This window comes from Mixophyes fleayi, chromosome 9 (genome assembly GCF_038048845.1).
Source record: "Mixophyes fleayi isolate aMixFle1 chromosome 9, aMixFle1.hap1, whole genome shotgun sequence".
In the NCBI taxonomy this organism is placed as follows: domain Eukaryota; kingdom Metazoa; phylum Chordata; class Amphibia; order Anura; family Limnodynastidae; genus Mixophyes; species Mixophyes fleayi.
In genome coordinates this window covers 17507245-17651423 of record NC_134410.1, presented here as the reverse complement: position 1 = coordinate 17651423, position 144179 = coordinate 17507245, and the positions used below count along the sequence as shown (strand labels likewise).

The 144179-nt window shown below is 38.3% G+C and overlaps 2 protein-coding genes and 2 long non-coding RNA genes across 20 annotated transcripts in view; 1 reads left to right on the top strand and 3 right to left on the bottom strand.

Annotated features, from left to right (window-relative positions):
* Positions 1-10052, bottom strand: part of LOC142102102 (uncharacterized) — a 12512-nt gene extending 2460 nt beyond the window's left edge. The window contains exons 1-8 of one of the 17 annotated variants that reach the window (XM_075186671.1): positions 9927-10052; positions 5080-5827; positions 4954-5037; positions 4600-4893; positions 4381-4506; positions 4297-4338; positions 4115-4212; positions 1213-1304 (exon numbers count right to left, since the gene is read on the bottom strand). In XM_075186671.1, the coding sequence (XP_075042772.1) occupies positions 1213-1304; positions 4115-4212; positions 4297-4338; positions 4381-4506; positions 4600-4893; positions 4954-5037; positions 5080-5827; positions 9927-9993 (1551 nt within the window). In that variant the 5' untranslated portion in view covers positions 9994-10052. Of the gene's footprint in view, positions 1-1212; positions 1305-4114; positions 4507-4599; positions 4894-4953; positions 5038-5079; positions 5828-9926 lie in introns of all 17 variants that reach the window. The other 16 variants (XM_075186669.1, XM_075186666.1, XM_075186661.1 and 13 more) reach the window with 16 other exon arrangements.
* A 21105-nt stretch (positions 10053-31157) lies between these two features.
* On the bottom strand, positions 31158-95317 carry LOC142101400 (uncharacterized). Its single transcript, XM_075185863.1, has 12 exons — positions 95260-95317; positions 90743-94138; positions 89836-89912; positions 88120-88334; positions 75358-75377; positions 70778-70789; positions 65363-66297; positions 62847-64567; positions 33883-38492; positions 33187-33249; positions 32904-32980; positions 31158-31331 (listed from the first exon to the last, which is right to left on the bottom strand). The coding sequence occupies exons 1-12, from the start codon at positions 95315-95317 to the stop codon at positions 31158-31160; spliced, it is 11358 nt and encodes a 3785-aa protein (XP_075041964.1).
* Positions 59360-61959, bottom strand: LOC142102101 (uncharacterized). The gene is made up of 2 exons (XR_012679203.1): positions 61883-61959; positions 59360-60105 (listed from the first exon to the last, which is right to left on the bottom strand). It is a non-coding gene; the product is annotated as an uncharacterized LOC142102101 (long non-coding RNA).
* On the top strand, positions 73094-83273 carry LOC142102100 (uncharacterized). Its single transcript, XR_012679202.1, has 3 exons — positions 73094-73186; positions 74989-75122; positions 81351-83273. It is a non-coding gene; the product is annotated as an uncharacterized LOC142102100 (long non-coding RNA).
* Positions 95318-144179: the final 48862 nt, after the last annotated feature.

The following is a 144179-nucleotide window of genomic DNA, read 5'->3' as shown; positions in this document are numbered from 1 at the left end:
AAAGCAAAGCCCATTTCCAGGCAGTCAGTGTACAATACAGTCGATTGGCTGGTGGCCAGTGTGTTATGTAGCGCAATCCCTGAGGACAGAAGGGTTGAAGAAGCCATTTGGTTGCCTACAACATTTAACTGAAATGTTACCCTTCTCATCCTTTATATAAACTACTAAAATGCAACTATTGCCATTCTCTAGCATTAATATATCTATGAAAAAGAAAAATACTGCTAACATTTTTGTTTTACAGTAATCCATTAATTTTTATTCCCCACAAATTTGCTGCTAGAAACAGCTGCTTGGCTGTCAAGTTGCTTTGTTAAAGGCATTCACCTAATGGCCAGCGTACGATACAAAGCCCAGGTTGGTGGTCAGTGTACAATATATTTTTCATTTCCTGTTGGGCAATAGGCCACTGTACAATATAGAGAACATTCCCTGATGGCTAATAAAATTTACTTTCATCAGTACAATCATGGGGTCTGTTATATTCCAGACAATAGCTAGTGTTTAGCACACCTTCACTGACAATGATCTGCAATGAGTAGTAAACAAATAATCTTGAATGCGGTCATTGCAAAACAATCTTAAATATATTAGTAGAAAAAGTAAAGTAGAACTTTATTTAAAGATTGGGTGCATTCAAGAAAAGAAAAACTACTTTTGCCCATTAGATACATAAAAATATAGATCAATGCTCTCTTTGGCTGAAATGTTTGCAAGAGAAATGATCATGGTAAAAAGTTGTTGTTGTTGCATTTATTTGTAAACGCAGTAAATAATTACAGTAATCTTAACTTGGGTTCAAAACAGCAATACACAGAGCTGTTCATAAACAGTATTTTAATCACTGGAGTATGTGAAGGGTGAGCCTAAAGGCATTTGTCTTGGGCGGCATCATTTGGAGCAACAATTTGGAGCAATTGTAGTGCATGTGTGTGCATGTATTATGCTATATATATATGTCGATGTAGAGATAGAGATTTTTCCTCATGGCATTTCATGTGTGTGCTAATAAAGGGACAGATTCACCAAGTTTATAAAAGTAATGCAAAAAATATGGGAGGAGGGGGGATGGACGGTCCTTTCTATTGTTCACATATAGACATCAACTATACAAAACCATTATGGAATATTACACAATATTGTTAGATACACTTTTAAAAAAAATACAAAGTCACTATTTTATAATAAACAACTCACTACTGTTCTACTTACCTTAAAACAAAAAAACACAGATAAGACAAAGGCTGCAATTACACCAAGACTTATAAGTATGACAATCCAGAATGCCATGCCTCCTGTTGTATCTGAAGGTAGAAAAGGATAATGATGATAACAATAATAATAATAATAATAATAATAATAATAATAATAACAATTAGTCTGCATTTAGATCCGCTGTGATTATTTATTACATCATTCTAAGTATTGGTTCTTTGCAGAGTGAAAACATTTTGCAAAAAGTTGAATTAATGTATATAAATTTATAAGCTAAAATTTTATATTATAAATGCTTGCAGATGGAAGTATGATATCGCAATCTTCTCACATCATTTTGGAGCTTACATTAGTATAATAGTACTTTGTGCTGTTTGGGGACCCTGTTACTTTCACTATTTAACTATCTGTCTTTGGCTTTCTGCAGCTTGTCTCCTTTTCCCTCTTCACATCTTCTAATGTAATCGCATGAGACGCACTCATCTCCACAAATGCTTTGTGTAGCCATAGTCATTCTGGTGATCTTATTTATTAAAGTTTCATCTATCCCATGGTAAATGAATATAATATTGGTTCTGATCCTAGACAAATGCACCAAATAATACTTTTAAAAAAAGTATCATCCGGTAAAATGTGATGCCAACATTTTCAAAATTTGAAATGGGTTACAATGAAAAGTATAACAGTTAGGTGAGGGGGTAGGGGTTCCATTAGCAAAAATGTATGTAAATTAAGTTTAGGGTTAAGTCATAAGCCTTTAAAACACATACACATAAAAAAATAATCAGCTGTTTTCTCAGTAATATAAAGCTGCAGCGTATATTATGTATGCAAATGCTTGGAGTGGATGGGATATGTAAATGTACACTTATGCATAATTTGCAACTCAATTTATATGTAGAGAATGATAACATATGTTTTGGGTGGTTTTATCTTTTTTTTTTTAGATTGTTTTTAGATCAGACATTATGCAGGTGAAAGGCGTTGCTCCAGAATAATGTCTATACTGGGTGTAACTGTGTAGTACGTGTTCCTTGCATGATCTTCTTGTAATTAACTATCTTTGCCTCTGCTTCCAGCTATGTAACTTAAAATTACGCTTAGTCATGCAACACAGTTGGACACACTGTACTATCCATAGCGAAATAAGGCGATATGCTATCATTTGATTTATTTTTTTCCCCCATATAGTGATAAACAGGTTTTGCTAGACCTTTCTTCTTCTGTGGCAAAACACATATCTAAAAAGTGCAGCTTGAAGATTATAACGTCAAAACTTTACACCTCCGTGAAACGGGACTGTTCTGCCGTGAAATTATATATGCCATGACATTGTACTGCAATTTTGTTCATCTCTACCTGTTATAGTGTTTTTAATGCTAAATCAGTAAAACATTTTAAATTATTTATATATCTAGTGGAAAAGGAAATGTGATTTATGTATGCATCTAAAGATACATAATTAGTAGGGTTTAAAAAAGACACAGGTCCGCAAATTCAACCTTACATAGAACTTAGATTAGATATTGAGGGCCTGAGTCATTAAGGAGAGCAAAGCATAACAGTGGAGTAACTTTGCATCTGGGCAAAGCCATGTTGCATTTGAGGGGAAGGTAAATTTAAAATGTGGGTACAGATTTATAGTTCAGATAGGGCATGTCCTAGATCAACTTAAAATTTCAGTGTAAAAATAAAGCTATCAAGTGTTTGTGTGCTAGAGGAAAAAACAGCCAGTATTTAACTTATGAGCAAAATGATAAACCAATTCCCCCCCCCCCCCCATGCATTGTAACATGGTTTGTCCTGGAGAACATTTACTCCTTATTTTGCCTTAGTTACCTTAATGACTCAGGCCCTAAATAGTTTGCTTCATGTCCAAAGCATAAGTTAAACTAATTATCTGAGTTACTACTTAAAGGATAATTTAAATTTAATAACAAAACCACACACATTTCTTTTAACTAACATCCTCCCCCAACAAGCAGAACTATAGAGATCCTGATACAGGTACTCTGCACTTTGAGAAAACCACCCTCGCCAGCTCTGTTACCAGTATTGGCATTGTAACCACTGGTTTTGTCCATAACGCACAACCTGACTGTAGAATGCACGGGGGCTGGCTGGGCAGGGGGGCACCTGGCCCCTCTCTCTCACCCCCCTCTCCCCAGGCCAGTGCCATGGTGGGCTACTATAGAATGGGTCACTAGACTACTTGCATTATTTTTCATAAAAATGTTCCTAATAGGCTACTGAGCCGAGTCTCAACGCCCCAGGCAAAAAATTTGCCAGCCCTCCCCTGACAGTGCAGCTGCTCTGTGTTAGCAAGTTGCACAGTTTTGTTTGGATTAGTCAACACCTGTAGATGCAGTGTCGAAGACCGAGCAGGAGTTAGTTCGCTTTTTCTGAACTATGGGGGATTCTGACAATGTATATTTGAAGTTAGTTGACGGAGTAAAATGAAAGTTAAAAATAATTTTGAGGTTTAGAAATGTATCAACTTCTTTAGCATCAGTTATTCATTTAAGTCCGGGAAAAATAATTGTGAAAAAGCAAAATATGATCCAATAGTTGTAATTAAGTCGTGCAAAAAGTGTTACACTGTATAGCTGCAAAGTGCACTTGTACAGTGTGCAATGGCAGCATCCACTTGGCAGGGAATAGGGGACTGTAAACTGAAAATATTTTTTTTAATAAACAGATCAATTTTGACCAAAGGAAGTATAGTCCATACATTCTAGCTTCATACTGCATGTCATAATATTATTATTATCTAATTTCACTTTTGCCAACCATTTTGCTTTAGTTTGTGAATTATGACTGTCATTATTCTATCACTGCTTCTAATAAAATAAACTGACCACTATTTATATTAAAATATAAATAATATATTATTACATACCAGCTAAGGCTATGCCGCTTTGATTGTTTGCAGAGGTAGTTTTGGTGTTTGTAGAGGTACTTCCAGTGTTGGCACTTGTGCTTCCAGTGTTTACAGAGGTGCTAGCAGTGTTGGCACTTGTGCTTCCAGTGTTTGCAGAGGTGCTACCAGTGTTGGCACTTGTGCTTCCAGTGTTTAAAGAGGTGCTACCAGTGTTTGCACTTGTGCTTCCAGTGTTTACAGAGGTGCTAGCAGTGTTGGCACTTGTGCTTCCAGTGTTTGCAGAGGTGCTACCAGTGTTGGCACTTGTGCTTCCAGTGTTTAAAGAGGTGCTACCAGTGTTGACACTTGTGCTTCCAGTGTTTACAGAGGTGCTACCAGTGTTTGCACTTGTGCTTCCAGTGTTTACAGAGGTGCTACCAGTGTTGGCACTTGTGCTTTCAGTGTTTAAAGAGGTGCTACCAGTGTTGGCACTTGTGCTTCCAGTGCTTCCAGTGCTTACAGAGGTGCTACCAGTGTTGGCACTTGTGCTTCCAGTGTTTGCAGAGGTGCTACCAGTGTTGGCACTTGTGCTTCCAGTGTTTAAAGAGGTGCTACCAGTGTTTGCACTTGTGCTTCCAGTGTTTACAGAGGTGCTAGCAGTGTTGGCACTTGTGCTTCCAGTGTTTAAAGAGGTGCTACCAGTGTTGACACTTGTGCTTCCAGTGTTTACAGAGGTGCTACCAGTGTTTGCACTTGTGCTTCCAGTGTTTACAGAGGTGCTACCAGTGTTGGCACTTGTGCTTCCAGTGTTTAAAGAGGTGCTACCAGTGTTTGCACTTGTGCTTCCAGTGCTTCCAGTGCTTCCAGTGCTTACAGAGGTGCTACCAGTGTTTGCACTTGTGCTTCCAGTGTTAACAGAGGTGCTACCAGTGTTGGCACTTGTGCTTCCAGTGTTTAAAGAGGTGCTACCAGTGTTGGCACTTGTGCTTCCAGTGTTTCCAGAGGTGCTAGCAGTGTTGGCACTTGTGCTTCCAGTGCTTACAGAGGTGCTACCAGTGTTGGCACTTGTGCTTTCAGTGTTTACAGAGGTGCTAGCAGTGTTGGCACTTGTGCTTCCAGTGCTTACAGAGGTGCTACCAGTGTTGGCACTTGTGCTTTCAGTGTTTACAGAGGTGCTTCCAGTGTTGGCAGTTGTGCTTTCAGTGTTTACAGAGGTACTTCCAGTGTTGACACTTGTGCTTTCAGTGCTTGCAGAGGTACTTACAATGTTGGCACTTGTGCTTCCAGTGTTTGCACTTGTGCTTCCGGTGCTTGCAAATGTACTTACAGTGTTGACACTTGTGCTCACAGTGCTTGCTGGGGTAGTTACAATGTTGGTACTTGTGCTTCCAGTGCTTGCTGGGGTACTTACAATGTTAACACTTGTGCTTTCAGTGCTTGCTGGGGTACTTAAAATGTTGGCACTTGTGCTTCCAGTACTTACTGGGGTAGTTACAATGTTGGCACTTGTGCTTCCAGTACTTGCTGGGGTAGTTACAATGTTGGCACTTGTGCTTCCAGTACTTGCTGGGGTAGTTACAATGTTGGCACTTGTGCTTCCAGTACTTGCTGGGGTAGTTACAATGTTGGCACTTGTGCTTCCAGTACTTGCTGGGGTAGTTACAATGTTGGCACTTGTGCTTCCAGTACTTGCTGGGGTGGTTACAATGTTGGCACTTGTGCTTCCCGTGCTTGGAATTGTCGATTGTGCATCTGTGTATGAAAAGAGAATTATATGTATATAAATATGCAGATACCCTATGAAACATTTGGTGAACTTTGCAACATTCATATTTGTCATGCCATTCCCATACTAAAACATAATGGAAACTTGTAACTGGGCCAAAACATTTTAAAAGCATACACCAAATATTCAAAATATAGTTCCCAAACACAAAAAGCAGGTGCAATAATTTATACAAACATTTTCACAGTTTTTTGTCTTGCTTTTTCTTTGAAAGTTCTTTAAAGCTTTGTGATGTCTAAGTTTTGAGTTATGGGTCTAAAGTTATATCTAATGTCAGGCCAAGATTTAAACTTTCTCATGCATACTTCAAGTGAGCTGATTAGCCGGATCCTAGTGAAATCTAACAAAAGAATTGGTTGCATAATTAAATAAAGATTTTTATTAACAATATTTTGTCACTTTCCTTATTTTTTGATCAACGATTGAAAATTAGGTGTTACAGCTCCATGTGTTAAAGCAGATTAATCTAAATCTAACTGTACACATTCAAAAGGGAGTCTCTTTTCTTCCTGGAGGCCTAAAATGCAATGGTACAGACTATTTTAGAGTCTCCACCATGTGTGATGAAGACAAGTGGGAAGTCACAGACTGTGAGTTAGATAAGGGAATGAGAAGGTTCTCAAACAGCTCAGAATAGGGGCGCGTGTGTCTTCTTTCAAACTGGTGCACCTCTATATTAAATGAAATCCATCATTTTAACTTGTTTCATATTCCCATCATAACCTATAAACAATGGGTTATCTATTGCTATAATAATAAAAAAAAGTACAAACATGCCATTGAAAGAACCAGCAAATATTGAACAATTTTCTTATTTAAGAAACACAATAAATTCTGCAGAGTATTTATACATTTGGGTGTGACGACCAGAGAAAAATCTTTTAATACTTTTTATGTAATTATAGTGGATGAGTCAGTTCTATATAATTAAATGTACCTTCTGATCTTAGCCATGAAACTAGCAAATATTCTACAGTGAATATTACCCAGAGAAGCCGTTTACTCCTGAAAGTCGTAGAAAGGTTTAAAATATTTTACAATGGTTTTTTTTCTTACAATTTTTTTAGAATATTTTTTAAAGTTTATTTTTATTTCACAGCTCTTCTGTGAAATTGCAACATTTAAAGGCCAGCCCGTCTGAATGTTGAGTTTTTCTTTACAGTTTGTGTCTAGTAGGAATTTGCCTGAATCCATCAACAGATACACAGTGTTTCTTGATAGTCTCTACAGCGGATGTAAGTCTTTACAAAGGACGCTGGTCGTAAGTCAATTGATCCTTATGACTTAATTTAAAGAAAAGACGTCTTGCAGTCTGTTATTTTATCCTCTCTTTCCTGTCATATCATAAAGTTACCTACTTTCATAAATATTTTTTATCTTGAATTTATTCTGGGATCACAATTTAATCATTTGCAAAGCGCTAGATTGGAACTACTGGCTTCAGTTTTAAAATCTACTTACAGGACAAGGTCATCTAAAAGTAAGTTGATCAGAATTAAAAAAAAATTAAGAAATTGAAGTTTTATAGACATAGTTAACATTTTGTAATTACTTATTATATATCCTTATTTATTGCATTAGTCATTATTTTTTTACATTCAAATAAATGTGTATGCAATCTGTCTATATTGGTAATTACAAACAATTATTTTCTGTTATTGCTCGATTAAAGTTGGCTACACACGGGCTGATCCCGCTGCATAGCGAGACAAACCAGCGACAGGACCGATGTAGGATATTGACGATACACCGTCATTCATTCCCAAAAGCTAAATTACATAGATGCACAAAGAAGCCACGTACTATTAGTCACATACCAAACAAATTAATGTATATATATAGGGTCTACAAAAAAAATATTTCTGATAATATACTAGATGTTGTAGCCAGCTATGTTGATTTCTATTGTATGTCTTTACTGTATAATATTTATGATCAACTTATTTTATAAACATATGTATAAAGAGGTATTATTGTAAGACTTTTCGTTTTAGACCATTAACTATTATTACAGTTTTAACTTTGCTAATTGAATGATGGCGATTGATTTTTAACCCAGGTTTGCGTAACAAAATGTCATAACAGTAGATTTTTTTGGTGTGAACAATGTTAGTACTCCCAGTTAGGTGTACGTTTCTGTGTGGATCTCTGATATCTTTAATGGACATTTAAAACATAGGAACAGGCGCTACAGATTAGGCATAAGTCTCTTAGGGATGTTCAATAAATCTGTTGTATATTGTTATAAACTTATAATCACATTGTCTGTCTTGTTCTTTAGCAATGAACTTACAATTACACAAAAGAATCAAATTCCATTTGATTGACATTGCATATTTCTATTCTCTACATAAACATATATAATGACTGTGGATATTACAGCTTTATAAGATTAAATTGTCAAGATCATTTACTCGACTTGTTATGACAATTATTATTTTATTGTTACATTTAAATCCTGTAGAATATCACAGTTAGGCGCACCCAGTAAAATTGAATAGACCTAGAGGAACCTTGGACAAGTGAGGTATATTAAATCTGATATCACTTCAGAGAGTTAAATATCAACTGTTTTCAGGTTTTCTTATAATCATGTTCGATTTATGTTCTGTTTTATAAAAATATCCAAGATATTCATTCTATAGTGTAGCGTTTTAAACAATCGGTATATTATAGGAGATTGTTAATAATATGTATTCACTAACCTTCTACAGTTGTACTAATGCTTGTCTCTCAACTACAATCAGCATTATATGTATTTATCAGTCTACATTCAATAGGTTGTGTTCTAATTTAAGAGTAGTCAACACAATACATTAGAAACATGATTGAATAAAAATAATATTTTGCATGCAAACTATTTTACACTGTTACATATTACTTAATCTACTGTTTGTATTACTTAAAAATCAAAATAATAATTTCTATTTCATTACACACACACACACACACACACACACACACACATACACACATATATCACCACAATAACTCTATACGCCCAAACATGCAAAAATTGTATTCATTTTAAATTAAACATCTTGCGCAAAAAATGATATTGCCTAATTCTAAAAGTTTAATGTGCCACCAGAGTACGATGGTTTTCAAGTACTGGGTGATCAAAATAATCAATGTCATGAGTCAGAGTGGACAAGTTAACATAGATGTCACAAAGTAATTTATGTTCAACTTAACATAAGCCCCATTATGAGCTTGGTACAAGCGCGCTGATGGTCCTACCATAACACTTCAAATTGTAAGTCTACTTTTAAATGCTTCCGCAAACCAGTTGTAAACATAAGTTTGAGGAGGTGTAAATATCTCAAGAGGCAAAACTGTTAACATCAGCTGGCTGGTATACGTTGATATGCCATCCCACCATTTCTCCTACTGACTTAATTGTAAAATTTTCAAATTCAATTCACTTACAGTCTCCATACCGCCACTTCTAAATTTCCACTTACATCATATCAAAGTCAAGCTCCTACTGCATTTGAACCACCCAATTTTATTTTCTAAAGTACCTCTCAGTTTAACATAATTTATTTATTAAACTAATCACGAGAGTTAAGAGATATCAGGACTGTCTCTATTACATGTGGCACATTTGTGTGCTTTCATCTCATTTTAATAATCTTGCTCCGCAAAATTGAATTTTGGGGCACCAGACTTAGCCACTTCTGGTAAATTTGCCAATGTATGGTAATATTATTTTGCGTAAAAAAAATCTTTGCAAGAAGAGTTTTTCAATATTGTGAACTGCTAGTAGTTTTTAACTATAACACTTTAACACAACAGTCAAATGGATATCGCTGATTTTTTATTTTATATTTCTACCAATTGTGCATGCCCTTGATAGTGTATAGTTATATTTATTTTATATTTCCATGGCACATTCGCAGTTTTTGTTAAAAAGGTTTCAATTACGTTTTGCAGCTTATACCTATTTTAAATTTCACAATCTATCCAGTCATTTAGCAATTGAATATATTCCGAAAATTTCTAATTCTGAAATGAAACACTCTAACACATATTTCCTGATTAGTACATAAACACCATACTCACTTGTTTCGATCATTAGGAGAATGAGGAGAAAAAGTCCTTTTATCATTGGCATATTTGTATGTTCCATAGTATTCCTTGGGTTATTCTGTCCAAAACACTCTGGCCAACACTCTTGCTAACCAAAAATGTTGTCTGTAGAAATTCTGGTTCTTATATACGCTTTAATGAGCATCTATATGCATAATTTACTTATGATTTATCATTTGTTAAAAATAGCTGCTTAAGTTTGATCAACCCTTAACATGTCATTCTTAGTAAATTGGTTTTCAGGTAATGTAATGCAACAGATATGTTAATTATTCCATCACGTAATGGTCCATAGATGTTCTCCTGGGTGCCCAAAAGGTGTGACTCACACCTGAGGAAATGTATGGGAACAGCCTATTTAAGTTTCAACTAGGACAAACTAGAGAATAATTGGATTTATTTACAAAATGATGACACATTGAAAAGGTATGTCAAATTTCTATTAAAACTTATCATATAATGAGAGATAAACTCATGAAAGCAGGATGATTCGGTTTGATCGATTCTGAAATTTGGAGAAAAATCTGTGAATTGTAAATTGATAATCAATTCATGAATCAGTCCAGAATTGCCCAAAATTTTCAGAATATTTTACACAACCTGGATAATCAAGCCAATTATAGTGCATTGAGTATAAAGTATGTAATCAACAGGGATTCAAAAAAGTAAATGTCTGTAGCCACACTACAGCCCCTCTGGTGCTCACAGAGAAATATTAATGGAGAAACAAAGACATTGCTTAATGAGCCACCAAACCACAGTGTATCATCAAAACGAATATGTGTGTAATTAAATAATTATATTATACTTTCGTCAAGTCTTAAAAAAAATGGCAGAATCTTATAAAAGAAAACAACGAGAAGGTAGTCTACAAAATATTTTTTTTATCTCATCTGAAACACATGGATCAAAATAAAAGAAGTAGCAAATAAAATGATGCGATACAATCTTACATAAAATTCTTATTTTTCTGTCAATATTTTGGGGAGGCTCAAGAGTCCCATTAAACTTTAGGATGTATCATACACCAGAAATACTGGAACCACTTGACTTCATGTGAAAGAAAGTTTGTTAGGAATTATTTCAGTCCCAAATTGATTGTAATAACCTTGTGTATAAACCAAATAGTAACCCTGTTATCATAAAGAATACTGAAGGAACAACAGTCTTCTTGAATCCAACAGAAGTTTCATAGAAGATAAAGTCTCCAATAAGCAAACAAGTGCATAATCTTGTGGTATAATCCTTCAAATCCATATTCTATACTTTCGTCCAGTGTAATGTTATGGTTTAAAAATAATGCAAAACTCAACCTGTCTATGCCACTCATTAACTTCATCTTACCAATTATGCCACTACTGAGGTTTCTTGTGAGATGGTGACACTTTTACTCAGGAGTCCTTCAGGTCTTCATTAAAAGATAAAACTAATCTATCACCATTTGATTTCCTCAGAGTTATCATAAACTAAAATGATATCCCCTGTTTCAACTATGTAGCATTTTTAAAACCAAGCAGTCTGGCATGTGAATTCATAAGAACACAGAGACCTGTACTTATTAAGTGTACTTTAATATGGAAAATAAATCCACAATTATTAAAATAAAAACAATTTACAAATTACATACAAAGATATAATGCAATGGTTTCTTGTAAAATGAAAGTTAAAACACAGAAATTATAAACTTATGAATGATCAAGTTTCCATTTACTGGGAGAAGAAGAATAAAGGGATACTCCTTGTCACGAATGCCCAGCCTGTCTCAGTTACAGCAATCTGAAACAGCTGGCTGTGACTGAAGTTACCTTGTCACTTGCCAATGAATACACCTTTTCTGTCACCACAAAGGAGTTACTATGGAGTTCTTACGTTCACCAAAACCACTTATTAATAGTATACACTTAAATCACATACACCTGTAGCATGAGCCTCACTTGACTTCGTAAATTCACAAAAAATCACAGAGAATATGCTAAATTAAATGTATCTAATTAAAAAATATGTTTCCAAGGCTTAATTACAACATACAAAATAAGTTGCACAAATAAGTTTCAGAAATAAAATGGGAAATAAAACCAGAATCACTAATTTACTAGTGTAAGACTTGGCACGGGAGGAGTACACTTTGCGAAGGATGGCACTCTTCTGACCTAGGCTCATGTCTCCCCTTATAAAATGCACAATTTTACTAGGTAAGGCAACTGACTTAACTTCTCACACTGCTCTCACCCCCACCCTTGGAACTTAGTCTAATCTGTCAATGTCAGGGCAAGTTGATTCCCAGAATGGCACAGGGCTTTCGAAGTGAGCTATCTATCCCTGAAACATATATGGGCAGTATGGTGGCTTAGTGGCTAGCACTTCTGCCTCACAGCACTGGGGTCATGAGTTTGATTCCCAATCATGGCCTTATCTGTGTAGAGTTTGTATGTTATCCCCGTGTTTGCATGGGCGTCCTCCGAGTGCTCTGGTTTCCTTCCACATTCCAAAATACATACTAGTAGGTTAATTGGCTGCTCTCAAAAATTGACCCTAGTCTCTCTCTCTTTCTCTGTATGTCTGTGTGTGCATGTTAGGGAATTTAGACTGCCATAAATTGATAGAGGACACTCATCTGTAACCATGTGTCTGAGTTATCTTATCTACAAACACCTCAGGGGGAGAACATAGGAGTTAAACACAATCAAAGGAATGCATTAATTTAGATTTCGTTTTCAGGTTTTAACCCCTGGATGTACACAGGGCTCCTCTGAGCCATTTCAAGCTATTACTATAAATTAATTCATAAATACATATTTGCTGTTTTAAATGACTAGTAATTAGCTTGCATATGATGTCTCCCTGTTCTACAGGGTGGCATGGAAATTATTACCTACATGACGATTCCCTGCTCACGTGGCACAATGCTGCACAGAACAGTTATATGACTGGGGGGGTCGGACTCCAGCTGGGTAATTTTATTTTCCTGTGGTCTGCGGGCCATGTACACTGTTCACCACACCCACAGTGCTGTACTCTATTGAGAGTCCCTGTAGGAACAAATTATATACTTCTATGCCAAGCACAACACCCACTTGCCTTGTAAGGAGTGAACTCTTATATTACACCTCTCAGGGCCTTAGAAAAGAAACGGTCCACTGTGCAGTCTGCACTAGAGAACCTCTCACCTTGGGTCCAATGTCTGGGGAAAATGGTCTGAGTTTGGGGTCTGTCTGTTCAGGGGGTGAATCGGAGTATGGTTCCTAGCTGGCCCTCTATCTGTAGGCCCCTCCATTTCTCCAACACCCTATACTCCCACCTGAAAGCTCCCTGTGGCCACACTGTTATCCAGCACTGCAGCAATGGTCTCTGAAAATTCAGAGACAACTCACTCTATACCCTCTCCTTGTTCTGCCTTCCAATTCATCTGATTCTTGTCCCTGTGGGTTATGCCTGGAAGTAATGCCCTGCAATAAACTTGTCTTTATCCCTAACTTGGTCTCCTCTTGGGGGCTAAGTGAGAAAGTACCTTCCTTTCCCCTAGACTCAGTTATTGCGAACCCACCAATTCTGGTACAGAGAGGCACACACTAACCCGTAGTACTACATCCCCGTTAAGCTATTTCTCTGCATTCTGCCACATTACTCCTTCTCCACATGGCTTACTATACACAGGTTTAAGGTGGGGCCCATTTTCCTGTGCTCCCCTCACATCTGTCTTTACTAGAGCCTCTAGAGAACTAGCTGAGCTAACCACATTTTCCCTCTTAAGCTCAGGTAAGTAGGACCCCACATTGACCACTACAGTTTTGGGTCTCCTTGGTTCTGGCTTCCTTCCCAGTCACATTTGACCTGACTTCAGTACATGCTGCTGGTGGATATACCCTGTTAATTCTGAACACATCAGGCTTAATAACTGCCTCAGCTGGCACAGATTGAACACGCATTTTACCCAAACCAGTATCATGTACAACATTGGTTGAAATATTGCCCACTGCCCTTACCTCACGACAAAGAGTCTGTAAAAGGAAAGGGTTATATTGCAAACCCCACAATTAACCACATTGTCATCAGACACATCTATCATGGCAGGAGCTGGAGGAAGGGGGGATAGTTAGAGAAAACAATTCAAGGTCAGAGTTACCTTTTGGCAGCTCTCTTCCCTCCCCCTCAGGGAATGACGTTTGCTGACATGTGAATACTGACACAGTTTACACATTTCAGGTACAGCTGAACTTACATTTTCCCTGTCACATCCTGGTACCTGGGAACAAACATGGTTAACCGCAACAGAGTCAACAAAATCTTTATTAGATACATATTTATAGAGCATCCTGCCTAAATCAGTCCCCAGTAACACATTTGCAGGAATATTGTCTGATACTCTTAATTCCCCCAGACCTCTTCCAGTACCCCAATTAAGATAATCCTTGGCCATAAGCATGGCAAGGTGAATTCCACCCTACCTTTTACGATGAAATACATTTTCCTGGAATGATGTCTTCTAACCCCACCAGCTCTGAATGCACCAGCGTAACATTGGCACCCACGTCTCTCAACCCCATAGTTACCTTGTCACCAGCATTCACTGTTTGCAGGTTGTCCTTCCTGCTCCCTTGGGTCCAGCAACACACAGAACAGATGGAAAAGAATGCAGAGAAGGTATCCCCCCAGAAGAATGTGTAGGGTTTGTCTTTTCTGGACAGGTGGTACTGATGTCTCCCACCTGGTTGTATAGAAAACACTGGCAAGTGTTTCACAGAGCAGGCTTTGCCCACAACCTCCCAAAAGTTGAAGACAAAACAGCAAGTGAAGGTTCTGAGGGGGACACTGTAACTCCTACTGACTGCCTCCCTTTCCCGGCAGGCTGCCCAGACAAAATGGATCCTCTTTTGGCTGCAGGTGCAGATTGACGGTATTCTAGTCAGGCTGCTTCCACAGATGATGCAGATTCATGATCCACTACCCATTCTTTCACACTAACTGGTCACAAACTGAGAAACATCTCCTGGATCATTAAATCTTCCAGAGCATCAAAGCTAGTGATCTTTAAGCCCCCCGATCCACTGTTGGAAAGAAGCAGACAGTTGGGCCAAAAGTCCTGAATAAGCATCAGAGCCAAAGCACGTTAACTCTCTGAACTTCTGTCTTTAAGACCCAGGGGTAATCTAAAAACCATGCAGCAGGGCACTTTTGATAATCTCATAATCTCCATCCATCTCAGGCTTTACCTCTCTGACCAGTGGTTAAGTTCTGTGCCCACTGATATTTGGGCAGTCCTTACTACCAGCAGATCTTTACAAATCCTTGCAGAAAAGTGTCCAAATCCCCATTTTTCACCAGAACAGGGAAATTCTCTAGTCGGGGTCTACTGATACCAATCTCTCTGCTTTCTGGTGTTCTGCAGCCTGCATGGCAGCTTGTCTCTCTGCAGCTTTTCTCTCTTGAAACTGTTGCATAAGCTGCATATTGGTTGGAGTGTCCGCTGGCCCCAAATATTTAGTTTGTAAATAAACGTCTATAGCAGTATCCACAATTTAACTATTAGAATCATCAGAAAACAACAGTCCAGTATTTGGTGCAATATCTGCAGAATTAGTGGCGCTATATAAATAAATGATGATGATGATGATGATGATATTCAAAATCAGGTCATTTTCTGAAACCTGGTTGGGCCCTCCATGGGACAAATTGCCACTTTGTTTCTGATCACTCTGCAAGAGGGCTTTGATCAATTGCTCCTTAATTTTGCTAATGTTGGGAATTCATTTTTCCTCACATTCTCCAATCAGTGCATCCTTTGCCATGTGCTTATATGTTGTAGCCATCTCACGCATCATAATGCCCCACTAAAAAAATAATAAAATCAGGTGTCTTACAATGTTTTAAGCATGGAGTTCAGTCTCTGGTGAATTAATCTGTACTTCCTCTCTCAGCAATTACACAATCCTAATTCACTTAAACTCTTAAAAAGAAAAATATATTCCACAAGCTTGCCACCAATTTGCCACAATCCAGCACTCACCTGAACCTTTGTTGACCCCCAGAGCCACAGTAAAACCCATTTCAATGCGGGACAAGTACAGGGGGGCCAAGGATGACAGAACACAAATATATCTACACTAGTAATTTGGTCCCAGGTCTCCCTGACTTTGTCCTACTTCTTAAGGACAGTGGGTCTGAGTTATTAAGGAGAGCAAAACATTAAAAAAGGAGTAACATTTGCACCTGGGCAAAACCATGTTGCATTGGAGGGGGAGGTAAATTTAAAATGTGGGGACAGATTTATAGTTGGGGCAGGACATGTCCTAGATCAACTTTAAATTTCAGTGTAATAATAAAGATATCAAGTATTTGTGTGCTAGATGAAAACACAGCCAGTATTTAACTTATGTGCAAAATAGTAAAAGAGATCCAGGATCAGAAATTTTTAGTTTAAATTCATACTTGGGGCTAGATTCTTGTTGTTTTAAAAATGTACATCATCTTGTTCTTATGAACCACCAACAGCTGTTGTTTTCTGTATTTTTCCAAATGTCCTATAATAAGCAGACTAGTACACTAGACCTATACTTCACAGTGGACCAGCTGCATTCTTTTGCAGAACCACAATACATACGATACCATGACACAACACTCTCATTTAACTGTGTATTAACCTCCAGCTGGCATACTTAGGCTCAGAGTGCTATAAATACCAACTCCCGGCTCAATTACTTCAGAGTCAGGCCAATAAACTCATGTTATTAAATGCAATTATATTGGCGATGACAGTCATATGTATTTATGTTATGGTTTTATACTATTACTAGGCCATGTTTAGTTTTATATTAACTTTGAATGTGCAATGACTTGCACAATTAAAGGATTGCAATACAAAGATACAGCAGTGTACATATGACAACAGTGTTAGGTAAATATTGCAGAAGAATAGGAGTCAAATTATATAAAGAGAAAATATTCAATATTTAATTATTTGAAACAGGGGTGTAACTACTCCCGGGGCAACTAGTGCAGAAAATTAGGCCCTTAACTAGTCAGGTGACCACCTACCAACATTATTTTTTATTCTTTTTGTGCCGCATACCACATTTGCCCTCGGGCTCCAGTCTACCTGGGGTGCCGTATGGCATCCTGGAAAGTTGGCTACTTGATTATGGCCCAGATTGTGTTGGTTGCACCACCAGTCAGATGACTCAATCATACATGATATTCAACTGATGACCCGTTAGCACTGGCTCAGGCACTAGGTAGTGCAGACGACAGTGTCACTGTTTACCTTGAGACAAGCTCCACAATAAAGGGCCCAGCCAATCACAGCAGACTTGTGACTTGTGACACTGCCCACTGACAGTGCCCGAGCTGGTGCCTCGTGGTAGGCTGGTGATTTCTGGAAGTTTAAAGAACAAAAAGCAGAGAAAGGATAATAAGCTGCACTAATGCTCTCATAGAAAACCTATAGAGAAAAGTATGGAACCAAAATAAAATTTAACTTTTATTAGTAAATTAAAACCAGTGAGATATACTGCAGTTCTGGAAGTTGCCTGGTAGAACAGAATAAAAAGGTCAAAGTACTATTATATTTTTGTTAATATATTTTTGGGAATTGAGACGGGATGAAGAGAGGAGGCCCACAATATAGCCTGGAACAACTGCAGTTATAACATCTAGGGCTAGATTTACTAAGCTGCGGGTTTGAAAAAGTGGGGATGTTGCCTATAGCAACCAATCAGATTTTAGCTGTCATTTTGTAGAAGGTACTAAATAAATGACAGCTAGAATCTGATTGGTTGCTATAGGCAACATCCCCACTTTTTCAAACCCGCAGCTTAGTAAATCTAGCCCCTAGTCTAGAAATGTGCAAAATGCATGTTTCTCCAACAGAATTTGGCCTTAAGTTTTTCCAGTCCTACCCCATAAACCACCACACAGCAGAATGAACTGATCAATATCATTTTAGCTCTATTAATGTTATATACAGTGCGGAAGGGGATTCCGTGACATGGTGAAGCAAATTGGAACTCAAAAGTTGTATCACTGGAACTTTGCACTTCTGTGATATGGCCTGGTCTGCCACAAAACTGTCGTCATCAATAATATCCAAATTTCTTTAATTTTTTTTCAGTTGAAAACTACATTTGTGCTAAAAGAGTGATAAAGAACACAAGATAGAGAAAAGGCGATGTATAAAGTGATAGGTGCTAGTAGGAAATAACCAAAGAAAAATAGAAAGTGCAAAGCAAAGAAATTAGTAAGTGAGAAAACTCAGTAAACAGTTTTAGTAAACATTTAAAACGTTGATCACATGTTAAGAAGCACTATTTCTAATCATCACAATAGTAACTAAAGGGTGACACCCAGAAGAAAAACAATGAATCATTTAGATTAGAACGATACATTATAATTACATTAACTTGTCCCAGCACTGTTATGCAATGTTGTAATTGTTAAAGTTTACTGAGCTTAACTGAGCTTAACAGCTGAAGTTCAGCCATGACATGACTCCCCTAATCTATAACTAATACCGTATCATTAAATAAAGGAAACAGACACCAGAATTTCTCAAAATTAGAGATCAAGTTTATTTACATGAGAAAGAATATGGTGGAGGGAAAAACATTAGCAACTCAGATAGAACCAAATCCCATTATCATAATGAGGGTCACTTACCCACTCAATATAAATCAACAGGGGACATTTTCCCCCCAAGGGCGCACCCTTACAACAAATACATATCCATAAATCCAAGTCTTAGAGGACCCGCGTCCCTTCTGGGCTGACAAAACGTAACCAAGAAACCTGCCCCCGAGGGCAGAGCTGTTACCAAAACCAAAGTCTGACACTTCGAAGGGAAGCAGACTATTCAGGCAAATAACATAGCTACCGTGTGCCCTTCAGATAACGGCCCTGGCTGCTAATACTTTATGATCACACCAGGGCTACCACCATACTGACCTAACAAAACCCCTTAAAATTCTCATAAATGCAACAAGAAGTGCACAACATTGGACCTGTATAGATGTGGAAAGCAAAACTTAATCTGAGATTGCTCAATCTGTATATAACTGATGTACCACACAAACAAGGAAACAACTGAATTGACCTTTCTCTGCATTTTTTCCATGACTCAACTGCCAGAAAAATTCCTCCAAACCCCCCGAGGAATAATATCAGACCAGCATATAATAAGATGAGGCCACCTGGAAACCATAGCGTTCAGATCAGCTTTTATTATCAAAATTAGACCTATTGAAGTGCCATGGCCAAAATAATTCACTCCCATTGAATGATAACACACTGAGAGACACCTCTTTTAGCCACTTTGTTATGAAAGAAAGGCCAAAAAACAGACCAATGCAGATCCCTGTGCCTGAACCACACAACAACCACTGGCCCAGGAAAGGAATAAGTGTGCTCCGTCAACCGGTGAAGAGCAGCCCAATGCACTAAAGAATGGCCAATCACCCAGATTTCCAGTGGCTTCCGTAATGCAGTAGAAAGAGCCCAAAAGTCATAACCTAATAATTACAGCAGATGGCAAAGTCAACAGCACAAAGGGGCATGTAACAACAAACGAGAACAATCTACGGAGGCCCCACAGGCCCATGAGGGCCACCAGAGCAGGAGACAGCTGGCACCAGGGCAAAATAGGGTGAACCACCAGCCCCAAATCCTACCCCCCTCCATGCCACTTGGCAGCAGGGGAGGGGGTGGGAGCTTAGTGGAGACAGCAGCCAAGCCAGGCAACACAGAGCCATAGGACAAAGGAAGCCCTGCTGTTAGTGATAAAATGGCTGGGGAAGCAGAGGCAGGGATACCCAGACCACTACCCCCAGCAGACACATCAACAACGGCAGGGATGGGGCAAGGAGGGAGGGCAGCCAGTGTCACACCATGAGAGTAACCTGGGAAGCCTGCCATGCCCCTCTAACCCCATCAGGGATAGGAGCCTTTTCTGGGTAGAGCACCAACCTTAGCCTTTTTATTTACTTCAGACTGATGACCATCCCCCAGTTGTAATTGTTTGTAGCCACGAGTTGTATACATAGTTTATTCTATACCTTGAGCATAATTATTATTCTAAAAATGCTACCACATTGTTACATTTCTATCAAAACAAAAGCAAACAATAAAATGTGTATGATGCAAGAACCCCTAATGATTTACACAGTCAGAAAATCACATGACAAAGGATGTTGCTGATGTTACTGATGACATTTGAATCTAAAATATTTGAATTTGCTGACAGCACTTCTGACATCAAATGTGTCACCCTTATGAAACAACAGGATATTATACTATGCTCAGAATAGCACAGTATATCAAGAGGTACAATTAATGTAAGCTGTATTGTTATCATATAGTCCTTCCAGTACATCCAGTGCTTCTTTTTCACCTAGAGAAAAGACCTCTTGATCCAATGTCTGTGAGATGGGGAAAAAATTACAAAATCTGTAATCAATGGTGGAAAAGGATGTTCTATAGTTTAACTTCATGGATTGTCTTTATCATTACATCTCTAATCATTATAGAATTTTGTCAATAATAATTTTCTTTTCTCAAACAAACCTGAAGGTTTCTCCCATTTGAATCTGTTGACATGAGGAGTGGAGGGGGGGGTCCTCTTCTAAGTAAATTGATGAGCTGATCATTACATTATCTGTCTGAGAGATTGGTTGGTAACACGCATTTTTGATTCTCATCTCATTGTCAAGCGCGTCGGATCACAAGAGGTTATGCCATGTGACGGCATGTTTCCCTAATGGACATATGGGTTCCAGCATCAGACTGTAGCATGCATGGATACACGAGTGCACAGCATTCATAAGTTAAGTCTGTGTTGAACAAACTTGCAGTGACAATAATACCAGATGTTGATTATACAGTAGAACTGGTGCCTTAGTGCATAAAAAATTAAACTAGTTATAATAGCTTATTGGATTACCAAAGACTACCTTGTGGACAGTGGGCAAAAACACAGCAACTTTTGCATTGAGATATTGAGTGCACATGTGTGACTTGCAATACACAATTTAATTATACTGAATACTGATTTGAAAATATCACCACAATATCAAAAGGTGATTTTATATACAACTCATATACTCCAGTGGTAGTCAGCATATTGATGCTGACTACACCGACATCACTTACCACGACGTGTGTAGTCCGGCTGCTTAAAGTACATTGTACATAGCCCCATACTTCTGTCACCCCCTTAAGACCAGCGGTAACAGCATCGGCGAGGTCAGTCACGTCATCCAGTGCAGCCGGCGTCTTCTGTGTTCGGGATTGCTTGAATTCGTGAAGTGCAGCAGTCGTGATGGATCCTTGTCATGGAACCAGGCAGCTGGACTACACCCGTCGTGGTAAGGGGTGTCGGTGGACTCACCAACAATCTTTCGCACCCCACCCATATACTCATATACAGCTTGAGCCTGATAAGGACACTAAATACAAAAATATATGACCTATAAGACATATGAACTTGTGAAGATTCACTGTGGATGGGAAAACCCAATATACATGTGGTGTTAGTAGTATATAATATTCTGAATTCAGCAAAGGAAATTGAAATTTATGCTCCAGCTGATATACATGTGATGCTAGAATTATGTATGTCTGAGAATCATTATAACCTCAACAAGGAGACAGTGAGACTCTGGGCCTGATATGTAAGGAACGTAAATGCCAATTACATGTTGTATTTTGCGTAAATTTGCACTACGCCTGCCCAGAAACGAACAATACCCCAGTGAACGCAAATACATACAATTCACCTTCTAAAGCAAAGGACACTTCCAAGAGCCTCCGATTTCATGTTCGGAATGGGGAAGGACGGGGTGTGTGCACGCAAAGTACGGTATGGGGAAGGACGGGGTGTGTGCACGCAAAGTACGGTAAGGGCATGTCAAGGTGGAGCCCACGCAGCAGCGTCCGATTCTGGGCATCTCTAAAGGGCAGGTGTAAGTGCCGAATGATAGTGATAATGGTCACATATGTATGCAACAGTAAACATACATTTTATGTACAACATCCTGATAAATGTATTTCATGGGGGAAAAATGAATTATAAAAACCTGTTTTGTATTCTATGATGTTTCATTAATGACTGCATAATAATTAACAAGTGACAATAACTGAATACTTTTTATGTGTGCTCTTTTGGGACTTTATATGGCACATATTAGAGGTGAAACTAGCGAGTTGTGGGCCCAGGTGCAAAAATTTGGTTCGACCCCCCCCCTCCCACCCTACACACACACACACACACACACACACATGCGCGTGCGCAAAGGCTAAAAACGTATAGTATCTTTTTGTGTTGTTTACATCAAGTTTCAAGTATAAGAACTATAAATATATAATATGCGCCCCTTCTGTATCACACCGTGACCCTTCTATATCACACAGTGCCCATGGCTCTTTCTGTATCACACTGTGCCTCTGGCCCCCTTTCTGTATTACACTGTGCCCCTGGCCCCTTCTGTATTACCCTGTGCCCCTCAAACCTTCTGTATTACACTGTGCCTCTGGTCTCCTTCTGTATCACATTGTGCCCCTGGCCCCTCTTCGCCATCACATCGTGCCCTGGTTTCACACTGTGTGCTCCCTCAGTTTCCCTTTTATCACACTGTGCCCACTGTTACTTTACTTACCTTTTACTTGGCCTTCTTTCTTCTCTTTCTCTTCTGTCTTCTTTCTTCTTTCTTCATGCTCGTGGCTCCTCTCTGTGCCGCTGGTCTCCTCACTGACACTGTCGGGATGCGATGATGTCATGCCCGACATGCAGTGAGAGGGGAACAGGGAGGTAGATGCCGGGCCCCGGGCACCACCGGATTGTTAAATATATATTTTGTTTTATCGACGCCAGTGGCGACAGTGGATCCCATTATCGTCATAGGCCCCTGGTGCAGCACACTGCCCGCACCGCAAGTTGTTCCGCCACTGGCACATATGTATTGTTCGTATCATGCAGTGTGTCTGTCTCAATACGACAAGTGCCGTATATGCAGAGCATACTTGCACCCCTATTCAACAAGAGATGTTTCTACAGGTCCGCTCGTACTTCAATATGGACGTGCGTATGTCCGAATTACATGCATTTTTTTAAAAAAAACGCACAATATGTTTGTTTTGCACACCTTAATATAGCAGGCTCTGTATGTATATTGAGGACGAAATAAGTGAATACACACGTAACATGTAATGTATCTAAAATAGACCTCTCCATTGGTGCATATACGCAATTAGGATTTCATATTGATCTTGTTGATTAAAAAAAATAAATTAAGCAGAAATTAAACAATATATTGATTAATGAATAATAAAAGAAGAGACCCATAGTTCAATATTTTTTATCTTTATCTCTTCTCACATGCATAATCACGAATATTTCTTTTGTTTTTAAAATTTCGCCTTATATACAAAAAGGATGGCTTGATTTTAATGCCTATCAATAAAATTTAAGTTTTAGTAGTTCTAGCCCCTGAGTGTCTGCTATTGGAACACCTTTTTTTCTTCTGTTGGCTTCATAAAAGTGTAGCTTGCAAAAGATCATATGTGACTTGCACAGGATAAAATGTCAAGATCATTTTCTATTGGTTAAGTCTTGAGTCCCTTCAAAATCTATCTCTGGGCTAATTTAGTGTTATGACATTTTTGGGTATTATTGTAGATTCCAATAAAATGGAATGTGAGTTGATGGAGGAAAAAATTAATTACATTAAATTTTACATTTACATTACAAAAGTGTTATCTGTTCCTAAGTTAAAATGAGAAGAGATCCAATCCCTAGTAGCATTTGCGGTAAGGGTACTGTCAATGGATTGGGTTTTCTTTCGATCCTTCAATGTGTTAATAAGGTATTAAGAATCCTGCTTGGTATATTCGCTGTATATTCTTTCAAACTTTCATGGGAAGATTTTTTGTCAAAATGAGTTTGTTGCTATTGTGCAATTAGGGTTTCACATTGTTGCCTCAGGCTCTATAGATTATGGTGCTTATGTTCAAGGCAGCTGGTCTCTGGGTAATTGGCCTCTTGCATGGGATTACAAAAAACATTACTGCATAGGGATTATTCCCATGGTGATTTGACATAAATTTTGCAAGAAGAGATTTCAATTACATTGCGCCAACCTAGGTGTGGTAATTGCTATTAATAATCTAACTGCTTCATCACCAGTAGTTTTAACAATATTGTGCAATCTGTACTGATTATGCAGATTCTTTCTCTCATTCACAAACACAGTGAAAAATCAATTATATCCTCATGTAAAGGAGACACTATATGCCCATTTCCCCTGTTTGATCTAGGAATAGTCCCTTTAATAGCTAATGCTTTAGCCTTACAACATGTGCCTCTACTGTTTCTGCTTTGGATGGTTGGATTATGTTTTGAAGGTGAATTGGAGTGGATCCAATTTCAGTATCATACTGATAATGTTACAGTATTTTCATCTTAATTTGTTAAATTACCAGCCTGCTGTGTATTTTTTAAAAAATATAGCGTGATTTCATCATCATCAACATTTATATAGCGCCACTAATTCCACAGCGCTGTACAGAGAACTCACTCACATCTGTCCCTGCCCCACTGGAGCTTACAGTCTAAATTCCCTAACATACACACACCCACACAGACTAGGGTAAATTTAATAGCAGCCAATTAACCTACTAGTATGTTTTTGGATTGTGGTAGGAAACAAGAGCACCCAGAGGAAACCCACGCAAACACGGGAAGAACATGCAAACTCCACACAGGAGGCCATTTTGGAAATCAAACTCATGACCCCTGTGCTGTGAGGCAGATGTGCTAACCACTAAGCCACCGTGCTGCCCTATGTTAAATCAAAATTCAGGCAGATTTGAATTCAATTTGCGATCACATGGTGAAAAAGCTGCCTCATTTGTCCTCTCTGACTACATGATGAAATGGTTATCCGATTTGGCCTTTGCTTTGGAGTTTCATGCCCTACTTCACATCATCCGACGCGTTTCAACTTGGTATGCGGTCTTTGTCAGGATGGATCTACTTTGATAAAAGACCACTCACGAGGTTGAAATGTGTCGGGTGATGTGAATTAAGCCACACTAACAAATTATCCTACTGTGCTGTGCCATCTGGATAGGGTTCGATTATCAGTTTCTCCAATCTTCCCAGGAATATTAACATCAATTTGAAACACTGCGATTGTTATCCAGATATTCTGATGTTTCTCTTCTTCATTTAATCCCCACAATATGATGTAATTAAAAATTCAAAAGAAAAAGAAAAGAACTTGTGGAGGAGACATTTCTTATAAGGCTTACTGAAGGAGTAACCTCTGGTAGGATTCCCACCACTAGGGGGTGTCATCATTAACGTTTTCTACAAGTGTTACATCAAGGAGAAGTGTAAAGACTCTCTGTTCTTCAATATATTCATCACAGATTCACCTGGATTAATAATATGGTGATTGGTTGAGAGATTTTTGATATATTAGATTTTGCAAAATTACACTATTATATTATTTTTGCCTTTTATAAATCTGGATATTACGCTGGGAAGATCAAAGGAAGATTTCACCCAGATCGTATCATATTCAATATAAGTACCGTATTTCCCCATGTATAGGACGCTCCACTGTATAAAACGCACCTATATAAATCATGTGAAAAAATTGAGGATAAACATTATCCTCAATTTTTTCACAGGTATCTGTGCAGCTTATACAGAGGAGAGACAACGCTATAGTGAATTCTGACTTACCCTGTCAGATGATTCCTCTGTCTGGTAAAGTCTTCTGTCTTCTCTCTGTCTGATCCTGATGCTGGAAACCCGATTAAGGTCCTCTCTGCGATGTCCGGATGTCCTTTCAGGACCTTGACAATCCTGAAAGGACATCCGGACATCGCAGAGAGGACCTTAATCGGTGTTCCAGCAACAGGATCAGACAGAGAGAAGACTTTACCAGACAGAGGAGTCATCTGACAGGGTAAGTGCTACTACCCCTGTATAAGACGCACCCAGTTATTAGACCCAAAATTTTGGGGGAAAAGGTGCGTCTTATACATGGGGAAATACGGTATATTATTATTATTATTATTATTATTATTATTCTTGATCTGTTACCACTGTCTATTATTTGTTTTAGACTGTAGAACTTTATTCTAGTATATATATATGAAAGATCCCTTCAGCGCTTAAATATTTATTTTATTCTTTAAGTTATGTTTAGAGTTGAAGAGGTTCATTTATATGATGTAGGTCTAGATTTATAAAGGGCTTTATGTTTGAAGGAATGGGTGTCTTCCTATTGATGGATTAATAGTTTCCAGCACTGGGAAAGTGAAATGTATTATTATATAATGTCATATTTTAAGAAGTCTTAATGGACAGCTTATGTTGTTAAGGCTCAGCTGTGGTTTTACTGTAAATAAGATTATTAATCATAAGTTATGTTGTCATACTTTTAACTTGAACTAATAAAAAAGAGCTGTGCCTCTTTCTCACCTATACCTGAGACAGTTTAATTGATTATCAGTTATAGAGGCATATTCAGTTAGGTCCCGGGATTGCAATAACGTCGCGGAGCGATGCGCAATGTAATCCGCGGCATCGCAATAAGGCTGATTTTCCTTTGCACCCCATTGGCTCCGCCTTATTGCGGTACTGTATTACCTTTGGTAATGTGCACCCTGAGCGTTACTGCGATCCGGCACCTACTTGAATATGCCCCATAGTTTTTTTTAAGGTTGTAAGCTAAGTCATTCTCCTTCCTTGAGCCCACGCCTTCCCCCAGGCTGAGTTTCTTGACAAGGTTTTCATAGGAGCTCAGTAATTCATCGCCACCTGGCTCTACTGGTTAAAAAATACAGCATCAGGTAGTTATAAAAGACAATTTGAGACCATAACAAGCTTCCTTTGAATAGTATGTTACTACTCCAGTTGCTACACCAAAACCTGAAATTATTGGCGTGATCTGAACACAAAGTAGTCCTGGGGGTCCTCACTCTTTCCTCCTTTAAAATACTTCCCCAGGTAAATATCTCCTGTCCTTTTTTGCGTATGTGTACACAAAAAAGGACACAATAAAGGATTTTTTTGTGTTTGTGTACGTGCAGCCCCCCTTCTCTGGAACGACCTCCCTCGTTCCATCCATCTCTCTCATACTCTGTGCTCCTTCAAACGTGCACTCAAAACTCACCTCTTCCTCAAAGTCTACCAACCATCTACTTAACCCCCATCTCCTCCCTTTGCTCGTCCTCCCTTCTCTCCTCTTGCCTCAACTGGCTCCTCTTGTGCCTGGTCTGTTTACCCTCCCTTAGGATGTAAGCTTGTATGAGCAGGGCCCCCTCCCCACCTGTCTCCATACCTGTTCTTCCGCTCCGTCTTTACTGCATATGACTAGCCGGTGTTTCTTAAGTATTGGTACTTTTTGTTCATTGTTCTGTATGGTTTCACCCTGTATAGTCTACTGTTAGTACTGTGTGCGGCGCTGCGGATACCTTGTGGCACCTAACAAATAAATGATAATAATAATAATAATAATAATAATAATAATAATAATATGTGTTGATATATAAATATATATATATATATATATATATATATATATATATATATATATATATATATATATTTAAGAAGATAGATATAGATAGATATCGATATATATATATATATATATATATATATATATATATATATATATATATATATGTAAATACATGTATACATATAGATATATAAAATAGTGAAAAAGACAACGGCGCTCAGTGTGAATTAAAACACGTGAACAAACGTGCTCATAAATACATAAAATCACATACAGTAGGCTGCTTCACGTTTGTACATCAGATTGCAGATGTAAACCTATAGAAAAAAACAGAAAAAGGAAGCGCCAAACATAGTGTATTATCACCAATTGGTTAAATGTGGAAGTAATTATTCCAAATTAGCCCCGTACCAGATAGCAGATGATAGATTGCACATCTCTGTGATATTCCACTGGGATTCAAAGCTGACCTTCAAGTTTGATTCACATACTAGGGCTCAAAAGGAAATAGCAACACAATAGTGTAGTATATTCATGACAAGTGCATAATTTCATAAAAGATAATAAAATTTAATAAACATGGCACATTCCAAAAAGACAAATATATTGCCCGTACATTGGATAAAATATAAGCAGGCTTATCTGTGTTATATAGTTCCGAATAGAACCAAGCATGGACCGGGAACTCCTTCTCCTGCTGTCAGCTGGAACACACAGAAAAAGACACTGCCTCCTTGACGCGTTTCGTCCACAATAGACTTTATCAAAAGGGTTGATATTGTTTGGGACACGGTTCCCCGTCTTATATAGTCCCCGTTTTCAATCAGTGACTTCTGGAGTGTTTTATTTCTCCCACGGAGCTCAATGGATCTCCCTTGGCTTCCGTTAACATCCAATACATACATCACTTCCGCCCATTTGCGACATGTCACTTCCGGTTTGATAATATTACGGAATATAAAGTGTTGCTATATAACGCTATTTAAATCATAAGTATGCCCATATTAGTTATATATGACAGAAAGGATATATATCGATAGAGTACAATTCTATAAGGGATACTATACACAATGAGCTAGCTGTATATATATATGAAACATTACATATCATATAAGGTAGGTGGTACATTATATCGTTTATTAAAAACTAGACAAGATAAGCTGACCTGACTAATCAAAGTATAAAAATCTATACATCAAAATAACTGACTGAGCAAAACATGCAATTATAATCCTCCAGGATAATATTTTCCTGTTTGATATAGAGGAATACGCAAAGGCTAAAAAAATGAATGAAACAGAGAGAGAACAAATTAGTATAACAGACATTGAGGATAAATCTATACATCAAATAAAAGGAGCTATTTCAAAGGCTTCATTTAAGCCCATAGGAACAAGAGTATTTAGTTGGAAAATCCAATACATTTCCCTGCAAGATAGTCTATTAGCAAGGTCTCCCCCCCTTGGACCTAGTGTAACAAGCTCTAAGGCTTTAAATCTTAGTGAACTAGGATCTCCATCATGAAAAAGTTTGAAGTGTCTGGAAACTGCATGGGTGTCAAGTTTGTTTTTTATTGCTCGCACGTGTTCCTGTATACGTATCTTAAGCATTCTTTTAGTTTTCCCCACATATTTAAGATGACACGGACATTCTAAGATATATATAACTGAGGAACTTTGACAGGTAGTGGCTCCTATATAGATATATATACACATAATCACATATATGTATGTATGTATATATAACATATATATATATATATATATATATATATATATATATATATATATATAAAATGTGTGTGTATATATATATATATATATATATATATATATATATATATACATATATAATTATATATATATATATATATATATATATATATATATATATATATATATATTATATATACATACATACATACATATATATGATTATGTGTATATATACATATATGTATTATTTGAACAAGACGTGTAGCGGATTTCATTGGATGTAACTATTTTATACCCTGTCTATGTTTGGGGGATAAAAAAATCGTTTATTTTAACTAAACAGAGATGCATTAAATCACTAATGGTTTCTTCCTAGATGTCGAATTGCATGTGGCAGTCCTGCAGAGTGGTTTCTAAGCCAGGGGAACTGGCAGTTTTTTCCATGCCGATAGATTTACCTACTTAATTTCCAATATTATTTATAAAATAAAAATCAAGAAATATTTAAATAAAATGCTGCATGAGGAACGTTAGATAGAATCTGAACATACTTTAGGCTTGTGGAGACCTTTCCCGAGAGCTTAAATGGGAACCTTGAGGAGTGCTCGTTGGACCATCTAGATCAGTGTTTACCAAACCCAGTTCTCAGGGTCCCCTAACAGTGCAGGTTTTCCATATCTCCTTGCTGGAGCACAGGTGTATTCATTACTGACTGACACATTGTAGCAGATACACAGGTGGTATAATTATTTCACTTGTAACCTGGAAAATCTGCACTGTCAGGACTCCCTGATGACTGGGATTGAGAAATATTAATCTAGAAGCACTAGTGCAAAACCAAGACATTTTAAGAGGTGCATTTGCTTTGCTTGATCCGATGAAGGCCTCTTGCACGCAAGAATTTAATAAAGTGTGAAAGTTTTTGTTGTTTTTGTTGTATTTTCAAATTGTGCTTTCTTCAGAATACAACTGTATTTTTTATATTTTTTTTAATTAAGATGTTTTATTATATGTCAGAAGAGTTTTTAAATCATTTATTTTAATTATGTATTCTTTAAATGGAAAAAATAAATAAATAAAATAAAAGGTGTGCCAATTACGTTAATGATTTCATTAATTGTGATGGGCTACTAATTGTTTGCACCGTATTACTCTGTCTCTCTTCTTCAGACGTCATTTTATTTACATGTAGAACGAAGCTCATTCATAATAATACACCAACACAATAATAAGGCTAGCTTTATATGCGTTCAAAATATACTTTAATAAATATAGGTTCATAAATATAAACATTGGATACATACACGTTAATAAATATAAACATATATACAAATGTACAACTACTGGAGAATCTGTTATAGATCTAAACATATTATACATCATATTTCTAAAATAATAATTTTAAGGTGTAAAACAATACTGCAATAACACTGGTTATTAAAGTTATGCCTCTAAAGCAATGGAAGTTACAGGGTAATGTAACATTTGTGTATACATAGGGTATGGCTTATGTACAGCGCAAGAATGCTTACTAAAAGAAACGGTAGCTTTCATGCGCAGAACAAATTAGTATGCTAACATTTATTTGCCTTACACTTAGAGAGACAAGTGTCGGACAAGTAGAGTAAGTCTATGTAATTGCAAGATAATCTCTTGCAGGAGCTTGACACCATTACAAAGATCTGTGCAGATGACGATGATTAGCACAGGCATTTGCACTGTTCAAAAGAAGAATTAAATAAATAAATGCAATTGAAAACCATTTCCATTTCCTTAAGAAAATACTATTGTTAGCATCTATGGCCTTGATTTTTTTTATCTGTTGTATTATATGAATTTTGGATTCAAGAATACAAGCTAGATGACCGACGTTTGGTTACGTTTGCCATGACAATATAACAAACACATTTAGGATATTAGTGTGAATTTAGAATTTTCACCAGTAACATTTATTTGTGATGCTGCACAGTCTAGGAAGGTCTTTGATGGTGATCTGATGGCCTCCTATCATGTTCTTTTAGCTCCATTCCTTTTTCGGGGTCTGTCAATAAGGATGGTCTTGGAGAATTTAACCAACCATAATGAGTGAAATAGCTGGGATAACTTGTAACGGCATATGTGGCTGAACGGCAGCAGGCAAATATCTGTGAGATAAGGAAGTTGGGAAATCACATTTATTACACTGTAGAAAGCAATCAATGTTTAAATAATAATCAAATATATAAATGGAAATTTAGGTCTATAAGTTTAATAAATATTAACCCTATTGAAATATCCTGCTCTATAGTTTCAATCAGTGGTCAGAATGGAAAGTTAGAAGTTGCGCTATGGTAAATTAGAAGTGGCGGTATGCAAAATCCAATGGGAATGTAAATGAATGGAACTTGATAGTGTTACAATGACGGCAGTAGGAGAAGTGACGGTATGGCATACCACCGGATGCACCCCCGCTTCTACCACTGGTTGTAATAAAGTATACAACTTAATTCGCAGAACCTCAGCCCACTATGTGTACCCTTCCACTTTGATAGCGCAAGCGCTGGGTGTAAAAGAGGTGTAAATTGAGCGGTGAGTGGGGTGGTGGGGTGGACGATGCTGAAGTAAGGACCCTGAAAACGGGTTCAGTATTCTTTAGATACACCCCTGACTGTGTATATGAATATTCATAAAACAACCAGCGGTCATGCCATGAAAATCATCAGCATATTAACAGTTAGAAACACTCATTTTGCTCTGAGATCCTCAAAATCTAAGAGTAAAATAAGACAGACAACAATGCTTCAGTTATCTAGCTTAGATAGACACTACACTATCTGAGATACCTGAAGCAAATAAAAAAAATAAATATATAAGAATCCATAAAAATCTTAAATGATACAAGACGTGCATTTGGGGTTGTGGTCTATAAAGAGATATGTTTTACTGGCTAATAAAAAATATTTAACATTTTATTTGTCATGTCTAGATCCTGAGGAGTCACATTTGACTCTATCTTTCTATGCTATATCCAAAGTCTCTTTTGTGACTATTTAAGGCAGGCCTGTCCAACCTGCGGCCCCCCAGATGTTGTGAAACTACAAGTCCCAGCATGCCCTTCCAGCTATTAACTGGTTGTCTACTGGCAAAGCAGGCTGGGGCTTGTAGTTTCACAACATCTGAGGGGCCGCAGGTTGGACAGGCCTGATTTAAGGGATTGAAGGTCTTTGATTGTGTGTTGGAGATATTTGGCCTGAGTCATTAAGGAGAACAGGGCAAAAAAAGGAGTAAAATTGATCCAGGACAAACCATGTTACAATGGATGGGGTGCCAATTAGCTTATTATTTTGTCCATAAGGAAAATATTGGCTGTTTTTTTCATGTAACACACAAATACTTGTTAGCTTAATTTTTACACAGAAATTTAAAGTTAATCAAGGACATGCCCTAACCCAACTATAAATCTGTCCCCTCATTCTAAATATACCTCCCCCTCCAATGCAACATGGTTTTGCCCAGGTGCAAAGTTACTCCTTTTTTTTATTGCTTTGCTCTCCTTAAAGACCTATGCCCATTGATCTTAAGGGACACTTTTAACTTGGGTGACCCACTATTATCATGTGACACACCTCTTTGTACCCCATTACATTATGTTGGGATTTATACATAAAGTTAAAAACAATGACAAACATTTAGTTTTCAATATAGACTATTAAAATATGCATATCCTATGTACTTACCCCACACAATATACCAATGAGTAGGGCAACTCCCAGGATGGAAACCAGTCCTAGAAGAATAATTCCCCAGTATGGAACTGCAAGGAAACAGAATTGAAATTAAATTAATTAGTAAAAATACCTTTAAATAACATACTGCATTCCTGAGTTTATTCTATTGATTTATTACATTACATATTATCATATTTATGTACATTGCCATGGTATACATTATTTTGCTGTTTTCATGCATAAGTTTCAAACAATGGTGATATAATCAGGTAAAAAAAAAGTTCTAAATTACCTGCAGATTGATCTGAGGTTGTTTGGGTGAAGACTGTAGCACTTTGGGTGACTCCATTGAGAGCTGTAGATAAAATATATGCAGTATGTTTTAGAATACAGTACACAACATATTGTTCCTATAAGTCACATATTACCATTTATACATTTTATATTAATCCCTCTAGTAAGAGATGACTAAAATTTCACTAAGTGTTCAGTAAATATTGCAATTTTATACTCCTGTAACAGCCTCTATCACTGTTAATGACACTCAAGGGTTCTATTAATGAGATCGGTAACTATTTGGTTGAGTTCCATACTGCCCAATCACTGCAAATTGTGTTTAAAAAAAAGCTTGACCAATCTTGCCCGGCATGCCTATGCACATATTTAAGTACACATGTGCAAATCACGGCATACAGTGGCACTGTGCAATGGGCATTTTATGTATTGTTAATGACCTTCACTATAGAAAACATGAACCAAACCAATTCACAACACAACTGCCACAAATCATTCAGAAGTATGTAAGAGCAATTTCACAGAGCAGACATAAATACATAATTGCTAATAAAATAGTAGTTACTGGTAAAGTATGTTTACATATTTTACCAGTGACTGTTGAGAGGTTATATTCTCTCAGGGATATTTTGTCAATAAAAGGGTTCTTCAACATGCCCATATGTACATACATAGAAAATAATTTGTTACTTACTAGTGACTGTTGTAGAAGAACTTGCACTTGTCACTATAGATGGGATAATGTTGGATCCAGAATTAGAAGTTGCAGAAACATATTCTGTTGTGCCAGTAACAGTGGAACTTGTGGCATTAGAATTAGTGCTTCCAGTAGCTGTGGATTCTGTGGCACCAGTGCTATTAGTGATAGTCCCAGCAGCAATGGTTCCAGATATAGGGGTCATACTTGTTGTGGTCCCAGTAGCAGTAGATTCTGTTGTAATAGTGGAATTAGTAATAGGTCCTGATATGGTAGTAGCACTGGTAGTTGTCCCAGTGACAATGGATTCTGTAGTGGATATGGTATTATTAGTGATATTACCAGTAGTTGCAGCAGTGGACCCTGTTGTGGAAGTAATAATTGTGGTGCCAGTAACAGTGGAACTTGTGGCATTAGAATTAGTGCTTCCAGTAGCTGTGGATTCTGTGGCACCAGTGCTATTAGTGATAGTCCCAGCAGCAATGGTTCCAGATATAGGGGTCATACTTGTTGTGGTCCCAGTAGCAGTAGCTTCTGTTGTAATAGTGGAATTAGTAATAGGTCCTGATATGGTAGTAGCACTGGTAGTTGTCCCAGTGACAATGGATTCTGTAGTGGATATGGTATTATTAGTGATATTACCAGTAGTTGCAGTAGTGGACCCTGTTGTGGAAGTAATAATTGTGGTGCCAGTAACAGTGGAACTTGTGGCATTAGAATTAGTGCTTCCAATAGCTGTGGATTCTGTGGCACCAGTGCTATTAGTGATAGTCCCAGCAGCAATGGTTCCAGATATGGGGGTAATACTTACTGTGGTCCATGTAGCAGTAGATTCTGTTGTAATAGTGGAATTAGTAATAGGTCCTGATATGGTAGTAGCACTGGTAGTTGTCCCAGTGACAGTGGATTCCATAGTAGATATGGTATTGTTGGTGATATCACCAGTAGTTGCAGTAGCGGACCCTGTTGTGGAAGTAATAATTGTATTGCTAGTAGCAGTGGAACTTGTGGAATTAGAATTAGTGCTTGTAGTAGCTGTGGATTCTGTGGCACCAGTGCTATTAGTGATAGTCCCAGCAGCAATGGTTCCAGATAGAGTGGTAATATTAATTGTGGTCCCAGTAGCAGTAGATTCTGTTGCACTTGGTCTTGATATGGTAGCAGCACTGATTGTAGTCCCAGTGACAGTGGATTCTGTAGTAGAGATGCTATTATTGGTGACTTCACTTGTAATTGCAAGAGTAGATCCTGTTGTAGTAGAAATAGTTGTGGGGCCAGTAACAGTGGAACTTGTGGTATTCAAACTGGTGTTTCCAGTAGCTGTGGATTCTGTAGCAACAGTACTTTTAGTGCCAGCAGCAATGGGTTCAGGTATAGTAGTAGCACTTATTGAGGTCCCAGTAGCAGTAGATATGGTTATAGTGGTGATATTAGTGGTGATCCCACTTGCTGTTGATCCAGTATTGTCAGATGTAACAATAGCTACTGTTTTAGGAGTACTACTGATTGTGTTTGTAGCAATTGTTGATCCAGTAGTACCTGTAGCTTCTGTGGTTTTCTCAGTAGCTGTGTTTTCTGTAGACATAGTAAAAAGCATGAGTCCAGATGTTGTAGCAGTACTGGTTGTGGTCCCAGTAGCTATTGACCCAGTAGTCACAATAGAAGCAGTGTCAGTACTAGAAATAGCATTAGTAGTGGATTCAGAACTACTGGGTATTAATGTATTAGCTTGGGATGTAGACTCACTAGTTGTGGATGCTGAAGTACTGGACATTGGTAAAGTAGTGGAACTAGTACTAAGAGGTGTTGAAATAGTTGCTGATCCAATTGATGATGATGTTGCTGTTGTAGCAGTGCTGGACATTGGTAAAGTAGTGGAGTTTGTACTGGATGGTGATGTACTTGTTGGTGATCCAGTTGAGGAGGTTGCTGGTGTTGCAGTGGTTGCTTGACTATTTGTAGATGCACTAGTAATAGAGTCAGTAGTAGTGGATGTTACTGAAGATGTAGATTCCATAGCAGTGTGTGTTGTTGAACCAGTTTGGGATGTAGACTCACTAGTTATGGCTCCTGAAGTGCTGGACATTGGTAAAGGAGTGGTACTAGTAATAAGAGGTGTTGAACTAGTTGTTGAACCGGTTGAGGATGCTGCTGTTGTAGCATTACTGGACATTGGTAAAGTAGTGAAGCTTGTACTAGATGGTGATGTACTAGTTGGTGATCCGGTTGAGGAGGTTGCTGGTGTTGCAGTGGTTGCTTGACTATTTGTAGATGCACTAGTAATAGAGTCAGTAGTAGTGGATGTTACTGAAGATGTAGATTCCATAGCAGTGTGTGTTGTTGAACCAGTTTGGGATGTAGACTCACTAGTTATGGCTCCTGAAGTGCTGGACATTGGTAAAGTAGCGGAGCTTGTAGTAGATGGTGATGTACTAGTTGTTGATCCGGTTGAGGAGGTTGCTGTTGTTGCAGTGGTTGCTTGACTATTTGTAGATGCACTAGTAATAGAGTCAGCAGTAGTGGATGTTACTGAAGATGTAGATTCCATAGCAGTGTGTGTTGTTGAACCAGTTTGGGATGTAGACTCACTAGTTATGGCTCCTGAAGTGCTGGACATTGGTAAAGTAGCGGAGCTTGTAGTAGATGGTGATGTACTAGTTGATGATCCGGTTGAGGAGGTTGCTGGTGTTGCAGTGGTTGCTTGACTATTTGTAGATGCACTAGTAATAGAGTCAGCAGTAGTGGATGTTACTGAAGATGTAGATTCCATAGCAGTGTGTGTTGTTGAACCAGTTTGGGATGTAGACTCACTAGTTATGGCTCCTGAAGTGCTGGACATTGGTACAGTAGCGGAGCTTGTAGTAGATGGTGATGTACTAGTTGGTGATCCGGTTGAGGAGGTTGCTGTTGTTGCAGTGGTTGCTTGACTATTTGTAGATGCACTAGTAATAGAGTCAGCAGTAGTGGATGTTACTGAAGATGTAGATTCCATAGCAGTGTGTGTTGTTGAACCAGTTTGGGATGTAGACTCACTAGTTATGGCTCCTGAAGTGCTGGACATTGGTAAAGTAGCGGAACTTGCACTAGATGGTGATGTACTAGTTGGTGGTCCGGTTGAGGAGGTTGCTGGTGTTGCAGTGGTTGCTTGACTATTTGTAGATGCACTAGTAATAGAGTCAGCAGTAGTGGATGTTACTGAAGATGTAGATTCCATAGCAGTGTGTGTTGTTGAACCAGTTTGGGATGTAGACTCACTAGTTATGGCTCCTGAAGTGCTGGACATTGGTACAGTAGCGGAGCTTGTAGTAGATGGTGATGTACTAGTTGGTGATCCGGTTGAGGAGGTTGCTGTTGTTGCAGTGGTTGCTTGACTATTTGTAGATGCACTAGTAATAGAGTCAGCAGTAGTGGATGTTACTGAAGATGTAGATTCCATAGCAGTGTGTGTTGTTGAACCAGTTTGGGATGTAGACTCACTAGTTATGGCTCCTGAAGTGCTGGACATTGGTAAAGTAGCGGAACTTGCACTAGATGGTGATGTACTAGTTGGTGGTCCGGTTGAGGAGGTTGCTGTTGTTGCAGTGGTTGCTTGACTATTTGTAGATGCACTAGTAATAGAGTCAGCAGTAGTGGATGTTACTGAAGATGTAGATTCCATAGCAGTGTGTGTTGTTGAACCAGTTTGGGATGTAGACTCACTAGTTATGGCTCCTGAAGTGCTGGACATTGGTACAGTAGCGGAGCTTGTAGTAGATGGTGATGTACTAGTTGGTGATCCGGTTGAGGAGGTTGCTGTTGTTGCAGTGGTTGCTTGACTATTTGTAGATGCACTAGTAATAGTGTCAGCAGTAGTGGATGTTACTGAAGATGTAGATTCCATAGCAGTGTGTGTTGTTGAACCAGTTTGGGATGTAGACTCACTAGTTAGGGCTCCTGAAGTGCTGGACATTGGTAAAGTAGCGGAACTTGCACTAGATGGTGATGTACTAGTTGGTGGTCCGGTTGAGGAGGTTGCTGTTGCTGCAGTGGTTGCTTGACTATTTGTAGATGCACTAGTAATAGAGTCAGCAGTAGTGGATGTTACTGAAGATGTAGATTCCATAGCAGTGTGTGTTGTTGAACCAGTTTGGGATGTAGACTCACTAGTTATGGCTCCTGAAGTGCTGGACATTGGTACAGTAGCGGAGCTTGTAGTAGATGGTGATGTACTAGTTGGTGATCCGGTTGAGGAGGTTGCTGGTGTTGCAGTGGTTGCTTGACTATTTGTAGATGCACTAGTAATAGAGTCAGCAGTAGTGGATGTTACTGAAGATGTAGATTCCATAGCAGTGTGTGTTGTTGAACCAGTTTGGGATGTAGACTCACTAGTTATGGCTCCTGAAGTGCTGGACATTGGTACAGTAGCGGAGCTTGTAGTAGATGGTGATGTACTAGTTGGTGATCCGGTTGAGGAGGTTGCTGGTGTTGCAGTGGTTGCTTGACTATTTGTAGATGCACTAGTAATAGAGTCAGCAGTAGTGGATGTTACTGAAGATGTAGATTCCATAGCAGTGTGTGTTGTTGAACCAGTTTGGGATGTAGACTCACTAGTTATGACTCCTGAAGTGCTGGACATTGGTACAGTAGCGGAGCTTGTAGTAGATGGTGATGTACTAGTTGGTGGTCCGGTTGAGGAGGTTGCTGTTGTTGCAGTGGTTGCTTGACTATTTGTAGATGCACTAGTAATAGAGTCAGTAGTAGTGGATGTTACTGAAGATGTAGATTCTATAGCAGTGTGTGTTGTTGAACCAGTTTGGGATGTAGACTCACTAGTTATGGCTCCTGAAGTGCTGGACATTGGTAAAGTAGCGGAACTTGTACTAGATGGTGATGTACTAGTTGGTGGTCCGGTTGAGGAGGTTGCTGTTGTTGCAGTGGTTGCTTGACTATTTGTAGATGCACTAGTAATAGAGGCAGTAGTAGTGGATATTGCAGGTAGATTTGTTGTTTCAGTACTAGTGAAGAATGTTGTACTACGTGAGGATGCAGATGAGGTGTCTTTTGCTGTCGAGTTGGGTATTGTACTTGCTGTGGGAATATCTGTTGTAGTAGAAGTCACTAAAGGAAAAAATACATTATTATAGTAATACATTTATTATGTTCCACGCTGTTAAACTGATAATACATATCTGTTCAACGTATTACGATAGTAAATTATTTTGTATCTTAATGTTCTTTTCTATTACAAAGAGATCAGATGAAGTCATCTGTTAAGGGAGGTGTTTATGTAAGATATTTTGGACACAAGTTGATTAAATTATTTTAGGAGTTTTATGGTAAGATTATATGAAGTGGTTGTGCAACAGTTCCTATTATTTGAGGTATAATATTTGTTATATTTTGTACATCACAGCGGATAGTCCAAATGGGGTGCATTATTCTGTATAAAACAATAGTTTTCCAAAACCATGCTGAATTCATGGGGATGACTTTATCAAGCTGCAAAGTTTGCAAAGTGGAGATGTTGCTTATAGCAACCAATCAGATTCTAGCTATCATTTTGTAGACTGTACAAAATAAATGGTAGCAAGAATCCCATTGGTTGCTATAGGCAACATGTCCACTTTCAAACCCTCAGTAAACTCTCAGCTTGATAAATTTACCCCACGGTATCAGAACTCAGTGATTATACATATCATTTTTTGCAGGAGTTTATGCATATATTATATTTTGATACTATTTTTATAATATACTTGTGATGTTTAATATGTATAAATCCTGTAAATTATTGTAAACAGTGAGTCTGATGTAATCACTTAGAATTTGTGACTTCAGTGTTTTATTAGGAAACCTTGTGTAAATTATCTGCTCGTTTTACCAAGCCAAAAACATTGTTAAGTAGATGCATATTTAACTCTTTAAAATTGGCAGTTGTTGCATAAGCAGAAAGTGCTACTTACATCATTATGTACTATGTATAGTACATAGAACTCTAGTGACAGTAAATATTAAATTGAGTAAACAGTGTGTGAAGATTTTTTTTGGAGCAAGAATTACACTATATTCCCTAAAATTGGATTATTTTGTTTAAGGTAGTTTCTTTTTTTAATTATTAGGTCAAATCTATGTAATGGACTGTACAGTCTATAAAACTAATGTTAAAATAGCTCACATACAAAAAATTTGCAGTCATTTCCAAAAGTGTTAAGTATCTTTGAAATTAAATGTTTTAAATTGTTGTTATAGAATAACAACCCATTGTGTTCAGAATTACTCCAATACCCTTTAGAATGCAGGCTTAGCCGTGCTTGTGTAATAGTGATTGCTCAAACAGGAGCTGTTGGTGAGATTGACATTACTGACTACAAGAAGTGGACAAGTGGTTGTAACTTCTATCCAAAAGTCAAGTGTGGATTTGTTGTGCTGTACAAATAAGACAAGTACGACAGGTGTGGAAACAAGAGCGTGCCAGACATTAAGATTCAGAAGTAAGAATCAGTCAGATATTAAAATCCATCTACGGGAGAGCAATGTCACACAATCACCGCAAATCTGCCGTTCAGTAATGGTACTTTATTGCTACAAAATATGACAGATTTTTTTTTGAGTAAGAATTATACCACATTCTATAAAAATGTTTTTGTTTATGAGATGTTATTAGATTGTTGTAAAAAGAACCTGAAGGTGTGGCTATAAATTCTGTCAAAAAGCCTAGAGCAGATTAGTGTTAAGTAACTTTAATATTAAATACAAATCGTTAATTTACTACAAATAGTATTTATATAATACACATTGTTTTTTAAATTATTCTATTATCAAAAAAAAATGTTAATACCATACATTTATTATTATTATTATTATTTATTATTATTATTTTTAGTAGTAGTAGTAGTATTTTATTAGTATTATTATATATGTATATATATATAAATATATGTATATATATATATATATATATATATAAATATACATATATGTATACATACGTGTGTGTGTATATATATATATATATATATATATATATATAGATAGATATATATATATATATATATATATATATATATATATATATATATATATATATAGATATATTTTTTCTACTACTACTACTTAAAAACATTTTAGGTGTAATTTTTTTCATTTAACTATATGCCAGTATCATAACAAGGGCTTGGCAATTTTATAGTTTAGGATCATTAATTTTTTAAACATGATAAACAGTGTGTATACCGAGGGTGATATAAAGCAGTGATCTGCGCTGTCCGTATTGTCGGTGTCATTCATGACGTTAAAGTACATTATTCACAAAGAATTTGGAATTATTCTAGACCAAGGTCTCTGTGTCTAATTTACATAAATGTTAACTAACGTGACTTTACAAGTGTGTATATTTTTATAGTATATATCTTAGAGCTGAAGTAATTACTAAAATTACTTTTAATCCATGTTTGGTTTGAGCTGTTTTTATAAACTAAGGTCCATTGTGTTCATTAGTATTCCTATGTATTGTAGAGTAGAGGTAACATGGCGATCACGGAATAGTTATTGATGAAACAAGAGCGGTTGGTGAGATTGAGATAAATTTAGAGTCGGACGCATCCAACAAAAAAACACTATCACTTATGAGCAGAAAGCACCATATCCGCCTGCATCTTGGACGCAATTAACACTTGCGACAGCTTGCCGCTCACTATGAGAGAATGGGCAGAACGCGGAATCGTGAAGGAGTGACAATGTAAATAAATCCTAGTCGCAGTGAGGCGCAGACGCAACACACGCCAGAAAAGGGCTAAAGCTGTGCGGCAGGAATTAGGTGGCGCAAGCGGTTAGCAAGCTGCAGGAACTGTTCGCAGCTCTGTAGGGCATTACGAGTGGGACGCAAGTGGGGTTGCTTGCCACTCGTAATACCCTACCAACCTGCGACACACTCCCACTTCTACACTTCTGGAATGGACTCTAAATGAGGTCCAAAATAAGTAAAAGAACAGAAGATATGGCTGTTACATTCTTACATAACTCTGTCCAAAAGTCAATATTTTTATCTCAAGGATTTGTTGTGCTGTACGAATAAGAAATGATTGTCAGGTGTGGCAGCCAGACATCCACACAATAAGATTTAGATACAAACGTAAGGAAGAAGTGTGTGCCTACGTCAAGAAATAAAGTGGATAGAAATTACGAGAGAGCAATGTGAAACCATCACCACAATTCTGCCTACCATAAACAGTGCTATTATAATGGTGGTATAGGAAATAACATTACTGTTAATTACTCTTGTGACTTAACTCAGCACAAGGTAGAAAAAAGTAAATAAGGAATTTGGGGTATTTATGTAGTTTATAATATAATATATACAATATCTGATGCATTACTTGTTTGTGCACCTAGAATACAGAAGGCAGCACTTTAATTATAACAGAATTATGTCATCTACAATGCTCTATTTAATGCAGAATTAAATCAAAAGAGTAAAAACAAAAAAGCTTAAATACCACAATTGCAAATATAATTACAATTGAATTTGAAGTTTAGATTAAGTTTCTAACTGGCATTTGGTATCATAAAGGCTAAAACTACATTTTACTTTATTGATCAATCATTTTAAAAGACACTAGAGGGTATATTTACTAAACTGTGGGTTTGAAAAAGTGGAGATGTTACCTATGGCAACCAATCAGATTCTAGCTGTCATTTTGTAGAATGCACTAAATAAATTATATCTAGAATCTGATTGGTTGCTATAGGCAACATCTCCACTTTTTCAAACCCGCAGTTTAGTAAATATACCTCAATGGCTCATTTATTAACATAGCATTTAGGTACAACAGTTGTGCAACTGAACCACAGCAAGCGGTCAAGAGTTATAGCAGGTTTTATCTGTTTAGTACAAGAAGGACAATGAAGACAAGTGTCTGCTTGTTTTACGTTTTCCTTAAGGTCAACTTTCCCCAGTTTGACATATGGATATTTTATAATTATACATAAATATAAGAGGATAGTAATATGTTCACAGGGTGAGAGTTTGGTATATGGCACATTCAGGGTGATAAAGTCTGAGGTAGACTGCACTCTGTCATGTGCACTCTGTCATGTGCACTCTGTCATGGGCACTCTGTCATGTGCACTCTGTCATGTGCACTCTGTCATGTGCACTCTGTCATGTGCACTCTGTCATGTGCTGACATAGATAATGGGAGCTGCCTATGCAGAGACAAAGCTCTGCCCAACAAGACGTCTATTTTATAATCACTTAGCAATACTTAAAATCTATTTAACAGTTACTTATTTTTGAATAAGAACTCTGGCTACAACATGTTCTAATAAATACCCTCTATGAGCATAAATTTGGGGTTCCCATGTCTGGGAACCCCAAAGTTCTCTCTCTGCTCACCCCGGCTTTTGCATGCAAGCTAAATCCTCCATGACTCAACAACATCAACAACAATAAATAATATTTTATTTTAAAAAAAAATCAATAAATGTTCTTATTAGGAGAAAAAAAAGTTACTCTCATATTGCTGTTTATATAAGAAGAGCTCATCATGTATCTGTCACTGGAGGAAACTGCTCTTATAACATGTATACCAATCAAATTAATTGTCCAATAAAATGACAATGTTTAGAAAACTTCATAAACCAGAACTTGCTCTAAGCGCAATGATTTATGTGGGGATAGTCACACTATATCATTGTAAGTGTATTATTACTAGTAATGCATTCATGTCAGCCTTCCTCGCTTTTCATGTAAAATAAACTTTTAATGGTATTTTTCTAAAATACTAATTATTAATGACATAAATGCAAACTGAATATTGCAGACACGTTTCCCTTCTCCTGTTAATACAGCATTCAACTGAACCATTAATGCAGTAAGCGAGCTCTCTTCACTATTCAAGTATAACTTGAGTTGAATTTTTTTACATAGTAAATATGAATAACGTACTGACAAACTTGACTACTGTCTAAACATGTTCTCCTGCTGAGGAATTAGACCGCAAGCCTTTCTGTGGTATTTATGTATTGTCTCAGTTAATCCGTTTTAAGGCTAATTTGATGTTTTTTCTATTCAGTGATTTACATGTTATTTTAAAACACAATTTTGACAGATAATTTGTCTTTAATTAGATCTCCATGGCTTACCTGTGTTGACCAAGAACAAAGCTATGAGCAGCCCCAATCTGACCAAAAGATTTGATGTCCCCATGGTGTCTTCTGTTAATGTCTTTCAATATTAGTTGTTAAATATCCCAAAAGCAGTAATCACGAATCAGGTGTAAAGATCTAATGAACATTCTCTACAGGGGTTTTTATATTGAGAGGTGTAGGAAAGGTGACAACAGAGGTGACAACAGAAGTATGTCATTTCTCAGAGGTACACCCTAAGATACTTTTGTTCTTTACAATAAATATTTATACACTTAGTTCAAGTGTTTAACAGATTCACTTTGCTAGGACCTGTGACACATGATAAAAATATGCAATTTTGCATTATTGTGCCAATAGAACAGACATTTGACGTGTAGCTCCCCTGTCTAAGGTGTGTCAAGAGTACAGAGAAGATAGGGGTGTGTAGTCTCTCACTAATGTGAACAAATGGAGATTTCAATGCATCATGCATGACGTTTAGGAAGAATAGCAATGAATGAATTGGCAGAAGAACATGTATCCTTTCTATCATTTAGATAAGGCAACATTTCTTAGCTTGTTGATAAATATGTAAAACAAAGGTGGGTTGCATGGTATTTTGAGTGGACTATTATATATCTCTTTGAGGGCTCATACAACTAGGCATTAATTTTACACATTTAGGGTCGAGTTTAAGTTATAATGTCAGTTTTACACTTATGTTTTAAATGCTTTATTTTGCATTGCCCATATCTTCAATCCATTATTATTTTTTTTACTATTATTAACATTTATTTAAATACATTCCAAAAAGTAGGTGCAGCCACTTTAAATCTATTATTATTATTTTTTTATTATTATTATTACTATTATTATTAACATTTGTTTAAATAATTTCCAAAAAGTGGGTGCAGCCCGAAAAAAGTCCTATTATCGGGAATGGGAGCAGGTGATGAGTGTGGATGAGAGACACATGTGTCTAGTTAGTAGTTAGTTTGAAACAAGTGAAGAAATGTATTTAGGTGCAGTTATGTTGATAGCCAAATATGTTAGTAGAAGTATTTTGTATTGGATTCAGTAAAAAAACAGGCAACCTACGTAGAGGCTGACAAAGCGCAGCAGTAGTGGAAGAACAATTTGCAGGGAAAATCAATCTAGCCACGGCATGCAAAATAGATTGTAGGGGTGAGAGTCTGGTTCGAGGAAGACCATTAAGGATATTAGTCACACTAATGCACCCTCAGAACTGTCCAAATCTCCACTTTGAGCCACAATTGATCCTTCTTTCAGCTGTGCCCTCTTCCATTTAGAAGTAAGCTCTCTAATGAGCAGGGTCCTCTATACCCTTTGTTTTGTTTACATGTTTGCATTTATTTTGTCTACATTTTATGTTTGTCCTCTTTTCTCTACTGTACAGCGCTGCGGAGCACTGTGGTGCCTTACAAATCTACAAAAACAATAATAAGGACGGTATTGCCACAGTCAATACGGGAGATATTGAGAGCATGAATTAAAGTTTTTGCAGCGTCTTGTGTGAGATGTGTGTGCATTCTGGAAATGTTTCTTATTAGTTTTGCAGGATAAATATTATAAATAGAGAAGAACAGAGGACAAAGGAGGCGGAGAGGAGGTGGATCCAGAGAATATAACACTAAAAGAGCGATTAGATAAGTAGGATGAGAACCAGGATAGGACAGTGTATTGAAAACCTAGGGATTGTAGCATTTGAATGAGAAGAGAGTGGTCAATGGTGTCAAATTCAGCAGAGAGATCCAGGAGAATTAGAAAAATGAACAAAGGCTTTTAGAGTTAGCAGTGATACATTTATTGACAACCTGTGGAGTGTTGGGAATGAAAGCCTGACAGAAGATGGTCTAATAGGTTGTATGAAGAAATAAAGAATGTGAAGTGAATCTAAATCTAGGGCATAGTTATATCCGGGGCAAAAATACGGTCGTCATCATCAAACTTCCAACAGGGTTATTTGATGCGCAAAGATATGCCTCCTAAAAGGTGTAACTTAAAGATATGTGTAAGCCAAAATCAGTAGCATTTTTAAGGGGCATGATTGTTTTGCCTCTCCATGCGCCAACTGAATACACACATGAACTCTCACAATCCACCTCTTCAAGTGTATAAGGATGCAAGTCTAAGATGTGCTGAGCTCAAAATACTGCTGCGCATGAGCAATGGGACAAATTTAATGCAAGTTGAGTTTTTTGGTGCCATTAGTGGACTGAGGTGCAGCTCTAAACCAGGGCTTTAATGCTTTGCAATAGGCTTTAAGCCTATTAAATGTGCTTTAAAGCTGATAGTCCAAAAATAATGTAAGGGAAAGGATCAGCGCACTCTACGCATCCGTTTTGCTGTTGCCTGGATCATATAGAAGCATTTACGCTTGATAAAAATAAATTTGAGAGGAAACTCATTAAGGACATAGTACACTACTGTATGTGGCAGGAAACTTTCTAACTCTGTTAAAAGCAAGGAAAAAGTAGAGACTTATAACTACATTGCTTGTACAATGACCATATGTACAAGCCCCAAATGGGGTTTCCACCATCAAATGTCTTGTATATTTATAGGGTTGTATGCACCCTCATGTAATCCTTACTAAATCCATAATTGTTGTTTTTTTTAGCCATGTATTAATATCATTGGGCAAAATTGTCTAATTTGATTTTCCTTGGATACGACACAGGTCTGCTCATGCTAAATATACTAATATCCAGAGAACAGCTTTGTGGCATATCCCAGAACAAGGGAAATAAGCAGTTCTACCAAATGAGATGAATACATGGTTGAAAAGCACAGGAAACTACTAAGAAAAAAAATCAATGAATTAAATATGTTTTAGGAAGGTATGTACTAATATGCCCTTTAATAAAATATAATGTCCTAGTTTGTGTTCTGTTCTGGGAATATAGTAATACTGAGCTTTTTTGTTAACCTAACATCTTAGGGCTCAGAAAAACACCTAATTGTAGTCAAATTCCCCATAGTGACATTGTACATAAAACAGTTATGAAAGACAACCAGATACATATATTATATGATTAAACAGACAGGTAAACAAAAAGTATACTTGGTGGGGCATCACATTTTAAATAAAACATTTTAATTTATTTGTTTTTGTAAAACTAAATAAAAACAAATTGACTATTTATCTTAACGAATGGTGAGGTATAATCAACAGTATCAAAAAAAACAATTTATAGAATCAATAATATCTATTATACTTAAAGCTGTCATTGTCCACTCATGTGTATTCTATAATAAGTTGGCTGGCAAATTTTATCCTGGTGGGCAACACTGGGCTCAGAATTTCAATTATTATTAAACTATAATAAAATATACAATGGATTTGTTCTAAAATTGCTGGCAATTAACCAATAATTAATTGATGGTGTACATAAATAAAACGCTATTAATATAAATAGATCAGCTCTGAAATCCACCTATTTATGTGTTATATTGAGCTATATTATTAAATGTACAGAAATTGCTTTATATGCTTCGTTAGTTTATCCAGGGACACAGCTATATATGTTTCGAATCTCTTTAATGGAACTACTGCTATTATGTCAGCCCTTTCATTAATAATTGTTTATATCAAATAGATAACCATTTACTTAACTTGTTACTATATTTTTAACCCGGATAACTAATATGTCAATTGATTGATTAGATTAGCAAATGCATGTTAGTATAACGTATGTCAGGTTTTTTTTGTGTTTTCTTTGTTTTGTTGTTGTTGTTTTTTTCTATCATTCTCATACAAAGTATAGAAAGCAAAGAACACATAATATATAAAAGGTAAGTGCCATTTATCTATAATAAACAAGTTGTTATTTGTAACAATGAAATGTATTGGTAACAGACTAAAACTTGAACCAGTTAGGGCTCAGAGTTGAGTCACTACTCTACAAAGTTCCATATCAAATAATTTAATTACAATGCAGACAGTTCAAACAGAGAAAGGTTTCAACATTGCTTGCCCTGGGGAAGGGTTATGTGAGTTGAATTTTAAGCCCCATATTTGCTCTTACTATATATATATATATATATATATATATATATATATATATATATATATATATATATATATATATATTTATTAATTTTTTTCCCAGTGTTGAAAGGAATAATAAAACTTTTAAAAAAACTACTGCAACAGGACATTTTTAAGAAAAAACATAAACAATGTTTTCAAATTACGTTGAAAATTCTTAGAGGTGGTGTGTTCTTATACATGAGATAAAGCCTTGCTAGTAAAGCGTCTTCAAGGAGTGTTTTATAATCCACACATTATATCAACATAACTCACTAGGCTGTGGGATATTTATTTTACTGTGCTGCCTCACACAAGAAATAGGGGATGGCTTTTTTCATTATTAAGATAAGGAGAGGGGGCAGGTCCTAGTGCCCTTACATAAGGTAATGAAACTTACCAACAAAAATTTTAGATTCTGGGATGTCCTTATGGAAAGCCACTTTGTCACTATTTGGTAAGAGGACACCCCAGAGACTTGTTAACATGACTAGGGGACGATGTCATGTTGTTTGTTTCTCTCATACGCATATCATTCAGCCTACAATGGCTGAAGTTGAAACTGATATTATAATGAGCCTTGCACACTGTGTGTGTGACTTTATTTCTTAATCAAAACATATAATGCACCTATTATGGAACCAGTGCTGATGTACATATGTGGCTCACGGTTGCACGCCAGGAAACTAATTTTACTTGATTTAAATATTTCTCTAATCTCTCCTGCTCCATTTATGGTAGCATGATGTAACCTCTCATAAAGTTCCGTTACAATCATCACCTAAGAGATGGTGGCATTTCACCGTGATGTGTCAACAATGTATCAGAGATGTACATCGCTGGTTGTCACAGCTTAGTAACAGTAACAGAGAGAATTAAATGAAAGCTATTGCACTCTATAGTGCAAAGCTGGGTACAAACTAAAGGTTTTAGTTTATTTTTATCCAATTATCGTGCCAATAACACGATAAACGACCGTTCGGCCCGATATCCCATTGGTGTGTCCAACGAGGAGCTATTATCGTTCCAAAGCGCATCGTATCTTTTGATTTGGTTTTTTAACTGGACTAAAAATCTCGTTAAACGATGGAACAATGTCGTTTCAATTCTGCAGTGTGTAAGCACTCAGGACCAAGCAATAAAACTGTAATTTTTCAAATGTTTTATAAGTTCAGACAATGAACTCCATTTTTAAAGATCCTTTATGTTTTATGCTTGGTGATGAGATATGTATCTATGCCAACACTCATTTTAAAATTACTTTTACAACAGTTGTATTGTTGTATTGTTAAGGTGCTTCCAAACTCATTGTATTCTGACCCATGGAAATCTGATTCCTAATTTTCCTGGATACCATAATTTTAAGGAACAACTTCTATTTAACACTTGGCAACTAAAAAAGAAGAAATATGTGGTATGTGTAGACTGTGAATAATTAAGTTATTGAAGATATGGAAAGCTTTCGTTCTAAGCTAAAAGAAAAACACAAATGTTTGAAACAAGATGCACAATGCTGTATATTTGAAATTCTTCTCCTTATACATAAAAATAACATTGACAAGCCTGCTTTTAGACAGTTGCCAATCATGGACATACCATTAACGTCAGAGAATGTACTCGGGTTAACTTGTCGCCGGGATACAAATGAGTGTTTACTTTGTAAACAGAATGGAACAAGTAGGCTTCACAACTTATAATAACGTGTTTTTTTAAATATGATATAAAAGCAGAGCTAGTGGTTCTGGTCTTTTCACGTGTGTGTACATTGTAATGATATTAAACATATACAGTATATTAAATATATTTTAAATACAATGGGTTAAAAATTATGACAATATCAACAGGGTGTAACTGATCTTGATGTAAACAAATTTGCTCCCATTCATATGGAAAATCTCTCCAAAAAAAAAAGCGAAATAGAAAAAGTAGACCAAAAAGTGATTATTTCAGTATGGGTAATAAATCTACTAATAGTTTTAATCCCTATGTATGGTCATAAGTTCACGTACTTAAAAAAAAAAAGGAAAAAGCAGAAAACATTGATCACGATTTGGTGGGTGAGAAGAATATATTGAATGGGGTTTTTGATGTTTGGGACAACCCTGAAAGAGCAACAAATGTGTGTACTAACCCATTATGATGGCTTAGACATATCATAGAGAAGGCATAGTGATGTGGCCTGACAATGTTAGACTAATTTAATCTCTATGGGCTAGATTTACTAAGCTGCGGGTTTGAAAAAGTGGGGATGTTGCCTATAGCAACCAATCAGATTCTAGCTTTCATTTATTTAGTGCTTTCTACAAAATGACAGCTAGAATCTGATTGGTTGCTATAGGCAACATCCCCACTTTTTCAAACCCGCAGCTTAGTAAATCTAGCCCTATGTGTGTGAGAAAAAAAACAATTAACAATAAGAGATGTGATAACAAATATGCACTAGTACATCTTGCCTCCAAGTGAGACGTATAAACGCAATATCAGTGACCACAAGGGAATGGTTGTCAAAACAGCTCAACCAATAGGAACAGCTATTTTTGAAAGCAAAAACAGCTGGAGATTTCAAACACCCTAACTTCCATAAAACTTTAGATAAAGTGCTTATCAATAAGAAAAAGGCTAACTTTATAAAAGTGGATGAACATTGAGGGTCTGATTCATCAATGCAACGTGAACCCAATTAGCCTTTAAAAAAAGAACGTACCTAACTTGGACGCACGTCCACCCGTATTCTAGTGCAAGCGGATCTCAAGAAACGTTTCCATTTCAATATGGATCCCATTGGTAAAGGTCTGGCAGCAGTGAACACTCTAGAGCAGCAGCCTTGTTTATGCAGCCATACCCGGATTGGAATACTTTTTTTCGGGTGGACATTCATACATGCTGTTACACATGGACTTCTGGACATTTATGAGAGATCTTTACCAATGGAATCCATTAGAGAGGGACATCTAAAGAAGCTTTGAGAAGGCGTGTGACCTTGCAAGCATTTGTAAGCATATATCCTGAGGGGGCTCAGTGGATACAACAATCACAGGGTGTTTTCCTCTAAATTATTTCAACACGGGAACAAGAACACATTATCTGTCAAGTGGTGGTGGACTACATATTTTATATGACAAATTGTGCTATGTTGTATTCTGTTTTTGTGTCTCATTACATGTGAGTTTTGGGAAGGATATCATTATTCATCAAAATTACTACTTACTGTTGTCTATTTTCTTCATTGCAAAAGAAACTGTAGTTACAGTTAAGATTTTATTAGGGTAGTTAGGCATTTAACCCCATGTTTTAGACAAAGAGATCATAATATTTTAAAACACAATCATTCTGATGTCATAGAGCACGGCACAAAGACAATTCGATGCTTATTAAGGGCAATTAGAACTGTCATTCTACCCTCTTACAGAATGAAAGATTTATATAAAAGTGGAGGTATTGCCCATAGTAACCAATCAGATTCTAGCTATCATATATCTAATAAATTATAAAAATGATAGCTAGAATCTTATTGGTTTGGCAATACCTCCTCTTTTGGTATTTAGAAGCTTGATAAATCTACCCTCTAGGGTTGTATTGTGCCTACAAACTTTCAACATACAGACTTGGGATAATACTGTGAACTGTACCCCAAATTCAGCAAATGTGTAATGATTGCATAACTTTGTATTTACAATCAATTAACTTTCGACAAGTGTGTCCCACACATACATGTAAAACTCTGAAATGTACTTGATTTCTAAATTAGCCGAAAGAAAGCTGCCCATGTTTATTCCTTTAGACATTTACAGTCTGCCCATAGTGACGCATGCTGCTGAAATATGTGTATTCATAGTAGTAATAGTAATTTTAGTGCTATTATTATGATTATCATTGTAAATAATATTTATATATAGCATAGTGGCCTAGTGGTTAGCATTTCTGTCTCACAGCACTGGGGTCATGAGTTTGATTCCTGACCATGTCCTTATCTGTGTGGAGTTTGTATGCTCTCCCCGTGTTTGCGTGGGTTTCCTCCGGGTGCTCCGGTTTCCTCCCACACTCCAAAAACATACTAGTAGGTTAATTGGCTGCTATCAAATTAGTTTCTCTCTGTCTGTCTGTGTGTTAGGAAATTTAGACTGTAAGCTCCAATGGGGCAGGGACTGATGTGAGTGAGTTCTCTGTACAGCGCTGCGGAATTAGTGGCGCTATATAAATAGCTGATGATGATGATGATATATGTCATTATATTCCGAAGCTCTATGTAATGAGGGAGATAAAGGTGAAAACAATACCACCTCCTGCACCATGAAATGGATATTACGTTCAAACATATTTATGCACAACTATTCTGTATCTGTCTATTGCTTCTAAGCTCTGTCACTGCTAGCCTAAGGGGGAAAGGGAGTGGTAGTTATACAATACCTCCACACCCATCCAAAAAGCCTCGTACAAAGTTACTAGATGCACCCATATGTTCACTTGTCTGAATTCATTTATAGTGTCTGTTTTGCTGTAGCTGTTGCATGGTAGGTATCGAAAATGCGTTCTCAAACACCTACATTTTACTGGAAATAAACAGACTAGGCCTAGTATTCTTTGTTAATAACAATAAGACATTTTCTTACTAACACAAAAAACACTCAAATTTCAGGTATTTCTACTTTTATTTATTGAACTATTCGGCTGTGTAGTTGATTCCTTTTCCTCTGTTTATTCTATTATCTTATTGCAGGTTTGTGCTGTGGATTGTATTTCAGCCACACCTTACTTATGGCTATTAGGTTTAATAGTATCATTGTGAAAAATAGCAAGAACAATAGATCTATATTTTATTTCATATTTATTTATTATACAGCCAATAAAATATATTCTGAAAAAATTATTCTTCTACTATATAAAATTGAACTACTACTATATATTGTGTAATAAACAGCAATATACAAATGGAACACTGATTTGATGCCCTAGCTCATTGCAAGTGAAGAGCAATAAACGTTTATATATGATCTCCTACTAGTGTATGTAGCTTTCATTTAATAAATAACATCATCCTGTCAGCTGTGATCTGGGCAGCCATACAGGTAGCACACTGAAGAGGCTTTACATTGAATCATTTAAAAAATTGAAAAACACATGTTTATCTCTACAAGTAATCTCTTACTGAGTCTTTCCAATATATGGTTAATGTTCTGTAAAGGCCACTAGTGTCATTTCAGAATTTAAACTGTCCTAAGAAACATATCTCCTGATTTTCCCATTTAAAAAAAATCAAGATGGCCACATCAAGACAAAACTAGCCACATCCCCAATCCACCAATACCACACCCTGATGTACCCAATCTACCAATAACACACTTGATGTACCCAATCCACCAATACCACACCCTGATCTTCCCAATCCACCAATACACACCCTGATATACCCAATTCACCAATAACACACTTGATGTACCCAATCAAAGAATATTACAACCTGATCTACCCAATTCACCAATACCACACCCTGATCTACCCAATCCACCAATACCACAGCTTGATCTATCTGGCCACATCCCTGATCCATCCAATGGAGTACCTAAATGTTTTATTTTTCTGCACTTATATAGATATTCCTTTGGTTATTTTTTCCTTCTAGAACATATCAAATGCATTAATCAATTATACCATAATAAAATGGTCTTTCAGTAAAGTGTGAGGGAACAGAAGGGGGGTATTTTACTATAATATATGAGGGAAGGAAGGGGGATCTTAATATAATGTGTGAAGGAAGGGAGGGGATTATGTTAATATAATTTGTGAGGGAAAGGAGGGGGTCTTAATATATTATGTGAGGGAAGCAAGGGGGTATTTTAATTTAATGTGTGAGGGAAAGGAGGGGGGTCTCTACTGTAATTTGGGTGGGATGTAGATTATTAAATTAATGATCAACTGTCGGTCACAGCTCATTATGTAATGGTGGGTGCTATTCATTTATTTGTGAGGTGATGGAGGGGCTATTTAGTTTAATAATGGGGCCTATTGATTTAAGGTGAGGTGACGGGACCTTTAATTTAATGCTGGTGTAGTTTGGGGACATTAATGGAATGTGGGGCTGAGTTTGGAGAGGAGGGCTATTGATTAAATGTAAATATGAATTATTTAATGCCAGGGGTGATTTATTAAACGTGAATGTTATTAATATATTGCTGGGGCTATTTGGAGGGAGGGGAATAGGTTTGTTTATTAAATTGGAATACTATTATTTTAATGTCAGTGCTGGTTGGAGGAAAATTGATCTATTTATCAAATGTGAATACTATTATTTTAAAGTTGGGGCTGGAGGGAGATCTAAATATTAAACGTGAGTGCTATTGAACACCTGGGCTAGTTGAAGTTTTCTAAATTTCATGTATCAACTTTTTTCCAAATAGGGCCTCCAGCATTCCAGGGTCCAGACAAGCAACAACTGAGCTATAGACACCAGCAGCCACAAGTGGTGAAAGTGACAAAAACAGGTAGGAGAGAGCAGGACAGTCTGCCAACTGTTTTGAATCTGGTGGGGGGCAGCCCTGAATTTGGGTGACAGTCTCGCTTAGTCAGGATTTGGTCCGACAACAAGGACAGTTGGGAGGTATGTCCCGCTTCACATTGTACTGCTCGTAAAGGTAGAGCTGCGTGCACCTAACAGTAGTGCACACAGTATTACCTGTGTATTTGTTTAAAATTTGTCTAAAATGATAACCATGCTACATTTCAGCCCACCCCCCCCCCCCCCCCACCCCCGTCTTCAGCGCCCAGGCCCCCCAGAGCCTTAATCCAGCTCTGGTAGTGGTTGTCAATGTATGTTTTCATCTATTATACATGGTTTAATCATAAACTCCATTGTGTTTGCAGTGTTTCACTAAACAAGTAAAATAACTTCTACTTGTGACACATGTATCAAATTTCTGTATTTTGATAATAAATAAGTAATATAATTTAACATTATAAAAAATTATTAATTGTATGCAGTAAAAGTAAATTCCTTTCAAATTTTCATCACATATGATGACACAGACAAATGGAGATGATTCAGTAATCTGTAATTGGTGGTAATATTACAAATATGCCTTGGACTGCAATACAAATAAGTTTTAATGTACAAGAATTTTGAACTGAAATAAACATAATAAATTGTCTGCTGTTCTGTTTGCTAATTGATTATTAGCAATGAAGTTGTATAGTTTGAAACATTGCTGTGCGAGTTGTTATAATAATATGTGATAACCAGCAGAGCAGAGAGTGACAGATGAAGATGGATAGAGAGCGGACAGGAATCAACTATAGAGAAATAAAGAGAGCTGACAGATGTCTGTGAGAGAGCTTAACAGAAGATACAAAAGGAAGTTCACCTGAGACTGACTGAGTACATGAAGATCATATATACCTCCCAGAGAAATAAGTGACAAAACTCAAAGACTTGTACAATACACTTACCAATGATCAGCAATTGTATATATTCTATGAGCAGAGACTGCCGGATCAACCCGCAGGTAAAAACTCCTGAGAAATGCACACTGTTTACAATAAGGAAATCTAATCAAACCACAGTGAGAGATATAAGAGTAGAGAAAGTCCTCTGCAAGACTGGAAAAAGCTAAGCAGATGTTCATTTGTAAAAAGTATCAGCAGGACTTACAGATAACCCAGGTTACGTTTGTTAAGTGATAGAACCATCTTATTGTCATTCTCAAATTTATACAATACAAATTGCAGTGGCTAATAGCAAATTTAGTGCTCAGCAGCAATGATCGGCCGGGGGGGGGGCGCCCCCGGGCCGGACGATCATTAATGCCGCTGAGCACAGTCAAGGGCCCCCTGGATGCCCGAGGCCTCTGGGCTGTAGCCCAGTTAGTCTTCGGGTTAATCCGGCCCTGATTAGCTGTAAAAGTGCACATCAGTTTGCAAGGTTGTGGTCCTTCAGAGTGAAGAACTGAATTTCCTCTGTGCAGTGATAGGTAATGGGCCTGATCCATTAAGTAAAGTAAGGCAAAAAAAGGAGTAAGTTTTCTCCTGGACAAACCAAGGGGTGCAAATTAGTTTATTATTTTGCACATAAGAAATAATTGATATATTTATATTTACACTGATATTTAAAGTTGATCTAGGACATGTCCTACCACAACTATAAATCTTCCATCACATTTTAAATTTGCCCCCCCCCCCTGCAAGATGGTTTTGCCAAGGTGCAAAGTTGCTCCTATTTTATGCTTTACTTTCCTTAATAATTCAAGCCCAATGTGTGTATTGTCAATTATGACTTTCAGCGATACCTTAAATTTAGTTGTAGCAATCAGCCCTAGTGCAGCTGAGGCACGGGTGATGCCTACCGAGCATGCGTTGTCTGCTGAGCATGCACTGCACTGATGTGTCTGGGGGTTAGTGGGGGCATTGGCGAGAGGCAACCAAGCCTCCCTCACCTCTGGCACCATAGTTGTGAGAACCCCTGCACCCTCTATTGTTGAACTCATGGTTGAGACCACTGTGGATCTGGCTTCTAGCAGCTACACACCCTGTGGATAGCCTTTACCTCTTTACCTTTTACACACCATTCCGTGGCATTGCATTCTACGCTGTATTTGTAGATTCCACATTTTGCGGAATTTAGTTTAGAAATAGATCTGGGACAAAATTGGTGTCAATTTATTCTGCTTTGTGGTGTGGTCGGAGTACAGTATGGAAGAAGTCCAACAGGAACAAGAATTATAGCGGAATTCCAGGCGGATAAAAAGAAAGGGGGAATTCCACGTGGAACACCTAAGGTTAAATCCTGCTGCCGAAAAAATGCAAAATTCAGCATTTAAATGTGAAATGAGGGGAATATTCTGCGGAACAGTTTTGAAAATTTTGCTTAACTCTAAAGTTACTCGGGAAGTAGTAAACTTGACATTTTCTTTGGGGCGTGGAAGTGGTAGATCATAAATAGGAAGTGACCAATTAATGACAAAATGCTTTTGAGACATATATTGACCACAGTGGATCATGTAAGTTCTATGTCCTCATTATTATTCCAAATTAACGATCGTCTGAATTAATAAAACACTGTAAAAGGAAAATACTGTTAATAATATATATATATATATATATATATATATATATATATATATATATATATATATTGTGAGAGGCAAAATAAAGCTACAATTTGCTGTATGCTTTCTTTAATCATGAAATAACAATAAAGGCTTCATTGCATGCATAGGATTTACAAATAAATCAATAAACTGGTGTAAACAAATCTAGAATATGTGTATCATCTTTAGAAAATAGAATGCATCTACTGATATAAATACACGTATTTACAGTATAGTACATATAATTTAATAAATATAAAAATATTCAAGCATATAAAATGATGCAAATGGCAACCCTTTTACTATAAGCTACTTTTTTTGCAGATTACATTATGTTATACATTATATTAATACTGTGACCTTTAATGCATAGAAACAAGGTAGTAAATTGTTATGAAGGGCACTATTTCATTATTAATGTAAGAAGAATGGTGCACAGATTAAGTAAGGTTCAGTAACATCATGGTCTAGTGTCTGTCACACGGCATGCAGCTCACTTTAAACTGAGCCACACTGCTATATTAACATCATGGCGTACAAAGGGTTACCTTTAACTGCATCACACTCTATAGTAACATCATGGAGTGCAAAGGGTTACCTTTAACTTCACCACATTGCTATAGTACATCATGGAACATGCTGCAATCCATCTCATTCTTCTCACTCAAAGGGGTATATTTACTACACTGTGGGTTTAAAAAAGTGGAGATGTTGCCTATAGCAACCAATCAGATTCTAGCTGTCATTTTGTAGAATGTACTTAATAAATGATAACTAGAATATGATAGGTTGCTATAGGCAACATCTCCACTTTTTCAATCTCGCAGTTTAGTAAATATACCCCCAGGATGTCAACGGGACTTGTTGTAGGTCTAATTTAACCTTGCACCATCTATATAAAAATGTATAAACGTCTTAACTGTGCCAAATATAGTACTTATAAAGCCAGTCCTTGGCGTAGTGAGTCCCTGCCTCACATACTCTGGATTGCTACTAAGGTCTTTGTAGTCTGTTAAGGTAAGAGCACACTGTTTCCTCTTATTAGCAGAACTGTAGGGAAGCCCGTTCAGACACCAACGTTTTCTAAGGTCTTTCTAGGGTCGAATGTGGGACATCTTTTACCATACAGTCTAGGCTGTGATATTATGCAGAACACAATGAGCCTGATTCATTACAGAAAGTAAAGCAAAAAAAATGAGTAACTTTGAACCTTGGCAAAACCATGTTGCATTGCAAGGGGTGGCAGCATGGTGGCTAAGTGGTTAGCACTTCTGTCTTACAGCACTGGGGTCATGAGTTTGATTCCCGACCATGGCCTTATCTGTGAGGAGTTTGTATGTTCTCCCCGTGTTTGTGTAGGTTTCCTCCTTGTGCTCCAGTTTCCACCCACACTCCAAAAACATACTGGTAGGTTGGTTAATTGGCTGCTATCAAAATTGACCGTAGTCTCTCTCTGTCTCTGTGTGTGTGCATATTACACACATTATTATGTGAATGAGTTCTCTGTACAGCGCTGCGGAATCAGTGGCACTATTTAAATAAATAGTGATGATGATGAAGGTGTGTAAATGAGTTGATTATTTTTCACATAAGGAAAGTACCTGCTGTTTTTTCATGTAGGACGCAAATACTTGATAGCTTTATTTTTACACTGACATTAAAAGTTGATCTAGGACATGCTCTACCCCAATTACACCCCAATTATAAATCAGTCCTCACATTTTAAATTTACGTCCCCCTCCAATACAATATGGTTTTGCCAAGGTTCAAAGTTACTCATTTTTTTGGCTTTACTTTCCTTAATGAATCAGACCCACTATGTAGAACATGTGTGGTACAGAATCAGTGCTTAATGCATCAGTACTCATAATATAGAAGCATTAGTAGGACTGGATTTAGCAATAGGCATAATAAACAGAGGGAGGGGAACAAACAGTTCAGCTACTGTCTCTTGAAAGTGCTTCAGTCTGATGATAAATATTTAAATATTTGCTTTATTTCCACCATCAAGCAGGAGATTAATGACAATTAAGACCACTTTGCTTCAGCGGTAGAGGTGGGGGGTGGAATTTAAGAAAAAAAATTGTGTAGGTTTCTTTATAATAAGCACACATGGACAGTAGCTCTTGAGTGACTAATCAGATTTGTTTAACTTCGAAAGAAAGTTAATATTTGATGGACTACAAAAGGCTATTTCAAATGCACTTTTTGTGCAGTTACTTTTTTTATGTGATTGTACACCTCTGTACAACCTCTGCTAAATAAGTAGGGTTCCACCAATATCACATTGCAGTTGTTTACTGTCAGCACTGAAAGCTGTGAGAAAAGAGAGCTGACAGGACAGGCAGTAAGAACTGTCTGGGAGTTGAAAGTTCATCTCAGTTTGTAAATAGGGAGCATGGCTTCTGAATGGACAGAAAGCTTGAGCAGATCACTCTGTAGCTACATCGGCCACCCACCCTCATACTAGCTGTTTCAACAGTTGAAACAGTGGGGGTACAGGGGTCCTCACAGCTCAAGCCTCACTGGTTGTCAGTGTTTCAGGACTACCACTAAGAGTGGTCCAATAATAGGGAAAGTACGAAGCAGGGTACTACAACAGAAGGGGTACACAGGGGGAGGTATACCCTAATTAACAAAACAATACAATCCATTTAAGCCTAGTGTCGGTAATTGTAATCTTGTTTGACAGAGAAGCCATAATGGCCATTTTAAAGTCTCTGCAGGGTAATAAACAGTAATGAATATAATGGGTACTAAAATTCATTCTGACTAATTAGTTGGATTCTGCCCATGCTGTTGTGGTCTTGAGCGAAGTTCAAATTCATCTCCTTGGAACATATTTCGGATGCTTCTTCTATTTCTGTGTGCCCCTCCCTCCGGGTCTGTCACTCGATCTGCAGAGTTCCACCATCCAAAGTGTGGAAAGTAGCTTGGGTACCTGTTAACACCGTACGATGAGGTTGAGAAACCTACACAGGATGCAATCTGTATAAAGATGAAGCATAAATTAATTAATATTGCTGTAATAAAGCATGCAAATAGTATATGTATGAGAGTGCCATAACAGGTGCAACAGTCTAACCAGTTGTAGTTGTGTGATTTGGTGTTAACCCGTTAGTTAGTAGCACTCAATCTTAGTTAGACAGCAGCACTTACTCAGGCTGTTTACATATCTCATGAATTTTGATAAAACAAATTGGATCAACCCCACCGACTACCAATGTAGCCACAATCCCAATCTTCACACTCAAGCATGTCCCTAATCATGTTCCCATTCCAATGGGTCCTGCCCTTTTGACAAATTCAGGAGTATGCCACCATTGGCGGCAAGAGTTGAGGGGACATGTTGAGAGGAAATAGGAAGAGTGGGAAGGAGAGGAGAAGAGAAGACATGTGTGGAGTACTGGATATGGCGAGAGGAGATTTCTTGATGGGTGGTGTCGATTTTGCTTTTGAAGCATTTCACAGTAATGAATAGCGAGGAAAGAAAGGGGAGCTGAATATAGAAGTATATTGAAGTTGGCAAAAAGGCAATTGGGTTTGGATGACTGGGTGGATTTTAGAAACTTTAAGAATGTTTGCTTGGTAAATGAGGGCAGAGTAGCAAGAAGACAAGATCATTTGTAGTGGAGAAAACCAGTGTTGGAGTAGTATTTTCTCCATTATCACTCCATTATCAGCGGCAATGTCGAGTTAAGTGTTGAAACAATTAACCTTAGGGGTCCCCACATTGACATTTTAAATTTCTATTGACAGACGTCGCAATGACGTCAAGCTGCAGTGCCGAACACTTCTCCAATCGGAATAACTTTCTGTCAGCATTATGACCGAATCAGGGTTCTCAAACGTCTGCTTCGTGGTAAGTCTATTTATTTTCCAATCGGTTTTGCTGAAATTCGGATTTTATTTGTAGGGCTTGTCGATGTCGGATTTTTCCGCGTCGGTCAAGCGTACCCAACCAGTAGGGATACAGGTGTCAAGGTGAGGTTGAAGGAAAGAATAGAAGGCTGAGATAGAAAAGCTGAATATGGCACAGAGATGGGAGAACATGAAGTTTAGAGAGCGTTCATTGCAATAAGTCCATTGTGAAGACCAAGGAAAAGACCAAAGGAGATAGAGAACATTCAGTGGGAGATGTATCGATTGGGATGTTAAAATCTCCATCCACTGCATAGAGTCATGCTTTACAACCCAGTTCATGCCTGTGTGTCAGTTTCTTGCTAATTTTATGACTTCTTTTCCAGGCCCCCAAACATAAATTGTAAACTCAGTGGGCCTGATTCATTAAGGAAAGTTAAGCAAAAGAAATGAGTAACTATGCACCTTGGCAAAACCATTTTGCATTGGAGAGTGAGGTACATTTAAAATGTAATGACAAATTTATAGTTGGTGTAGGGCATCTAGATGAACTTTAAATTTCAGTGTACAAATAAAGCTATCAAGTATTTGTGTGTTACATGAAAAAACAGCCAGTATTTATCTTATGTGCAAAACTAAAAATGAATATGCACCCCTTGCATTGTAACATGGTTTGTCCCGGAGAAAACTTACTCATTTTTTTGCCTTACTTTCCATAATGAATCAGGCCCAGTGTCTGATAAATTTTGAATACAGCAATGTTTGAAAAAGTATTAGCTCTAAAAAAATTATACTAATTATGTAATCTGAAAAAACTACCCATGAAATTTCAAGTCATTAGTAGCACGTGAATGTCATAATAAAACCTTATTTTATTGTAAACACTATTGAAACAGGTACTTACCCCAAAAAGTAAACCTATAAGCAGTCCTGCAGCGATTATGGAGGCCAGCGCAATTAGGATGATGGCCCAGAACGGCACTGTAATAAAGAGTAAATATGAATCTGCATAATGATGCTAAACATATAGGTATTTAATATAGGTTTTATACTATTAATCATAAGTGTTGGCTATATAATATGATGCAGAGGATGTAATATACCATACAGAACATGGGGTAAATGTATCAAGCTGGGAGTTTTCCGGTGGGTTTGAAAAACCAATCAGATTCTAGCTATCATTTATTTAGTACATTCTACAAAATGATAGCTAGAATCTGATTGGTTGCTATAGGAAACATCTCCACTTTTCAAACCCGCCAGAAAACTCTCAGCTTGATACATTTACCCCCATGTGTCAGATAATTAAAATTTCAATAATATTCCCATAAGCAACTTGTTTTAACCAGAACTTGTTTTGCCAGAAACAATCCTCTCTACCTAGTTCTAATTTTTACTAATTTTAAGCATGTTTTAGAGTCTATCGTTTAAAGAAGTATTCCACCCGACACATCTCGGTGGAGGTAATGTAGATAAGATACAACAGAAAGTCGTACATAGCTCAGGACCGCATTCCCCTTGTTATGCCAGATCACCCAAAAGCTCAAATTTCAGCACAGCAATCCTTTATCATTACTTGCTTAATTTAAACAAGCAGCAGTGTTGATGATAATTGTCGGCAAACTTCATTTTCATGTGAATGGGAAGATCATAGGGAATGGGCATCAACACCAGCTAACTATGCTTGAAACAGGCTCACTTTAATAAGACAGAGCACTGGAATAGAGAGCAATGTTAAAAATGGCCAGCAACATTCTCACAAAAGATATGTATTAGTTTGTGTTTTATCTTATCTTAATGAACTCAGCCCAAAACATAATTAAAATTTTGCTAAACAATTGGCATTGGCATTTTGTAAGACTTTATACTTACAGTTATTACTTTCCGCTAATGCAGCTGCAATATTAGCTGTGGCTACAATAGTAGTCGTTCCAGTAGCAGTTGGATCTTTAACAGTAGTTGTTCCAGTAGCAGTGGGAGCTACAATAGTGGTTGTTCCAGTAGCAGCGGGAGCTACAATAGTAGTTGTTCCTGTAGCAGTGGGAGCTACAATAGTAGTTGTTTCGGTAGCAGTGGGAGCTACAATAGTAGTTGTTCCTGTAGCAGTGGGAGCTACAACAGTAGTTGTTTCGGTAGCAGTGGGAGCTACAATAGTAGTTGTTCCAGTAGCAGTGGGAGCTACAATAGTGGTTGTTCCAGTAGCAGTGGGAGCTACAATAGTGGTTGTTCCAGTAGCAGCGGGAGCTACAATAGTAGTTGCTCCAGTAGCAGTGGGAGATACAACAGTAGTTGTTTCGGTAGCAGTGGGAGCTACAACAGTAGTTGTTCCAGTAGCAGTGGGAGCTACAATAGTAGTTGTTCCAGTAGCAGTGGGAGATACAACAGTAGTTGTTTCGGTAGCAGTGGGAGATACAACAGTAGTTGTTTCGGTAGCAGTGGGAGATACAACAGTAGTTGTTCCGGTAGCAGTGGGAGCTACAATAGTAGTTGTTCCAGTAGCAGTGGGAGCTACAATAGTAGTTGTTCCAGTAGCAGTGGGAGATACAACAGTAGTTGTTCCAGTAGCAGTGGGAGCTACAATAGTAGTTGTTTCGGTTGCAGCGGGAGCTACAACAGTAGTTGTTCCTGTAGCAGTGGGAGCTACAATAGTAGTTGTTCCAGTAGCAGTGGGAGCTACAATAGTAGTTGTTCCAGTAGCAGTGGGAGCTACAATAGTAGTTGTTCCAGTAGCAGTGGGAGCTGCAATAGTAGTTGTTCCAGTAGCAGTGGGAGATACAATAGTAGTTGTTCCAGTAGCAGTGGGAGCTACAATAGTAGTTGTTCCAGTAGCAGTGGGAGCTACAATAGTAGTTGTTCCAGTAGCAGTGGAAGCTACAATAGTAGTTGTTCCAGTAGCAGTGGGAGCTACAATAGTAGTTGTTCCAGTAGCAGTGGGAGCTGCAATAGTAGTTGTTCCTGTAGCAATGGGAGCTGCACTAGTAGTTGTTCCAGTAGCAGTGGGAGCTACAATAGTAGTTGTTCCAGTAGCAGTGGGAGCTGCACTAGTAGTTGTTCCAGTAGCAGTGGGAGCTACAACAGTATTTGCTGCAGTACTAGTGGGAGCTGCAGTAGTAGTGGGTGCTGCAGTGGTAGTGGGTGCTGCAGTAGTAGTGGGTGCTGCAGTAGTAGTGGGTGCAACAGTACTAGTGGGAGCTGCAGTAGTAGTTGGTGCTGCAGTAGTAGTTTGTGCTGCAGTAGTAGTGGGTCCTGCTGTAGTAGTGGGTGCTGCAGTAGTAGTTGGAGCAGCAGTACTAGTGGGAGCTGCAGTAGTAGTGGGTGCTGCAGTAGTAGTTGGTGCTGCAGTAGTAGTTTGTGCTGCAGTAGTAGTGGGTCCTGCAGTAGTAGTGGGTGCTGCAGTAGCAGTTGGAGCAGCAGTAGTAGTGGGAGCTGCAGTAGTAGTTGGTGCTACAGTGGTAGTGGGTGCTGCAATAGTAGTTGGTGCTGCTGCAGTAGTAGTTGGTGCTGCAGTACTAGTGGGTGCTGCAGTAGTAGTTGGTGCTGCAGTTGTAGTGGCTGCTGCAGTAGTAGTTGGTGCTGCAGTAGTAGTGGGTGCTGCAGTAGTAGTTGGTGCTGCAGTAGTAGTGGGTGCTGCTGTAGTAGTGGGTGCTGCAGTAGTAGTGGGAGCAGCAGTACTAGTGGAAGCTGCTGTAGTAGTGGGTGCTGCAGTAGTAGTTTGTGCTGCAGTGGTAGTGGGTGCTGCAGTAGTAGTGGGTGCTGCAATAGTAGTTGGTGCTGCAGTACTAGTTGGTGCTGCAGTACTAGTGGGTGCTGCAGTAGTAGTAGGTGCTGCAGTAGTAGTTGGTGCTGCAGTAGTAGTTTGTGCTGCAGTAGTAGTGGGCGCTGCTGTAGTAGTGGGTGCTGCAGTAGTAGTGGGTGCTGCAGTAGTAGTTGGTGCTGCAGTAGTAGTGGGTGCTGCAGTAGTAGTTGGTGCTGCAGAAGTAGTTTGTGCTGCAGTAGTAGTGGGTGCTGCTGTAGTAGTGGGTGCTGCAGTAGTAGTTGGTGCTGCAGTAGTAGTTTGTGCTGCAGTAGTAGTGGGTGCTGCTGTAGTAGTGGGTGCTGCAGTAGTAGCTGGTGCTGCAGTAGTAGTGGGTGCTGCTGTAGTAGTGGGTGCTGCAGTAGTAGTTGGTGCTGCAGTAGTAGTTTGTGCTGCAGTAGTAGTGGGCGCTGCTGTAGTAGTGGGTGCTGCAGTAGTAGTTGGTGCTGCAGTAGTAGTTTGTGCTGCAGTAGTAGTGGGTGCTGAAGTAGTAGTTGGTGCTGCAGAAGTAGTTTGTGCTGCAGTAGTAGTGGGTGCTGCTGTAGTAGTGGGTGCTGCAGTAGTAGTTGGTGCTGCAGTAGTAGTTTGTGCTGCAGTAGTAGTGGGTGCTGCTGTAGTAGTTGGTGCTGCAGTTGTAGTTGGTGCTGCAGTAGTAGTGGGTGCTGCAGTAGTAGTTGGTGCTGCAGAAGTAGTTTGTGCTGCAGTAGTAGTGGGAGCTGCTGTAGTAGTTGGTGCTGCAGTAGTAGTTTGTGCTGCTGCAGTAGTAGTGGGTGCTGCTGTAGTAGTTGGTGCTGCAGTAGTAGTTGGTGCTGCAGTAGTAGTGGGTGCTGCAGTAGTAGTTGGTGCAACGGTAGTAGTGGGTGCTGCAGTGGTAGTGGGTGCTGCAGTAGTAGTGGGTGCTGCAGTAGTAGTTTGTGCTACAGTAGTAGTGGGTGCTGCTGTGGTAGTGGGTGCTGCAGTAGTAGTGGGTGCTGCAGTAGTAGTTTGTGCTACAGTAGTAGTGGGTGCTGCTGTGGTAGTGGGTGCTGCAGTAGTAGTTGGTGCTGCAGTAGTCATTTGTGCTGCAGTAGTAGTGGGCGCTGCTGTAGTAGTTTGTGCTGCAGTAGTAGTGGGTGCTGCAGTGGTAGTGGCTGCTGCTGTAGTAGTGGGTGCTGCAGTACTAGTTGGAGCTGCAGTAGTAGTGGGTGCTGCAGTAGTAGTTGATGCTGCAGTAGTAGTGGGAGCTACAGTAGTAGTGGGAGCTGCAATAGTAGTAGGAGCTGCAGTAGTAATGGAAGCTGCAATAGTAGTAGGAACTGCAGTAGTAATTAGAGCTGCAATAGTAGTGGGAGCTGCAGTAGTAATTGGAGCTGCAATAGTAGTAGGTGCTGCAGTAGTAATCAGAGCTGCAATAGTAGTAGGAGCTGCAGTAGTAATAGGAGCTGCAATAGTGGTAGGAACTGCAGTAGTAATTAGAGCTGCAATAGTAGTAGGAGCTGCTGTAAGTGGAGGTACTTGAGTAAGTGGTGGTACAATAGTAGTAGTAACTGGAGTAGAAGAAAATTGAGAATATAAAACACAAGATAATTATTACTGTATTTATTTAAAAATAGCCTTTATAAAACATAAAGCTCTTTCTACAACTATGTCTGTCATCTCTAAGTCACATCTTAAATCTACTGAACTTGCTTTTATTATCAGGAAACAGTCATTGTTGTAGTAGAGGGATGAATGGAATTTTCAAAACAGGCTGTTTAACAGAGCTGCGAAGTATCAGCGATACCATCTAAGAGTTCCCTTGTGCTTTGCTGCACCAGCAGTTCTCAGGATTCATATTGTAAATACAGCTGGAATTGTGACAATGATTTGTACTGAGGAATTCTATAGATCTGTTGACCAAGAAGACAGTATCTGTAGGAACACATAATTTTTCACTGGTCGATGGCAAGGATTGGACAGGTCGAGGGAGTTGGGCTAGTTAGAATTAGGTGTGTAAGCGTACTTTTTTTTTTCACTGAAGTGTAAAACCAGATTTTAATTTGTAGGAGAGATTATGTAAATGAGATAGATGAGTGAAGGTGCATTTACTTGGGGGTTCTCTGCTTGGCGGAAGGGGTCCCACAGCCTTATCTTCCCGACAAAATCACTTGAAGTCTTCCCCATCTCTGATGTCCCAGAGATTGGGTCTCATTCCTAAGCTTTTAATGGGATGTGTTTTGCGACTTCCAGCTGCCCTGCTCTGAGAAGCCTCAAACATAGAACAGTAACACATTTAATAATGACAATCCCATTACCTTCTCATTCTCATTTTTTATTTGTCGTGAATGAGAAGTAAGCCGTGGGAAGCACGGTGGCGTAGTGGTTAGCACTTCTGCCTCACAGCACTGGGTCATGAGTTCAATTCCTGACCATGAGAACATACAAGCTCGTTGGAGCTTGTATGTTCTCCCCGTATTTGCGTGGGTTTCCTCCAGGTGCTCCGATTTCCTCCCACACTCCAAAAACATACTGGTAGGTTAAGTGGCTGCTATTAAATTGCCCTGAGTCTCTCTTAGTCTGTTTATGTTAGGGGATTTAGATTGTAAGCTCCAATGAGGCAGGAACTGATGTGAATGAGTTCTTTGTACAGCACTGCGGAATTAGTGGCGCTACATAAATAAATAGATGATGATTTGTGGGACTTTTTAGTGTTTTCACCCTTGCGGACAACACACAAAACTAGGCACAGGATGATTTAATGGAGGGTGAAAAAATAGCAAAGAAATGGACATGCATCTTGAATTGTATGTGGTGAACACTTTGGGGTATATTTACTAAACTGCGGGTATGAAAAAGTGGAGATGTTGACTATTGCAACCAAGCAGATTCTAGCTGTCATTTTGCAGAATGCACTAAATAAATGATAACTAGAATCTGATTGGTGCTATAGGCAACATCTTCACTTTTTCAAACCCGCAGTTTAGTAAATCTAGCCCTCTAGCCCTTAATTATCTGGCATTCTGTCAAGGTATGAGAACTTTTACATATGGTATATATAGATGGAGCTAACATTATTCTAGAATGCAATTATTAGATGGTCAATGGCATTACTTACAGATGCAGCTAATATTACCTGAAAAGGTCATTATTTAACCTTGATCTATTCTAATTTCATCTAGCAATTCAGCTAAATGTCTAGTTAGCATAATATAACTTTTTTGATAATCTACATCTGTATTTGTGAATGTCGCAAGATGCTTTTTTCTATTGGATTCAGTTGTTCTTTAGGTTTCGGTGCCCGAAGTAGAAGTCAATAAAATATGTCACAATACTGTTGACTGTAACACACCTTTTGATAATGGGACTGTATGTCACTCCTTCAATGATGTAGCATGAATGGTGACATTTCTGTAGTAGGCAGGGGCAAACGCAGGATTTTCATGGGGGGATTCCTTCCCCCCCCCCAAAAAAAAAATAGAGAGATAGAAAGAGTTGCTGCGCAACTCCATTTTGGCGATGCTGTAATGTACAGCAGCCGCGGCGCTGTCAAAAAAGCACCACCGTGGACGCTTCTTTGACAGCGCCGTGGCTGCTGTACAGTACAGTGCTGCTGGTAGGGGCAGTGTATAGCGCCCGTTCGTTTGCGGAAGGGAGGGGTTTCTGGAGAACCAGAAACCCCGCCTGCGTGCGCCCCTAGTAGGGGGGTGTTTACTTATGCAACCATAGCATTTAAAAATTTTAAAAAAAACACACCCCTTGCAGTGCTTGATTTCAGCCTCCTCACACATGAAGTTGCCACCAGGGGACTGCAATCCCCACTTGAAAACATACAGTAAAAACACAAAAGACAGCACTACAATGCTCTGAAACAACTAACGTTGGGCCACCAGTGGCTTCCACAAATACGGAACCAGCATCACAGTTTTAATTGACTCTCTGCATGAATAATCCTTGCCACGTGGCTTAAGAAATTAGGTACAATATTGAATTGTATGCCCAAATGCTAGACTATTGCTTCAAAGCAAAATGGAATTATGAGTCCAAAGTAAATATGAATTTTTGTAGTTTTAAAATCCAGGACAACTGTCCCAAATTGCTCCAGCAAATATGTAAACACCTTCTGTATTTCAGGATTTACACACACTGTTTAGGAATGTTGCCATCATTTATAAGACATACAGTTTTTGATTCCCTATATGGTCTTAGTTGCATTGTGTTGGATGGTCTGTTTAGTTTGTCTGGGATGTGAGATTTTAAGAGCACAGATATTTCTGTTTATATTTATTGGTTTGAGGCATATTGTTTTCATTTTTTATATGTGAATTACAATTATTATATTATTAGTAAAACGTATTTGATCCACAAATGTAAGATTTTATTTGTTTTTGTGTTTTAGCTTCATACCATTTTTATTTCTTTTCATGGACAATCTTGCGCTGTCTTTTGTGCTTCTACTTGATGTTCCCCTTTTGAGGATTGGATCAGAGGAGACTAGTGACTAGTATGTGATAGCTGGAGCAACTTTGTCTACGGCTGAAGTAGAAAGAGGCAGCCAGATCAGGACAGGACAATGTAGTTTTCGGAGGGGAAAATAGTTTTAGTGAAGATGAGAATTGGATTGGGTAAAGTGCGTTTCAGTGTTTCTGTGTGACGTGAGTTTGGTTACAGGAGAGGATCATGGGGTAAATTGAGGACGAGGGAAAGGAGGTTGTTGTTAAAGAACAGGAAGGCTACATTGGAGAAATATGGGATTTAGGAGAAGTGGGAGAAGATGAGATCAAGGTAGTTTACTTTACAGTGGTTGAGAGAAGAAGTCCACTAGGAGAGAAGGAAAGAGAAATTGCTGTAAGAGAAAGATGTTTTGTGTTTGTAAAGACAGTTGGGTTTTCAATGGAAATGTTGAAATCATGTAGTAGGTAGGAGATGGAGCTGGAAATGGTCAGACAAAAATCTGAGCATTTTCTATGGGTCTGGGGTCATGCATTCATAGTGTCATTTTATATGTGTTGTGTTATCCTTTTTAATATACCTCTATGACTATATTTGATAACACTTTCATTTAGTTTGTTAATGGTTAATATCCAATCCCGGCTATTATTTGATTCGAATTGTCCAATCAGAATAGGGCAACTATATTTTACATCATGCAAATGTTACCAATGAAAAGTGCCCTGCTTGTAGTTGTAGTTGTAGCATTGGGCAATTGAATGGGTCACCTCAACCAGTCCTGTCTAGGAACTTTCTGTCCGTCATTCCTGTGTCCTGAAGTAATACAGCTATATCCACAGTGAGGTCTCTATGTCTACTCCACAGTTTTTAGAACTAGCTCATTATAAAAAAAGTGGTTGCCTCCAGAAAAGTATAATTGGTCTAACATAAGCAAGTATTTATTTAGTCTGGAAAGTCCTGGATGAGGTCATGGCAAATCATACAATCACATTAATAATATAATATTCAATGGTCAAACTGGAAATTTAGAAGTGCTGGTATGGAAAATGTAAGTGAATGGATAGTTTTACCATGAAGGCAGTAGGAGAAGTGGCGGTATGGCATACCACTATATACATACCCACTTCAAACACTGATAACAATAATTATAATAATAATAATATGCTGTATATTTAAATGTTTCACCATTATATGACTGTAGCTATAAAGAACCTAATTGGTATATACTTTTTGTAAATAGGCAGGCATTCAGACCAGCAAAGTTAACAGGTGATATAACATATTAACAAGTGATATTGTATTAACGGTGCTTTTACCAAGGAGGCAAATAGCTATATAATCAATTTTGTCCTTTTCTTTTTTGCAATTATTTAAAAAATATTGATCAGTGGTAAGAATTCACAAATAAATCTATCTTGATTCCATGATGTAAGAAAATAAAAAGTAAAATATTCCAAAGGGGTTGAATACAATTTAAGCATGTTTATATTTTTTTATGCTATCCAGATAGAAAAATGAAATAAGGAAAAATGCTAAACAGTGAAAGAGAAAATTAAATGGTTGAGGATTGTGTTATTATAGAAATCAAAATATACATACCTGGCTGTGCACCTAGAAGAAAACAAAAATAAAGTTTCATTATCAGAAAGGATTAGATACAAATATTGTAAGTCCACACAGCACAAACCATATTGAGCGGTGAAATTAAGCTGATTATACATTTTCAAAGAATATATTCATTAAAATTATTAGAAATATTTTCTGTAATGTGGAAATGATATCTAACTCTTCCAAAGTCAAAACGATAAAATACTCATTCAGCATCATATTTTCTAGTTGGGAAATAATTGTACAACAACAAATATACTCACTTGTTTGACAGATCTAATGAAAATAAAATATTTCTGGAAATTATTTAACAAAAATATTTTTTTTGTTAAACAACAAAAAATGTTGTTTTAAGATCAGAAGAATGTTATTCTTAATGTCCGTATATCATTTTGTTTTGTATTGTGTTGAGTTTTAAAGTGGACGGACACTTTTGGTTGAATGACACTTTGCGTTGTGATTGGCTGGAAGGCTCGACAGAAGCCGGGAATACCTGGCCTTATGACTCTTAATGAATTACCGTGATACAACAGAAACAACAAAATCTCTGTTCGTCTTGTTTCACCCACCTTCTTCTGAGCAATATCAATTGCGATGTTGCCAGCTGTATCCATATCCTTTCATAGCATTTATCATATGAAAATTACTTTTTAACCCCTTTGTGACTAGAAGATTGTCAACACTTTGCGGCCAAACTAATTTCCCCTTTATTGTGATACATTGATTTCACTGGAAGTAACATCTTTTTTCCTTAGTCTATCCATTAAAGTTTAAATTGGTTACTTCATGCAAGAAAGGTTTCCTAGACTATTGAAAATAAATATATTTTTTTCCATAAAGTCAATTGCTAACCTCTTTAAATTATTTTATTCCCAGATAAAATCTAATGATACCAAATATATGTATTTTTTACAAGATCTGTCAAAATTCCAGAGAGGAACGTTTACATTTAAATCTTATAACTTGTCCCCTCGTAGTATGTAGCAGCTGTGTATGGTTATAATGTAGCGGGTTACAAAAATTGCTATGAAGGAAGGTGTGAAATAGCCTTGGGAGTAGGAACATAAATATGAGGCCTTTAGATACTTTAGAAGTAACCTCTTTTCTATTTGACATTCACATATATTTTACTGCATACATGAGAAGAATTCAAGATATGTATCCTATGTCCAATGTGTTGCACTCTATTGTCATGCTGTAGGATAGGAATGAGTTAGGATAAGGATTGTTTTAACTTTTTTTTAATACTTTATATTGAAATAATATTTCAACTATGAAGGTATGGTTAACAGAGCAGAGTGGGTGGCTCTTCTGAGCATGCGTGGACCAGACTGTTTCAGAGCCGAATGTTTGGGGGAGAGGCTGCCTTGGAGAAATTTGACCAAACAGACCCCTCCTCACCTCTGTGCCGTCCGTCCAACTTTCGAGTGGCTGGAATCAGTACATGGGGCATGACCATGATGGAGGCTTGGCCACATCATGATGGAGGTGTGGCCCCAGAGCAGCAGTGAACAGGAAATACCTCCCAAATTTCAATTTTTTGGACAAAGCTATCTCGATCCGGATGGCAGTGCCCAATCGGGACTATGCCACCTAAATCAGGGCAGTTGGTAGTCATGTTGCATGTAACAGGGGCAGTGTCATCATGGGGGAATGTTAATGGAGACAAGTAAGAATCCACACACTCGATTTAGATAGTGAAAGAAGCAGAGTCCTCCAACAGCACAGAGTAATAAAGTAAGGCTCCTGTCAAAGTGATGTAGGAAGATGGTGGTGTCAAACACACCTCTATATGACATATAACTCATACATCCAGCTTTAACTCATACATTAACCCTTTGAGACTCTTTCTAGTAAGAAGAGGGTCTGATGGGTCTCCTCTGTACTTAATACTATTAGATCTAAGGATATCTACATCTAAAAGCAGCTAGCAAGTAAGCAGCTATTAGTTCTAGCCTATACTGGCTCTAATAGTGTTCGTACGCAAGGAGACCCAGTCTGAACCGTATATATGAATTTCATCTTATGTCCTCAGTTTTAGGAAATGATTCACCATTCTGTATTTATAAATTATACATGGACCACCCCATGAATAATATGCCTACTGTCAATCTACAATTATTTTCAACAGTCCTGAATAGGTAATTACTGTATCAAATGAATCACTTTGGTCTTAATTAAATAAACTGGTACAACAAGATCGTGTTTTGCTATTTAAGTTTCAATTGAATGACTCATTTAAACAATTTGAGGATTATATTGGCACCAATATAGTAATAAAATGCATATGAAACATTTAATTCGGGAAACTATAAACCGCTCCTGAAAATCGGTCTTTCTCTTACTCTGCATAAAACTTGGCTGACACAGTGGAACAATCAGGAGACCAGCATTGGTAATGTATGTATTTTTCCCCTTAAATCACAAAATTGCAAACCAAGAACCCTAAACTTCCTAACACTGCATTTCCAGGATAGAGTTTCTGTCTCAGTGTAGATGGAGAACAGCATGTTAATAACAAAGTCAGAATTCATTGCTTGTGCTGCTTCCAATCTGGTATCTACATTGTATATGTGAATGTGCCGGGCCAACTAGCCAATCTAGCACATATTCCCTGTGCAGTCCACGTGTTTTTTGAAGGGTATTTCATTGCAATATTAATTCGCAACTGTCTAATTACTTTACTTATAGTAAAAAATACAAAAATATATAGTTTAATGTTTGCGTAATCATGACTCATATAGACCTGCATAAACATGCGTATATATGCCTGCTAGGGGGCGTATCTGTTGCACCAACTATACTAGCTGCTGATGAGGAGGCGAATGTATCTCAAGATATGTTTGGCTCTGCATATGGATGAAACAGAGGCGGAGCTGGCGAGCCCCTGTGGGCCCCGGTGCAGGGAAGTGGGGAGGAGGGAACTGTGACCCACAGCTTACTAGTTCCGACCCTCTGCATCTGTCATGCAGTGGGCCCCTTTATCTCCATGGGCCCCAGTGAACCGCTCCAGGTGCACCAAAGGCAGTTCCACCACTGGATGGAAATACATTATATTTCTGTGTTCTTTTTTTAAGAGTAATTTCCTCCTGTTTTTCAGCCATCTCTGCATCAGCTTCAAAGAGTTATAACACCATGGGCATTACACTGGAGGAGCACCAAAAAATCAGCAACTTATGGTTTGTGCATTAGGCAAGAAAATCTGCCTACATCAGGGTCCAATCACTCTGATTCTGACAGCTACACAGATCCAGCTATTTAGGCACTGTACCAAGTGAGTGATTCATATTGTTCATCTGAGTGCTCTGCTTTCAACACAGGGCAGTCAATAACCTCACACATGTGCAGATAAACATCATCAGACAACCAGATTTTCCACTTTCACTGGTCACTTCAAATCTGGCTAAATATAATTTTGGTCTTTCAGGATGTGGCTGCATGGAGTACATATGATTAAATATGCATAAATTAGTTTACCAAATCTGCACTCATGTGCCCAACTTAAATCTATGTCCGATTGCATCTACTATGTCTGTTTATGAGAAATGTATTAAATATGGTTATGCTGCTACGTAAAAGTATCCTCGTATTCATATAGGTTATTGTGTTTTACAATATAAAATAAAAAAGGAAAGCATTTGTGATTGCTCAGTGTTGTAACTGTAGATTTATAAAACTATTCTTCAATTGTATATGTAATTGTAATTGTATATTGTATATGGTCACCACAAGTCCAACACAGCTTAATTTTGAAAATAAGAGAACACAGCTAAGGAAAGAAGCAGTCCCAGAAGACATGGCTGTTCTAAGTCATTACTGGGTCTAAGGTACAAAATATTTTAGTCGGTCCCATGTTTCATTGAAAAACACTGGGGATAACTTGATGTATCTCAAAATCATCAAGTATACCAACTGTTTGCAAGGCAACAGCCCAACACAAAAGCAATATATTGAAAAGATTATGTTGCTACTGTTGAAAATTATATTGTGTGAGCCTTTTTTATTTATTTGTATAATTTGGCAAATATAGAGCTCTGTTATGACTTTGGATATTTTGAGCTTCATATTAAGTTTTTTTGCTAATATCAGGATTAATCGAAGGTTTTATATTTAATCTGTCAGGCTACATTGAGGTTAGTAGTGTTAGCTTTCTTAGAAGAGGAGATTCTTTACTAAAAATCAAATGGTCTTTTATCTTTCAGAACAACAGGGGCCTGAGATAAATACATTTTATGGTCCTTCCTTTCCATGAGACTATACCAGAAAGTCTAATGGGCCAAAAACAAAGGCTCCGTTGGCCCCTTCATTAAACTGACCTGTCAAACAAGGTTTAAAGGTAATTTAAATACATAAACTACACCTATAAAATATTGTAAATATTTAAAGGGAATGTATTTATACAGCAGTTATTTTCTTTTCTAAAGAGGCATACAATATTAAGCAAAATGTTAATGAACATGCCCTTGCAATAAGAGAAAATGCTAATTAATACATTTCACATTATTACTAGAAATGCTTGCAATATTTTCAAAGTTATCAAATTGGTGCTATGATTGAAAAATTTGCGATACATTCCTGAACTTCACATAGACTAAAAATTTTAGAAAAATGTGAGCAAATTTAAAACAAATTTTGAATGAAATGCCCTTTCAATGAGCGACTATGCCAATTAAAAAAATTTCACGGGATTATGAGAAATGCTTGAAATTGTTTCAAAGTGGTCGAATTGGTTCTAAAGTTGGAAAATTTGCAATAAATTCTTGAACTTTAGATAGACTACAAATTTGAGCAAAATTTGAGCAGGGCAATCAAATTTGAGTTTAAATAGCTACATTGTATAGTAATTTCAGCAATTTCAATGCAAAAGGCAATTTTGAACTTGAATCACTGAAATTAAATTAAATCATTTAAAAAAAGATCTAAACTGTCGGCTAAAATTACATCAAGGATAGTGTTGGCAGGTGCTACTGAGGCATTAACTAGAAATACTGTAACTATTCTTGTCCGTTCAAATTCAATTGAAATGGCCCAGTTCGACAACGGCAAACGTTTAGTTTCTTTTAACATAATTTTGTCTGCAAGTTAGTTCTAGCATCTCTAATTAATACCATAATAGTACATGCCAACAATCTCTTTGATGTAGTATTACAATTAGATCAGCTTAAATACAAGCAAATCTAACCAACTTATTTTACCATTTTAAATTTTAAATCTTACTGTATTGCTATAAATTAGTATTTTGCAAGCAATATTTACTATTTCTGTCTAAAGTTGACATTGAAAACTAGCTGAAAACTCAGTAAATATGACTATAAAAATATTGCATACATTACGAAATGATGTTGGTTTTTTAAGTATCTTTACATATATATTTGTAGAATCATGCATATATATTTTGTTCTATAATAGTTTAGATCCCTGTTTATATATTGTTTTTGGCTAAATAACACTAAGGGCTAAATTTACTAAACCGCGGGTTTGAAAAAGTGGAGATGGTGCCTATAGCAACCAATCAGATTCTAGTTATCATTTATTTAGTGCATTCTACAAAATGACAGCTAGAATCTGATTGGTTGCCATAAACAACATCTCCACTTTTTCAAACCCGCAGTTTAGTAAATCTAGCCCTAAGTGAGAGAGAACAACAAAACAGTTACATATCCAAGAGCAGCAAAAAAAGACAATTCTACCGCATCACTCAAATACGTGGCAAAAATACACAGAAAGAAGCAGAAGGAGAAAGCAATGTATTTAAAGTTAAATTTGTAGGAGAACTTGTTTAAGTCAGTTCCAGTCATCATAAAGTCAGTTAAATAAGATAGTTAAGCAGAATTATGGAGACCCTGTTTTCTCCAAAAAGTGAATAAGCTACTCTTCTAGATAGGAGAAGAGTATAGAACAAATCTAACATGAAACATAAATTCATGTTCAGATTGAGATTCATTGTACTTGTAAATAAGTAAAATTTATATTGCTTCTTGGATTTGGGAACATAATTACTCATTCTTATAAAATCAAGGTTTTGGTCTTTTTTTTAGAAGCAAGTTTAATTTAGAACCCCCCTGTTGCCCCATTATATTATTTCCATACATTAATCTACCTACATTTGTCATAACTTATTGGTAATATTAAGTGTTATATATAATATATTTTTTGCATTATTGTAGCTATGTTACTATTAACACATTCACTATATATTGGCAGATGCCATATCTTACATAGTCAAACATAGACATTACCTGTTTATCTGCAACACCATTAGTTTTTTAATGGTACTTACCGTTATTATTGATTTTGTTTGTTGTATTTTATTTTGATTGAGACCATTTATTAACTACATATTTACCCTATGGGAGTTTTGTAATCTATTCCCAACTTATTTTATTTTATGTCATTTTATTTTACCCTATCTTTGTCAATATGAAATCCTGGCTTTAAATGTTTGGTTCATTTATATCAGAAGAGTGTTTTGTATAAGTGCCAGTTTTTTCTGACCTCTGGCATTATATTGGTCTCTAGTGGATTCTTTTTTAGATTGGCGCCTGTTGTGATGTCTCTATTTGCTGTTAGATATTGTTTATAGGTTGATGGTGTGACCTATTTTTTGATATCCCGACGAGCAGCCTTTCTTCACTTATTGCGCCTGTTTCTGACTCAGTATTATTTTGTATCTATGTCTAAAGTGCAATTGTAAAGAGCTACGGAATTTGCTGGCACTACATAAATAAATGATGATGATGATGATCCACCTTACCTGTGCCAGGAAGCATGGCCAACAATAGCAGAAACCAAGTCAACGCAATAAACTTTGAGGTCCCCATGTTGTATGTTCTATAAAAGTCCTTCAGTCCCATTAAATATCCAAGGAGAGTATCAACAAACCAAATGCTTTGCAAATTAACTGTGCAGGGGTTTTATCTGAATTTGACCTAGGCAAGGGACAGCCCATAAGTGACACTGATCAGTGACATACAGATATCCATGGGCATTTAAATTTGTCTGCTAAAGCAATTAGTTTAAATAGACGTAATTCATAGTATAGGAGCTGTGACACACTAAGTATGACATTAACTATAATTGTAAGAATGACTTGTGACTACGGGACACTTGGTGGATGGAAGATTGCTCAGCTTGTTGTATTGAGCATAATAAAATGAGATAATGTGTGTATATGTTTTTGCCTGTCTTAAAGGAAATTGATTAACAGCAATAAATGTTTACTAGCATTAACACTTATAAATATTTATCCTTATTTTATGTACTGACCAAGTATGATTTTGGTGTGATACAAATAACATATTATTCTATAAAGTGACTTATCAAGAATAGTGTACTTAAGAGTCTTACCTTCTGTTTTGTGTAAAGTACCCAAATATTTTTAGAGAAATGAGTGACATGTTTATTTGCCATTGAAGTTGAGAATATTTAATGAATTAATTTGCAGACTATGAAAAAAATCTAGTAGTAGTGTAGGACAGTGAATTTTGCGTAGACCTAGAATTGATCAGTATTAACACAAAATTGAACCATTTAGTAATTAATAAGTACACCAGGGTCAGATTTGTGGGTTGCACAGATTCCTGGAGCCCACTAGACCAGAAATTACCACGATACCAGTGAAATTCCATATAGTTATCATCCTAATTTGCTCGGTTTTAGGCAATTAGAAATACTATTTTTGTTTGATTTAACAATATCAGAATATATAAAGAAATGATAGTATTTTAATTTTATGAAGTTTAATATAAACTCTAGTTTTTCTGAAGTTTTTATTAAGAATTCAAGTTTCTCAAATGCCAAACAGATTTACATATTATGTCTCGATAAAACAAAAGACAGAAGCAAAGAATTCTTAAACTTAAATAAAAATACAAATTGCTAAAAATATACTGTAACATTGAAAACATCAGCTTACGTGCTATCTAGATGTCAAATATATTTGTTTTCTTTCATTAAATTTGAAAATCCTTGTCAATAATCATTTATGTTGTAACCCCTTCTAATTTACAGTGAAATCTTACTCAATTATCTTCTAGTAGAGGTTTCATCAATGTATTTAATTTCTCTATTTTGTTCTTGGGTGTTTTCCACCTTTTTTGCTCTTTGTTCATTTTTTTTTGTCCTGCAGAATCTGATACCTTTTATTGAGCTTTTATGCACATTTACATGCATTTATTGTGTTTATTGGCTTAAATTGTTTTCCCAATACGTTAATAGTAATGAACTATCACAGAGTATTTTAACAAATGCTTTTTAAGCTGTTTGCTCCTTCAATGATTATTATGGTAAGAAGTTGGCAGAAAATATACAGTAATTATAACTATGCCAGTCTAGAGTGTGGAAATTCACATTTCCTTTTATTTTCAGATCACACTAATAATTTTAGCATAATATTGAGCAATTTTTTTTTGCAGCTTAGAGTTCATTGATGTACAGTCAATTCAAACTTTTGTACACCCTTTTTTTTGGGGGGCCAAAAAAATATTAATTTTCAATCAACCGTCATGATGAACATGGTTCTAAGTCCCAGGTCATAGTTTAATTCTGTAGCAACTCCCAAATGTTGTACTGTTGGTTTACATACCACAAGTACAAAGGAATATTATGTACCTAATAAATCAGATCAAAGAGAAAATAATTACATGCTACAACCTAGTAGGCATATCTGCATCTTGCAGCTGCCAACACTGCAATTAACTTCCGATATTAACTGCTCTTTCATATATTAAAATACAGATCAGGGTAAAAGGAAAAAAAACATTGATAACAAAAAATTGGTTCTGTAACGTTGGTAAACAAAACCTACATGAATTTCCAAGAAAACTGAGGTTGAAACTTTTCCCTGTGATAACAATTGAGATATGCACTGGCTATAAAAGGTATTCTCCACCTTAGGCATTTTTCATCTTTTTGTTCTTTTTTTAATCTTCTTTTTATTTGACTTAGCCATTAATAGAAAATAAAATATAGATATAGTTATAGAAACATTATTTAAATTGTGAAGAACAAAAAGAATATAACGTTTTTGTGTTTCCTTGTCCATCGTTGGCTCCAGCCAATCCATTTCAAGCCAATGGAATAATGTTTCCTTAAAAGATTCCACACAGCTGGATATTCATCCAGCCACATGTGTAAAATAAATTGTATATCTACTCCTGAGGTTACTAACAGTTATTTAACCTACAGTTTGTAAGCCTAGCTGGTGTATATTCTATACAAAACTTCTGAAGCCAGCGGAACATAAGTTAGCAAATCTGCCACTTGTGCCCAGAACCACCTTCTGCGACAGGATTCCCCACGCAAACAATAATAAAGATTTGCTCCATCAGCATGACCTATGCTGAAGGACAAGAGTGTGAATCAAATGTCCCATTGTATGTCTTCTGTGGGGTAAGAGGTGTGCTGCATGGGGTCATCTAGTGATAATTATTGAGAAAGTACATCAGTTTGCTCATTAGCGTTTCTAGAGATTTAGTTGGAAAGTTGGACAACTACTACAAAACACACTTTCAATTTAGATTGATCAAAGTAAAAAATGTAAAGCAATTGCTTTATTTGGGGCATCATTAACCAATAATCCAATGGCTTTGTACTGCATATCATTGGTTTGTAGAAGTTCCAATATAGTTTGCCTGCACATAAGTGGCTGCATTGAGGTATGGTCTAATATAGACCTAATTGATTTAATGCCTATTGTCACCCATATAAGGGGCAACCAACATGTCAATTTTGAACTTATATGATCCAGATCATCCTTATTTTGCTTATGTGCTCGAAAAATGTAAATTAGTGAGTTTGGAAAATTGATTCCCCATTTTGCTTTACTTATTGAAATTTAATTAGACTAATACGAGGTCATTCGTTATGCCACAGGAAACTTCAAAATATGGTGTTAACGAGATTAACAACTGTAGTACTTAATAAAACAGGCGAGACCTGTAAAAGATATAAGAGCTTGGGGAAAGTTATCATCTTTATAAAGCTTGCTCATCCCAAATGTGGCAGCTGAAGGTGTTGTCAACTCTTAAGTTCATTCATTACCTTATTAATAAATATATTCATGTTGTATTTTAGTATTTTTGTATTTTTTTTTATAAGTAGTTGGATATCAGGTATTTTATTAAATCATTTGCCCTTTTGGTATGGTTTTGTGTACTAAAAGTTTGTTGTGTGGCAAGGAAGCCACTGAATTTTCCAGTTTTATAGAAAATCCCATAATCCTCCCATATTTATTAATGTTAAATCAATGATTATGATGCCCGAGTTCAGATATGTATAACAACAGATCATCTGCAAATTAGTTTAGTTTACCTTCTTGATGCCTTATGTGTATTCTTATATATATGTGTCAGGACTCAGGAGTGTCGGATTATCAGCATTGGATGAAGCAAATTTTTAAAAAAAGTGGATAAAGTTGACGCCTCGGTTCATTTCCGTGGACATAGTAACAGTGGGCCCCTTGTGGCTCTTAATTGAAAGAGTAGTAGTACTGGATTATAAATATTTTATAACTTGTGAAAAATGTTGGTCAAAAATGCGATGGTCACATTTTTTTTTTTTGCAGATGGGACCCAGAGTCTTTATCAAATTCATTCTCTGCATCAAGGCTCAGCAAGATATTTGATGAGGACCCTCTCCTGCCAGATGCAACCACAACTGAGATTGCTCATTTGAAAATGGGTTAATACTTATATAATCAATCATTTTCATTGTTTTACAGTTTTCTTTTATTTGAAATTACAGAGTATTTTGTAGAAGGATAACTGAATAAATCAAAATCTGAACAGTGGGGAATACATTTTTAGAACCACTCTATAATCAATGTAGTGCTGCCCTGTCCCAATTTTTGATAGGGTGGGCTGCATAAGTTAGACAATGGATCATAAATAAACTGAATTATTTATTAAAATACAGCACAGCACTGCCTAGTTTTAAAGGAGGTAGGCTGCATGTGTTATAAATACTTTATCCTGGGCTAGTTCTATAAAGGGAATCAGTTGTACTCAGTAGCTGGACATTCTAGAGCATTTTCAGTATGTGGAAAAGATTTGCTATATAACTAGAAAATTAAAATAAGCCCCTAGCAGAATTTAGCCACACAAGGAGCATAGTATATTTTGATGCCAGCAGTGTATAAAGCTTGTCATACAAAACACAGCTTTTTTCCATTTCTCTTTAGATGATCCCTCAACTTTGAGATAACCCCTTTTACTTAAAGGATTTAGCAAGTTGGTAGACATCCCCCACCAATACCTCCTAGTCATTGTATGTCTTTATAGTCACAGCAAGCAGACAAGACAGGTTCCAGTACTGAAAGATTATCGTTGTCAATTTGGATTCATTAACCAATGAACTGCAGATATCTGTGAATCTGTAAAATTCCTGCCGTTCTTCCTTACATATATGCCAGCAAGCTGCAAGCGAGTATTGTTCAAATCCTCTGGGAAGGATAATTAGTGCAGTTGAGGCAGGGTGGAGATGATTATTCCGTCTGAATAGAAATAGTGATGTGGCAATAAAAATTCCACCTGCAATTCCTGTAAGATTTCAAAATATTTTAGGAATGTCACTAACCCGAGTATTGAACAACCACATTCCACCAAATCCATGTGTCAGACATTACATTTAACCGAACCCACATCTTAACATCTTTTGACAGAATACTATTATTAACCCAAGTCAATGATGATGACTGGTGAGTAAAATAAATGTAAAAATATTGCACAAACCACCAGTGCTCATAGCCTAGGCTGGTTACAGCTGATTGGGGGTGGGGGGAGGGGCAACACCATGCACTTACTGTGCAAAAGCCACAACCAGTACCATACTATAGTAGGCTGAGACGGTCCCACAATCTCCCCCATGTGCTTTTCCCAACTGCCTTGGTGGTTCTTGGAGATTGGGGTAATATTTTAAAAATAGAATATAAGCTTGTGGCACCAGCAAGCGTTGGTGACCATTAACTCGTTGTGCATGTAGGCACAAGTGCCAGCATGCCCTTACAACTGGGACCAGTATTTCCACATAGAATAGTAAAAATCAAAAATACACACACATAATTAAAATATTTAAATATTAATAAACACTCAAGCATGTCCTCATTCCCATTTTTATTCCAAGCCTAAACACATACAGACATGTTTCATCTCTCCAATCCACAAGGCTGTTCTTGTTCTCTTCAATCCACAGGAATCATCTTCATTTTCTTCCTTATTATTATTATTATTTATTATTATTATTTCTATTATTAAACCTTTATCTTCTATTTACCAAAAAAAAATGTCAAAACCATCAACAATGATCGTGAACCTTGACTGCTGAAACTCACATTTAATCAGCAAATTTAACATGAAAGACAAATACGAAATGTGAATGGCGAATGCAAGTAATTGTAATTTTTTTTAATTGTCTTTCATTTTTGAACATCTATAATTCTCATACATTCATTTTGTTCACATATTTCTGTTGCACACTAAATAAATAAACATTGGACATTTCAATATATCATTTTTATTTGTCAGTAAAGATATTACAGCTTCTTTCCTCGAGCGGAGAAAAAAATGAATAAAACATGAGCCTTCATGTACACCTGTACTAGAGGGACTGAAAATTTTACTTAAGATTCCAGCTATAACTAGGCCTAGGGCAGCATAAAACAAGTTACACTTTTTTATTGTTTGATTAGTTAAGTCAGAGTTAGATCACACCAAAGGATTAAACATATATAGTTATTTAGTTATTCCAATACCTTAGGGATCATTTACTAACCACAGGATGTGTGGAGGTGCAGCGTATTTTATTCTACATGAATTTGCCCACTTGTCTGGCCTGCACTGTGCATAAAAAGGTACATACCCACTTCCTTAGATGGGAAATGGCCAAATATGCACGGTGGAATATTTAAAATGTAGCTTCAGTCCCACCTACAATCGCTTTTGGGCCATCCCCTTTTATTATTCCAAACTTTTACATTTTTTACCTTAGATACTACTTGCTTAAGCCTCACTTACATCTTAAAAGAGCTGTCACCTCAAACATATCATTTGCTCAATTTTGCCTAGCAAAGGAGATTCATACCTCCCAACCTTATAGCTCTTCACATCGGGACATTCCGTGAAAGCAGGTAACAGCCAACAGGACATACCTCCCAACATTCTCATCCAAGGGACAAAATCCATCCGTGGGCGGGATGGTGGAATAGAGCCCCCAAACTTGGACTTCCCCACAGTTATTGTTTTGTAAGTTTTGTCCATCTCTAACCACTAGTTGGTCTGTATGTCTAATTAAAGCCCTTGTTAAATTGTAAATCTACATATCAAGTCTATTTTATTGATTGTAAATGACTTTGCAGAGAATAAAGACTTGTGGTAAGGAATGTATCCCCCCCAAACAACTTTTCTTAAGCAACAGCAGTGTTCATATTAAATATGAGTCAAACACATTAAATTATGCACCGGGTAGCACATGTTGGCAGGCCAGAGGATAATGAAACTTGTGAATCTATATCATTATCTTTGTCTCTATTTAGTCACACTTGTACATACTTTGAAGACAATATGTAAGTTACTACAGCAGCAGCGGTGGAAACAAAGATTACATCTGAAATTACCATTTCATGATGACTAAGTAGCATTATAATGTGATAGTCAAGCTGAAAGGGATGATGATGCTAAACACATACTCTCATCCCATACACAAAGGTGGTTAGATGCGAATAGATATCAACTACCAAACAATAAGCCTTAGTGACACTTATTAGAGCCAATGGTTAAGTGCATAATATGTGCACAATGGGTCAGTCAAGGTCACCAGGGAACAAAGCACAGAACTTCTGACATGATCAAACATATAGAAAGGCATCTCCTTTGGGGAAACACTCAAGACCTTGCAAACCAGATGACAATCCCAAAAATAAATAAATTGTACCTCCAGCATTCTTCTCCTTGCTGATGGTGATGAGGGTGATGATGATATAGAGTTGCTCATTCTATCGCTGCAATCTTAAGCAGCTGCTGTTTGTCTCGTTATATGAAGTTTGTAGATACATGAATCATATAAAGCCCCAACCAGCCCCAGCATTAAATCAATAGCACCTACATTTGCCCTCCCTGCAAACAGTCCCAATATTACATTAATAGTATTCACATTTATTAAATAAGATAATATACAGGATGGCGACTCCAGTTTTGGTTGGAGACATCGGGTAACAGTGCCCAATTAATTAATATTAATAATAAAATTAATATTAATAATCAACGTAATTAGGACTGGCTATCTCTCATGAGAGACCCGTGTTTGCTGTAGATTACACATTGCATTTTTATATTTCTTTATTTAATTAAATATTAATTCACCTTCATTTATGTGTGTTTATTCAATACTTATTAATGATGGTGATTATTTTTATTTGTTATTTAAGTTTGTTGAACATAATTATATTTATTAATAAATTGAGATATTTTATAATAACGCACATACGTTCATTTTCAGTTGGAATTATTTTTTTAGATTTTTGGGAAATTAGTCTTCTTACGTCCCTTTCATAGTATTGTTTTCCTGACAACATTTAATAAATAGACCTATTTCCCTCTATCCAGCCCTGACATTAAATTAATAGTATTCACGCTTGATAATATCTAAATCAATTAGCAAAAAATATTATTTTTGCCCTACATTTAACCATAAAAAATAAAATGATTCAAAACGCTCTTCAATAAGCAAATTGCATGGATTCCATATAAAAAACAGCAAGAACACCAATGCAATAGATGCATGCAGCACGTCTAGTTATCGTATGAAGTAAAAGCAGAACCAGTGTCCGCTCACGTTCATGTGTTATATTATACGAAAAGAAGGTAAAACTTGCCATTTTGTGTAAGAAGGTCAAAAGAGCCAAAATAAATTAAAGGGATAATCTAACACGATAGTAGCTTCAAACAAAATGCCAGAGCCGATACAGCAAGGATGGTGTGTCTATGTCTGCATTAATCCATGAATCTATGCTCAATTTAGCTAATAAGGATACAATGTACTGTGTAAATGAAATGGTAAGCAAATTATTTCAATTATCTTTTTTGATCTTGTCATTACATCTTTGCCTGCAATTTAAGTGCAATTTAAGCCTATAATAAAACTTGCGTTATATCAAGGGGTTTTAATGGTGTTCACAAACAGAGATAGTCCAGTTTACAAAATAATTTGCCATATTCGCTTCTCAGTTAAGATAATTGCTTTGCAAAACTTTTATTTATTGTAAACTTGGCAGCTGCAGAGCATGCCATCTGAAGAGGGCATCCATTGTAAGACATTAGCCAATCACATAATGTTAGCATCCAATCCTTGGATACCCTATTCAGCCAGGTATGCCCTCTACTGCTGAATTCCCTGGTCAATCATTATCAACATTGGAATACATCCAGGGTTTTCCGTCCTCTTTCAGTTTTGTTAAATGCCTAAGTTATCTATTTACGACCCACCTCAAAATTTGGCACCTACATTATTGTGCCAATTTTCTCAGCAATAAGAGACGAAGTACTGGGGTCATTTATCAAGCAATTCATGCCAGGACAGCGCATCCAATCAGAGGCTGTTCTGGTGACTCTGTGGTCATGCATGCACAGAGTCAGTTTCATTAGTAAACCCTGGGGAGAGCAAAAAGCCTACCGGATAAGGATTCGAAGATCCTTCTCCTGCGATGCCCTTCTCATAGGATTGAACGGCTAATGCCATCTTCAGATGGGTCAAGAGCTGAAAAATTGATAAATTGGCCCAGACCATAGTCCCCATTGAGGGACTGCAGTATTCTGTTACACTTAACCTAATGTAGAAGGTATTGTTGATATCTCAGAGATCTGCTGACTGATAGTGATAACTTTTGTGACACTGCAGCAATCTGTCTCACTTCCTCGGGATCCCTGCCTGGCTGATGCCTTACCTCTCTACGCCTAGGAGTTTGCAGAACAGTTTCCGGACACGCCACACTTTTCTAATAGAGAAGGTAAGTGGAATTCCCTCTTGGAACATGTAAGGTCAAATTCTGATTCTGAAAAGTAAAAAATTCCGCAGGCAAATATGATATGAGGAGAATATTCTGCGGAACAGTTTTTGAAAATTTTCCTCATCTCTAAGTTGCTCTGGAAGTAGTAAACCTTAGGGGGTAAATGTACATATATACGTACGTACGTATATACTGTGAGAGGCAAAAAAAATCTACAGTTTCCTTTATGTGTTCTTTAATCATGAAATAACAATAAAGGCTTCATTGCATGCATTAGGTTTTTAATATAAATCAGTAAACTGGTGTAAACAAATATAGATTGTTTGTATCTTCTTCAGAAAATAGAATGCATCTGCTAATATAAATACACGTATTTACAGTATAGTACATATAAATTAATAAATATCAATTATTTAAGCAAATATAAACTGATGCAAAGGACAGCACTTTTGTTATAAGCCACTGTTTGTTTTATAGTTTAATAGACAACACCATTTGATAAGATGATATGCAGGACTCTGTCATTATCTTTCCTGTTGCTTTACACTTTGAAATCAATTAATTTATCAGATCCTTGAAATCATGCCAAGAAAGTGGAAGGGGGCAAAGAGTTCAACTTCTGTTTCTTGCTTCAGTCTGGTGATTACTATTTGCTTTATTTCCACCATAAAGCAGGAGATTAATAACAATGGGGACCATTTTGCTTCAGTTGGGGCATAGAAAATCAGAAATAAATGTTGCTGGTTCCTTTAAAATAAGCACAAATAGACTGCAGCTCTTGAGCAAGTAATCAGATGAGTATAACTAATGAAAGGTATTATTTGGTGAACTACAATGGGTTATAGGAAGCGCACGGTTTATGCTGTTTATTTTAATATGTGATTGTACACTAGGAGATTGAATTTGTAGCTCAGTTTGTAAATAGTGAACAAGTTTTTTGAATGGACAGAAACTTTCACCAAAACATTTTGTAGTTGCATTTGCAACCATCCCCCATCCCAGCTGTTTCAACAGTTAAAACATTGGAGCCCAGCAGTGCTCACAGCTTTCTCTGCACTGGATAACTGTGTTGCAGGACCCCCACACTGGATAACTGGTTTGCAGGACCCCCACTAACAGTGGCTCAGTAACAGGGTGGAGTATGGTAAAAGAGTACCACCATAGAAGGTGTACAGGGGATGAGGTGCACCCTAAGTAGTGAAGCTTGTACAAAAGAATACAATTCACTTAACCCTAATGCTGGCAATTGTGGTATTGTTTTGATAATGCCCCTCTTACAGTCTCTACATGAAAATAAGCAGCAATGACTACAATGGGTGCTAAAAACATTTCAGGCTAATTAGTTGGATTCTGCCCATGCTGTTGTGGTCTTGAGCGCAGTTCATGTTCATCTCTTTGGGACAGATTTGGGATGCTTCTTCTATTTCTTTGTGCCCCTGTCTCCGGGTCTCTGACTCGATTTGCAGAGTTCCCCCATCCAAAGTGTGGAAAGTAGCTCGGGTACCTGGTAACACTGTACGATGAGGTTGAGAAGCGTACACAAGATGCAATCTGTATAACGATGAAGCATAAATGAATTAATATTGCTGTAATGTAGCTATCAAACAGTAGATGTATGAAAGTGCCGTAAGAGATACAAAAGTCTAACAAATTTTAGTTGTGTGACTTGGTATTAAGTCGCTAGTAGCACTGAGTTAGACGGCAACATTTACTCTGTTTACATACATCATAAATTTTGAATTAAAACTACACCCTATTTAGATGATTGAACAGAAGGGTTTAGGGGAGGAAAGGAGAAGATGGGTATGTGGTACTGGATCTTGCGAGAAGCAATTTCTTGATGGGTGGTATAAATTTTGCCTTTGAAGAGTCTCAGAGTAGGGAGCATTGAGGGAAGAAGGGGGAGGTGGGCATAGAAGTGAACTTTACGTTGCAAGGAGGCAATGGGGGCAACAATTCGTTTTATATTTGGAGCTTAAGTAAGTTTGCTTGATGAGTGAGGGCAGAGTAGTAAGAAGATAAAATAGAGTTGTAGTGGAGATAATCAGCGTAGGACCTATATTTTGTCCATTATCACTCAGCAATAAAAGAGCACTACTGGAGCTGGTGGGTCTGTTTAAAGTGCCAGGGAAGGGTTTTGATCACCAAAGAAAAGGTGTTGTGGTTGGAGCTGCCTCGTATAGGGCTGTGGTGAGTTTAATACTACAGAAAGAGACAGCTGCATCAGGGCAACAAAGGCTAGACATAGGAGTGAGGAGTGGTACAATGAGACTAAGGAGAGGACATGATCGAAGAAGGTGTTTAAGTATTGCTGTGTGCAAACGGATTTGGGTGCAGGTGATGGTACAAGATGCAAGGTAAGGAAGAAGGTAAGCAGGGAAGGTTGGGTTAGAGAAGCTTTGGATGGCACAGAGATGGGAGAACATGAGGTTCAGGGAGAGTCCAACACAACAGGTGGGAGATGGTGCCCCGCCAGGGAAGACCAAAGGCAGAAGAGAATATGAGGAGTTTATAGGTGGCAACATCATTAGGTTTGTCAATGGGGCTGTTGTAATCTGCATCCATAACATTTAGAGCAGAGGTGTCTAAGTTCAGTCCTCAAGAGCTGCCAAAAGTACAAGTTTTCAGGATTTCTTTAATCATACACAGGTGACTTAATTTACTTGGCTGGGTCAGTAATTATTCCACCTGTTTCTACAGACAGAAATCCCGAAAACATGACCTTTTGGTAGCTCCTGAGGACTGAGTTTGGACACCTCTGATATACAGCCTTGCTTGACTACCCAGTCCATGCCTGTGTGTCAGCTTCTTGTCACTTATACTGCCTGTGTTCCAGGTCCCCAAAAATAGATTGTAAGCTCAGTTTGCAGGGATATGGTGAATTCTCTATACAGCAGAGTGTAGAACGGTGTGAGCTTTAAAAAAATACTATGATAAGCGGGTTATGCAATTTCTAAAAAAAACTATCCATGACATTTCAAGTGATTAGTAGATCATGAAAGACATAATAAAACCTTATTTAGTCACAAAATATTTTGAAACAGGCACTTACCACAAAAATTAAACCGATCACCATTAACAAAGCGAGTATGGAGGCCAGTGCAATTAGGATGATGACCCAGAATGGAACTGTAATAAAGAGTAATCTCAATAATGGTGCTAAACATATAGGTATTTAATATAGTTTTGAAACTATTAATTATAAGCTTCTGTATTATAATATAATGGCATGTATCATACCGTGCAGAGCATATGTCAAAAAATTCACCTAATATTGACAAAGTATATTGTAAGATATACTGTAATATAAGTATTAAAATAAAGACAAGTATTTTGGTAAAGCCACTATATCATTACCATAAGCAACTTGTTTTAAAATATACCCACCTCAGTCTACCTGAAACAATGGCTTTCTACCTATTTCTAAAATGGTAATTGTATGTAGGTTTCTGAATCTATCGTTTTATGAAGAATTCCAGCCAAGACTAAAGCTGTACATCATCATCATCATTTATTTATATAGCACCAACATATTCTGTAGTGTACATACCTTCAGGACAGCATTCTCCTTGATCTGACAAACCAGATTCAAAGGCTGCAAGGTTCAGCAGTGCAATCCTTTATCCTATCAATGCTTGCGTGATTTAAACAGGTAGCAGAGTTGTCGATGCCACTAGTATGCAAACTACCTATTCATGTGAATGTGAAGTTCACAGGGAGTGGGCATCAGCACCAATTCGCCATGCTTAAACAAGCTGGCTTTAGTAGGAGAGATTATTGCAATACAGAGTACTGTTAAAACTGTGAAATGCCAGCTACAGCATCACTGAAGATAAGTATAAGTATGTGTTTTATCCTGTCTTAACGAACTCCACCCAAAACAAAATTTTAAGAATTCACAAATTTAAGAATTAACAAAATTCTAATTGCATAGGCATTTTGTAAGACTTTATACTTACAGTTATTGCCTTCCGCTTGTGCAACAGCAATATTAGCAGTAGTTTTAGTTGCTGCAGTAGTTATGGGTGCTACAGTAGTGGTTGTCGCAACAGTAGTAGTAGTACCTGCAGCAGTAGTGGTAAGAGCTGCAGTAGTGGGAGAAGAAGTCGAAGTTGATAATGTGGTAGTAGTGGAAGCTGCTGTAGTTGCGGCAGCTGCTGAAGTGGAAACAGATGTAGTAGTTGGTGCTGCAGTAGTAGTAAGAGATGCAGTAGTAGTGGGTGCTGCAGGAGTAGTTGATGCTGCAGTGGTTGTGGGTGCTGCAGTAATAGTGGATGTTGCAGTAGTAGTAGGTGCTGCAGTAGTAGTGGGTCCTGCAGTAGAAATGGGTGATTCAGTAGTAGTGGGCACTGCAGTAGTAGTGGGTGCTGCTGTAGTAGTAGGAGCTGCAGTGGTAGCGGGTGCTGAAGTAGTAGTGGGAGCTGCTGTAATAGTGGGTGCTGCAGTAGTAGTTGGTGCTACAGTAGTAGTGGGAGCTACAGTAATAGTGGGTGCTGCTGTAGTTGTGGGTCCAGCTGTAGTAGTAGAAGCTGTAGTAGCAGTTGGTGCTGCAGTAGTAGTAGGAGCTGCAGTAGTAGTGGGAGCTGCAGTAGTAGTGGGAGCTGCTGTTGTAGTGAATGCTGCAGTAGTAGTGGGTGCTGCAGTAGTAGTGGGTCCTGCTATAGTAGTGGGTGCTGCAGTAGTAGTAGTGGGAGCTGCTGTAGTAGTGGGTGCTGCAGTAGTAGTTGGTGCTGCAGTAGTAGTGGGTGCTGCAGTAGTAGTGGGTGCTGCAGTAGTAGTGAGTGCTGCATTAGTAGAGGGTGCTTCAGTAGTTGTGGCAGCTGCAGTAGTAGTGGGTGCTGTGGTGGTAGTGGGAGCTGCAGTAGTAGTGGGTGCTGTGGTGGTAGTGGGTGCTGCAGTAGTAGTGAGGGCTTCAATAGTAGTAGGTGCTTCAATAGTAGTGGGAGCTGCAGTAGTAGTGGGTGCTGTAGTAGTAGTGGGTGATTCAGTAGTTGTGGGAGCTTCAGTAGTAGTTTGTGCTTCAGTAGTAGTGGGTGCTGCAGTAGTAGTGGGTGCTGCAGTAGTAGTTGGTGCTGCAGTAGTGGTGGGAGCTGCAGTAGTAGTGGGGGCTGCAGTAGTAGTGGGTGCTGCAGAAGTAGTGGGAACTGCAGTAGTAGTTGGTGCTGCATTAGTAGTGGGTGCTTCAGTAGTTGTGGGAGCTGCAGTAGTAGGGGGTGCTTCAGTGGTAGTGGGAGCTGCAGTAGTAGTGGGTGCTGTTGTGGTAGTGGGTGCTGCAGTAGTAGTGAGGGCTTCAGTAGTAGTAGGTGCTTCAATAGTAGTGGGAGCTGCAGTAGTGGTGGGAGCTGCAGTAGTTGTGGGAGCTGCAGTAGTTGTTGGTGCTTCAGTAGCAGTTGGTGCCGCAGTAGTGGTGGGACCTGGAGTAGTAGTGGGTGCTGCAGTGGTAGTGGGTGCTTCAGTAGTAGTTGGTGCTGCAGTAGTAGTGGGAGCTGCAGTAGTAGTTGGTGCTTCAGTAGTAGTTGGTGCTTCAGTAGTAGTTGGTGCTGCAGTGGTAGTGGGAGCTACAGTAGTATTTGGTGCTTTAGTAGTAGTTGTTGCTGCAGTTGTAGTGGCAGCTGCAGTAGTAGTTGGTGCTTCAGTAGTAGTTGGTGCTGCAGTAGTAGTTGGTGCTGCAGTAGTAGTGGGAGCTACAGTAGTAGTTGGTGCTTCAGTAGTAGTTGGTGCTGCAGTAATAGTTGGTGCTGCTGTAGTAGTGGATGCTTCAGTAGTGGTGGGAGCTGCAGTAGTAGTGGGTGCTGCAGTGGTAGTGGGTGCTTCAGTAGTAGTTGGTGCTGCAGTGGTATTGGGTGCTGCAGTGGTAGTGGGTGCTGCAGTAGTAGTGGGTGCTGCAGTAGTAGTTGGTGCTTCAGTAGTGGTGGGAGCTGCAGTAGTAGTGGGTGCTGCAGTGGTAGTTGGTGCTTCAGTAGTAGTTGGTGCTGCAGTGGTAGTGAGTGCTGCAATGGTAGTGGGTGCTGCAGTAGTAGTGGGTGCTTCAGTAGTAGTTGGTGCTGCAGTGGTAGTGGGTGCTGCAGTGGTAGTTGGTGCTGCAGTGGTAGTGGGTGCTGCAGTAGTAGTTGGCGCTGCAGTAGTGGTGGGAGCTGCAGTAGTAGTGGGTGCTGCAGAAGTAGTGGGAGCTGCAGTAGTAGTGAGTGCTGCATTAGTAGTGGGTGCTTCAGTAGTTGTGGGAGCTAAAGTAGTAGTGGGAGCTGCAGTAGTAGTTGGTACTGCAGTAGTAGTGGGAGCTGCAGTAGTAGTTGGTGCTGCAGCAGTAGTGGGGGCTTCAGTAGTACTTGTTGCTGCAGTAGTGGTGGGAGCTGCAGTAGTAGTTACTGCTTCAGTAGTAGTTGGTGCCGCAGTAGTGGTGGGACCTGCAGTAGTGCTGGGTGCTGCAGTGGTAGTGGGTGCTTCAGTAGTAGTGGTAGCTGCAGTAGTAGTTGGTGCTTCTGTAGTAGTTGGTGCTGCAGTAGTAGTGGGAGCTGCAGTAGTAGTTGGTGCTTCAGTAGTAGTTGGTGCTGCAGTAGTAGTTGGTGCTGCAGTGGTAGTGGGTGCTTCAGTAGTAGTGGGAGCTGCAGTAGTAGTTGGTGCTTCAGTAGTAGTTGGTGCTGCAGAAGTAGTGGGAGCTGCAGTAGTAGTTGGTGCTTCAGTAGTAGTTGGTGCTGCAGTAGTAGTTGGTGCTGCTGTAGTAGTGGGTGCTTCAGTAGTGGTGGGAGCTGCAGTAGTAGTGGGTGCTGCAGTGGTAGTGGGTGCTTCAGTAGTAGTTGGTGCTGCAGTGGTAGTGAGTGCTGCAGTGGTAGTGGGTGCTGCAGTTGTAGTGGGTGCTGCAGTAGTAGTTGGTGCTTCAGTAGTGGTGGGAGCTGCAGTAGTAGTGGGTGCTGCTGTAGTAGTAGGTGCTTCAGTAGTGGTGAGAGCTGCAGTAGTAGTGGGTGCTGCAGTAGTAGTGGGTGCTTCAGTAGTAGTTGGTGCTGCAGTGGTAGTGGGTGCTGCAATGGTAGTGGGTGCTGCAGTAGTAGTGGGTGCTTCAGTAGTAGTTGGTGCTGCAGTGGTAGTGGGTGCTGCAGTGGTAGTGGGTGCTGCAGTCGTAGTTGGTGCTGCAGTGGTAGTGGGAGCTGCAGTGGTAGTGGATGCTGCAGTGGTAGTGGGTGCTGCAGTGGTAGTGGGTGCTGCAGTAGTAGTTGCTGCTGCAGTGGTAGTGGGTGCTGCAGTGTTAGTGGGTGCTGCAGTAGTAGTTGCTGCTGCAGTGGTAGTGGATGCTGCAGTGGTAGTGGGTGCTGCAGTGGTAGTGGATGCTGCAGTAGTACTTGACAATGTAGTAGTTCTACCTGCAAAAGAGATTACATCTGTGTTTTTTGTTTCAAACATAAATGGCAACTATCAGGAAATTGAGAATATTGTAAAATCAATATCATTTTCCTAACTGTAATGATTTGAGTATTTTTTCTATAATATTTTAAAACCTTTTTACAAATGTGGCTGATATTCCCTAATCTTATCATATGTTTACTGTACTAGCTCACTTAACATCATGTTGCTATCAGGAAACAGTTATTCTTGCATTAAAGGGATAAGTGAAATTTTCAATGCAGGCTGTTTTACAGATGTTCACTACAATCTAAGAAATCCCCATTTGCTTGTAATCCATGGAATGCCTTGCTGGGAACACGTAAAGCCAAATTATGCTGGTAAAACCTGCACAATTTATTGTGAGACAGGGTAAATATTTCCTGAAACAGTCTTGAAAACTTTCCTCATGAACAGAATGTTAAACAGAATGGAAACACAAGAACACAGAATAAACAAGTGGAAGACATACAAAAGCAACTATTATATCCCCAAAATGTAATTATTTGATCTTGCGCTCTCATACTTTAATTTCTCCTAGAAATTCGTCTAAATTTTAGGGTTAGCATAAAATATCACGTGGGATAATCAACATCTATTTTTGCGAATGTTTTAAGATGTCTTTTCATATTGGATGAAATTGTACTCTAGTTTTAGTTGTTCTATGTGTCATAATACTGTTAAATGTAATGCACCTTTTAGATGATGGGTCTATTTGCTACTCCTGGGGGTATATTTACTAAACTGTGAGTTTGAAAAAGTGGAGATGTTGCCTATAGCAACCAATCAGATCCTAGTTGTCATATTGTAGAATGTACTAAATAAATGATAACTAGAATCTGATTGGTTGCTATAGTCAACATCTCCACTTTTTCAAACCTGCAGTTTAGTAAATATACCCCGTGGGGTGATGTTGAATGAATGGGATCATCTCTGTGCTAGGGCCACATTAATAAGTGCAACCAGAACATTTAAAAAATGTCCCTCAGTTGAAGGGGAAGGACAGCTCCTGGTTTGACAAAGTTAAGTTCCCACCAGAGTTAGACCTCAAGATTGTGCTTTAGGAATAACTAATACATCACCCTTAAGGCCAAGCACTTACCTTCAGGTTTTGTTTCTTGTTTTAATACTAGACCCTTGCTTACAGAGCACCGTATCATTGCGGGAGGGACTATGCTTCACGAAATGTGTGAAAAGTGCATTTAGATGCGAGTAGAGGACAGTACAGGATTCCACTATATCTAGTATGTATTCAAGAGCTAGAAACTGACATCCAAGAGCCACACCTGAGTTCCAGGAAGATCCACAACTCAATGAGGTTCTCTTTGCCTGCTGAGAACTGCAGTGTAGAAATGGAGACTTTGGCAAGATGCAGTCAGACAGACATGCTAGTGAGTCGAGTATGCAGAATTGCGGGAATCCACTCTGAGAGGCACCCCAAAAGAAGCATGTGTGAGAGACTAAATAGCTGTGAATACCATGATGGGCAGAGTGGTGAACAACTAGAAGGCAGAAATACCCAACACAGAGATAATGTAGGATGTGGTGTAAAGTGGCAGATTGTGGCAGAATGAAAGGATGACAGTTCTGGGCATAATATTTAATAAATGTATTAAAAAAATATTGTCTGCATTTATCAAAAAACTTTGCAGAGGCAGTCGAGCATTCCATTTCAGCCAACAACCCCACAGAGATTTATTACAAGGGAAGATCTGTAATAATAAATGTGTGGCCTGCACTTTCCTATATACTGTGACAGAAGCATTGGGAAAGTGCTGAATGGCAGAGGTATATGTCCCGAGCTATCTACTTTGTGTACATTAAAACCCCAAGGAGATTGTTTATGTGTGTGAAGAAAGCTTCCCAAAGTGTTTCTCAGCTGTAGGAAAATAAGGTAAGGGTCCCTGGGTTATGAATGGAGAGAGAGGGCAGGCTCTATGCATCAGGCCCATTCTGGGTCTCTGAGCCTCCAGCCTAAGTGAAGGCTGATTTGCAACTGCACCAGTGTGTGGGTGTTTAAAAGCAGTCAAGCTGGACATGCAGTCACTCAGACCTGGGGAGAAGGTTGGATGCCTCCAGAGTAGAGATGTTCACTGACCCCCATGTTTTGATTTTGGATCTGGATTAACTTCATGTTTTGGTTTTGGTTTTGACAAAAATGCCCTAAAATCACATAATTTGGCTCTTTTTTTTGTCCAACATTAAATTAACATTAATTTCCAGTCATTTCCGTCAATGTTTGTCAAGTGACAAGAACACTGCTACTCCTCCTGTTTCTATATGAGCAATGGCACTGAGCAATGGCACTGGAGAATGGAGAGTGACAAGAACACTGCTACCCCTGTTTCTGTGTGAGCAATGGCACTGAGCAATGTCACTGGAGAATGGAGAGTGACAAGAACACTGCTACCCCTGTTTCTGTGTGAGCAATGACGCTGGATCTCCTGGGGAGGGAGGTACTTATGGAATCCAAAACCCGCGAGATCCAACAATGCAACGATGACGTTTTGCCTCGATTCAGATCCGAGGACACGCAAAAGTACCGAGCCGGCTCGCGAGCCTACTCAGGTCCCCTAAGTTCGATGGGTTCAGTTTTCAGAAAACCAAGCACAAGCACTCCAGAGAGACTCTGCAAATGGTGTTCTGTTCAATAAAACTGGCTGAGGCAGGTTGTGCCCAAAACCCTGGACTTGTATGACTTCTTTGCTGCTCACTACCATTTACCCCAGGAGATAGCACCTGTTCCCTTAGCACATTTACAGTACATATAGACACAGTTGCACAACAGGAAATTCACTCTACATCCTCATATTTTTCAGTTCATTAAGTACCCTTACGAATCCCTAAATCAATTATATAAAGTCATCCTGATCACTGTAACTGACAACATATTGGATGGAAAACCAAGGTTAACCGATTCAATTGCTATTGAGACAGCTGAAGTATAACATCCTAAGGTAAAAGGGCAATAAAAGAAGAATGTAAAGCTGAGCCTACAGAGCAAACAACTTAAACAAATGTATCCAAGTAAATGCAGTCCGCAAACTGTGGCATGACTTTCAATTTCCAAGTAGTACAAGCACAGCTGAATTTCTAATATGAAACGGAATCAGGTCTACTTGTGAATTTATACCTAAACAAACCTACAGTTAATGGACTTTTGTACATGGGAGATTGGTGTGATGAACATGTGTTTAAAGGAAGGAAGGCATGTGCCAAGGGAGAGAGACAGGTTGAAGACGTCAGCTAGAAGTGCAGTGGCGCACGCAGGGGGGGTTTCTGGGTCTCCAGAAACCCCTCCCCTCCGTTAAAGAAGTGCCCTACATATTGGCACTGTACTATACAGCAGCCGTGGCACTGTCAAAGAAGCGTCCGCGGCTGCTGTATAGTACAGTGCTGCCTAAACGGAACTGCTGCACATGAGCGGGCGCATGCACAGCAGCTCTCGGTTTTTTTGGGGGGGGTTTTCCGGTGGAGGGAAAACCCCCCCTTAAAAATCCTCCATGCGCCCCTGAGGTGGGCATGGAGGGGGAAGAAGTTGATATTGAATAAGGTAGAGGGGGCAGCTTGTGGAGTAAGATGATGAGATGAGTGCAGAGAATTCATCCTTGTTTATGGAGAGTGGGTTGGGGCTTGTAGAAGAAGGTGACAGATGCCGTGGTCAGGATGGGGCTGGATTCCCTAGGGAGTTGGGGTCTGCAAAAAAATGCTGCCAGCCTAGTGCTGGTCGGAGGAAAATCGGGGGGACATACAACATGAGGTCTCACCTATTTTCCTCCAACCAGATTTATAACCTGGGACTTTCCCACACTGTCGGTGACAAAAGCCCAGGTTATAAATAATCCAAATAGTGTTGGAGTGAGATTTTCTCCAGTGGTGCAGGCAGTGGATTTGTTTGGTATGTCACATAGAAAAAACACACCCCTCGTGGTTCTTCATATAAACCTCCACACAGTGACTGGGGGGCTACAATCCCTACAAGAAAACAAACATTCTTGGGGTCTGAGTCATTAAGGAACGCATACTGAGCGCATTGTACATTTGTTATAAACCACAGGTAAATCAGCTCTCTATTTTAATGTATCCAGGATCCTAAATACATGTAACTTTAGGTCCGCAATTCTATGCTTTTATTTGTGATCCAGAAAAAAATAAGCTAAACAGAGAGAACATTAAATTAATGAGGAATATATTAAACTATACATACCTCTCGTGTTCTGTGCACCTGGAAAACAAAAATAATGTTTACTTAGTTTTGCACTATACAATTTAAATAAACAATACTTTCTGTACATTCAGTTTGCCAGGAAGCAACTTGTTACATAAATTGTATTACGTTTATAGTTCATACTTAAATTTTCAAAATACAACAAATAAAAAAACAAATACTTTGAAAAACGGATGTTAGCAAGGAGCTTTCTTTGGCTAAACAGCAGTACATGGGTGTGAAAACCTCTAGTGATGTAAAAGTGCCCCATTTTCTCTGCTGGGCAATCCATGTCTCGCTTTTTCCTCCTGCCTCTTTGGAAGACCCTTGGTTGGGACAAGTGGGACAGCTCCTTCCCTTGCAACTGGACTACACCTTGGATTTAACGGGATGTTAGACAATTTATGAGGGAGCACTATGTGGAGGGACTTAAACCAGACTTGTGGAAGCCAAAAACTGGCCACAAGCTCATCAGCGCTAAAGACATTATGGAGTCTGTTCCAGGGCTCCCTGCTGCAACAACAAAACATGGACCTGATTCATTAAGGTACTTAAATTAAGAAGCTTCTTATTTAAGTGTCCTGGAAAAAAACATGTTACAATGCAAAGGGTGAAAATTAGTTTTCTGTTTTGCACATAAGTTAAATACTGACTGTTTTTTCATGTAGCAGACAAATACTTGATATCTTATTAGTACACTGAAATTTAAAGTTGATATTTGTGTGCTACATGAAAAAATAGTCAGTATTTAACTTATGTGCAAAACAGAAAACTAATTTTCACCCCTTGCATTGTAACATGGTTTTGTCCAAGAGACTAAAATAAGAAACTTCTTAATTTAAGTACCTTAATGAATCAGGCCCCATGTGTGGAATAATTTGGCCTCTAAGAGGCTGACTAATAGACACAAAGACATTACATGGATGGCTATCCAGGGGGGTCTGCCTCTCAGGACATTCATGTACTCCCGGAACCTGCACCAATATGTCCATATTTTTGGGACTGACCCACTGCACAGGCACTGTTGGATGCCTTGGAACATCAACTTAAGGACAGTGTTCCCAGGACTTGCCTTTCATACCATTTGGTATTTTATGGATTATTTCCTGGGACCCACATCATTGGGTCAATCCAGGAGGCCTGGCACCTTATGAACTGCTTTAAGGACACTATTTGGCTTGCCAGGAATCTCCTCATCTTGAAAAGGGAGAAGGTGATCATCCAGGACTTTTGCAGGCTGATCCACAGCCTACTAAGAGACTATAACACCATTGACAGTCCTGAGGAAGAGGAAGATGATTAATTTTCTGTCTCCCTCTTCTCTTTCTCCCCCTATGTGTCTATTTATTCAATAAAACTTTGAGCTTGTGTCTCCCCCTCCCTTACCCCCTCCAACCCATTCCCCCATCACTGTTTGAAGTTTTGTTCAATGTCTTGCCTTAAGTTATGCATTCTTTCCTATATTTGTGTCTGTCTCAATAAAGCTTCGGTCTTCAGTGTACTGCTGTGAATCCATTTTGATAACATAGGTCAATGTGACTGCAAATTCAGAAGATCAAGCCTGTCAGCCCTAGTATTTCTATTTCAGCAAAGACAATTAGCAATGGAGCAATGGAGCTCTCCTCTTTGTGTGTAACCTATATAACACTGTACAATTTGACTGCAAATTCAGAAGACTAGACCGCCATCCTTAGTATTCATATTTCAGCAATGATAATTAGCAATGAAGCAATGGAGCTCTCCTCTTTGTGTGTTACCTATATAACACAGTACGATGTGACTGCAGATTTACACCAAGCCTGCCAGCCCTAGTATTTGTATTTCAGCAATGACAATTAGCAATGGTGAAATGGAGCTCTCCTCTTTGTGTGTTACCTATATAACATTGTACTTTATGGGACTGCAAATTTAGAAGACCAAGCCTGCCAGACCTAGTAATTATATTTCAACAATGACAATTAGCAATGGAGCAATGGAGCTCTCCTGAATGTCACTGTAGACTTTGAAGAACACTGCTACCTCCTCCTCTTTCTTTTCTACCTATGACGCTGCCCAACTGCTCTACAAACTGTACTACCCATTCTGTGTCCCTCTGTGAAATGGCGCTGGATCTTCGTGGAGGTCGGTACTTATTGCATCCAAAACTCACGAGATCAGAGATCGAAGTAACGATGATGCTTTGCCTCATTTTCAATTCCGAAAAAGAGCGAAAGTACAGAGCCGGCCCGGCTTGGTACTCGGATCTGCTAAGTTCGGATGTGTTCGGTTCTCGAGGAACCGAGCTTGAGCATCTCTAATTCTTAGTGTCGCAGGGGTGGGGTCAAAATATATCAGTTAAATAAGATGCATGAGCAGAAATATTTAGACCCCTGTCTTCTCCACAAAGCAAACAAGCTACTGTTCTAGAAATGAAGGGAGTATAGAACGAAGCTAATCTGCATACATTAATGTATGAGGTTCATTGTACTTATAAATAAGGAAAATCTATATTATTCTTGGTTTTAGGAGCATAATTGATCATTCATTTAAAAACAAGTTTTTAAAGGGCAAATTTAAAGTGTATTACTCTAAATAACTTTACTTTAGGACCCTTCTGTTGCCCCATTATGTACATTTATCTACCTATATTTGTTATACCTTACTGGTATTATTAGGTGTTATTTATTTTGTTTGCATTATTAAATAAATTACTTTTAATGCATCCACTATGTATTGATAGATACCACATCTTCCATAGAAAAACATGTCTAAAGTGCATCCCCCTTACCTGAACCAGAAAGCATGGCCAACAATAGCAGAAACCAAGTCAATGAAATAAATGTTGAGGTCCCCAAGGCGTGTGGTCTGTAAAAGTCCTTCATTCCTAAATATCCAAGGAGAGTTTCAACACATCAAATGCTTTATGAATTAATTGTGCAGGGGTTTTATCTGGATGTGACTTGACAAGGGACAGCCCATAGGCGACACTGCTCAGTGACATACAGATATTCATAGACATTTAAATTTTTCTGGAAATAAAAAATAGCTGTCAAGAACTGTGAGTAAGTAGTATGAAATTGACAGTAATTGGATGAATGATCCATGACTACAGGACACTTTGCCAGTGGATGGAAGATTGCTCAGGTTGCTGTACTGAGGACAATGGGATAATGTGTGTATATGTTTTTGCCTGTCTTAAAGGAAATTGATTGTCAGCAAAAAAGGTTAACTAGCATTATTATTATTTTTATTATTATTATTATTATTATTATTATTATTATTATTATTATATTATTTTGTGCACTGGCCAACTATGATTTGGTTGTGATACAAATAATTTGACCATTTATAGAGTGATTTATCAAAAACAGTGTATACCAATTCTTTCTTCTGTTTTGTATAGTGTATCCAAATCTTTGTAGAGCAAGGAGTGACACAGGGTTTTTGTTGTCAATGAAATTGACAACATATCATTAATTTGCACAAAAGTATAACAACATTTTTTTTAACAGTGGTGTAGGACATTGAATTGTGTATCAACTTAGACTTGAACAGCATTAACAAAAAATGTAACCATTTAGTGAATAATATGTAGGGGTGTGCACCGGCCACTTTTAGTGTTTTGTGTTCTGATTAGTTTGAGGTTTTGGGTTCTGATTTGTTTTGCCAAAACACCCGACGAAAGGTTTTGGTTCTGATTTAGGGTTTTGGGTTCTGATTTATTTTAAAAAATGCATAAAAAGTGCTAAAATCTCAGTTTCCACTAATTTCCAGTCTATTCTGAACACCTCACATCTATCTGGACTGCGCAGTGGAGTGGCCCCGGTACCCAATTTGGTACCGGGGCCACAATACCTCCTCCAACTGGTCTGAATTCCACTGCACAGATGTCTGCTCCTACCTCCTCCAACTGGTCTAAATTCCACTGCACAGATGGCTGCTCCTACATCCTCTGCAGCATATACAGGGTGTAGTTCGAGCGCGTCAATACCTCTTGTTTTTGACGATGACAGGTCATTTTCATTAATTTTGGATTTGGCAGCAACAGTCAATGTTTTTTAATATCTGATACGCATCTATCTGGACTGCGTAGTGGAGTGGCCCCGGTACCCAATTTGGTACCGGGGCCACAATACCTCCTCCAACTGGTCTGAATTCCACTGCACAGATGTCTGCTCCTACCTCCTCCAACTGGTCTAAATTCCACTGCACAGGTGGCTGCTCCTACCTCCTCCAACTGGTCTGAATTCCACTGCACAGATGGCGGACACCGGATGCACGTCTAACACCAACATAGCTGTTAAGGCCGCAGTTATCCGCTTTGCCATAGGATGACTACTGTCGTACTTTGTGCTCATGGCAAACGACTGTTGGACGGTCACATAATGCCAAAAAAAGAGGTGCAAGATGGAATTGTCATTGGGCCCTCCCACCCACCCTTATGTTGTTGAAATAGGACATGCACACTTTAACAAACCAATCATTTCAGCGACAGGGCCTACCAAACAACTAGAGTTTAGCACGCCCTTACTGTACAATGTCTACAGGCATCCGCCCCTTCGCTGCTCGGTTTCCTCCCTGAAATCGTAAACATTTGCGCTCAAACATTAATTGAACGTGTCTGAGTTCTGTGGTGTATAGCCCGTTTCTGGTCATGAGCAGAGTAATTTTGCAAATTATATGCACAAAATCGCCCAAATCGTCGTTTACGAGCATTAATGAATTGGGCCCATTGTGTTTATTGGCTTAACTTATTGGCCCAATACATTAACATTAGTTAATTCTCACATGGCATTTTAAAAAATGCTTTTTAAGCTGTTGTTGCTCTTTTGATAATAAATTGCGGTAAGAAGTTAGCAGAAGATATACAGGTTTTTTCAGCTCAATATCAATTTAATAATTTTAGCATAATAGGGAGCACTTTTTTCTAGAGAATAATGTTTTATAACTTAGAGTTCATTGATGTACACAGTCAATTTAAGCTTTTGTACACAGTTTTTTTTATTTTACCTGCGTTAAAAAACATTAAATATCAATCAACCTTAAGGATGAATGAGGTTTCCAAGTCCCACGTCAAAGCTTAAGTCTGTATCAACTCCCAAATATTGCATTTATTGGTTTACATGCTGCAAGAACAAAGGAATTTTATGTATATAATAAATAAGATCAAAGAAAAAATAATTACACAGCACACCTTAGTTGGCATACATGTATCTTGCAGCTGTCAGACATTATCTGCTCTGAAAGGTAAGTAAAACAAAATATAAACATTTATAAGAAAAACATTGATCCAGTATCATTGATAAACAAAACCTACAAAATTTTCCAACGTTGGAACGTGGATGGAACGTTCTGCTATGATACCAATTGAGATGTACAGTAGGTATACATCTTTAATCTTCTTTTTGAGTTAACCGTCAATGCAAAAGAAATATAATTTCATACTACCCTTTGTAAGCCTAGCAGTTGTGAATATTATACACAATATTCTGCAGAACATCATTTTAGCAAACTATTCACCCAACAGTCTGTGGGGTGAATAGTTTATTCTATGGAATGTTTACAGGAACATTTATTTATACATATTAGACAGCAACATGTTGAGAGAGTACATTAGTTTGCTCACTATCATTGATCAAGGGGCATACATAGAATTGCCAGGCAATTACTTTATTTGGCGGGGGGAAGGCAGTAACAAAGAATGAATGGGTTTGCCCACTCTGCATTAGACAAGTGTTAAATAACTGTATTGGAATAGTATTGGGTTTGTAAAACCTCCAAGAAAGAAAACCTAAAAAAATTATGTTTTTCGATTGGTTCCTTGTAAGCGGATTCCTTGGGATATGGTCTAATAGAGATCTAAATTATTTAATGCCTCTTGTCGCTCATGTGTAGCTCAGGTTCGTACACATCCTCTACCTGGGATCTCCACCAATACATTATAGTCACCCCTTGTCTCTATATTCAAAGCAATAATGCAAGACATCTTCTAGAACTGGAGGTTCAACGTTGTCCATAGAGATTCATTCACCAATGAACAGCAGATATTTGTTAATCTTGGAAATTCCTGGATAGTTAAGCCCCCCACCCAATGAGGTGCCGGTCTACCTTACGTACATGCTAGCAAGCTCCAAGAGTATTGTCCAATAACTTGGCAAAGGATAATTAGTGCAGTTGAGGCAGGGTGGAGACGATTATTCCTTCTGATTAGAAATAGTGATGCAGCAATAAAAAAAAATCCATCAGGAGTTCCTGGTAAGATTCAAAATATTTTAAGAATACCACTAACCAAAGTATTGAACAACCACATTCCACCAAATCCATGTGTCAGGCATTACATTGAACCTAACCCACACCTTTACATCCTGTGACAGAATGGTATTATTAACCCAAGTCAAACATGATGACTGGTGAGCAAAATAAATGTAAATATAAATAAATAATGGGATAAACATGCCCTGCAAAAAAATTGGATCAAGCACCAGTACTCACGACCCTGGGCTGTTAATAGCTAACAAACAGTATGGAGCCCCCCTGCAAAAGCCACAACCAGTTCCAGACCATGGGGAGCTGAGCAGATCCCACTGTATGGGGTCAACCAGAATGGGGTCCACCTGTAATATAGGGTACCATTCCCAGCCAGGTAAGCATGGGGCTGAATTTCCTAGAGGGACAGCCCTGCATAAAAATAAATCTCTATCATAGCCTTTGTTACAGAACATTTTTTACTTAGTCACACATTTACAGACTTTGAGGACAATATGTCAGCTACTACAGTGAAAATGACGTTTACATCTGCAATTACATTTAAGGGTCAGTGATGATTCACCGCAGTTTGAAGATGACCATGATGAGACGCTAGTACAGTGATGTCATCTTCAGAGGGATGTTGAGGGTAAACATCCCATACCCAAAGGTGACCAGATGAGGATGGACATCTACCAACAAAGAATAAGCCTAGCAACATGATGACGGTCAAGTGCCCAGTAGGTGGACTGTGAGTTAGTCAAGGTCACCAGGGAACAAAGCTCAGAACTTCAGACATGATCCAACACATGAAAAAGCAACTCCTTTTGGGGGAAACACTCAAGACCTTGCAAACCAGATGGCAGTCCAAAAATAGAAATATGAACATGCTAATTGCACATGTAGGAAATTATTTAGAGTCATACGCAAAGTTCGTTTTAGGCGCATACAACAAAAAACACTAGCACGCATGTGCAGAAAGCCCCAAATCCGCCTGCATCTTGGACGCAATTAACACTTGCGACAGCTTGCGATTCTCTACGAGAGAATGGGGGGAACGCGGAATTGTGAAGGCGTGACCATGTAAATACATCCTAGTCGCAGTGAGGCGCAGACGCAACACACGTCAAAACAGGGCTAAAGCTGTCCAGCAGGAATTATGTGGCGCGAGCATTAGCTAGCTGCAGGAACTGCTTGCAGCTCCATAGGGTATTAAGAGTGGGACGTAACTGGGGTTACTTGCCACTCGTAATACCCTACCAAGCTGCGGCACACTCCCACTCCCACACTTCTTAAGCGGACTTTGCGTTAATCGTCAATGCAAAAGAAATATAATTTCATACTACCCTTTGTAAGCCTAGCTGTTGTGAATATTATACACAATTTTTTGCACAACATCATTTTAGGTAATGTTCCATTTGTGTCCAGAACTGTCTTATACGACGGAGTTGCAAATAAGAATGTGGGGTGAAGAGTTTATTCTATGGAATATTTATAGGATCATTTATTTATACATATTAGACAGCAACATGTTGAGAGAGTACATCAGTTTGCTCATTATCATTGATCAAGGCGCATACATAGCATTGCCAGGCAATTACTTTCTTTGGGTGGGGGCAGTAACAAAGAATGCAATGGGTTTGCCCAATCTGCATTAGACAAGTGTTAAATAACTGCATTGGAATAGTATTGGGTTTGTAAAACCTCCAACATAGGAAACCTAAAAAAAATGATGTTTTTCGATTGGTTCCTTGTAAGCGGATTCCTTGGGATATGGTCTACTAGAGATCTAAATGATTTAATGCCTCTTGTCGCTCATGTGTCAAAGGAGTCCATATTGGAACTTATATTATCTAGATTATGCTTAAGTTACTGCTTCTACAATGTGTGCCAGCTAAATATTAATAATGGGTTGTCAAGTATGCCTGCAGGGATCTCATGTTTGTCTGTATGCTGAAAAGAATTTACGTTCACAACAGACAGGAATTGGTTTTCTAAAGACGGATTTGCATGACTATCTTGTTTATGGAGCCAGTTCCTAAGGTACCGGAGTAGGACAGCAAAATGTAAATTAGTGAGTTTAGAAAACTGATTCCCCCATTTCGCTTTGCCTGTTGCAATTTACGTAGGCTAATACCAGATCTCTTGGTATGCCATAGAAAGCCTCAAAATATGTGTTAATGATAGAGATGTTGACTGATCCCCGAGTTTTGGTTTTGGATCTGGATTAACTTTGTGTTTTGGTTTTGGTTTTGGCAAAACCGCCCTTGCGTGTTTTGGTTTTGGTTTTGGATCCCTATTTTTTTTCTAAAATCACTATTTTTATGCTAAAATTACATAATTTGGCTCTTTTTTTGTTCCTACATTATTATTAACATCAATAACATTAATTTCCAGTCATTTTCAGTCAATTTTTTGTCAAGTGACAAGAACACTGCTAACCCTCCTGTTTCTGTATGAACAATGGCACTGAGCAATGTCACTGGAGACTGGAGAGTGACAAGAACACTGCTACCTCTGTTTCTGTGTGAGCAATGGCACTGAGCAATGTCACTGGAGACTAGAGAGTGACAAGAACACTGCTACCCCTGTTTCTGTGTGAGCAATGGCACTGAGCAATGTCACTGGAGAATGGAGAATGACAAGAACACTGCTACTCCTGTTCCTGTGTGAGCAATGGCTCTGGATCTCCTGGGGAGGTAGGTACTTCAGAAATCCAAAACCCACAAGATCCAACAATGCAACAATGATGTTTTGCCTCGCTTTAGATCTGAGGAAGCACGAAAGTACCGAGCTGGATCGCGAGCCTATTCGGATCCCCTAAGTTCGGGTGGGTTCAGTTTTCAGAAAACCGAGCCCGAGTATCTCTAGTTAATAAGTTGGACAGCTTTAGTACTTAATAAAATAGGTAGGATCTGTAACGGATAGAAGAGATTGGGAAAAGTTTCATCTCTATTAAGTTTGCTCGATCCACATGTTGTAGCTGGAGGTGATGCCAACTCTTAAGCTAATTCATAACTTTACCTATTAATAGTATAACTTTATACTTTAATGTATATTGTTATAGGTGATTGTATACCAAGGTATTTTATGATTTATTTTTTTATTTGGTATGGTTTTGTATACTCAAAGATGGTTGTATCATTTTATTTAGCGAGGAAGCAACTGACTTTTTGAGGTTTATATAAAATCCCATATTCCTCCCATATTCCTTAATATTATTCAGTATCAATGATAATGATGCCCTGAGGTTTGTTATGTACAGTCATGGCCAAAAATTTTTTAAGAATGACACAAGTATTGTTTTTTACAAAGTCTGCTGCCTCAGTTTTTATGATGGTAATTTGCATATACTCCAGAATTAGATTGGTCAGGATTGGTCAGATAAAAGTCCCTCTTTGCCATGACAATGAACTTTACCCAAAAACAACATCTCGACTGCATTTCAGCCTTGCCACAAAAGGACAAGCTGACATCAGGTCAGGGATTCTCTCGTTAACACAGGTGAGATTGTTGATGAAGACAAGGCTGGAGATCCCTCTGTCATGCTGATTGAGTTAGAATAACAGACTGGAAGCTTTAAAAGGTGGTGGTGCTTAAAATCATTGTCCATCGTCTGTTAACCATGGTTACCTGCAAGGAAACACGTGCATCTCCCCGCACAGTGAGGCGAAGACTTTTGGAGGATGGCCAGGTGTCAAGCATGCCAGCAAAAAAGCCACTTCTCTCCAGGAAAAACATCAGAGACAGGCTAATATTATGCAAAAGGTGCAGGGATTGGACTGCTGAGGACTGGGGTAAAGTAAATTTCTCTGATGAATCCCCTTTCAGATTGTTTTAGGCATCTGGAAAAATGCTTGTCCGGAGAAGGAAAGGTGAGCGCTAACATCAGTCCTGTGTCATACCAATAGTAAAGCATCCTGAGACCATTAATGTTTGGGGTTGCTTCTCAGCCAAGGGACTGGGTTCACTTACAATTTTGCCTAAGAACACAGCCATGAATAAAGAATGATACCAAAACATCCTCCAAGAGTAACTTCTCCCAACCATCCAAGAACAGTTTGGTGATGAACAATGTCTTTTCAAGCATGATGGGGCACCTTGCCATAAGGCAAAAGTGATAACTAAGTGGTTTGGGGATTAAAACATCAAAATTTTGGGTGGGTCCATGGCCAGGAAACTCCCCAGACCTTAATCCCATTGAGAACTTGTGGTCAATCCTCAAGAGATGGGTGGACAAACAAGAATCCACAAATTTTGACAGACTCCAAGCATTGATTAGACCATCAGTCAGTATGTGGCCCAGAAGTTGATTGACAGTCTGGACGAATTACAGAGGTCATCAAAAAGAAGGGTCAACACTGCAAATATTGACTCTTTGCATAAACTTAACGTAGTTGTCAATAAAAGCCTTTGACACTTATAAAATGCTTGTAATTTTACTTCAGTATACCATAGCAACATCTGACAAAAAGGTCTAAAAAACCTGAAGCAGCAAACTTGTGAAAACCCCATGTCTCTATATTCAAAGCAAGAAGTCAAGATATCTTCTAGAACTGGAAGTTCAACATTGTTCATAGAGATTCATTCACCAATGAACAGCAGTTATGTGTGAATCTTGGAAATTCCTGGATAGTTAAGCCCCCCACCCAATGAGATGCCTTACATACATGCTAGCAAGCTCCAATAGTATTGTCCAATAATTTGGCAAAGGATAATTAGTGCGGTTGAGGCAGGGTGGAAACGATTATTCCTTCTCATTAGAAATAGTGATGCAGCAATAGAAAATTCCATCAGGAGTTCCTGGTAAGATTCAAAATATTTTAAGAATACCACTAACCAAAGTATTGAACAACCACATTCCACCAAATCCATGTGTCAGGCATTACATTGAACCTAACCCACACCTTTACATCCTGTGACAGAATGGTATTATTAACCCAAGTCAAACATGATGACTGGTGAGCAAAATAAATGTAAATATAAATAAATAATGGGGCAAACATGCCCTGCAAAAAAATTGGATCAAGCAACAGTACTCACGACCTGGGCTGTTAATAGCTAACAAACAGTATGGAGTCCCTCCTGCAAAAGCCACAACCAGTTCCAGACCATGGGGAGCTGAGAAGATCCCACTGTATGGGGTCAACCAGAATAGAGTCCACCTGTAATATAGGGTACCATTCCCAGCCAGGTAAGCATGGGGCTGAATTTTCTAGAGGGACAGCCCTGCAAAAAAAATAAACGAATCTCTATCATAACCTTTCTTACAAACCTTTTTTTACTTAGTCACACATTTACAGACTTTGAGGACAATATGTCAGCTACTACAGTGGAAACGACGTTTACAACTACAATTACATTTAAGGGTCAGTGATGATTCACCGCAGTTTGAAGATGATCATGATGAGACGCTAGTACTGTGATGTCATCTTCAGAGGGATGTTGAGGGTAAACATTCCATACCCAAAGGTGGCCAGATGAGGATGGACATCTACCACCAAAGAATAAGCCTAGCGACATGATGACGGTCAAGTGCACAGTAGGTGCACCGTGAGTTAGTCAAGGTCACCAGGGAACAAAGCTCAGAACTTCCGACATGATCCAACACATGAAAAAACAACTCCTTTGGGGGAAACACTCAAGACCTTGCAAACCAGTTGGCAGTCCAAAAATAGAACTATGAACATGCTAATTGCACATGTAGTGCTCTTTTCCTTGCTGATGGTGATGAGGGTGATTATGATTTAATGTTACTCGTTCTATTGCTAAAACTGCATCTAATTAATTAATTTGTTATATGTGAACATACTGTTGTAGTACTGTTGTAGTACTGTACAGTACTGTTGTGATGGGACCGGACAGACTAGGAGACCTCTCCGTCTGTCCGGGCTCCCTGGACTGTCCGGGGCCCTCAGTCTGACTGACCGTGCTGCCCCTTCTTTCCGCGATGCTGCAGCTCCGCCTCCCAGGCACTGATAGGTTGGGAGCGTGGCACAGTGACATCATCACTGCACGCCGCTCTCCCAGTGTGTCAGTGACTGGGAGCTGCAGCATCGCGGAGGAGAGTGGCGGATAGAAGAGAGGACATTAACTGTGCCTGGGGGGGGAGAGGGTTACATTAACGGTGGGGGTGGGGACATTAGCTGTGATTGGGCTGGGAGAGAGGGGAACCTTAACTGTGCATGGGGGAGGGGGGCATTAACTGTGGGGGTGGGGACATTAACTGTGGAGGAGGGGGACATTAACTGTGATTGGGGGAGGGAGACATTAACTGTGCTGGGGAGGGGGACATTAACTGTGATGGGGAGGAGGTGGACATTAACTGTGATTGGGATGAGGAGGGGGACATTAACTGTGATTGTGAGGTTGAGGAGGGGGACATTAACTGTGATTCGGGGGACAAAGGGACATTAACTGTGGGGGTGGGGACATTAACTGTGTTTGGAGGGAGGGGGACATTAACTGTGACTGGGGGAGGGGGACATTAACTGTGATGGGGGAGAGGGACATCAACTGTGATTGGGGGGAGGAGGGGGACATTAACTGTGATTAGGGGGGAGAGGGGGAAATTAATTGTGATTGGGGGGAGGAGGGGGACATTTACTGTTTTCTTTAGGGGGAGGGGAACCGTTACTGTGATTAAGGAGTGGGGGAAATGTACTGTGATGAGGGATAGGGGGCGTATGTATGGCGAAGAGGGAGGGGGCCAATGTATAGGTAGGGGGGCCCTGCCAGAGTAATTGGTACTGGGCAATTCAGTTTCTGATAGCGGCCCTGCCTGGTAGTATTAGACAAAGGGATAAAGTACAGCAATACACACCTCCCTAAACGCACACTTAGCAGAAGAAATAAAAAGAAAAAAATTATGTTTTGCAAGTTGTTTGAATCAGCGTCCTTCTCAGAGTTGATTGCTTGTGAAAAACAGTACCCATGTGCATTTAATTTATATCACACTTGTGTGTATGTGCTCTTAAGATGCACTGTTGCTTATTGAAGAACTGTTACTATGTTTTGTGACAATACTATTAATTATACTAATAACTATTGGATTTCAATCTGTTAACAATATTTTGTTTATGTACTCAAAGAGGTAAGAGGGCATCTATGACTCACGCAGGAGTCTACGTCAGGCAAAACACAGGAGGGAGTGGAGATGTCTTTTGATTGACTTGGTCAAATGGGTGTTCTTTGTCATAAAGATATGAGTATTACTTAGTAATTATTAATTAAAGAGGTCATGAAACAGGGAGTACTGTTCACAGAAACTTTTTTTTTCCATGCGGAAGTTAAAGTCAGACTTCAGTGCCTGCTTTAGCTGTGATCCTGAATTACTATGCTTAATCTGTGATTGGGAAGTCTTTCTAAAGCATCACTCATATATTTCAGAGCAAATAAACCACCAGCGGTTTAGCCAAAATCACCAAAAAAACAATAGAAAAAAAAGGCAGAGGTTTTTTTTAGGCCTGCTCCTGATAGGCTAGATAGCTCAAATAGTACGCTGCTTGAGCTCTCTTGTCGTTAATAACATAAGAGGAGGCACAGGTAACTTATCTTGTAGTGCCACAAGTGTGTGTCCACCATCAGGAAATAACAAGTGTTACCCCAGTTACAATTATTTTATTTCCACATTGGCATTCAAATAATATTGCCCCTTTATTTTATTTATGAAATAACATAGCCCCCTTAATGTATTTATAAATTAATTTTGCCCCATAATTTAATTCTAAATTAATGTTGCCCCCTTAAATCAAGTATAAATTATTTTTGCTCCCTTGATCAATAAGTAATGCTTGGCCCATAGGTCATAAGTTATTCTTATGTCACCAATGGCAAGATAGCTCAAACAACATGTCGTTTGAGCAATCTTGCCAATCAGAACCACCTCCATTTCTCTGGCGGTATTTCCAGTGATTTCACAGCGGTTTTAAAACAGGTGCTTTGATACATCTCACAATTTGTATTCTTATCATGGCTAAATGTCGGGATGGTGATTTGTAATGTGGCGCTTTTGAAAGTGTTGATCTTCCAGCTGTTTTTGCCAAACGCCCCCAAATAAATCTTAGAAAACCGTCCATTTTCACAAACCACAGTCTGATACATTTCCCCCCATAGTTTTGTTTACAATATTGATTTTGCAATAGTTGATTTGTGGCGATACTCAGTGGACGAAGTGGAAATTTAGAAGTGGCCATCACCTTATCATCTTAAACCAGCCCATTTTGAGTACTGGTGATACTTAATAGACATATCAAAGAAATGATGAAAGACCTGGACATGAGAAGTCTATCTACAAAGCTGGACATGGTCATTCACCACAATTCAATTATGTTTTTTTTATTTTTGCCAGCATCAACAACTCATTCACATTAGTCACCACTTTTTACAAGGGAAATACAGAACTCAAAAACAATAGACTATCATTATTGGATTAAAAGCATAAAAGAAAAACTCCCTAAAAAGATACTTAATAAATAATAGCTCAAGTTATTACACTGGTGTCAATATAACCTGTGATAATGAACCAACGTGAACTTTGTGAGCAATTTAGAGGTTGTATTTGTGAGGGGGCATCCAAAAAATTATTCCATGCGGGCACTCTAAGGATAACTAAGCCACACAATAGAAATGTTCATCAAGTTCTTTTATTATTATTATTATTATTATTGCATACATCCGAAACCACAAATTCAGCAGTGGTCGAAGTAGAAATTTAGAAATGGGGGTATGAAAAATGGAAGTGAATGGAAGTTGACCGTTTTACAATGAAATGAGTAGGAGAAGTGGCGGTATGGCATATCACTGTATACCAGCTCACTTCAACCATTGATTCACAGATTATACACGAGTAAGTGATGCTTGGCTACATACACACGTGTAAGTAATGATTGGCTATATACACACACGTGTAAGTGATGTTTGGTTATATATTCACATGTGTAAGTGATGATTGGCTATATACACATGTGTAAGTGATGCTTGGTTAAATACTCACATGTGTAAGTGATGCTTGGCTATATACAAACATGTAAGTGATGAATGGCTTTATACACACATGTAAGTGATGCTTGGTTATATACTCACATGTATATGTGATGCTTGGTTATATACACATGTATATGTGATGCTTGGTTATATACACCTGTGTAAGTGATGCTTGGTTATATACACATGTGTAAGTGATGCTTGGTTATATACACCTGTGTAAGTGATGCTTGGTTATATACACATGTGTAAGTGATGCTTGGTTATATACACCTGTGTAAGTGATGCTTGGTTATATACACAAGTGTAAGTGATGCTTGGTTATATACACATGTGTAAGTGATGCTTGGTTATATACACATGTGTAAGTGATGCTTGGTTATATACACCTGTGTAAGTGATGCTTGGTTATATACACATGTGTAAGTGATGCTTGGTTATATACACATGTGTAAGTGATGCTTGGTTATATACACATGTGTAAGTGATGCTTGGTGTGGCATCACTGGCCCTATCCCTATGTACCCCTCCCCTTTAGACTGTAAGCTCTCACAAGCTGGGCCCTCCTTCCTCTGGTCTTCTTCCTACTATTGTCTCGTCCACCTGTGAATCCTTGTCTTCAACACTCCTTTCCTCCTGCTTCTTCTCCTTGGCACCTAATGTGCCATCTTAGGCACTGTGCTCTAATTTTCTCTTCCAGCTTTATGCTGCCTTTTGCTGTTCTGCTTCCAGCGCGTCCTACTTTTGTCCTGTTCGTTGCTATGTAAATATAGTGAATAAAAAGGTGACAGACCCCATATTATTGTGTTCTCAGTACACTGTTTGGTTTTCTGGCAAATGTTATTTTATGGATATATCTGGGGTTTATTTCTGAAGTTACGTAAAAATAATAAAGGACAAGTTTGTTTTTAAATTAAGTTTACATACATAGTCCGGTTAAAACAAAATAATATTCAATATACTACAAAAAGCAAAGTATTAATTAAACAAATTTATTCATATACTTTGTAAATAAAAATATCGTAGTTAGTATGCATCACGTAAATCTATGTCCAAAAATAATAATAATGTGATTTTTTTTTACCAAAAGACTCATCTGTACTAAAATAAAATGATCCCTAAGATAAGATATAATAAAAAAGTTTTACTTAACTCCGATCCAGGGTTACCCTGATCCATCATGAGACTCTCATCTAGATGAGATCCTTCATCTGCGAACTCCCTATTTTCATAAATTTCAAGATAGACTAAGGGGGGAATTCAATTGACCGCAAGGTTTTTCTTTACACCGCGATAAGTCATTTTAACGCGGTTTTCACTCATTTTAGAGCGGGTTAACTTTACTCGATATTCAATAACATTTTTAACGCACCATTTTTTTTTGCACAAACGGTCCTATTGCGGACAAGTTGAAGATCCATTGAAAGTATAGGGAGGGAGGGAGGGAGATGCGTTAAAAGCTATTCAATTGTTTTTTAACGTGGCGCGGTAAACGGTAAAATCTCCAGTTTTATCTCACACCTCTCATAGCTGTGAAAAAAATTAAAAACATAAGAAAACTATTTGAAATCATGTAATAATGTAAACAAAAAAGTTAATTATGTTTATAAGTAATGCATAACATGAACAAGGTGATTTTATTTTACATAACTAATGTAAAAACAAAATGTCATAAAAATAATAAACACACTAATCACTAATTAATATATTTATGTATGTTATATGTACTAATATGCATGTACTAATGTGTCTTGTCATGGTATAGATCATTGTATAGTAAAAAAAAAGTAAAATAAAAAAATATAGTAAAAATATAGTAAAAAAATAGTACTGTATGTAGATATTATAAAGTAGAAAGGTTGTGTAATGCAATACAAATGTATGCCAATCCATTTTTTTTTTACTATAGATGACTGCATTAAACCCCAAAAAATTTGCAAGCACCAATGATTATGCACGGGGGCTGGTTTACCTGTTTTAGAATTAAATTGCACAATTTGTTATGCAGCAGTAGCTAACAACGGTCGCGCCAGCGGGTCAAGATCCACGGATAATTGAATTCCCCCCTAAGACTGAAACAATATATTGAGACAACTTCAGACAGCAAGCTTGGGTGGCTGCAAAATTAAGGGAATTCATGTAAATAAATATCATATGTCTTAATGCAAAAGTCTAAATAATTGGTATTTACCTTACCAGTTGAATTAAAGATGCATTAAATTACAATATTTATCTTTCAGGTTGCATGCAAATAGGCATTTAGCCATAACTGCCTTCTATTCAAATTGTTTTTAATGGAACAAAATGCGGCTTAAATAGAACTTTAAAAAGGAATCCCTATAGTGATCGTTCACACAACCACCCAGGATAACACGGACCATAGATGGACATTAATGATGCATGTTGCCTGTATTCTCCATTGAGCTTACACCTTGTGTTTAGAGTGACTCTGTGAACGGCCCTTTCGTCTTATTTGACTCTATGGATTTATTTTGCACATTTAGCTTCGAATTACAAAAACATCAATGAAGGTGGACTTATCATTTAATATCTCAAGTCCTTAATGACAATTAAACAAAACAGTATCCAATGCTTACTGTACGTCATTAACAAGAGTACTAAGAATTTCTTCAAGCTATAATTTTAGAATCATAACACAATTTTATGAGACAGTACAATTTTATGAGATAAATCAATTAGGCATTAAATTACAGGTAAGGTAACTTTATAGTCTTTATTTAGCCCGACTTGAATTCATTTTCTATCTATAAAAATTCTTTATATGTTCCTCATTCCTATGTTGCTTTACAAGCAAACTAGTATTTGTAATGTCAACTTTTATGTCTTTATGCTTTATAGCTCTAACATAAACATTTGTACTACTTAATTAGGTAGATCATGTTTAATAATGCAAGATAGATTTTTATCTATAGGTTTCCCTTGCAAAATCCATAATAAAAAAAAACTAATGTCATAAAACTCCAGATTAAAATTTTCTCATTAAAAGTATGAAAGTAAATTACATTTTAAATGTCACCCTAGCTTTGTCCCGCAACTGTTAAATAGCTTATAGTTTACATACAGTATTACCTCCCTGTTCTATTAAAGATAGCTGAAGACAATTAGCACAGCTTTAGGATAGTGACCTAATGGCGTCTGAATATGATCCAAAAGCAGAGATTTCAGAGCAGAGAAAGTCAGTTAAGCTGCTGTGATATCACAAGCCCTGTCCCTATATATGAATCAATCGTTCCACATCACGCTTTTTTGCTAAGGCAGTCAACATGTCTGTCCAACAAACTGCTGAGTCAGAATTATGTAAGATAGAGAAGCACCTCCATCCTAGCTTGGTAACCTGCTGCAAATAGATAAACGAGAAACTGATGGATATATTTGGTTAAGTTTAAAAATGTCAGTGTCTTCACGAGTATTATTCAGCTCCATAATCCACAGTCGTTGAGATATATATATATATATATATATATATATATATATATATATATCAAATATAGCTTTACTCGCTCTTTAAAGTTTCCTGTGCACCCAGCATTGCAGCATGTATGACTAACATAGGTGATATTGATAAAGAAAGACAATTTAGTAAAACAGATCAGATAATAAAGAATAATAAAATGACAAGTTACTAGAAGGTATGGACGTATACCTGCTAGCAAGTGACACAACTGGACAAAGAGATGCTGAGTCTAACATGCCCCCAATGCTTGCCAAGGACCCCCTTAAGGAGGTTTGGTCTTAGCCATGTGGAATATGCATGGTCACAATCCTCAATGCCAGTCGCTAGCGTGGTAGCTGGAATAACTAGTAGAGAGTAGTGGACAAACCAGGTCAGAACCAGAACAGACAATTGAAGTACCAAGGAGAAATCAGAAGAGAAGTCTGGGTAGCCGAGGTCAGAACCGGAAGATCCAAACAGAGCCAATTTGTGAGGCAGAAGAGTTGGTGGGAACAGGTCAACGTCAGAATCAGGAAATCAAATCAGAACCAATTTGTCAGGCAGAAGGATAGTCAGGAGTATATATATATACACACCCACAAATGAGCAAATAGCGCTGTAAACGATATATAGAAAATTGTATTAACTAATACCACCAATGAGTGTTACATATGTTGTAAATCCCAATCTAGATAATAAAAATAAATATTAATGAATCAATTCATAGATGGCAAAATTCATACTCTGGGAAAAATAAAATAAATATAATTTTATTACACAATAAAAATATAAAAACCAATCTATACAAATTAATAAAACCTTAACGATAGCATATATCACATGTAATTAAATGAATAGATGTAAAAATGTATATAGCAGCTGCAGATAGGAGAAATCATTCTGTTCTTAGTAAATGCACAAGCTGAGAATCCACAATGTGTTTATCATAGGACCTTTACACAGTCACAAAATGAAATGTATATAGCATACTTACCAACTTTTGTGGCCAGCTCCATCTTGGGGGTGTGACCAAATGAATTGCACCATTGGGCCATGCCCCCTGGCAATCTTTGCCCATTTCAGTCCATCGTTGGGTGCGGGCGGGCCAGGATGACACATTTAGCCTCGACCCCACCCACTTCACTAATGAAGTGAGCTGGACCCAGGATGTTGTCCTGCTTTCCCGGGAGTCCGGGAGAACTCCCAAAAATTGGGGACATTGCGGGAGAGTAGGCAACTATGGTATATAGTTAATTCAAAGAGGCTTTTATGTTTGTATTTTACAACATGGGTGCTACATACAACATATGTAACACCCATTGGTGGCAAATGTATTAATACAATTTTCTATATATCATTTACAGCATTATTTGCTAATTTGTGTGTGTGTATATACTTGTGATTGGGGACTAGCAACTTTTTCCCCTTCAAATTATAGCTTCTGGATAAAAGTATCCATTATATTATATATTAGGGCCTTTGGTCACTTATTTTGTTAGAAAACTAGACAAGAACAGGATTTCCTAAAGTGGATCAGAGCCAAGGGGTACTGAGGAACTGAACACCAGATCACAGAAGGAGTAGTGCCAGGGTCCTCTTCAACTATAAACCTGCCATCACATTTTAAATTTACCTCCCCCTCCAATGCAACATGGTTTTGCCCAGGTGCAAAGTTAATCCTTGTTTATACTATGCTTTCCTTAACGAATCAGGCCTGTAATGTATAACAGAGCAACATAGACAAATGGGAACAAGTAAATAAGAAATGTAAAAGGAATATGAGTTGAGATGAGGAGCAGTAAAGTCGAGCACACAGATGCCGATTTGATTAGCCAATCTGATTGTTTTCAGACAGTGTGGTTATTTTTGGTGGTATCCAGTCATCAGGTGGCCAAGAAGTAGGAAGTGGCTCTTTAGATCCACTAATTGAGAAATACCCAAATGTCCTGATCCGTGTAATTTTACCATCCAAGTTTGGTCAGAATTCCCCAGATCCGATCATTAAGTGTTTGGGTTATGGTGTATGTGTGGGCATGTGAGAGCACCATAAGATAAGGAGAGAGATCAAATAAAATACAAGATGGCTGTGAAAAAGTCCTCAAATTCAGGACGAAACGCGTCACCAGTATAACTAGAATCTGACCTGTTAAGCAAACTGGAATCCTTATTGAAGTGTGTAAATTCCAAGTCAGAAGAATTGAAAAGACTTACTCGTGTGAAACTTATGTTCACTACCTCTTGATGCTACTCGGACAATTGAAAGGTGTGCACCTCACTCCATGTTCTAGAATCACCCTCGAGTTCAACGGCAGTGGAGATGGAGAGAATAGGATGGATGTCTACTTTGTGGAGACCCTAAGTGCAAGAAATTTGCTAAACTCCCATCCAGCATATAATTGTATCCAATTGACTATTGGAAATCCGTCAGTGCGTCTGTTCTACGTGAACTCAATTATTGGGTGTTGTTCATACAAGAGATTTTTTGACTTGGCATTTATTGAGAGACCCTATTGTGGAATACGATTTTCTGGACCTGAGGAGTCCCAACACATTATATCATGTTAAAAGAGGATTCAGCTGTCGTATTGGAATAATATTTATAGCTATATCACATCTATGTGAAATACTCATCACATTTTATTTTATTATTCATTTATTTTATTTTATATTATTTTATATTACTATTGGGTATGTTTGTCTGTATTGTGGTTTTATATGTGTATGCAATTTTATTTGAGATAGAGAAATAAATATTTATATTTGTAATTCCCTTGGATATCACCTACATATTTATCCTACTATTCTAAAATCTATACATCTTTTATATCACCACACACCGTGTATATCTCTGCTCTGCGCTGTATATTTTCTCTGTTGTAAAATACAAAATAAGACGAAAGTTAGGTGCAAAATAAGATATATGAATGGAACAGTAAAGAGTTACCATGCGGAATAAGCAAGATAAGACTGGGGAGGAAAGATGAGTGAATGAGACATTTAAGATGTAAAAGTAAGCGTAAAAGGACAATAGAAAAAAAGAGGAAGATATGGGAAATGGTTACTGATATGTGTATGTGTGTGTTTTGGGGTAATATATAATAAGATAGAGATAGGGAAATATGATTATTGCTTTCAGAATTTATTTATCTTAATGTATTTCTCTAAGTATCAATGTGTAATTCCTCTAGACATTACAATGCAGTCTATATATTATTCACCAACAAATCTTTGCATTGCTCTTGAATTTGGAATGCAAATTTTTGTCATTTTTTAGCTTAGTTAAATTCAATCAGAAATATGTTTCACATATCTCTAATTGCATACTACATGGCATACAATTTAATCTTGTTTTAATTACAGTTGCTATCCATTAAGAAGTGAACAGACCAGTTCATTAAAGGAGAGAGACAAACTTTGAAAACTCATGGATATGATGAAAAAATGCCCAGCCGTGTTACATACCATAGTTTAGAAGTGGGAGATAGAAATCAAAATGTTTGTCTGTGTTGTATTTGTATTGTATTTATGAATTGCAGCAGAAATGCTGGCAAAGTAATTGATGGACTGTATGTAAGTTATAGGTTTCTGACCTATGTGCAAGGCAAATTGTTGGTATTGGACAGAGAGCTTTCCAAAAGCTTTGGGCAAGAGATGAATCAAAGGGTCCACTGGAGTGAATGGAGAAAGAGGGAAGGCATCAATTCTTTACAACCATTTTGGGTCTTCTAACCGGCCAGTCAGACAGCAGGCTAATCAATAGGTGCACCTGCGAGGAATAGTTTAAAAGGGTGTTAGCTTGCTCAGTAAGTCTCTCTCATTATCTTGGGAAAGAGTTTGGGTCCTCAATAGAGAGAGAAAAAATGCTATTTGCTCGTAAGTGACCTAAGCCGACCATCTGTTATTTGTTTGTGAGCTGGACATTAGGTCCATCCACACTTAGAGAGGGATTCTCTAATGTATTAGTTAGAGCCGGAGAGGCTAGGATGTATTTAGTTGTTTTATTTTGATTTTTATCTTAAATAAAACTACCTGAGACTAGTTGTACCACAACATTGGACGGCTGTGACTTTTTATTCCTGCTGAGTAAAAAAAGTGCCCCATCAACCCCAGGAAACATCCGTCTGCACCCTGATCTCTTGTAAATATTTATTTATTTGTACCAAATAAATTTATGCTAAAAACCTGTAAAAACGCTTATAAAGAGGAATATACCAGGAGTGCTACCTCAAATAATATGAGCAAATGTGTTGGGATGTGTTATACCTTAAAACAAATTGGTTGGTATGTGTTATACATCCCATAAGGTGCACATATACACATCACTCTGACCCCTGCCCAAAACAAGCACAGTTTTTGAAATAAAGCCACAGCCTCTAAGTGCGCTCATTGCCCAATTGCATTAATTGGCTCGAGCATGAGTGTGTGGCTAAACTGGACATAGGACTGTGGGCTCAGATCTGGCAATATACAGAGGTCTTCACACCAGACTACACCTGGATTATTATTAAACATATTACAATATACTATATATTAGCAAACTGCTGTAACATACAACCTAAATCTGTGTTCTTTGCACTAATCAGAATAACATTATCCATATTCTTCTACCAGAACAACCATGTTTCATGTTGTCATTTGCAAACAGTTAAATGTATAACAAAACCACTTATGACCTAGTTCAGCGTTAAAATTAGATTTGTGTAAACATAGTTGTGACCACATTTTCTTTATTTATGTAACCCAGCAGCAGCACTGTGACTGCGCAGTCACCGCAAGGCACTGAAGAACTACAGCACCCAGCATGCTTTGGGGGAGATGAGGAGGAAGGAGATGGCAAGAGCAAAGACAATCATTAAGTATGCAGAGCTCAGTTCTTATCAATTGATGTGAGGGGAATGGAAGATGAGCAGTTTCAGTAAGGACAGAGAAGCTTTGTACTGTGTATAAGGATAAATATAGTTGTGAACAGCGCTTACTAACTAACTATACTAACGGAAGTATAGAAAGGACAGTGATAAAACATGTTTTAAACACTACAAAATGTATATATAAACCTCCCAGTATATTTAACTCAGGATCACACAAGTTCACCTTATTATTGAAAGGACTGAGTTGCAGAGTAAATCTTCTCGCAAGCTAACAAAATTATACAGCAATTATATCAATTAAAGACATTACTTGACTGAAAATCTGACAAATTGAGAGCTCATAGTCATTTTTGACCGTCACTATTACTACTGCTTCCTATATAGGAAAAGTGGTTTCTACCAGCGTTTAGCTGCCATTTTTATAAATAATTCATAATCTTCTCATCATCACCATTTATTTATATAGCGTCACTTATTCCTCAGCGCTATACAGAGAACTCATTCACATCAGTCCCTGCCCCACTGGAGCTTACAGTCTAATATACACACAGACAGACAGAGAGAGAGAGAGAGAGAGAGAGAGAGAGAGACTAGGGGCAATTTTGATAGTGTGGGAGGAAACCGGAGCACCCGGAGGAAACCCACCCAAAGACAGGGAGAACATACAAACTCCACACAGATAAGGCCATGGTCGGGAATAGAACTCATGTACGCTGTGAGGCAGAAGAGCTAACAACGTAGCCACTGTGCTAATATCCTTGGCCAGGTATACATAGGTTTTCTATTAGCAAAAAAAAGGAGGACTTGCCCAGGGGCGGGCTTTCAAATTTCAGCTCGGGGGATCAAGACTCGACTCTTTTAAAGGAAGTAAAATGCAGGTGGCCCAGTGACCCAGCCCAAGATAGTCCGCTATGGGACCGGCACGGGGGGGCAGATGCCCCCTACCCCCCAGCCCAGCCTGCCCCTGGACTTGTCATAGCTATAAAGTGTGGGATGCAGTGTAGAATTTATTTATGGTGGAACAATCATGGATAGTCATCTACATCTTTCTCACTTGTTGTATGTCACTCAGTGAGTGATACCTAAGAGATTAACCAGTCTATATTAAATACATCTCATGCTAAAGGGACATTTATTACATTACTTTAGTTTTTGAGCATTGATTAGAGGGGGAACAGGTCTGGTATGGGGCAGGGGTTCTCCTGAATTGACCCCCTGGTCTTCAAATTCCATAAACACAGCCCAGAGAAGGAATTCAAGTTCAGGTGGAGACACTATCAAGACTTAATGGTGAAAACCACTTAGGACTAGATTTACTAAACGGCGGGTTTGAAAAAGTGGAGATGTTGTCTACAGCAACCAATCAGTTTCTAGCTGTCATTTTGTAGAAGATACTAAATAAATGATAACTAGAATCTGATTGGTTGCTATAGGCAACATCTCCACTTTTTCAAACCCGCAGTTTAGTAAATATACTCCTTAGTTTCTATTTTGAGTCACCCAGTCTTTACATTCAAGGACCCAAAATTGTGCTACATTTGTAATTGCAGAACAACAGTGGATCCTTTACGTCAGCATGATTGCTATCATGATATTCACAAAATAAACACTGCACAGTGAATTGGGCTGATGTAGCGTGTATTGAGCTGTTTAAATTAGATGAGCGAATGACACTTATTAGGGCAATGTTATTCTACTGAAAGCGTCACAGTCTAGTCAAGGAAAGAGCACATTCCTCCCCTCTTCAGGTAGCTGAATCCTGTGTATCTCTAGGCAGCCTACATGGGGCGAGTTATGCTGAAAAGAGACAACACCCAGCTGGGAGGTGACGGAGAATGACAATTATCCAGGCGTGTTTAGCAAAGTAATGCAAGATCTATTTGTGTGTAAAAATAACAACGTATGATAAACAGACTTCAATATTTTGCTTAATTGCCAAAACTTGTACTTACTGTATGAATCTCAGACAATGCAATATGTATGTAGCTTACATATACTTGGAGACTGTAGCTAGCATGCAAACCTGGAAGCCCCTGCAATGCATAATCTCCATCTCGGATGGCTTTGCAGACTTTTCTCAAATGAGTCATCTAAAAAAGTAAATCAGTGTAAATGATAAAACTTTAAATATTTTACTTAATTTCAATAAGAGGGAAGTGTATAGGAGATTAAGAAGAATAACACTGCAAATAAGTACTATAGTATATAGAGTAATGTAATACTATATACAGTAATGGTAGTGGGACAACATCATCATTATAATAGTTTATTTATAAGGTGCCATAAAATCCGCAGCACCGCACAATTAACAAATACAAAACAGAAATAAGTAAGAGAAAAGAGGAAGAATAGAACCAGTAAACATCAACACAAGAAACAATAGAGAAAGCAACTACATTAGGCTAGGTACACACTGGAGATTTTTCAGCCGCTTATCGGGCCAATCACCTGATAAACGACTGCTCGGCCACATATTGCATTAGTGTGTATAATCACAAGATAAACGACAATGGTTCCAAAGTGCCGATTATCATTTTATTTGGTTGGTCGTACTGTTTAATAATCTCGCTCCAATCACCTTCCAATCGTGTAGTGTGTATGCACTCACAATCACGATCTCCATAGAGTTTACAGAGTCATGGTCGTTGCAGCCGATGCCCCCAATGAACATGTCCCGGTGACCTAAATGTAGAGCGTCCTGTAGATGGAATAGTTTGTTGGCTCGTTCTGAGACTGAAAATTTTGTTTCAGAGTCACAGAAGCTAACGACATTTGTAAGGACATGTGGACAGCTATAACAAGGAGGTTTTAATCAGTGTGTGACAGGAATGAATGAATGAGTGACTTTTGTGCTGTCATTCTCTAAATGACTAGAGGACCAGCTGAAGACTACAGATCTGAAGGTTAATCGTGTTAGTGTGTACGCATGAATTGGCGTTCGGACCTTCAATCGTTAGTAAAGTCATTGTAGATAACACGTTCGTCGGAAAGTTCTTTACTGTGTACCTGTGTAGCCTTAGAAGGCACAACTAGAACAAACTAATCATTACAAAGAGGATGAGGAGATAGGAGGTAGAGAGGGCCAAGAGTAAACATTCAAAAGAGGCCCGGAAGTAAACAGAGATGGTAGGGGAGAAGGGAATTGAGAGGAAGAGGAAGATGGAGCGAGGGGTGGGAGTTATTTAGGATAGGGTGAGGTAGCAAATGGAGATAATAGTAGTGGAGGTAAAACATTGGAAGGGGCAGATGGGGCATGAGGAGGGAATTGTCTTAAGATGGGTCGGGATAGGCAAGCATGAAAAGGTGAGTTTTGATTGAGCACTTTGACTTCGAAGATTCGAGGTTGGCAAATGAGAAGATGGAAAATGGGAAAAAAACAGTTTGATCCCTAACACCAATTTAGATGTTAGCTTTTATTTTTTTTAACCCTAGTAGAGCCTGAAAAAAACTAGTACAATGAAAAGAGAAAATCCTGGAAAAGGTAGATCATTGGAGCCTTAGATACACAGTTTCTAAAAACCCCAACTGAGGTATTCTAACCTCTAACAAGCCTTCACTCTGCATACAGACATCTGGGGGTTCATTTTTACCATGTCCATGACCTCATGCTCCCCAGCTGTCTTCTCCCTGCAGATCTCCTAATTGTCCTGCTAAAATGACTGCTATCCTTTAGAACAATGCTTCTCCGGTGACCACTAACAGTGTGGACCTCATTTAGATTCAGACTCAAAGCCCGTTTAGGAAGTTTAGGAGTGGGATGACCTCATTTAGAGTTGGACGCAAAGTCTGTTTTAGGCGCATCCAACAAAAAAAACACTATCACGCATGTGCAGAAAGCACCATATCCACCTGCATCTTGGACGCATTAACACTTGCGACAGCTTGCGGCTCACTACGAGAGAATGGGCGGAACGCGGAATTGTGAAGGCGTGACCATGTAAATATATCCTAGTTGCAGTGAGGCGCAGACGCAACACACGTCAAAAAAGGGCTAAAGCTGTGTGGCAGGAATTAGGTGGCGCAAGCGGTTAGCTAGCTGCAGGAACTGCTCGCAGCTCGGTAGGGTATTACGAGTGGGACGCGACTGGGGTTGCTTGCCACTCGTAATACTCTATCAAGCTGCGGTACACTCACACTCCTACACTTCTTAGACGGACTTTGCGTCCGACTCTAAATGAGGTCCTATATGTTTTTCAGGTATCCCCACATGAACACAGATAAAAAAAAATAGTATTTAGCTTTTTCAGATTGAACCAAAAATGAATTAAAACACCAGACTTAAGATTGAGAAAGACTGCTCTAGAACCTCTTTGTCCTCTACCTCACCATTCCACTCTAGTAGGATAAAGGGACTAACACATGGTTCTCCGGTACATGCACTGCTTGAGCCTAAATGTCCCAGTGGAAAACTGTTGTTATATGTATGTGTACTGGCATCCTGTGGTTCAGCAGAATTCTAATGGCCTTGATGTATAATATAAATATATGAATACATATACATACATATAAATATGTAGCGAGATGTGATCTGAACACCCAACAATGCCAAATTCATATAAATTTCAGAAGGGTCCATGACAAATTGTTCATTCAAAGAGGTGAACATTTCAAGTTCTCTCTAGCTGTCACTGGCTGGAGGGGGATAAAGTATTCTGGGAGCCTGAGTATTTAGGGTTACTTACAAAAAAACAACAACAATATTTTCTTTCAATTGCTAAAAACACAAATGATCTGGAATATGACATGAATAAATGCCATCATTTTTCGTACGCAACTGAAATGCTTACACAGAGTAAAATATGCATTTATATTATATTGAGCAACAAGGTAGAAACAAAGACTTTAGCAGTTATAAAATGTGTTTTTTAAATGGAGACCCCCTCTTTTTTTCTGATACCTAGGGGCATTCACCCCCTGAAGTCAAAATACATGCATTTAATTTTTAATTTTGTTTCTGCTTAATGTCACTAAAAACATTTAGAAAGGTATAGCAATGGAACCCTTTTATTTAACAACCTCATTGGCACTGCGACATATAGCATCACTAGCGTCTAACAACAGTGGGTAACCAGCCTAAAACAGAATCTGGTCCCTTACATCACTCATATCACACCTCACCCTCTTTCAAACTCACCCACTTGTTACCATGTTTGGTATGTTTATATACACACTATACACTGCACCATATAGTATTTGTGACAAAGACATTGTTCATCATACAATAGGAAAGAAATCGCTGTCTCAAAAAATTACAGTCACTGGACATAGTATTATCATCCTCAGAAAATATACTGGTATTTTCTTGACTATTGACCAACATTTACTAGAAACATAGCAAGAGTCACAATGAAATGATTTCACAGTAAACATTTCCAGGTACTGCACATCGGAATTCCCAAAAAGCCCAGTAACCAAACTATTTTACCTTATATTGCAAGTTAAGTTTAATCTAATTTACAAATACCTTTACTTTGTTTAGTTTCTTTATAACAGTATTGTTTGTCTGCTCCCCCACCCTCCTCTACAGTTCTGAGCCATGGAAGGTAACTTTATAGTCAACGATTGATCTAACTATGGAATATGGATGGATTCCAGTCATTACATTGTGCCAAAGTATTAATTGCAGTTCTTCCGTTCCCGCATGTTATCAGCATAGCTCAAGCTGCAGCGATTTCCTTTCCTGTAGCCTCAGGTGTTATCAGGTAAACAAAACACTTTCACAGTTAACTGATGAGATAACAGGCTGGCTTAACCTGTCACCCTCTATAGACTTTCTCTAACCACACCTGTTAAATGGCACACATCCTCCATTATGAATGCTAGGTAGCAAACGTTGCCTAAAAATAAACACATTTTGCCAAATCTCCACAGGGTTATTTAATATGAAATAGCTAGTGTAGATTGAAATGCAATTTTTTTTCATTCTATCGTAAACAATTTAAACGATAACAACAAATGGAGCAAACTTCCTTTTTATCATCCCTAAAAATATATTTTTATTTTAAATGTTTTATGTCTAAACTAGAAATAAAAAAAACCTCAAACGTAGAAGTTAAAAATGCAGATTTGGGCATTTAGTAAATTAGTTAATCTGCAACTTATTTTTTCCAATTTCTTTTACCACCCTTCTTTATAATGCCACCTTAGATTACCAGCTTACCACCAGGTTTATTCTGGCACAGGTGCGTGAACATGTCACCCTCTTTATAATGCCACCATCACTGAAACATTTTTTTGGCCAAGGTCTTTAGGTTGGGCTGTAAAGATGAAGCGTTGTATGTACGCGTAGGGCTCTGATGCTAAAATGTGTATACTCACAACTTTGGCTGCCTGTGTTACATTTGTACCTCACCTGGTTGCCATCTGCAATCTAAGCTCTCTCTGTATAACAAGTGTCAAGATTATTAGAAGGGCCATTCCTGGCAGCTCAACAATTATTTAGAATACAGAAATACAAGTATGGGGCAATGGCAAGGGAATGTTTTGTAATTACATAACTATGTGGTTCCCCATAAATCAGCATCATGGATAAATGTGCATTTATCGCTGTGCTCATTCATTCAAGTTTATCAGGTAGCTCAGCCGTCCTTCACAAGTGAGAATTATATTGGTATGTGCCAGAATGTATATATATATATATATATATATATATATATATATATATATATATATATACTGTACTCTTCTGCACAAGTTTCCACCACCAATGAATGAGACCTCTGCACCTTATTGCATATGCTATATAGCAGCACCGTGATGTCAGTCCACAGAAGCAGAGTTGGGGCTGCACGGTGGCTTAGTGGTTAGCAAACCTGCCTCACACCACTGGGGTCATGAGTATGATTCCTGAACATGGCCTTATCTGTGTGGAGTTTTTATATTCTCCCCATGTTTGCGTGGGTTTCCTCCGGGTGCTCCGGTTTCCTCCCACACTCCAAAAACCTATTGGTAGGTTAATTGGCTGCTATTAAATTGCCCTTAGTCTCTCTCTGTCTCTGTGTGTGTGCATATTACGCACATTATTATGTGAATGAGTTGTCTGTGCAGCGCTGCGTAATTAGTGGCGCTATATGAATAATTCGAGTATGATGATATATAAAAATATATATGTTTTAAACAACAATGCCATGAGAATATGATTAGGTAAGTGGTGGTGACTTGGTATGGGGTTTACACCAGAACCAGAATGTAGGCAGGACAACCACTGGCCCCACGGGCCCCTACTTAACAGAGGCATCCATAAACTAAGTGGCCCCCTGCCACATAATGGCAAAGTTGGGGGGGGGGGTACCAACCTTTAGCTACTGAGGTTCTAATGGTAAGGACACCATTCAAGAACAGTAGGTAGAGCACAAGTGCAAAGTAAATATACTCTACAATGAAGACTGTCAGACTGTGATTTTAAATCATTGCACAGACATAGGTAAAGACCCCTTATTAATTTATGTTTCACTTTGGCTTCTTTAGAGGGATTTTGATAAATGTGATGAATACTGGTCAGTGTTCTTTTTATTTTAATCAAAGTGTCAGACCCATAGCATTTTATTTAGAAAAGAAAAACAACAAAATAAATACCATTATATTCACACGTTTACTTGGCTAAAGTAGCATACATGGATCCCTGTTTTTATAATTATCTTACTCATTTGATTACAAGACAACACATCTATATTTTGATGATTCTTACAATTGACATCTACATATGTTTCTGTGCGGACACAATTCCTACTTATAGAATTGTTTTTCTTTCCGTCCTTTGTGCTACTATTGACAGCACAGCGATGGGGTATGTATTCAGAGGGAGTGATGTAGGCTCTTCTTTAATTATGCCTAAATTGTCAATTACTAACAACTTCAGAATTCAACGGCTGCCTTTGTTACATATGGCAAAGGTTAATTAATGTCTAATTATTGTCAATAGGTAGTACACTATGTAAAACATTTTATAATTGACAAATAATATATAGGGCAGTGACAAAACACAACACAAACACATACCAGCTGATGGCCTGCCCCTCCCAATGCAAGACAATTACTACAGTACAGATGAAACATGAGTTCTCCTCATGATCACTCTCCAGAAGTCTCTCGTTCTACTTCCTCCTTGAAAAAGTGGAGATGTTGCCTATAGCAACCAATCAGATTCTAGCTGTCATTTTGCAGAATGTACTAAATAAATGATAGCTAGAATCTGATTGGTTGCTACAGGCAACAACTCCACTTTTTCAAGTTTAGTAAATATACCCCATAATGTTTTGTATTGCTGCTAAGAGAAGACAAAAAACTAATAGGAGTAATGCAATAGAAGATATACATGTATGGGGTAATAAAAGGTAGAATAAGTATGTAGAGAGTGTAGTAGATCCTTGGTACAGTCTCGCTCCCAGCAGAGGTGGCGGGGGTACATAGATTTCTAGAATTAAAAAATGCATGGTATAAGTGTGTGGATAAACATAAGAATATTGTGAAAAATTATAATTAACCTTCTATAAACTATTAATAATAGTCAATAAAACACTGACCTACTGTATACTTTTATTCACTCCCTTACAATGTAGAAATATATACTAAGCTTAATAAATATATACTATTTATTAAACTTACATTTACATTACAGCAGCAATTAGTGTAATTGTTTATCACCAAATTTAATATAAATGTATCATAGTGGCAATTGGACAACACAATTGGAGCCATTAGAGCCGCCTATCAGTCTGCAGGTCCCTGAAGTGCTTCACTGAGCAGGTGGATGGGTCCCGTGCATGAGCGGAACTGGAAGGTTTGAGCTTTCGGTTCCACTATAAGAACAGCATATAAAAATTTTTTTTTTAAAGCTTTGATATATATAAACATATAGCAGTTAAAATACAATTTTTTTTATCAATTAATTTTTTTTCAGTGGTCTCATTCTATTAGTGTCATCCTGAGATGGCATTAACAAAACAGGAGTCATGGAGAAACAAGCACTATCACAATAGTTAATAAGTAGCATAGGGGAGACTTCCCCGGCAGGAGATGGTGATACTTAGCACCAGCAGAGTTATCTGTTATTGCCTTCTTATATATAGGGGTAAAGCAAAGAAAACACTATAACCACTCAAAGAATTTATAAACACAGAAACATGCAGGGGTGCTGAGCAAATGCCACCTCTCTTTTTTTTTTTGTTGCAATGTCACCTGTTTTCACTATGGCGGACATTTTTACAGGCACTATAGGTGTTAGTGTGTCAGGTTGGGTACGGGTGATCGGTGCTGTATATTCCAACACCGAGGACTCCTCCAATTAAAAGCCGAATCTGTTAAAAAACGATTTAAAGAGAAGCCGATTTACCTGCATACCGACGTTGGAGATGTCTGATGGGCGCAGGACGCACTCCGCAGGTTAAGTGTTTAAACACTTAACCAGACATTGCCGCTTTAAATTAAAACGTGACAGAAGTCGCAATGACGTTAAAGTCTAACGACGGACACCTCAGTAGTCGGAGTCAGTTGAAGTCAGCGTCTTGCGCCCATCGGGCGTCTCCAACGTCGGTATGCAGGTAAATCTGCTTCTCTTTAAATAGTTTTTTTACAGATTCGACTCTTAATTGGAGGAGTCCTCGGTGTCGTTATTACCACCGAGTGTGTCAAGGCCGCAGCACCAGTGGAGGGAGCAGAATTTTGCTCCTTCCAATGGGAGCAGTTGCCTGGACTTGGTCAGATCAGGCCATTCCTTGCAGAAGTTGGTTTACCTGCAGTAACGCACCTGCTTCCACAATCAATGCAAACGATTTCCATTTGTGAGATGAAATACTCTAATGAGGGGTGCAGAGTCAGCACTTTGGGCACTGTTTTTTGTTGAGCACGTGCCCACAGATCCTTTTTGGAAAAGAAATCCTGATATACCTGTTGGAGAGATACTTGAGTGCTGGTCCTAATTAAGAAGTTCTTGAACACACCTCCTCTCCAGTCACACTCCTGCCCGCTCCCTGCGCTCGGCCAACGACCGCTGCCTCTCCTCCACTCTTATCACCTCTTCCCACTCCAGAATCCAAGACTTTTCCCATGCAGCCCCCCTTCTCTGGAACGACCTCCCTCGTTCCATCCGTCTCTCTCCTACTCTGTGCTCCTTCAAACGTGCACTCAAAACTCACCTCTTCCTCAAAGCCTACCAACCATCTACTTAACCCCCATCTCCTCCCTTTAGCTCATCCTCCCTTCTCTCCTCTTGCCTCAACTGGCTCCCTCTTGTGCCTGGTCTGTTTACCCTCCCTTAGGATGTAAGCTCGTATGAGCAGGGCCCCTCTCACCTCCTGTCTCCATACCTGTTCTTCCACTCCGTCTTTACTGCATATGACTGGCCGGAGTTTCTGAAGTATTGGTACTTTTTGTTTATTGTTCTGTATGGTTTCACCCTGTATAGTCTACTGTTAGTACTGTGTGCGGCGCTGCGGATACCTTGTGGCGCCTAACAAATAAATGATAATAATAATAATAATAACATAGGCTGGGTATTTCTGGATTCTTATATGTAGGCACAAGTTAATAATAGCTCATTGACACTTGAGCTGAAACGAGACACTTTTCAATTCTGTCCTGTGTGTAGCCACTTATAACAGCTCAAGCATCTTTTAATAAATTAAATGAATACATACATGATATGCCTGCATGAAATGTATATTCATTGTTGGACATGACGCACGTTTGAGTCGCTCTAAGTATTTTATGCCAAGGTATGTGTGCCAATTAGACTTACATTGAATTCCTGGTAGCACAAGTGTTCGGCATTTAGTTGAATAATTACAATTGTAGCCTTGCCAAAGTGTAAATGTTAAAGGATCACAAACCACAAAAGTGGCATCTTCAGATATGAATCACCGTGAAGGTGAAATACATTGTCCAGTGTTCACCAGAGATTGCGCTGCAGCTCTGCTAAAAAGTAAATTATCACCTTTTAATCTAATAGACAGCTAAAACTTCTGCTGCATTTTTAGGAAAAGATCCAACTAGGATCTGATACACGTTGAAATCTAAGGCCGCAGTCATTTCGGTTTTTGTGCCATCACTGTACATGAATTCACTAATGCACATGCTGTGTTTCTCTAAATCAAGTCTTGTCAAGCTTACAGTTACTCCCTTGACTGGGAGTTAATCAGATTTTTTTTTTATTCTTTAACAAGATAGTATAAATATAGTTAAAGATGCATACTGGCATGAAATATGACTGTAAAGGCAGAAGAGTGGATCACCAGGCCCCATAGCAAATTTTGGGTAGGGGTGTGGTAATCCTGCTCTGGCCTATATGCCCCAATCCCACCGCTCTGCTCTTAAAAGAGCAGTGTAGCTTCTCTTACACTTCTTTCTTCATGGTGCCCTGCTCCAATGGAAGATTGTGAGGGCCTGAGGAATTCTCATGCCGGACCTACCCGCTAGGTGAAGGGGGTGGGGCTCTCTGGCAGTAGGGCCCACTATGGATTTCACCATTTTTCTACCCCTAAGGGCCAGTCTGCCATTGTCTGCACCCCCTGTGGTTTTGACACTGGCACTATCCTCCTTCCATCCAGTAACAAACTTTTTATGCCAGATTATTCCAGAAAAAATACATTTGTATATGGTAATACAGTCATAGCCAAAAGTTTTGATAATGACACAAGTATTGGTTTTCACAAAGTTTGCTGCTTCAGTGTTTTTAGACCTTTTTGTCAGATGTTACTATGGTATACTGTAGTAACATTACAAGCATTTCATAAGTGCCAAAGGCTTTTATTGAAAATTACATTAAGTTTATGCAAAGAGTCAATATTTGGAGTGTTGACCCTTCTTTTTGTAGACCTCTGCAATTCGCCCTGGCATGCTGTCAATCAACTTCTGGGCCACATACTGACTGATGGCCGCCTATTCTTGCCTAATCAATGCTTGGAGTTTGTCAGAATTTGTGGGTTTTTGTTTGTCCACCCGCCTCTTTAGGATTGACCACAAGTTCTCAATGGGGTTAAGATCTGGGAAGTTTCCTGGCCATGGACCCAAAATTTCGAAGTTTTGATCCTCGAGCCACTTAGTTATCACTTCTTCCTTATGGCAAGGTTTCCGTCATGCTGGAAAAGGGATTGTCCGTCACCAAACTGTTATTGGTGGGAAAAGTTGCTCTTTTAGGATATTTTGGTACCATTCTTTATCCATGGCTGTGTTATTTGGCAAAATTGTGAGTGAGCCACTCCCTTGGCTGAGAAGCAACCCCACACATAAATGGTCTCAGGATGCTTTACTGTTGGCATGACACAGGACTGATGGTAGCGCTCATCTTTCCCTCTCCGGACAAGCGTTTTTCTTAGATGCCCCAAACAATCTGAAAGGGGATTCATCAGAGAAAATGACTTTACCCCAGTCCCCAGCAGTCCAATCCCTGTGCCTTTTGCAGATTATCAGTCTGTCTCTGATGCTTATCCTGGAGAGAAGTGGCTTCTTTGCTGGCCTTCTTGACACTAGGCCATCCTCCAAAAGTCTTCACCTCACTGTGCATGCAGATGTACTCACACCTACTTGCTGCCAGTCCTAAGCAAGCTCTGCACTGGTGGTGCCCCGATCCTGCAGCTGAATCAACCAGTAGACGGACCTGGGGCTTGCTGGACGTTCTTGGGTGCCCTGAAGCCTTCTTCACAACTGTTGAACCTCTCTCCTTGAAGTTCTTGATGATCCGATAAATAGTTGATTTAAGTGCAATCTTACTAGCAGCAATTTCCTTGCCTGTGAAGCCCTTTTAGTGCAAAACAATGATGACTGCACATGTTTCCTTGCAGGTAACCATGGTTAACAGAGTTAAAACAATGATTTCAAACAACACCCTCCTTTTAAAGTTTCCAGTCTGTTATTCTAACTCAATCAGCATGACAGAGTGATCTCCAGTTTTGTGGCAGGACAAAAATGCAGTGGAAATGTTGTTTTTGGGATAAAGTTCATTGTCATGGCAAAGAGGGACTTTGAAATTAATTTCAATTAATCTGATCGCTTTTTTATGCCATTCTGGAGTTATGGAGTAAAAACGATTACCACTATTCCGACACCGAGGACACCTACAAAGAAAAAGCGAATGTAGGAAAAAACGATATCAATATAAATAGACTTATCTGAAAACCGACGCTGCACACCGCAAGTGCTGACCGCAAGTGATTCCGAATGAAGAGGTGGCCGGCACTACACTTTGACGTCATCATGACTTGTAATAATGTTAATTTAAAGTACAATGTCGGGTAAAGTGTTTTAACACTTAACCTGCAGGGTCCCCCAATGGGGCTCTTCTCAAGAAAGAAGAGCCCCATTGGACTATGTCAAAAAAGAAGTTGTTTATTTTAATAAAGTGGTAAAAGAGAGCTTTTGTAGAGTGTTCAAGAAGAACTATATTAGTGTATTATTATTAGTATTTACTTATCAGTAAATAATAAAATAAGTAAAAAACAATACAAGATGAAAACAATAGAAAAAGCAACTACATTAGAAAAAACAACTAGAACAAAGGGAAACCATTCAAAGAGGAAGAAGAGACAGGAGGTAGGGAGGGCCATGCTTGAGAGAGATAACATTCAAGAGGGGCAGAGAAACAAATGGACATGATAGGGTAGATGGAAAGCAGTGCAAAGGGCAGGTGGATCATGTGAAAGGAACTGTCTTAGGGTGAGACATGGTAGGTAAGCGTGAAAGAGTTTGGAGGGAGCACCTGAAAAATTGGAGGTTGGTGATGAGTCTCCTCAGACAGGGCAGATAATTCTAAAGGTGGGGAACATCACGGGCGACGTTCTGCAGGTAGGAGTGTGAGGTGGTGAGAGGACAGGATGAGAGGCGATGAACATTGACAGAATGAAGTAGTTGAAAATGGAAATATGTCTTGACAAGGTCAAAGAAGGGTAAAGGTGAGCATATGCTGCTTGAACTGTATTTTGGAAGGCATGGAAAGCCAATAGAGGGCTTTGAAGAGAGGCAAAGCTCTGCCCTTTCCCAATATATTGTAAGATCTCTCATGAGCATGACTCACCATAGAGGGGAACTTTTCATAAAAGTTTCTGAAGTTCACCCTTATTTGTTATATGTCAATGACCAGCAAAAATAACACAGTGCTGTTATTCATAAACTGTATATCCAGTTTGTCTAACATTAGATCATGTACTTGAGGTGTGGCTTAATTGTTATTGATTGTTTAGATTGACAGGAGAGCCACCTACAAGTCACAGCTTTCTTGGAAAGGAGCACGCACATGAATATTGCACAGAAGTAAGCTAATATTGAGTCTCATAACTTGGAACAGTAGTCATTATTTACTGGTAATTTGGGTATATGTGCTGTAACCAATTAACTACTGTTAATCACTTGGTAAAAAAAAAAAAAAAGAAGCCACATAACTTAAATTCTGTACACAAGCATGCTGGTCATTAGAGATAAGCAAAATGTCCAAAACTATTTCACAAAATATTCTCATACCACATCAGATGGTATCCAGAGAAATCCATATACTTCCCACATAAGTGAAATAATCACAATGGCGTCATCTGACACATTTCCCCTGCAAAATGGAATTTATGTTTCTGGAGGTAGATCTTAATTGATGGATGATGTTAGCTGTAGGGGAAGGAGATCTCTACATCTAGACTCCACGGGCAGCCAGACTAGATTTGGTAGCCTATCACAACGATGTGATTTGTAGTTGCACATCAAACAAAGTGTCAGATTGGGTTTGAGTATATTTTGGATGTCGTGGTGTTCATATGCAATCCAAATGAAAGGTTGGGATCAAATCATACCACAAGTATTAGCAGAAGCCCCTTGACTGGGCGGTTAGTATATCATGCATTTGCAAATGTATGTAACTGAGAATTCTGCATTTTTAACTACAAGTAGAATAGAATAATAGAGTATAAGAGAAGATGTGTTGTTAGAACCAATATTATAATAAAATTAGTCCATTGTAAAAGTGAAAAATAGAAAAAAAGATAATGTACTAATTGTTTAGTTCAGTGGGTTCAGCAGCTAAAGAGAGATGGTAACTATTTTGACAATGATTTTATTGGTGACATATTGGGCCAGATTCATCAAGGAATGTATCTGCCAATTTTTTAGCGTATCATCCGCAAAATCACTCTGCGCATGCACAGAACCGGCAGATACAGACTTGAATGTAGGCTTGTTTCGTTCGCCAGCGCACGCAAAGGACACTTACTGCAGCTTACTACATGTGGAAGTGAACTGGGTGGGGAAGGTGCATGTTGCCGTAGTGAATATACAATATGGGCGTTTCAAACTCGAGCGCACGCAGCCACGTCCAAATCAAGCCCTACGGCCGTGAAAGTTACTTGGTTTTCTGCCGCATCTCCTGCACCAGCTCTGGGACTAGTTTAAGTTCAGACGGTGGGTGTAGGGACTGGATATGGTGAGTAAAGATGAGTGTAGAGTCAATGATAAGTCCTAGGGAGATCACTCTTAAGATACATGCATATGTGTAATCTTTTGGCACTTCTTTCTGTGCAACTTGAAATGATTCTCTAATTGTGTATTAAAATATGCAGCTATATTTCATGTTTAAGCTTGTACACTGCAGAGGTTGTGGTAACTTATTTTCAGGAGAAATGTACAGATTGTCCAGGACTTCCCAAACTTTTGCATATAAGCTCTTTAAAATATTTTTACATATGTCCTCTTAGATCTGACCTGTTCTTCACCTTGTCCCTTATAACCACGACTCCTTCCTAGAAGATTTCTCCAATGCCGCTATCAACATATGGAATTCCATTCTACACCTATAACCTCAAAGTTCCCCCAGCTTTCAGAGCTTTAAATGTTATCTGAAAAATCATCTCTTTACTTGAGCCTACCCTACACTGAGGCACAGTCACTCCTTTTGTTTCAGCTCTCCCAGTAGGTTGTAAGATCTCTCATGAGCATGACACTCCATAGAGGGGAACTTTTCAAAAATGTTTCTGATGTTCACCCTTATTTGTTATATGTCAATGACCAGCAAAAATAGCACAGTGCTGTTATTCATAATACATTAATATGCACTGTTTATCCAGTTTGTCTAACATTACATCATGTACTTGAGGTGTGGCTTAATTGTTATTGATTGCTTAGATTGACAGGAGAGCCACCTACAAATCACAGCTTTCTTGGAAAGGAGCACGCACATGAATATTGCACAGAAGAAAGCTAATATTGATTCTCATATAACTGGGAACAGAAGTCAATACTTACTGGTAATATGGTGATATGTGTTGTTACCAGTTAACTACTGTTAATTAATTGGTAATAAAGAAGACGCCGTATAATTTAAACTCTGTAGACAAGCATGCTGGACCCTTAGAGATAAGCAAAATGTCCAAAACTATTCTGCAAAATATTCTCATCCCATCCAAAGTTTTGTAGGTTTATGACCTTAAGTGTTCCCAATCCTACCTTAATCACACCACACAGCAAACTGAATTGACCATCATTGTTACAGCTCTATTCGTAGAATTCTATGAAATGTGCGTTTACAAGTTCAGTACGGAGAGTCAGTCCATGGATTGGTAGAGTAAAATCAGGCCTCGAAGATATTATTGCCCGAACTTTGCACTTCTGCGATGTGACCTGTCCTGTCACGAAACTGGATTTGCACCAAATTTTGTTGCAATATTGTTCATCTCTACTGCCACCAATAACTAAAAGGTTTCTTTTTTGCTAAAAATGAAGCAGTACAAAACCTGTAATAGTCAGAAACATTACATAGTAACATAGTAACATAGTTGATGAGGTTGAAAAAAGACACCCAGTCCATCAAGGTCAACCTATTTGGATCTCTTCGGATCTCTCACTTATATTTGAAATTGATCCAACCGCCAAACTGTTTCAATTGTGAAGATCCCCCATACCCAATATTGCAGTCCTATTTTTACCCTATATCCACTACTATCCTTCATTTTGGTTAACGGTCGTATCCCTGGATACACTTTTCCGCTAAAAATTTGTCTAACCCTTTCTTAAACATATCTATTGAATCTGCCATCACAACCTTCCCTGGTGGTGAATTCCATATCTTTACTGCCCTTACTTTAAAGAACCCCTTCCTCTGCTGGTTGTGAAATTTCCTCTCCTCTAACCTTAGGGGGTGACCGCGTGTCCTATGTATAGTCTTTGGGGTAAAAAGTTCCCATGAAAGTTCTCTGTATTGACCCTTAATGTATTTGTACATAGTAATCATATCTCCTCTTAGACGCCTCTTTTCTAAAGTAAACATGCCTAAACTGGTTAACCTTTCCTCATAACTTAATGACTCCATACCCTTTATCAATTTTATCGCCCTTTTCTGAACCCTTTCTAGTTCCAATTTATCTTTTTTATAGAGTGGTGCCCAGAACTGTACTGCATATTCAAGATGAGGTCTTACCAACGATTTATACAGTGGCAAAATTACACTGTGTTCCCTTGCATCTATGCCCATTTCTATGCATGCCAATACTTTATTTGCCCTTGCAGCTGCTGCTTGACATTGAGCACTAATTCTAAGTCTACTGTCTACAAGCACTCCCAAATCCTTTTCCATTATAGAATCTCCTAAGTTAATTCCATTTAATATATAGATTGCGTTCTTGTTTTTGATCCCGAAATGCATTAGATAGTGTAAGTCTGGAAACATATACATGTACAAGAGATAGAGCAATTTTTTGTGTTATGCAGATGAGACTGCTGGAAAACGGTTTCATATAAAGATGAGAAACATTCTTGTTCTGAAAATCTTTGCCTTGTTAAGCAGTTTGCTACAAAATTTAGCATTTCATTGTCAGTAGAATTTGGCCTTAAGTGTACTTGGCAGAATGTATTACCTGTTGTGACCCCCCAGCTCTATTCATTACACAAAATGCAAATTTACAAATAAACTGAAGAATTGTAAAGTGAAAGCTGATTAGGAAGACTGCATCTTCTGCGTAACAGATGGTTCTGCCGTGAAATGTGATTTCTGTTTTTAGAGGTAGATCTTAATTAATAGGTGCTGTTAGCTGTAGGGGATAGATGTATTTGGGCTGATCCATCAAGGGATGTATACAGTGATTTTGAGCATACACTCCAAAAAATCCCTCTGCACATACCTAGATCCGGATCATACCCCACAGAACGCAGCCACATTCAATACAGCTTTGAGCGCAAAGAGCACTTGCCTATGATTTCAGGGAGTGAACAGGGTGGGGAAGGGGCATTTGCATGCAGTCAATGTACAGTAAGAGCGTGCCACTCTCAAGCGCACGCAGCAGTGTCCGATTCAAGCTCTGGGCATCTCTAATGTATTTCTTCTTCAGACGTATCTCTTGCTCCAGCTACAGGTCTAGTGTAAGAAGGTGTCCCCAGGAGCTTGTGAAGAGAGCAAAGAAAAGAAGACAGAAGGAAAGAAGCAAAGAAAACTCACCTGACCCTTGATCCAGCGATAGTAAGAGCTTCTCTTCCTTCTTCACAGGTCTGAGTCATAGGATTCGCTGTCGCCCAATCAGTGGCCGGAATGGTGAGCCAATCAGGACTTGCCACATCACCATATAGCGCCTGCACTATGGCTGTTATATAAGTCATCGCACTCATCGCCATTTGGAGTTGTTCGAACGTCAGGGGACATCCAGTTTTGTCGCGAGTGGCAAGTTGAGAAGATCACGAGAGACAAACCACTGTGATAAGCAAAGAAATAGATAGTAGCGGCAGGGAGCCCTTGTCAGGGCTAAGAGCGCCCATGCCAAAAGAGAAGGAGCAGATGTGCTATGGTTAGAGTTAGGACCACTCTATTACCAGAATCGCCTTGATGGGGCGGGTGGCTTATCATGCATTTGTAAATGTGTGCCACTGAGAATACTGCATTTCTATGTAGAAGTAGAATAGCAGCTTTTCTGCTAGCTCACAGCAGTGTGCTGGGGGATTTTTCCCAGAACAGAGCTTTGAGGGACCCCACAAATTATATATAATGGCTAAAGTTGGAGCCGAAAAGTTGACCCAAAATTGGAGTGAAACCGCTTTGTTTTTAACTTTGAATAACAGTGTGATGTAGTCCACAGTGTCAAATGCTTTTGCAAAATCTAGGAATAATGCATCAGTCAATTGATCATGTTCTATTCCACACTGATGCAGATGTTAAATAGGATTATTACTGTTGAATGGTTTGGTCCAAAGCTAGAATGAAATGGAGTAAGGGAACTTGGTGTTTTGTAAAAGCTGCTGATTTGGGTAAGAACAATTTTCCATTTATTTGGTTAATTTAGTCAGCAAAGAGATCTACAGTTTGAAACAATGATTTTGTTACCGCCAGTTAAGTATTCGATTGTAGATGAAGCACATGGGTTACCTATCCCAGGGAATCCTCTAAGTTGAATATGACTCCTCAAAACTTATTCCTATCTTTCCTAAAAGACTGAATTTCCATGAATGGTAATATATTCAATTTTAGGACATGTTTAGGACAAAGTTATGCTTTTGTATGAATTACGACTTTAGGCTTTTAATCCATCTAGTTTAGCGAGCAGACAGTGAATATGTACAACAGGCAGCCCTTTCTGTGGACAATACTAGGATTTGGAGAAATGAATGGGCCAGGATTAGATTTAATATCACCTACTAGAGACAGCAACAACATAAATAGAAAGATGATTGTTTGTTCCTCGGTGGAGAGGATGGTTGCCACATCTGTTCTACTTACGGGTAGATGGGGGACCTGCTTTTAATGCAGTCGCCAACATTCACTGGCACTTGAATAGCTTTTATGAAGACAAATAAAGTTTACACCCGAGGGAAGGGTTTTGTTTTACAGACTTACAACGGTTAGAAGAGGAGATCGCAATAAGAAATACAAATATAGCTGGTAACATTTTCCTAAATCAGACTATACAAGAGAAAATGTGTTGTTAGAACCAGGGGCTAGATTTACTAAGCTGCGGGTTTGGAAAAGTGGGGATGTTGCCTATAGCAACCAATCAGATTCTAGCTTTTATTTATACAGTGCTTTCTACAAAATGAAAGCTAGAATCTGATTGGTTGCTATAGGCAACATCCCCACTTTTTCAAACCCGCAGCTTAGTAAATATAGCCCCAAGAGTCTAATGAAATTGTTCCTAATAGTTCAAATATTTTAACCAATTTCATAGAATGACAAGTCTATCATAAAACTGAAAAATAGAGAAGAGCCAATGTACTAATAGTTTAGCCCAGTGGGTAGAGCAGCGGAAGAGAGATGGTAACTAGTATGACAATTACTTTATTACATATTGTTTGTATATTTTTTTATTGTGTTACTTTATTGTCTTGCTATTGAAATGTGGCCGTTTTCCCCTTTCTTATCTACATATCTTTTGACCTGTAATCCTCATTTCACATTTATTTCAATAACCAACTCATAACACCCTTATAGATGTTAGCCACTCACTAAACTGTTAAAGTGGCAGTAAATTGGTGCTGTATTTATTTTTAAGCTTTTGTAATACTACAGGGCATCTCCACCATCAACTAATGATATCTTTGTGATTATCTTTAGCTACCTTGAATATGGCAACAGGTAAGTGCAGTCAGTACATTGAAAACAATTGTGCATAAGTTGCAAATTTGTTCTTGTATCTAAGGGGACAACACAATAACCAGTAACCAGTATTTCCACCTGGTATTAAAAACATAGACTTTTGCATGATGTAAAAGCTTTGTCTTCCTGTATTCTCCATTGTAACTCGTATAAATATCTCACACCCAGAAACAAAATCTAATTTTTGCCTATGCTGAACCTGTTGACATGGACAAATGGACTGAATCACTATATATACGGAAATCCCGGATCTACTCAACGTCCAGAGCAATTATGTGTGCTTGTGAAAAAGAAATAATTTTGACTCATAAAGCCTGAGGCAGTCAGATCTCCCAACATTTGAGACAAGGGGGACAAAATATAGATACACCCTGATCCACTCAAATCCTGCCCTGATCTCACCCACCATGCCCACATTTGTTTTAGGCTGTGCCCAATTTTCTATAAGCCCTACCTGTATTGGGGTCTACACAGTCCTGTCAATATTGGTACTATTGGGAGCTAAAGGCAATAACAACAATGTACCGGAACAATGGTGTAAACCAAGGCACCTGATAAAAAGGCGAAAAATAGCTCAGCAATACATAAAACCAAATATATTTTTCTAGAATATTGCAGTGGTGAAATAAACTCATCTTAGAAGTCTTCAATAACTAAAGCTATATAGTGAAAGTAAAGACATGTTTTATATCAACCTGTACATTTAATGGATTTTCCTATACTCGTTCTTATATGTTATATGTCAATGATCAGCAAAAAAAAGATTTTGCTGGTAGTTGAAACTTTTTTGAATCATTTATTAATGCTTATAGTATATACAGTTTGTTTACCTTTATATTGTATAGTTAGGATGTGGCTTTTTAAGCAATTGTGATTTATTCGTTAAATTGCCAGGAGGTACCAAATGTGAATCACAGCATTCTTAACAAAGATCACGCTAGGACTATTACGCATAAACAAGCCTATACTGGCTCTCATTACTGGGAATATCAGTCTTTATATACTTGTAATATACTCATACAGTATGTTCTAGCATTAACAATCAACTATCATTAATCACTAACTTAGAAGCCACAATAATTTAACTCACAAGCAGACTGATAACTAGAGATGAACGTTTCAAAATTGTATGGTGAAATATTCTCCTCTGGGAATTAGCCTGTTCCACCTCAGTACTTCATTTACAATTCATCTTTTGTTACATATATGAGACGAAAAATAGAAAATAAATCTAAACACGACTGGGGAAAAGATATATACATGAGCAAGAGCTGGATAAAGGGAATAAAAAGATTAGGGCAAACAAAGCCATAAAGACTAAAACTTGAAACAGTCATATAAATGAGACAGGGTAGGAAAACGCCATAAATAAGACTGTGTGTGTAAACAGACAAATATATAAGGTTGATACTGGAAATGTATGTATACATTATTTTGGGACTGAAAATTATTATACAATTGAGAGTGGGAAGTGGCAGGTAAAGCCATAATTTTTAGGTATGAGGGTTAAAGGGTGGCTTTGCACTTCAGAAGCATTAGGGTTTAGGCTAGAGATGCTCACTGATCCCCGTGTTTTGGTTTTGGTTTTGGATCTGGATTAACTTTGTGTTTTGGTTTTGGCAAAACCACCCTCACGTGTTTTGGTTTTGGATCCTGATTATTTTTCTAAAATCCCTTTTTTTTTTTTTGCTAAAATCACATAATTTGGCTCTTTTTTTTGTTCCTACATTATTATTAACCTCAA

Excerpts from the sequence above, each read along its gene's own strand:
- LOC142101400 (XM_075185863.1), bottom strand. The coding sequence starts at position 95,317 with ATGATACGGTGCTCTGTAAGCAAGGGTCTAGTATTAAAACAAGAAACA. Across the intron at positions 64,568-65,362 it reads CAGCACCCACTACTACTGCA|CCCACTACTACTGCAGCACC; the intron begins GCACAAACTACT and ends ACTACTGCAGCA. Across the intron at positions 31,332-32,903 it reads TCATTGGTATATTGTGTGGG|ATATTTGCCTGCTGCCGTTC; the intron begins GTAAGTACATAG and ends CTTATCTCACAG.